This window comes from Ylistrum balloti, unplaced genomic scaffold (genome assembly GCF_031769215.1).
Source record: "Ylistrum balloti isolate Yb309-2 unplaced genomic scaffold, AGI_CSIRO_Ybal_v1 Utg370242, whole genome shotgun sequence".
In the NCBI taxonomy this organism is placed as follows: Eukaryota; Metazoa; Mollusca; class Bivalvia; order Pectinida; family Pectinidae; genus Ylistrum; species Ylistrum balloti.
In genome coordinates this window covers 2,226,608-2,362,300 of record NW_026782196.1, presented here as the reverse complement: position 1 = coordinate 2,362,300, position 135,693 = coordinate 2,226,608, and the positions used below count along the sequence as shown (strand labels likewise).

The 135,693-nt window shown below is 35.4% G+C and overlaps 9 protein-coding genes and 1 pseudogene across 10 annotated transcripts; 6 read left to right on the top strand and 4 right to left on the bottom strand.

Annotated features, from left to right (window-relative positions):
- Positions 1 to 4,407: 4,407 nt before the first annotated feature.
- On the bottom strand, positions 4,408 to 12,554 carry LOC132552239 (lipopolysaccharide-induced tumor necrosis factor-alpha factor homolog). The gene is made up of 4 exons (XM_060216389.1): positions 12,462 to 12,554; positions 9,008 to 9,222; positions 6,628 to 6,799; positions 4,408 to 6,300 (listed from the first exon to the last, which is right to left on the bottom strand). The coding sequence occupies exons 2-4, from the start codon at positions 9,201 to 9,203 to the stop codon at positions 6,189 to 6,191; spliced, it is 480 nt and encodes a 159-aa protein (XP_060072372.1). The 5' UTR covers positions 9,204 to 9,222; positions 12,462 to 12,554; the 3' UTR covers positions 4,408 to 6,188.
- Positions 12,555 to 12,837: 283 nt separating this feature from the next.
- Positions 12,838 to 23,305, top strand: LOC132552269 (syntaxin-7-like). Its single transcript, XM_060216424.1, has 11 exons — positions 12,838 to 12,926; positions 14,984 to 15,089; positions 16,684 to 16,749; positions 17,203 to 17,272; positions 17,648 to 17,735; positions 18,094 to 18,168; positions 18,787 to 18,864; positions 19,359 to 19,487; positions 19,747 to 19,819; positions 20,967 to 21,049; positions 22,485 to 23,305. The coding sequence occupies exons 2-11, from the start codon at positions 15,002 to 15,004 to the stop codon at positions 22,578 to 22,580; spliced, it is 846 nt and encodes a 281-aa protein (XP_060072407.1). The 5' UTR covers positions 12,838 to 12,926; positions 14,984 to 15,001; the 3' UTR covers positions 22,581 to 23,305.
- A 6,642-nt stretch (positions 23,306 to 29,947) lies between these two features.
- Positions 29,948 to 30,945, bottom strand: LOC132552339 (testis-expressed protein 52-like). Its single transcript, XM_060216499.1, has 2 exons — positions 30,399 to 30,945; positions 29,948 to 30,243 (listed from the first exon to the last, which is right to left on the bottom strand). The coding sequence occupies exons 1-2, from the start codon at positions 30,943 to 30,945 to the stop codon at positions 29,948 to 29,950; spliced, it is 843 nt and encodes a 280-aa protein (XP_060072482.1).
- An 8,153-nt stretch (positions 30,946 to 39,098) lies between these two features.
- On the top strand, positions 39,099 to 45,826 carry LOC132552218 (glutamic acid-rich protein-like). Its single transcript, XM_060216365.1, has 3 exons — positions 39,099 to 40,059; positions 43,341 to 45,322; positions 45,467 to 45,826. Exons 1-3 carry the CDS (start codon positions 39,099 to 39,101, stop codon positions 45,824 to 45,826), a joined length of 3,303 nt encoding a protein of 1,100 aa, XP_060072348.1.
- Positions 45,827 to 52,728: 6,902 nt separating this feature from the next.
- On the bottom strand, positions 52,729 to 71,228 carry LOC132552249 (glycogen [starch] synthase-like). The gene is made up of 15 exons (XM_060216403.1): positions 71,072 to 71,228; positions 69,757 to 69,938; positions 69,090 to 69,281; positions 68,510 to 68,695; positions 67,804 to 67,948; positions 66,555 to 66,672; positions 65,781 to 65,901; positions 65,299 to 65,465; positions 64,578 to 64,656; positions 64,065 to 64,178; positions 63,483 to 63,609; positions 62,877 to 63,034; positions 62,376 to 62,477; positions 61,568 to 61,651; positions 52,729 to 59,313 (listed from the first exon to the last, which is right to left on the bottom strand). Exons 1-15 carry the CDS (start codon positions 71,214 to 71,216, stop codon positions 59,137 to 59,139), a joined length of 2,097 nt encoding a protein of 698 aa, XP_060072386.1. The 5' UTR covers positions 71,217 to 71,228; the 3' UTR covers positions 52,729 to 59,136.
- Positions 71,229 to 74,719: 3,491 nt separating this feature from the next.
- On the top strand, positions 74,720 to 82,026 carry LOC132552311 (protein FAM234B-like). Its single transcript, XM_060216471.1, has 12 exons — positions 74,720 to 75,179; positions 76,047 to 76,181; positions 76,385 to 76,576; positions 76,852 to 76,994; positions 77,426 to 77,600; positions 77,841 to 77,985; positions 78,810 to 78,974; positions 79,062 to 79,155; positions 79,759 to 79,953; positions 80,156 to 80,408; positions 81,345 to 81,500; positions 81,719 to 82,026. Exons 1-12 carry the CDS (start codon positions 74,720 to 74,722, stop codon positions 82,024 to 82,026), a joined length of 2,421 nt encoding a protein of 806 aa, XP_060072454.1.
- A 5,671-nt stretch (positions 82,027 to 87,697) lies between these two features.
- On the top strand, positions 87,698 to 89,418 carry LOC132552337 (uncharacterized). Its single transcript, XM_060216498.1, has 2 exons — positions 87,698 to 87,854; positions 88,712 to 89,418. The coding sequence occupies exons 1-2, from the start codon at positions 87,713 to 87,715 to the stop codon at positions 89,416 to 89,418; spliced, it is 849 nt and encodes a 282-aa protein (XP_060072481.1). The 5' UTR covers positions 87,698 to 87,712.
- Positions 89,419 to 93,537: 4,119 nt separating this feature from the next.
- Positions 93,538 to 127,245, bottom strand: LOC132552236 (large ribosomal subunit protein uL15-like). 2 transcript variants are annotated; one of them, XM_060216384.1, is made up of 5 exons: positions 127,201 to 127,245; positions 95,556 to 95,619; positions 95,063 to 95,138; positions 94,324 to 94,495; positions 93,538 to 93,712 (listed from the first exon to the last, which is right to left on the bottom strand). In XM_060216384.1, exons 1-5 carry the CDS (start codon positions 127,228 to 127,230, stop codon positions 93,584 to 93,586), a joined length of 471 nt encoding a protein of 156 aa, XP_060072367.1. In that variant the 5' UTR covers positions 127,231 to 127,245; the 3' UTR covers positions 93,538 to 93,583. The 2 variants fall into 2 exon arrangements, with proteins under 2 accessions (XP_060072367.1, XP_060072368.1); XM_060216385.1 differs by lacking the exon at positions 127,201 to 127,245 and adding an exon at positions 96,968 to 96,994.
- LOC132552232 (DENN domain-containing protein 2C-like) lies at positions 99,070 to 123,534 on the top strand. Its single transcript, XM_060216381.1, has 17 exons — positions 99,070 to 100,578; positions 102,008 to 102,133; positions 102,754 to 102,853; positions 103,592 to 103,665; positions 105,386 to 105,526; positions 110,487 to 110,572; positions 111,502 to 111,571; positions 112,210 to 112,287; positions 112,632 to 112,751; positions 114,807 to 114,869; positions 115,344 to 115,450; positions 116,830 to 117,007; positions 117,528 to 117,651; positions 118,192 to 118,310; positions 118,766 to 118,895; positions 121,530 to 121,615; positions 123,454 to 123,534. Exons 1-17 carry the CDS (start codon positions 99,070 to 99,072, stop codon positions 123,532 to 123,534), a joined length of 3,192 nt encoding a protein of 1,063 aa, XP_060072364.1.
- A 5,729-nt stretch (positions 127,246 to 132,974) lies between the features above and the next one.
- On the top strand, positions 132,975 to 135,372 carry LOC132552309 (uncharacterized; annotated as a pseudogene).
- Positions 135,373 to 135,693: the final 321 nt, after the last annotated feature.

The following is a 135,693-nucleotide window of genomic DNA, read 5'->3' as shown; positions in this document are numbered from 1 at the left end:
TGAAAATATTGCGCCGGTCATTAAAATTTCTTATGTTGAATTGATATAATTTGTTTTTGAAAGTAATTTTCTGTTAAGGAGCTTACCTAATTTTGCTGCAGTTACAGGACCATGATTTGAATTCGTCTGTTGTTTATACCACAATGTAAATGTAACTGCAACATAACAGGGAGTCAACGAGAGATTATTTGCGAAGTTGTAAAACTTCTGAAATTGTTACTTTTGATACCAGCAACCAATGCTGCGAGTGAACGGTCAGCATCAGCATTGCGCAGAATCAAAACTATCTGTGATCAACAATGACACAACAACGTCTGAACAACTGCATGCTACTTCATGTCCACAAAGAGGCGACTGCATCTATTAATTTAGTTGATGTTGCAAATGAATTTGTAAACAATGAAAACCGCGAGAGGGTATTTGGAAAGTTCACACGAGATGACTGATTTCGCAGAGTTTCTTTGTTCGATAAGATCAAGTAAAACTTTTCGTATTATGAAGATTGAAATATTTCAACAATATGATTCAAAGAAATAAATATATACTGTATTGTCACAGAATTGTGTTTTGTCACTACAGTGTATATGATATGATGGGGGAGGGGGAGGGGGGGGGGAGAGAGGGGCGGGGCTAAAGCCCCCTTAGCCCCCAACCCCACCTCTGTTCCCTCGGTCTTGGTTTTAATAAACTGCACCACTGTGAGCTATAAATACTGAAATAAGTTTTTTTTAAATTTTACACAAGAATGAGAATGATGCTCAAACCAAACCTTTAATTGGCAGAAACTCTATTATATCAACATAGGAAGATTTTGAAAGATTTAACTTCATCTCCCTGCTACTAACTACTGTTTGGCGGATATGGCTTTAAACAGTGACCTGTGTGAGGACCCTCTGTCTATGTTAAAAACCTCTCTGATAACGCCAATCAAAAAATTTAGATAAAAAGGGTTATGATCAATTTCATCTTTTATCAAGACATTCGATGGACACAAAATTTAATCAAATTTGCAAAGGCCCCCTCCAACCAATTACACAATTGACAGGTTAAGGCACCCCAATTCCAACCAGCTATACCATTGACAGGTTAAGGCACCCCATCTCCAACCAGCTTTACTATTGACAGGTTAAGGCACCCCAATTCCAACCAGCTATACCATTGACAGGTTAAGGCACCCCATACCATTGACAGGTTAAGGCACCCCATCTCCAACCAGCTATACCATTGACAGGTTAAGGCACCCCATCTCCAACCAGTTATACCATTGACAGGTTAAGCCACCCAACCTCCAACCAGCTTTACTATTGACAAGTTAATGCGCCCCATTTCCAACCAGTTATACCATTGACAGATTAAGGCACCCCACCTCCAAACAGCTTTACTATTGACAGGTTAAGGCACCCCATCTCCAACCAGCTATACCACTGACAGGTTAAGGCACCCCACCTCCAACCAGTTATACCATTGACAGGTTAAGCCACCCAACCTCCAACCAATTTCACAATTGACAGGTTAAGGCACCCCACCTCCAACCAGCAACACCATTGACAGGTTAAGGCACCCCCTCCAACCAGCTATACCATTGACAGGTTAATGCGCCCCACCTCCAACCAGTTATACCATTGACAGGTTAAGGCACAGAACCTCCAACCAATTACACAATTGACAGGTTAAGCCACCCAACCTCCATTCAATTTCACAATTGACAGGTTAAGGCACCCCACCTCCAACCAGTTATACCATTGACAGGTTAAGGCACCCCACCTCCAACCAGCTATACCATTGACTGGTTAAGGCACCCCACCTCCAACCAGCTATACCATTGACAGGTTAAGGCGCCCCACCTCAAACCAGCTATACCATTGACAGGTTAAGGCGCCCCACCTACAACCAGTTATACCATTGACATGCTTAGGCACCCCACCTCCAACAAATTTCACCATTGACAGGTTGAGGCACCCCACCTCAAACCAATTACACAATTGACAGGTTGAGGCAACCCACCTCCATCCAGCTATACTACTGACAGGTTAAGGCACCCCATCTCCAACCAGCTATACCATTGACAGGTTAAGCCACAGAACCTCCAACCAATTACACAATTGACAGGTTAAGCCACCCAACCTCCAACCAATTTCACAATTGACAGGTTAAGGCACCCCACCTCCAACCAGTTATACCATTGACATGTTAAGGCACCCCACCTCCAACCAGCTATACCATTGACTGGTTAAGGCACCCCACCTCAAACCAGCTATACCATTGACAGGTTAAGGTGCCCCACCTCCAACCAGCTATACCATTGACAGGTTAAGGTGCCCCACCTACAACCAGTTATACCATTGACATGCTTAGGCACCCCACCTCCAACCAGCTTTACCATTGACAGGTTAAGGTGCCCCACCTCCAACCAATTACACCATTGACAGGTTAAGGTGCCCCACCTCCAACCAATCACACCATTGACAGGTGAAGGTGCCCCACCTCCAACCAATTACACCATTGACAGGTGAAGGTGCCCCACCTCCAACCAATCACACCATTGACAGGTGAAGGTGCCCCACCTCCAACCAATTACACCATTGACAGGTTGAGGCACCCCACCTCCAACCAATTACACCATTGACAGGTTAAGGTGCCCCACCTCCAACCAATCACACCATTGACAGGTGAAGGTGCCCCACCTCCAACCAATTACACCATTGACAGGTTGAGGCAGTTCCCATCAAAATATAGTCTTGCATTTCCTTAAGAGACTTTCAGCATCCATTTGAACTGATTTGATGGATTTTGAAGCAGATTTACAGCTTTGACAGCATTCTCATTTTCAACACCTGCAAGTATTGTTCATCTTCATATCTAAAATTACCTACCTTCCATCCAGCATTGTGGTGTCCCAATTTCTTTAGAACATTTTATTAGAAATTGTTAATGTATTTCCATACAGTAAATCCCATTCATAAACAAATCATACATCTGAGTAGACCATACATTGGTGCAAATTAATGTAGATAAACTGTCCTACTCATGTTTGATGGTCAATTTCTTGTCAGTGGACCATGATTATTCCATTCTTAAACAATGCTGTAAAGAGATGATCTAGTGATATCTGGTCAGTTACTCCCTGTGACATTGAAAGTGGGTCAAGTTCATTTATTTGAACAAATTTGATACCCATAAATCATAGCATGCTGTTGGTCAAATATCCTAATTCTTGACATCTAAAAAGAAATTGTTTAAGATTTTGAATGTATAGTCTTGATAGCCCTCTACCTAAACATGCTACATACAAATCTTATGAACCTGAAGTTGTTTGATGGTGAAAAGACTCACAAATACATACTTTAATCTTTATCATTAAAGACCAGGGTACTGCAATAGAGGTATTAGTAAGGAATGTGCATGAAATAATTAAAACAATTCTAAATTTCAGTAGTATTTATGCTTAATTTGCTCTTAGTAAGTTTCCATCAGATTATCTAATATTTTGTGTGCCAAAGATTACTAAAACCAGCACTATCTTGATATCAGGTTCAAAATATTTTCGCTGTGATATAGTGAAGAAGTATAAAATAAATTTTCATAAATGGTTGCCATCTTAACTGTCACACCAACTAATTTCTTTGTCATTCCATTCAGACAAGTCTGAGCTAAATTCAACAGGTGAAAGTTAAAGATATTGAATTTGTTTTTTGATTGTTCAAACTCAGAGTTTTGTTCAGTTACAAACTATGTCAAGTCAAGTTAATTTCGCCACAAATTTTTTAGCTTAATGGCAAAGAAGTTTTAATGGGATTTTCATGATAGTGGCCACCTTGGATTTTTCAAACCAGCCTGAAAAATATGAAACAATTAATCTAGACAGGACCATCTGTGCCATTTAAATCACTCAGACAGAACTTGAGAACAGATTGTGTTCAGGAATACCATGATCACGCAATCAGGTTACAAAATGTCAAACTTAACCATCACGTTTAACCTTTTTACCAGGCCGAAATATAACAACACTTTGCTGTCACCTTTTCTTTAACATTACCACTGATTTTCAGTTAAAAATTGTTTAACAGAGATGGAAAATTTTGTTTAAGATGGCGGGATCTGGGTGTCTATCATTAATCTTAATAATTTTTTTTTCAATTCTGACATTTTTCCTTCTTTTCTCGGAGTTCTTTGTTGTACTGACAGGAACATTAACCATATGATAAATCCAATTCTGGATGAACAACCTAGAGGCCAAGTGGAACCTATATATATGGAATTTTATAATGATCCATCTAGCTGAGCACTTCTCAAGACATAGTGATAACAAATGCTGTTTAAAAAGCAGATGCTGGACAAAGGTCGAAGGTTGACTCGGATAGCCCATCTGATGATGGTTTGGTAAAAAAAAGGCACAAACACGACACACAAAGGAAAACAATTTTTTTTATTACAAAATAATTATGATATTTCAGTAATAGTATAACAAAATCAATCATAACAATTTTCTGTGAATTACAAATTGATATTAGACAACATAATGAAGCCAGTACTTCATCAGCGTGTTAAGTACACAACTAAGCAGCCCAAGAGTGATTTCTAACACTAAAGAATAAAATGTATATAATGTATTTAAAATAAATAAAGTTTTGATAAAACTGACATTTGACTTGTTTAAAAGTTTTTAAATACACATCTAAATTGAAAGGTATAAATAAATCTGAAAAAAAATGGATACCACAATCTCTGCAGTTAAGTCATATAATCTTGCATATCTTTTATTTTCAAGGCATAATCAACATAATCAACTCTATTCATCAAGTTAGCATGACCTTTAGGATCTGGACTAGCTGCAGTTGTAGTCAATAACAGCAATATCATGGCGAGTAGATACCGGACATTAAAGTCAACATTTCCGAACTTCCCGGTGTTAAGGAGAAACATCTGCTGTTAATTATGTTTCTATGGATGTATTAGTATTTTAGTGATCAGTTCATAACAGCTTCTTCTCTTACAAAAATTGGGGTAGACATTATCACATTACAAGAGTATACAACTGTATAACAATGTATTTACTACTCCATATAAATCACTTACCCTAAACCCTAAAGGAATTTTTTGACAACCTTATAAGATGGTATTTTATAATGAAATTTTTTAACAGTCCTGCATGTTACATTATTACCTATATACTTCTATGATGTTAATGTTAAATCAATACATTTACTCTGACCATCTGAAATTTTTCTTGAAAAATATCACAGCTTGAAACTTTTGTAAGACAAAGTTTGAAATGTCTAAAATTATCTTTTGATTCTAATAGCAAGTTTACATACAATGCTATGAGTCATTAAAACATCACTGCAAACCTCGTCTTTTACAGTAAACTTCAGCACAGCACATTGAGTATTCAAAATTGAAACCTGAAACCTAAACAGTTGAATACAATGTACTTTTTTGTGCCTGATTAATGTTACAAAATTTTTGAAAATAAAAATCTTGCTAAATTTTGACTAATGGAAATATCAAAATCTTGCTACATTGAAGTGTTAGAACAGAAACTTTGACATTATTGACAAATTCCTTGATACATTAATGCTGGAAAATTTAGAAACACATATTATTTTTTACTAAGTACAAAAAAACTGGCTTTGCATATTAGAGGGAAGATATAGGAATATACACTTAATATGAAAGTGACTAGTTTTTATCATTGATGGAATTAGTTCCTTACAATCCTCTTTTATGCTGACTAATTTCACTTCATAAATTCTAGCATAAATGATTATTATGAATATAATTGAGAAGACATAATTTTTCATAATTCACCTGGCACTTAGACTAAGTATTTTCCAAACAGAAAACAAGAAAGTGTATATATGTACACATGAAAAACTAATAACAATTGCAATCATGACTTTGATTTAATAATATTTACATCGATTTCCAGTATTATGGATTTTCACAAGTAAATGTCAGCTTCACTATTTAGGCAAAATTTAAATATTTGATTCTGCTTATCTAGTTTTTAAAAAAATCCATTTCCACATGTCAACATTTTTCATAACCACTAGTTATCTAATCATGATTAAAACATATAACAAATTTTCTAATTCAGCCAAGATGTCACACTCTGTAATGTGTATATTCAAAGCCAAATAACCGTCATAAAAAAGACACGGGTGGTCCATTTTTCTCAATATGCAGGCTTAAGACAGCTTTCGGTACACACCAACCAGTTTGTTGCAGTTGGGGCATTTGTGCTGGACGTCAGACAAATCATTGATGCAGAATGGAATCAAACAACATCCAAGCCAACACCTGTTACAAAACACAGATACAAATTAAATGCTTTTCTAAAAAATGGTGTTCAATTTATTTTCCCCTATAGCATCAACTTCTTAAGCGCACCGATTTTGTGATTCTTCATATAAATCCTAAATTGTGCTAAAAGAACAAGTTTGAGTCAGTAGTTTCTAAAAAATATAAAAAAAAATGTTTTGAGTTCGAGAACAAAATGGATATTCAGATGGAATTAGTTCCACAACTTTCTGCAGTTTTTACAAACAAAGGTAAATAAATTTGTTCTGAAACCTTTTACATGTAAACATATACTATTACATGGAAAATAGTATCAGATATACTTACCCAAAAACACAGAGAACACCTGCTGACAACCAGGTGAGAGCACCTGCTTCATAGTCCAGACTGGTGCTTATTTGAGCATGACAATGTGGACATTGCATCGGTTGAGAATCAGGTCCAAATCCAACCCGAGGCTGTACCACATAGGTTGGCTGTGCCATATACACTGGCTGTCCTGAAACCCAGCAAAATTTAACCACTTGAGTAAATTAATTGAAAAGTAGATGGAAATCCAATTCTTGATTCTTGGTTAAGTGCCAAGACTAGTAATTCTGATTGCAAGTTCCGATCCCTAGTAGAAGCATTGAAATAAATAAAAAATAAGTCCTGTGTCATATAAGCACCTATGACGGGACTCTAAGTTATATAGGCATACATGTATGTATAATACATACAGGCATATATGAAGGTATAATATATATATAGGCATACATGTAGGTATCATATATATATAGGCATACATGAAGGTATAATAAATATAGGTGTAATACATACAGGCATACATGAAGGTATAATACATATAGGCATACATGAAGGTATAATACATATAGGCATACATGAAGGTATAATATATATAGGCATACATGAAGGTATAATATATATAGGCATACATGTAGGTATAATATATATAGGCATACATGAAGGTATAATACATATAGGCATACATGAAGGTATAATATATATAGGCATACATGAAGGTATAATATATATAGGCATACATGAAGGTATAATACATATAGACATACATGTAGGTGTGATACCTGGAAACTTAAGGTTTTTACTAGCCTCAATACAGCACTTAGATACAGAGATTTTTCTTCAGCACAGTCAGTCAGTTGAGCGGATAATAAATCCCAATTCTGATACATTGAAATGTATATTGACCTCTTCCATAGACAAAAAATATTGAAAGAACAATGTCAGCATTCTAAGTAATTACTAAAGCAATACATGTCCCCTACTGTCCCTCACAAGCTGTTACACTGTAATGACATATACAGATGGTGCTGTTTCTTGTAAATTTGGGGAAATTTCATAAAAATCTCTCAATAAGTGTGGCTACTAGAATGCTGACAATGATTTTCTTAAAACAGCAACAGTGATCTTTAGCCAACAACCCTGAATCCAAGATTTGATATTTTAATTCCAAATAAGTGTGTACCAGTAAATTTTATAAGAATTCCTCAAGGAATGAAGCCACTATGACAATAATTATCTATTTTAAGTAACAGTGACCTTGGCCTTGACCCAACAACCATTAAACTCAAACTCATCCAAGACATTTTGAAACTTCATAAGAGTGTAATGTTTTTTGAGGATCACTCAAAGAATGAAGCCACAAGAATGCTTACAATGGCTTTCTGAAAACAGTAACAATGACCTTGACCCAACAACTATTAAACTAAATATTTTCTAGATATTTTGTTGTTTTATGAATATGAAGTTTGATGAGAATCCTTCAAGGAATGAAACAGCTAGAATTCTGACAAACATTTGCATATCAAATTAAAATAATCCTTCAAAAGATTTAATCCAGACACCAGGAAATCATATCACGACATAAACCACATATTGATATTCAGCAATTTAGCAGGTCCTCTAACCTCAGTGAAAGAAATATGCATCAGATGTTCTTTGACTCTGCATATAAAATTTCACAAGTGTTTACAACTATTCCAAAACAGAAAGTAGAAATGATCAGATCCAGTAAAATCCTTGTAACTTCATTTCGGTTATCTGAATAATAACAACTTAAAGCACTTTTTTCATTAATTAGTCAATCTGAAATGCAAAATAGTTATTAGTGATGAAAAATTATCAATATAATAAGTTTTATTGGGACAAGGACATGTTACTAAGGCAACACTCTGTTAAAATTAAAATAGAGGTAACATACCAGACAACTACTTGTGATCAATATTCTACCTGTTTAAAGAGTCAATAACATATGTGACACAATCTAAATAACATTATGCCTTGTCTTTCCCGAGTCTGGGAATATTGAAATACTTTTAACATCTTGCCTTGGTTAAGGTATTCAGGTATACAATTCCTCAGTTTCATATGCTGTCACAAAATTTATGGTCTTACTTTGCACTCCCTGTGTCTGGGGATACATTCTCTAGGCTTCATACATGCGCTATGACACAATTAATCGCCTTACCTTGCACTCTCTGTGTCTGGGGATACATTCTCTAGACTTGGTACATATGCTGTGACACAATTTAATGCCTTACCTTGCACTCCCAGTGTCTAGGGATACATTCTCTAGGCATGGTACATATGCTGTGACACAATTTAACGACTTACCTTGCACTCCCTGTGTCTGGGGATACAATCTCTCGATTTGGTACATACGCTATGACACAATTTAACGCCTTACCTTGAGATGGGTATCCCTGAGTCTGGGGATATGTTCCCTGGGCTGGGTACTCTGTTGGCTGGGGTGCCTGTTGGTAGCCACCTTGAGGTGCTTCATACTTTGGTGGAGGTTCGTTGGGATAAGCAGGAGAAGCTTCCCCGGGTTGTGGAATAGTTTGATATGAAGGTGGAGGCACATTTCCAGTCTTTTCAGTCATTTTTGCAGATTAACTGTTACTGAAAATATATTCATTTACAAATTATACAACTAATATGTTTTGTTTAAAATGAGAATAATTTTCAAACAGTATGAAAGTAAAAGTGCTTAAAAGGCTGCTATTTTGGCCCATGAAAATGGAAATTGGTCTTCTGAAGTTAAAATGCCAATAAATATCAAGTTTCAAAACTTCAGACAATCAGTGGAGATTTTTACAAATGTTGAATATAAATTTCTGTTTTCATGAGCCCAAAACAATGACTTTATTGAGATTTAAAGCTAAGCAGTTATGCTTGACAAGATATAACATAAAGATTGAAATACCTCAAAGCATTAAAGTTGAATTGTATTTGTGCCTTGTGGGAGTGTATTTGATACAAATTCATAACGAAACAGTATCTGTTTCCTCAGCATGCACAGGTCAATTTACTAGTTATTGAAATTTGAAATTACATAATGTCTAATGAATTTTTTTAGCATGGTTCATGTATAGTCACCATGTATAATTTTTCATGTTGATCCACACCTCAGAGAGATATCAAAGGAGTAACAGGATTTTGACACACTGACAAGTCTCATTGAGTTTCTACAAGGCTGATATATTAAGCTATCTTGACTAGATTAAAATATGAATGAATCCCCAGATTCTCATCTAGTTATTTCTTAACAGAAGGGTGGAATATAGAGGGATGTTATTATTTTCCAAGAACTAATCATGTTTGCAAATATGTCAAAATTTTGAAAATAAAAGCATGCTTATATATAGAATTTATTAATTTTACAAATAAGTTACCCAAATTGTATTTATCACTTTTGTTGGCATAGAATGTTGTTATTGAAAATACTTAAAAATAAACGAGAAGCAAATAAAGTCTGCATTGTTCACCTGGCTTTGCTTAGCAAAAATTGCTTTATCTAAACTAAAGGAAAAGGAATTCTGAATAACTAAGCACACAACACACTAACCACTTATTTTCCCATTGAGTCCTGGCCCTCAGTCCCTAGGGAGTCAACTACATTCATGCTTCAGATCAACTGAGACAGAATCAAATCATTCCTACAGGAGAAGTAGAATTCTACAAGAGGTGTAGAATTTTAAAGAATTTCTGTTGTTGGATGGACCCTGCCCCTCCTGCTCCAGGAAGTAGAAACCAACTGTTTATAAGAAAATGATTTCCCTTCACCTAAGAATACTTTTATTCAGACTGATATTTGGGTTCAAAGTTCAATCATTACTCTAGAAAGAATATGATTTTAAAGAATTTACTCTATTTCCCCTATTGGGCACATATTCCTCCCATCCCAGATGCACTGTTAAAACAAAATTGATTTCCTTTCACCCAAGAATACTTATATCAAATTTTGGTAAAAAACAAGCATTTCCACAGAAGAAGACAGATTTCAAAGGACTCGCGGAATTTTCCCTTTTGGGCCCTGCCCTGCCTCTTAAGCCCCGGAGGGCCAAGACCCAATATTTCAACAAACTTGGTTTCTCTTCCCAATATTCTTCTTACCAAATTTGGTCAAAATCTAAACACTCCTTCGTGACTAGTACTAGTGATTTTAAATAAAAAATTACATGTAGCATAGGTCACTATTTATTTCAATGCCTCTGCTAGGTCTCAAACCCAGGACCTCTGGCTTACTAGTCTGATGCTCAACTGATCGAGCTAAAGAGAAGTTTTCACAAGCCAAGCAGTATAGTGAGGCTAGTATTTACCAGGGTTACAGACAGACAACAGACCCCATGATATGGCACAAGCTCACCTTTTCTTCGGACCTGGTGAGCTAAAATTGAATTCTGGCAGCTTTGGAACCTGACACACACAAGAAATGCAAAGTTGCATTTAAGAAGCTAGGTTGCAAATCATACACAAATATGTGGTTTTCCTTGACATGATGCAGCAGAAATATGCTGCCATATGCACAAACCACATAATGTGCTAATTGAGATTTTTATTGATGTCTTATTGACCCAAGAATGTGTAGTGTGATATAGATCAATGAACAGTTGAAACTTGTTGTTTCGAAATCTCTTGAGTTGAAATTACATTTGACTCAAATAATTTCCAAGTCCCAAATTTGTTTCCTTCTATATCTTTGTAATTTTAGTTTGGATGGATATCATTGAGTCAAAATATTGTTTGGGTCAATGTGACTTTTCAGCCCATTCAATTGTAGAGTAAGGGAAAAGTAATTCATTGTCTTGAAATTAATTTTTGTCAAAACATTGGCATATCTTCTGACAAAATCGGTCAACACATTAACAAAGCAGAAAGTGATCTGTGCATAACACTTGGCTAATCAAGGCATAACGATCCATCATACACACAACACTTGGTCTTGGTATCTGGCAATTGATTAACAGTTAATTATCCAATCAAAAGTTGACTTCTTAATTAGTGTCACCATCCTTTAGCAGTGACTTACCTATTTGTTAAACAAATAGCATGTTTACACAGGTCATTAAAACATTTAACTTGATAGCATGCATCTTTAAGAACAATAAAAACAAAACGGTCAAACAAGTATGAATTTTTTTATGAAATCTGATCCCCACAATTCTGAGAGAGACAAATTATTGGGCTTGTTTACTAAAGAATTGTGATTTAGTGCTTTGACAATGAAGTGCTGAAAGTATTTTTTCATTGATAGAGCCTATATCTGTGCGTAATTTGTTCTGAGTGAGTCAAGTGCTTGTGAAATGTTTTCAATAATTAATTTGTTTCTGTTTATTTACCGTCATTTTAAATGACAGTGTACTATTCTATCGAAGCCTGTCCTTATTCTCAACAGTGATCAACACCAGGAAACATTTTTTTTTAATTAAAATATGGACAAAATTTTGAGATAAGTTCCGGCTGTAAATTTCCCTGAACAGATGGATAATGTATATGTTGACGTGTTTCCTAAAGCTGATAACAACTGTTTATCAATACTTACTATCTTATGTGTATCAATATATTTCTCTACCGCTGGTGTTACAACCAGGACTCATACCACTAACCTATACTCCTAAACTAGGCACAGACAAACTATTTCATGATGAACATAAAACATTAAATGACAGGTACACAGAGTCAAGTTGCAGATTACACGCAACCAATGACTGAATGACATATCAACAAGACCTGATACCTGAGATACAGGTGTAACTTCGTGCTGAATCGAAATGTAAAGCACTTCATCAGTATATGTTTATTATATCTAAATCAAGTCGTTTGATCTCCTGTAAACGACATGTCGTTTTAATACTTACGTGATGACAATAACCTCTTCTATCGTTAAAATCCAGTCAAGTTTCTGTTTTGTTTGCCAATTGTCACATGCCAATGACGTAATCGAACTCGACCGGTTTACCTATGGCGGAAGTATTCAAATCGGTAAATTAAAAAAATCAGACAGTGCGACGTATGTTAGTACGGTGATATGAGATGCAATGGTACTTTATTGCAAAGAATCTCAATGTTTAAAAGTAAATTAATTTAATGATATATAAGCAAAATTACATTATTTATCTAAATAAAAAATCATCGGTTTCGAAATCGATCGGACGTTCGATAGATATCCTTACGCTGGGTCAAGAACACTCACTCTTGCGAAACTTCCGGTCACATGAGAAAACATAGGTATACTTCGAGTAAGCTAAATGAGACGACAAACTTGAAGTATTTGGTGACTAATTGTCGAGATTGGTTATTTTATGAGCTGCAGTCTTGAAAAGGTAACAACTTCATTGTCTGACAATGCTGTTGATCTATTTTTAACTTGCTATGAATCTAACTGTGATGATTTTACACAGGAAATCGGTAACTGACGTTGTGGGAAGTAAGACATAATCTGATATAATAGTCACATGAAAATAGATCTCAAGAATAATATGTGGATAAATATGCATAAGTGGGTTTATATAAAAACACGTGTAGTATAATTTCAAGCACACGTAAAACGTTCGGTGCACGTGATTCTTATTGCTGGTGCACGACACCTCATTTAGAGTTGGTGGAAAATGGGGAGTTGAAAGTTATATATATATATATACACGCATTGGTTAATAGGGAAAATCATTTTGCTGGAAGGTTGTTGATAAAGTGGTGTTGTTATGACAACTGCTTGTATGAATTAATGCTAATTGTGCATCCAAATCCTTGGTGTCTTCAAAGAAGGGGCATTGGTACCACATGATCTGGATATTAATCTCATTATTGTAACCGGCAGCTAAATGCTAGCTGTGATGTATTGTTTGACTATTGAGAAATTCTCGTTAGGTTGAACACTGATAAGCCAGATATCCTTGGTTGGATCCTTAGCCAAAGCATTGAATCATAATTAATCTATAGTGGCATTTCTTCCTGTATAGTGTAGAAGTTGAGTAAACATGCCTTACTAGCCTCAGCTCATTACAATTTACCATTAGTCAATGGTAGTGTCAAACTAGTGATGGAAAGGTTGTAGCGACGAGAGGATGTTTTTCATTACTCCATCAGTAGCTTCTGGGGGTAACTTCTTTAAGTAAATTCACTCTGTCACTGTTAGTTGTAATTGTAAGGATTACAAGTTCCTGTTACCTGATATTTCATCTTAGATGGCAATGGTTAGCTGTTGTCAGCTAATTCTGGTACATTTTATACTGATAACTGGCTGTTATCCTTTGGACAGTTTAAACTAGGTAAAACTTAAACAGTACCTTGTATCAGTGCCTATATATACAACTTTTAGACTCCAAATTCTGGAGTAAGTTCTATGAATCTACCACTTGAAGACTAGATATTTCCCATGTAGGGTTGAAGTTCTCTTCTGTTTTTTGTAAAAAAAAATTGTTGCCTCAGGTGGTTGTACATTGTATATGATTGTTATACCCTTGAGGGACAACATATACTACAAGGACTATATATGCACACTGTTTTCCTGACTCTAAAGCTATACACATAGCAGTCTGTCTTGTACATAATTAATGTACTCCTTTTGTTATTATGGAAGAATGATTTCTGATGGTGATAAATTATGAAGAAAATAAATATCCAGATTTGTGATAAATAAAGATGTAAATAAGTGTACTTTCTAGTCAACATGTGACCATTAATTCTTTAAAGTACTTAATTTTCCATTGAAAATATTCCTGTGAATATATAACACTGTTTGAGCATATCAGGAGGTAGAAACTATCCATGATGGCCTTTTTGTTTGAAAGACTGTCAGATATACCATGTTGATGCAAGGGCAAAAGGAATCAAAAGATTTTTTCATGTTGTGAAAAGTTGCACTTCTCCTCACTATGGATAGAAGGAATAAGTATTGTCTGTTGGTATAGTAGATAATAGTCTTATCAACTTGCACCAAGCTGTTTTCAGAAGTCAGTGATACAGCACTTCAACCCAAATTTAAATTATTGGTCAGATGTAAATGGTGTCAAGGACAACTTTGTACATCATCTACTGAAACTGAAGTCTGTTGCATGAGGCCACGTCAAGATTTTAGAGCTTTAACTTGTTGTTCTTATTACGGCACATACTTTCTGCTGATGCTGTTTATGGATGTTGATTATTGATGTTCCTGTTGTGAATATTCCAAAAGTTGACTATGGAAACATAGAGTCAGTAGTGGTTTATCTATAGTTTAGACGTATAGCTATAGCTTAGGCTGATGTATGTAAGGACTGCATGGGAAGTTTAGAAAACTTTTTGTATCACTATGTAGGAAATAATTGTATTATTTTGCATTTTTACTGTTTTGTGTCTAAATATGATTAACACCCGTTGATGTATAACTTTTATTTTTCAGAGACATTAAACTTCAACAATGGCTTCAAATGACTTTCCAAGCTATGGTTCTACTGTGCGGCAGTACAGAGATGATCCCGACCACACAGATTATAGTGACAGGCCAAGTTAGTATAGTCTTGTATAAATGCCATAGTCACAGGCCAAGTTAGTGAAGCCATGTACATGGATAACTGTTATGGCCATCGATCAAGTTATTAAACTTATGTATAAATATAGTCAAGGGTCGAGCTAGTATAGTCATGCATAACTTTTATAGTACCAGGTGAAGTTAGTATAGCCATGTAGACATGGTTTACCTGTAAATATCTATGCCTACCAGGTAAACAATGTTATACTTTAAGTACGGACTAGAAACTTGTAATGTATATAACGACTCGGCTGATTGGTGTTTTATTTATAAATCATCAATTACATTATTGATTGTACATGAAAAGTTTATAAACACTGATTTCAGTGATTTCATGTGGATATTCAAACGGCATGTTTTTTTATGATATATACCTAACATAGTCTATTACTAGGTAGGTAGAAAGGGTTATATGTCACTGATAATATGACATTAAGGAAGTACATGTAGACATCGTGTTTTAAATGGTGCCTAATCTAGACCTGTAAATGGATACATCATATGACACCTTGCTGTAAGTGGCATACCAAACCAATGCTATTTCATTGTTCTGCAGTAACTCCAGGCTCTGACTTTGAGTCAGGATTTGTATATTGCCTTCCCCCTACCCTGGGCTTATTTCAGGATAACTTTAGTAAATCATGTTTAAACCAGTGAAGAATTATAAGTTGTAAAAGAATATTTCAATGTTCACACGGTACAATCCTAATTACTGCACAGGTGCACTGTGCCATAATGACAACTATTTACTTTCTACATCATGTTTCTAATCATTAAAGAATCTAATATGTTTCACACATTTTTATCTCAGCTATGCATCTTTCAAGAGAATCACCTTCGATATTTGTCAGTGCTTTTATTGCATACCAATAAGGGAAACCGACATGAGTTACAGTATTTGTACATATGATGAAGGCTTTTAGTCATGTTCAAATGCTGATAAGATCAGAATTTGTATTTACATCTGTAATTCAATCACCTATTAGTGAAGAATATTTTTCTATATACCTGGAAGATTCTCAAGTTACATTTTACAGATCAATAAATCTGACAAACACCTGTCATGTCTGTTTGTCTAGCAAGTACATCTGCATATAATTTAAAATTTCAATAAATAAATATGAACAATAAATAGATTAATGCAGTAGAATTAACAATATGCTGAAGGTCTGATCTGAAAATAGGATGCATAAATGGAGGTTTGAAAGTAGATACCACTCAGCTAGAGAGAGCTCTTTAGCTGGATTGGTTGAGCGTCAGACTAGTAAGCCAGGGATCCTGGGTTCGATTCCTAGCGGAGGCATTGAGATGAAAAATGACCTGTGTTACATTGTCATTTTGAATTTTGTTTAAAAATAGATATTATTACTGGTATCTAAATTGTATCTAAGCGTAAAGATATTTTTCTAATTATACATCTTTAGGGATAGACATAGTGTTAACATGTTTTATGTTTAAGTTTCGTTAACCATGTGTTATGCTTGAAACCTTTCCATAATAAGTTTCATTGTTTCCTACCTACATTTTGTTAAATCTTGAATTCCTTATTTCTGATGATAATTGTTTTCTAGATGTGTCTCGCTACTCCGATACATGTGAACAAGTCAGTGGAAACATCAGCAACATCAACAGTGGTGGTAAGTATTGACACACCATTAAAATACATACCTACAGGCCTACAGTATACCACATTTATATTGTACGTGAGCATTAATATCCTGTATCCACAACAAGAGACATTAGACATTTTGAAATGTCTTGAGTAGGTCTAGAACTCACTCCTTTATGAAAATGTGGAGTATTCTGATACCCTTTTTTGTCTCTTACTTAAGGGTACTAATAAAATAAATATGTAGCAAAAGAACAGGTACTTCACATATTATTGTTAATGTTTGTCTAATCTGTTTCATCACTACTACTGCAGGCCATATCTTTTTGCAGTTAAGATGCTTTGAAAACATTGTTCTTATGTCAACAATAATTTGACTTTGTGAATAGACAATTAACGTGTTGTTTTAAGTAGACATCAGTGCAAAATCTGTGCTACATTTTCAAACAAGTTTATTGGCTGAAAATATCTTTTTATGTAGCCAATTCACTAGAGAGAGCCATGAAGATTATTGGAACAGACCGAGATAGTGTTCAGCTGAGAGATAGGATGTAAGTCTTAAGCTTATTCTGTCTTTCCTACTCTAACCGTATTTGAATACAGATAATAATCTTTTACTACCTAATTAATAGAGAAATAAACCCATATCTGGTTCTTGCCACCCTTCTCTATTGCTGTTATATAAAATTACTGACCAATGCTATTTCATTGCCCACCTCTTGACTTTAAGTCAGAATCTGTACCATGTTGGCCCCCTAGGCTTTCAGGAAAAGTGCAATACCTTATATTCATCTTCATGAGATCATATGTGATCCCTACTCTCCTCTGTTTCATAGCTGTCTGTTGTAATCATCTGGACTGATAGTGGAATGATATTTTAGAGAAATATGATTTTCAGGAAATCACACTATCTCTCTTAACTTCAGACATGATACATCACAGAAAACAAAACGAATTGTACAGGAAACAACCAAGCTCATGAAGACACTGGCTTCTATGAGACATCTAGAAAGGGTAAGTCCTACATAGCTGGGTGTCAAGGTATTTGGGATATGTGTTGATAGACATAATGTTGCCATCAAGAGATTAAAACTTTACTGCGACTTAAAACATTGTTATATGTCTAGCTGATGTAGACATTCATTTGTAGGACTTATATATGTTCTTTACATCATTATAACATCAGTAAATATCAGCAATTGAAACTGATCTAGTTTATCTCTTTGTAATATACCATCATGTTTGTTTTCAACACATGACATGATTTGTAGCTGGTGTTCAGTCCTATTGCTGTAGCAAAATTTGAAATCCTTAGAAAAATTTGTTGAGTTCATGGTAGACAACATTATGATATCACTGTTTTTCGTTTCAGCAACAAAAGTTTAAAATAGATAGATTGCAGACAGATTTTGAAGAAGCTGTTCGACGGTTTACAACTCTACAGAAGGTAAGTCAAGGCAGGGTCCCATAGGGACAACATAGCAAATTCTTTAGAATTCTGCTCCTGTAGGTACGATTGGATTATGACCAAATTTGGTGTGAAGCATTCTTGGGTGAAGAGGAATCAGTTTGGCCAGGTGACAGATACAGACCCTATGGGCCTCTTGTATTTAAAACAGTGGCATGGTTCAAACATTTGACAAGTATTTTTTCAGTATTGGTAAGCTGTTTTCTGGAGATGTTAACTACTTGTTTATTGAACATGGTTACATTAGAAAACTTCTGTCAATTTTACTATCATTTTATACACTGCATACACTGTGCTCACATACAATTTCCTTGTTATTTGTCTGATGAAGGTGACATAGTAGTCATCAGAATGTTACATACAAATTTCCTTAATGATCATAATTTAGGAAAATATATTCAGTATAGACGTATAAACCTAAAGGAAATGTGTGGTAGTGTGATAAAGCTGGTCTTGCCTGTGTTTTATGTTCTTCAACAGTACAGAACTATTGTGGTACAAGGGTTGTTGATTAAGTATGTCATACTTCTGGTAGCTATTACCACAAAGAACAATTATTACAAATACCGTACGCTTTGCATTTAATGCTTTTACTAGAATGCTGCAGAAAAAGTGAAGACATCTGTGAAGTTATCTACACCCAAACCACAAGGCATGTTTGATGGAGGGTTCGATGTAAGTTGATCTCTTTAGGGCTTCCTAAATTTTCTGAATAAAGCTTTAATATCAATATTATAAAGTATGCATTACAAGGTTTAATTTCAGAAAATAACGCTTTACTCTTAATTTAGGCAAATCATATTGAGTGAAAATCTAACCAAGTACAAACATATAGATAATGAGCATTCTACAAGTTTACAGGATTTAAGTTGCTATGGCAACTGCATATTTGAAATTCAATTCAAATATATAGCTTAGAGATGAAGGCTTATATTATGACAATATAATGACTTGTATTCCTTGTCACCAGTCTACTTTATAGATTTTTTTTTATATGATTACATTCTATGCATGGGATAAACAATGTTTCTTTGAAAGTTTTCAAAAATGTCCTTTTATACAGAAATATTTACTGCTATAATGCTGCATTATCATCAACTTTTTTTCATGAGAACCCTGTTTGTAATCTTTAGAACTTGTGGACTAATGGTTTTGTATGATAATGACAGGATGGTGATGATAAGACCGCCTTTGTGGAGCAGGAGAGAAGGAGAGAAGAACTTCAGGCCCAAGGACAAATCATTGAGGATGACTTGGCATTGATCAGCGAGCGAGAAGAAAGAATACGACAGTTAGAGGTCAAGTGTTTTGATGCGATAACTGTCATTTGATAGAATAACTTTATTTTATACTGGAAACCTAAATGTTTTCAGTGCTCTTTTGGAAAACACATTTACATGTAAGAAATCATGCCCCATGTTGCAATGAAAAAAATTGTCATGTTGCAAGAAACATTTTTCAACCTTTAAAATTTCTAGGTAAGCAGTTTTCTTTTCTTCCAAGCAATTGCAAAAGATTATCTGTAGACTAATGGTTTTTATTGTTTTTTTTATGCAGGCTGATGTGTTAGATGTGAATGAGATTTTCAAAGATTTAAATGTGATGATCCATGAACAAGGAGAAGCAGTAGGTAAGTGACCTATATGTCTCTACTTATCCAATAAGTGTATTTCATTCACTTTCTCCTTGATTTGATTTGTTGCTCAGTGGAGATCTACAAAATTTTACAAATCTACTTTCTATATCATTCCATGTGCATGAAAGTTCTCTTCAGAAATATCTATATATGCTGACAGCAGAAAAAACTAGATAAAAGCTATCATGATAGTTTTTATCAATAACATTTAAAGTAAAAAAGGTTTAGAAAGTTTTAATTCAGTTGAGAAGTATTGAGTAATCGTCATAAAAGCTATTCCATGAGAAACTGATTAGACAGTGAGTAGAAAACTTACAGTTGGCTTAATAGACTTGTTTACTGTATATGTGATAACTAGTAAGTACTACTCTTACCATATGTAAAGTATAGAAAAATTGACTCCCTAAAAATATTATAACAGGTGATATTCATTTATGTAGTTTATAATAATGTGGCAGAATGAGAGATAAGAGTTTATGTAACAGATATAGAAATTTTTAACAATAGATCTATCTGCTAAATACACCCTTATTAAGACTTTGTCCAGAAGACCACGTAAATTTTAAAATTTCTCTGCTTTTCATTTTTATTACTAGACCTTGATGATTGTAGCTGTTGATGGTGATGGTCTTTTAAAACTTTACAGTTGTAATAAGTCTTCTTATGACATCCTTATGTATAATTCCCTCTGCCTCAAAGATACAGTCCCTGTATTCCCAATCAATTTACTCCAAACATCACTCTTCTATTTTATAATTACAACAGATACAGATAACAAAATGTAATTTGGTTTATAGTTGCATTTTAATAATTATACATGTTAAGTTCTGATTTCATTATTGTCCATTAATGTTTTCCAGATTTACATCAGTTAAATCAAGAATTTCAATTAAGATTTTCACAAAAACATTAAGACCAATAATGGGGAGCTTTGCCTTACTCCTGTTGGAATTGACTAATGATAAAAAAAGGTGGCAGGTGAACATTTGTTTTATTCCTGATTCTTCACCATTTATTCTACGGACAGAATTTCATGACATGAATCATGCGTAACAAGATGGTTTTGGTTGGTGAAATATTTCTGAATGCAACATTCCAATGATTCGAAAAACAATTTGTGATTATGTGTATTCTTTTACAGATTCTATTGAAGCTAATGTAGAACGGGCATACGGCAATGTAGAACAGGGCACAGCCCACTTAGGCAAGGCTTCAGAATATCAGGTATGTATGTCACATATGTAAGTCTTCAGAATATCAGGTATGTAAGTCACATATGTAAGACTACATAATATCTGATATGTTAGTCACATATATAAGGCTTCAGAATATCAGATATGTAAGTCACATATATAAGGCTTCAGAATATCAGATATGTAAGTCACATATGTAAGACTTCAGAATATCAGATATGTAAGTCACATATATAAGGCTTCAGAATATCAGATATGTATGTCACATATGTAATACTACAGAATATCAGGTATGTAAGTCACATATGTAAGACTTCAGAATATCAGATAGGTAAGTCACATATGTAAGACTTCAGAATATCAGATATGTAAATCACATATGTAAGACTTCAGAATATCAGATAGGTAAGTCACATATGTAAGACTTCAGAATATCAGATATGTAAATCACATATGTAAGACTTCAGAATATCAGATAGGTAAATCACATATGTAGATAAGGCTACAGAATATCAGGTGTGTAAGTCACTTATGTAAGGCTACAGAATATCAGGAATGTAAGTCACATACACAATATCTGATAGGTACTTGTCACTTTGGAAATTGTTATGAAATATTTGTTGATGACAAGAATAACATTTAAAGTTTGATTCATTATCTGTGGGTGGAGTGATTGACAAAATTTCACTCAAATCAGCCACCTTTCTTAACCAAAAAATGTTGACTGAGTAAAAGTTTGGAGGTAGCTTAATATAGAGCATTTGCACCCCAATCTCTTGTCTAGAAGTCCTCCATGATGAAATTCATATTCTCCAGGATATTTATGCTACATACAGTCTACTTACTGGTAAACATACCATTGTTGTCATGATGTACGTTGCCATTCTTTTGATATCTACACCATACATCTCTTCTTCCATGTAATTTTTAATTCCTTTCCTCAACCATTGCTACATCAGTGTTTGTGATAAGGACTGAAGGATCCTTAATTAGTGACGCTGTTGTAGTCATGTCTTTAGGAAAGGCACTCTTTCCTAATTGCTTTGGATAATGTTGTGGACCTTCCTCATGATGTTCAGTGTGGTAGACTTTACCAACTACAATGAGACTCCACCTCAAAATGACTTATCCAACAATAAACTTAGCAAACAAAAATATTATCACTTCTAAGAATTTGTTTTCCTGCCGTTACCCAGATACGTTTGGAGATGGGGTCTTTTTGTAGTAGCTGATGGCTGCCTCACTTATCCAATGTGGAACCACACACTTTGCTTTTCTCATTTTCCAGTAAAACAAATTTTCCTGAGTTTGGAATGTGGAACCACACACTTCAGATCGTCACATGTAGTTGCAAAGGTCATGTTCTACTGACTGAGCTATTACAATCCTTCAAATAGAAGTACTATCATAACACACCCCAAAGTCTTATAAACATTACTTAAAGAATTTGTTTGTTTTGGTTTCAGAAAAAGTCTCGGAAGAAAATGTGTATTTTAGTGGTGATTCTAGTAGTGGTAGCAGCTGTGGTGGCTATCATCATTTATACATCGGTGAAAAAATGATATCCTAGTGGTGAATCACATAAAACAGACGTTGGGCAGCAAGGGAAACAAACTGAAGCTGGTGACTGTCTTTTTATAGGGACCTTCAGTATCCTATACATACTGAATGGTGTAACTGGTCATTAATTTAGCAATATAAGGTATCACGCTACAATGAGAAGAATACAGAAGATTGTACACAGCTGTAGAAAGTCCTGATCCTACCCCAACCCCTCCTGTTTGTTTCACTAAACATACTGAAACAGTGTATGTCATTAGACAGATGTTGACAGTTTGTCTAGCGTGTTGTTGTGTCATATTGTGACCCAATTCTTTCCAGGAAACGAACTGTTGATTACAAGGTTATACAGAATTGTGGACCAATCTGTCATGCTATAAAACTGTGATATGATTTAATCTGTAGGTATGTTAATGATTATGTGACTACATCAAAGACCACCTCTTAGATCAATTAAATATATATGAACATAAACCAGGTCAATTGTAAAATTTATTATTGCCACACACAGTAAAATCTAGATGTGTATAGTGTTATATAATAAAACCTTGATAACCATAGCATATGTATTGGAGTGTATCTGATGAAATCTTATTATTGATAGGATATGTATTTGGGGTTTACATAAAAAAAATCTAGAAAATAATAGATTATGTATTTGGGGTTTACATAAAAAAAATCTAGAAAATAATAGATTATGTATTTGGGTCTACTTAATAAAATCTAGAAAATGATAGATTATGTATTTGGGGTTTACATAATAAAATCTAGATAATGAAAGATTATGTATTTGGGGTTTACATAATAAAATCTAGAAAATGAAAGATTATGTATTTGGGGTTTTTAAATTAAATTCTAGATAATGATAGGATATGTACTTTTGGTTTATAAAATCAAATCTAAATAATGATGAATATAGACAGGTTGATACAATTCATACAGAATTAAGTGATTAAAGAGTTTGCCATTATGTCAACACATTCCAGTCAGGTCAAATAGAAGATTTTATGTAAACATTGTTTAAATACTTATCATGTGCTCTCGTTTAATTCAACCATTTAATGTAGGAATGTCTGATCCGATATTTCTACAAAATGATCTCAGTCAAGATAACACTAGGTAAGGCTCAATTAACACATTCACAGGATTTAATTGATAATCAATTGAGTTTATGATGAATCAGCATTTCCTTTCTACGATAAAAAGATTTAAAGAGAAAGATGTTTTAAGCCACAAAATGAGATTTTTACCTCCAGCCTTACATATCTTACACCAAAGATTGAGAATGAATTTCTTCATTTTACAAATGAAGCTGAAAAAGCTGACCTTGAATATAAAGGTGTAGTGATGCTGTCAGCTGTTGACTATAGTGTTTGGGAAGCTTCAGGGTTCATTACACCACTTATTTTGTTTATTGGAAGACTAAGACAATATAAATTGGTAAAAAATACAGATGGAGTGTTCAATTTAGTTCATATGGCAGAAAAATATTGACATGTTCAAAATCAACTCTGTTTAAATATGAACAAATTTGATATATTTTTATTGTGTTGTGTACATTATTAAGTTATTACACTGAATATATAATGTTAACTAAAGCATTGATTGTTATATTATGATAAGAAATGTTTAGATGTGTAGTACTGTAATTGGTGCTGTTAATTTTTGTATTTTTCATGCTGTGCTTTAATACTTCCTCACACTATAATAACAACTAAGTGTTTTTTTTTTCTTTTTTTATAAATTATTTCTAAGAATGTATGCTTCATATGTATGTGTCTGTGATTTATTTTAAAGTTATCTCCCTTAAAAGTGCACTGTTTTTGTTGAGCAATACACCCACTCCTGGTATTAAGCCCACTCAATAACTACCTTACCAACAGATGTTTTTTGTTGTCCTCTAATAAGCCCACCCCTGGCTATGAGTGAAAAATGATTTATAGGAATTTGGCTTATTACAAGATAAATATGGTGCCTGATTGATAAATACAAAACACAGTGTTATCAGCTTTTGTATGTGTCTTTCCATAGTCTGAGTCAGGTTCAAAATCACAGGGATGTATTTTGATTTGAAATGTTCATCTCACAACATATCCTGTATCCTTTACTATAAAAATATGGAGGAAATTGGCAACAACATCAAAGAGATGTATTTTCTTGTCCATTTAGAGATACAGTTAAACCTCTCTTACTTCTAATGTCTAACCTGTATTACTTGAATATCCTGTTTTCCCTAAACTATTGACATGGATTGAAGGAATTGGAGGAACAGTAAGCAGGGTTTTACTGTTTATGATATATTTATGTTACATTAACCGTTAAGTTAATACATTACTTCCAACCCAAGTCAGGGATGGGCTTAATAGAGGACAATGAAACATCATTTGTTCATAATTTTGCTGTACAGCTATATTGGTAGGCTTATTACCAGGTGTGGACATACTGCCAGATGAGTATGATAATGGTAGATATATGTTAGAGATATATGTTTGAGACCTACTAGATGCTCTATAAAAGTACTAATGGCTAAGTGGTGACCATGTAAAGTGTGTGAGAGTTTACTGATATGACATTTCACATTTATTCATTCAATGAATAAATAGTTAACCTTAAATATGATGTGATTTCTGTAATTTCTATGCTCCCGAAAATTTTCGAGCAGGCATATAGTCAGTTTGTCCATCTTTCCATCCGTCCTTTCAAGCCAGGAACACGACATTACCCACAGTTCAGTAAAGATAATGAAACTTGGTGTATACATTTGTCATACTAGGGCAATGTGCAGTGTACCAAATTCAGGGCTCTCGACCCTTCAATCACAACAGAGTTGCTCTTTTGTTAAAATTTCTTGTCTGGAGCATAACTTTGCTTGCATTGTAGCGGGGACAGTGAAACTTGGTCTATACATTGATCATGCTAAGAGGATGTGCAATGTACCAAAGTTAGGGCCCACAACTCTTTAATTAGAGAAATTTTGCCCATTGTTAAAATTTTGTGTTTAAAGCATAACTCTTGTTTTTCACAAGTGAGCTTATGTATTGGTGCTGTGTCTGTGAGTTATTTCCATCAACAACTTCCCAGTAACCAAGAGTTTGCCAAGTCTTATTGGGACATTAATATGCATGGACAAAGGGCTGTAAAATGTCTTCAGATTAATTACCTTGGCCTATTTTTAATGTCCTTTAGTTTCAAACTGTATATTTACTTCTTATGTAGAGCCAAGGACATTTTCATACAGGTCAGGTTTAGGTTGGTGGAAGAAAGTCAGAGTTCCTGCGGAAGAACCATTGACCTACAGACAGTGCCCCATAATAGGCCTGGAAACCATGACCCAGCGATGGAGTGCTAGTTATATAGACAGTCAGATGACTTAACCACTCAGTCATGGTTGCCCATTCTGAATAAGCAAGGGTAATTATCAAACCTTTTACTGGATGGGAGGAATGTACATGCATCCATATACTTCTGAGAGGTCTTCTTTACTTCAACAGAATAGATAAGCAATTCAGGTTCTGGGTATAAAACTTAGCACGAGCTTCAAGTCCTTGGAACTTTTCTTTCAGTACCAGTCAGATCTTTGTTATTGACTATATGTGCTGTTTTTTATTTGAACCAGAGAAAATTAAACAAAGCAGATTTGAAGCTTTGGTAAAGAAAAGATCAGTTGAAGAGTTTTGCCATGTTCAGATGGTTTATTGTTGCTTTACGTCCTGTTAACAGCCAGGGTCTTTTAAGGATGTGCCAGGTTTTGGTGGTGGAGGAAAGACTGAGTTCCTGGAAAAAAACAATTTTCTTTGGCTAGTACCTGGCGACTGCTCCATGTAAGCTTCTAACCTGTGATCCAGAGGTGGAGGGTTGGTGACAAAGACTCTCATAGGCCTAAACCACTCGGCCACCGTGTTTAGACACACAGAATTAACAGAACATATCATAATATCTTCATCAGAGAGAGTTCGACTCTGTATGGCTATTCTTTGCCATAAATGCTGAAATCTATGAAAGTACCAGAAAATACATTAATGTTTATAATTGTTGGATCTTGGCATGTAAAACAGATACCTACCAATATATTTGAAGTGAAACTCAGAATAAAAAAATATACAAAGACATAGAAACAGTCAAATAGATTTTATTAAGGGAAAACTTTGTGAAAGACAAAAACTTTAGTACTTAACAATTGGGACAACACAGTAAAATATATCACGTCAACTCAGCGACAATACAGTAACGATCAAATCATTACCAAGTGTCTGGGTTAATCACAGAATGCTCTAAATACTGAAAAACTTCTTCTAAATCAAAACAATATCCAGGCTGCTATAGTTATTAAATACTGACAGAGAAGAAAAGTATAAACATCTATGACTATCATCCTCTTTGATAACACCTTTCTTATGTCACTAAAACGGGTGTATTGTACATTCAAGCTTCAAAAATAAGTAAATTAAGGCTATTTCCACATCTTTTCTATCATCACATATCTATCTAAACTGCACCTGCAAATAAGAAACTGCTTTATATGCTGGTGGCAGGTCACAAATAGCCTGGTTATCAATAGGATGGAAGATTTCCACTGCAAATACACTTTAATTCCGATCGTGTGGAAAGATGAGGTAGAAGTACAACAATGGTATTTATGGTTAATGTTTCGGTGATAATGAAGCACAGATCTGGTTTAAGATTTTGATGAAACAATTTACAAATCACACAAAACGTCTGGCTACCTAGGAATATTTCACTTTCATCATATAGAATTTTAAAACATTCAGCAGGAAATTAGACAATTATTTAATAATCTGAGTTAAGGATGGTACTGTTTACAAATTTGATAAACAAAAGTTACCGTATTTATCCTGTAATATGCCCAGGGGGCCTGTGTTAATATTGGAAAAAAGTTCGGGGTGGGCTTATTGCAGGAATATAGCTTTTATAGGACACAGAATTTGAAATCTATAAAAAATACAAAGGTGGTCTTATTACCAGACATGGGCTTATTGCCGGATAAATACGGTAATTAAAAAATGTTATTAAAAAAATCTTTCATACGAAATTAAAGTCAGGTTAAATTTTAACATGCAAGCTGTAAACAAATTTGAGAAACAATGAAAAGTTAAATGTGAAGTTTTAAGGGTAGGATTTGTATTGTTAATTTTTGTTGCAGATATGTTTAAACAAGTTATCAAACACCATCAGATATTTTCACAAAGCATGATGAAGTTTACAAAGGATACATGAAGTAATTGCACACTATTATTACACAACATTAGTACAGATCTTTAGTGTCTACATCCTGACTCAAATTGAGATCCTGACTCAAACTGAGATCCTGACTCAAATTGAGATAATGACTCAAATTGAGATCCTGACTCAATTTAAGGCTCCAGATTCAAATTAAATCCTTGACAGAAATTAAGATCATGACTCAAATTCAAAACATCCAGATAAGATATTAACAGTAATGCTAACTAAACACAACAAACCGACTTTACATAGGCTCCAGATTGGCAGTGATAGGGGAAAGGATGTTTATGTTAAAGGAATAAAGTAACGTAGTGATGATTCATTCCACTTTGAATTTTTTTTACCTTGAGCGACACAAATGTTTGGCTTTCATCAAAATAATTACGTCTTGGAATTTTAATTTGTAGATATGTCAATTCATCTCTGATATATTTGATTCTGTAAACTGGAACCAAACCATGGCTGATCAGCTGACCAAAAAACATCATCTAAAGAAGATCATTTGGGGTTTTAAGGAAATTTTACAAAAACAAATTACAACAAAAAAATTAAATGAAAGGAAACTAATTATTAACATCAAGGACTAGTTTGTACACAGTAAATACTTTATGGAATCGTAGAGGATTCCTGCATTAATAATGAATTAAAAAATGTATGTTTCATATCTTCATTTCTTATCACACATTTCAGAGTATGTTGTTACTGATATTAAACCATGATTTTATTAATATATTAAAATTCTGGTAAACTTAATCTGCAGTTATTCAATTTTAAATTGTAATACATTAAACAAACTGTTTACCGTATTTTTGTGTGATTCTTATATCAGTTTACTGCATGAATATACAAATACATACATAAACCTATGATATCTGATGTAAACATACAATGCAAAATATAACATTTTATGATTGTATAAAAATAAAACCTATGATTTCTGATAGTAATAAGAAAAGAAAGCAATATACAATATATTTATAATAAATATACACAGGCATCTAATACAGAACCAATAAGCAACTTTGTACATATGTATTATCACTGAAAAAAAAAATGTATACAGGGTTATTCCCCCTTCTCTTTAAATCAGCTGTGCAGTAAACAACAAAGCATGTTTTCTTCGTACTCATTCCGTAAATATAGAAAAATATTACTACTATTTACATGCAGGTCACGTCATAAATACATAAGGTTATTGTTAAAGGTTTCATCGTATTGGTTATAGATGTATAAACTCAATTCTAACATTAGAACAAAAGTATATCAACATCAGGAGAATTACCCACAATTATAGCTGTTTTACTCCAGTAAATAACTCACTGATAAATCTAGTTCTCTCTCTGTCTAGACAAATTCTTGTGAAAATGATAATGATTTGTATGTTGAAGAACTTTTTTTTGGTTGTGTTTTCTTTATTTTATCTTATTTCTAAATATTTCTTCTCAATCAAGTATATCTTGCCTTCAGCAATAATATTTTATAAACAAATTTATGAATTTAAGTATGTTATACATGTGATCATAAAATATTACAAAATCAGCAAAAATATGTTAAAAATAACAGATTTTTTTTTCTTAAATTGCAACAGGGATATCACGAGTCATTTGGCTAAAAACTGTAACCTGTTGAGCACTTTTTTTATATCCTGTAAGAATGGCTATTTAAAAGTTCTGTTTTCTGTTATTTTTGAGCATGGAGAAAAACTGCAAAATTTATTACCATATGAAATAAGAACATGTAAAAGAAACTGTTTTGTGTCTTTGGTATTGCTTTAAACCTTAATTTGGTTCACCCACAAAAATTTGAACCATCGAAAATGGCAACATTTACAGTAAATTGAACAAAAACTTACCTCTCATTAGTTTTTTATCAGCTGACAGATTTGGCAAAAACAAAATGTCTACCACAGTAATTTTTGGCAAAAACAAGAAATGTTGACTAAAATTGTCTTACATTACATAAACAGGATCTCAACAATTTCTTCTCTGTCTAAAAAGGATTTGGCAATTATCATTTCTGATATGCATAACATTTAGAGATATGAATTAATTTAACATTATTTTAAGTTCTAGAGTTCACCTAAAATTCTGACTTAGTGAACAATTGACAGCAACTGTTGACATTTTGATTACATTTTACGGTTGACTGGAGAAGGAAAGTTCTTGGGGATATGAGGTTGAGGAGATTGTGGCGTTTCCTCTTTCATCATCTGTTGACGCTTACGAATTTCCTGTCGAACATGTTCATACTGTGGATTAGACAGTTTGTAAGAAAGCTTCCATAAGTGTGGTTCAGACTTAGGCACATATCGTTGTCCGAGAGAGTCTGTCTTCTGATTGGCTGGAGGGGGTGTTGGAGGAGGAAGAGGAGGAGGAACAAAACGATGCTCATATTTTCTGAAATTTTCCGGGGGTACAATTTGTCCTGAAAATGAAACAAAATTTTTATCTCAAAACACCAAACAGCTAGTAAAGTATACATGTTTTGTCTTCAACTTTACGCCATTTTTTTTCATTTAGTTTACTTGATCAATACTACAGTGTATAAAAAGTATATTAACAAGAAAATTAAAAACTTACCAGATTCATCAAGTGGAGGATTTCTTGCATCACTTTTCACTCGAAGGCGTTTAAATTCAACCACATCATTCTTTGTTCTCTCCATTGCTAATGCTTTCATTTTATCATTGTTAAACAGAGAACTTTCTCTGATAAATTTATCAAAAGTGTGATCTCCAACCTGTGATGGAGGAGGTATATTAAGAGGGTACATGGAGGCAATAACATCAGAAATTTTTCGTCCATCTGCCGTTGCACTAAATCCATACTGCCTTCGGAAGTTGCGCCACACATTACTGTTATAGTTGTCATCTGGTCGACTAGGATATGGTGCCTCATGTTTTCCAGCTTCCAGCCACAACTTGTAACCAAGCATTGGATGTCCATGAGTAAATGCATCAGTTTTTGTTCGAAGGAAGTGATTGCATTCTATATTTAACATTGTTCTTGGCTTTTTCCTCTCAGCCAACTTTTGTATCGGACGTGGCGTAAAGCCACTATGTTTAACCCCGGAAGGAACCTTGAGAAACTCACGTTCTTCCACTGTTGGCATGGTTGCAGTGGACATGCTGCAAGGTCTTCCCAAGCAATCTGGAACAGAAATGAGAAAGATATGAAACCAGGAGTCATGTATCATGTATTGTAATACTCTAGATTCTGTAAAGCGGTTCCACTGGTGGTTTTGTGCATATGGGCTAGAGATATGATGTGTTTGCGTATAAAAAAATTGTAAAGGTCATTTTTGGTATTTGATATTGTATTTTTGCTACTTATGAGGATTGAGCGAAAATTGTGAAAAACTGAAACTTTGAAAATAAAATCAATATAGTAAGCCACAGTCTGTTTCATGAAAAATATATTACTTTTGTTTCAAACTTTTGATTCAGTCATAATATTAAGAATCAATCGTTATTGCAAGGACATAAAAGTTGTTGCTTAATAGCATCATTTTTTCACCTGAGTAAAATGTCAACCCTTCAAGCTTACAAATGATACAAGGGTACACTAATTTGTATATGTATATTAATATCTATTAAGTGTAATTGTTTGCTGTATGCTGTATTACATTTGGAAAAGATCAAACTTGAAACTGTCCCTCAAATGCTGATCTATAACTCTAAATAAATGTTTATACATACTTAAACTACTGAATCTAAAAAGTGCTGAAAGTAATTTACACAAGCAGCCATGTCATATTGAAAACAAGAATTCAATAATTTGATATAAGAGCCTTTTGATGACTTTTGTTTAACATGGCCAAAGATACAAGCTTCTTTTTGTCTAATAACTACTATTTATTTGAAAATAAAATAAAAGTTTCCAATTCATATCCATTTTAAGACAGTTGAATTTCAAGTTGATGAGGGTGTTTCTTTTTCACTGCTGAAACCAATATCGTGTGATTACCTTAATTGCAATATTTCTATTTGTGCTGAATATGCTAATCATGTGATGAAAAACTTATTTCATTTTTTTGAAAACAAGTGGTCGTTACTAATTAGAATGCTATGTTTGACTATAAGATAGTAGATCAATAATGGTTTCAGCAATGATTGACATTGAGCTATATATCATATCGATGAATATGCCTGTACGTTTTTTTTGGTTTTTTTTTTTTTGGGGGGGGGGGGGGGTGAGCCACGTTAGTCGCCTCTTAAAAATAGATGCCTTACTCAAGTCCGAAATTTCACATCAATCTTATCATATAAACTATGCTGAAATGATTTTGTCAGTTTGTTACACTGTAAGTCCGTCTCGTTTCTTTAATCCATGCATTCAATACAGAAACTTAAACGTTTACAAAAGAGTCAAAATTCCGTACGTTTAGTCGGACGTCCCTGTGGTAATCACAGCATGATTAATTAATCACAACGAGCACCTGCTAAGCGCTACATTTGTCGCTTATTTCTTTTATACCACTTAGCAAATGGACTTTGATTAAAATCTACTGACTTTCATATAACATATAAAAAAAAATATGACAAACACCCACACACACTGCTTACCTAGAAACTACAGTACTATTTACCACTTAGTCGGCCATATTTGCAGAATGTATAATGTTGCCATAGGACCGAAGAAATCTCGTGCGTTCTCGTAAGGAACGGCGCCGATCTATTTGTTAAATTTACTCCCATAACTTGATAAAAACTCTTATTCAGCCTGGGAAACAGATGCAAATTTTGCTTAAGTTATCGTCCTCGTTATTTCTATAGATATTTGATAAAAATGCAGGTTTAATTTATAACATAAAATCAGTTCTAGCTGAAATTGACAAGTTATAACATTGTATCAATCGTTTGGAGTGAGTATAATGCCTAGATTGACCTGGTGACCCCATCACAATGTGGTTGTAAACACCGTGTTGTCGGCTTGCTGACTCGTTATATTATATGTGGATATACATTACTTTAAGACTGATGATTTTCTGTGACATAACGTCGGGATGAAGACACTTATATAGTAAGTCATATTGTTTTCACGAATCACAACCTGTTTTCGTTTTGTCAAAAAAGGAAGGTTTATCGTTAAAACTAATTCTGTATGTAAAAACCTATAATATCTATATCTGTTTTAATCAGTAATTAACTAATCTATATTACAGTACATTTATATGTAATACTACAAGTACATTAACTCTTTACTATAACCAGTGTAACACCTGTTATAATAATACCAGGTACCCATGCTGTCAGTAATACATGTACACCCAGTTTATACATGTCACATACAATACAATATACAATATACTTGCATTAATACCACTCAGTTCTACTATAAACTATGTCATATTATAAAATGTAATTAGGAAATACTGTATGTACACTTAGTATAAGATTTAATTGAGAAATACTATATGACAACATAGAGGTTGTTAGTGTACTACATGTCTATATTTTTGTTACCATTATACTCTATATTCTATAACTTTACAGACTTTTTATAGTACTTTTATTGTAATGTACTAATGCTCTGTATGTTATACTGTACATACTTCTTTATACATCATTTACACACTCTGTATTGTATCTATATGTTTAATGTGTCAGAGGATGCACGTCGTTTCCTTACATTAGAAATCCTTGTGTTTGTTGTAGACAGATTTTCATGACTTTCCTGGAAATTACACTAATTTGGTACCAATATCTATGTACTGACACCTATTTAACAAACAGATATCTGCTTAATTTAAATTAATATATACAAAATTGTACAATGTATATATTTTGATCATTATACACTGTACAACATTACACTATGAAATTGTAACATGTTGTTGTTTGTGGTGCTTGTCTTTCTTATACTGTATCTAACTTCCCAATTCAGTTATCACTAACTGTCCTATGTATTCTAACTAAAAGTGAGACCTCTCACCATATATGTCATTTGCATATTTCATATTCTGACAACATTTACAGAGAAGAATAAAACCTACTAACTTAAGCTGACAATACTTTAATTCACCATGAATTACTGTGCTTTATGTTTTTTTTTTTTTTTTGCTTTTCTTCTGAACTTGACCTACCAGTATTATCTTAAAACTGCAGAACCAGCAATCTGTTGATTTCTTGTTTGTTATGTTCAGCACATCAGCCTTTGCTGTGTCCTGACTTACACTTAGGGACTTTTTTGACTTACCAATATTGTGTTTTACTCTTCAAAAATGATTTTGTACTGACTTTTTAGATTTTGATGGTGTTCTTGATGTACAGTGTTCTAAAAAAAAAAACCCAGAAAATATCAACATGTGTACTGAATCATAATCCAAAATCAAATTCAATAAAACTAGGGCAAAACATGAACAAGATAAAAATTTACACATAGTCTTTTAAAAAGTACATGGAGAATAAGACCAGGTGTTCTGGAAGAGAAGCTTCATTGACACCTCTTGCAATAATAAAGGTCAATCCAAGTAAGTAAAGTAACATTCTCAAATGAGAACAAGGTATACAACAACAGAACTACAAGGAATAGAAGTTCTTATAACACAACCAGTAAAAGATTAGAGTGTGACTTTTTAAATGTCTACACAGTCACCTTCATCAGACAACTGACCAGTGTGGAGCATACTAGGGTTGACATACTTAGTGTACAAGATGGTAAGGAACCATCTTACATTTCACTATAATCACAAAAGCCAAATCACAAATCAGAAGGGTCAAATGTGTGTGAAATCGACATGTCCAACTCAAGAAGTCAAAAACTCATTTTGGGGAGTCAAAAACTACTCTTAAGAGTCTTTACTGAAGGCCTTGTTTGTCCTTTTTTTATTTTTACCTTCCACACATCATGTCTGTATGATAAAGTAATTAGTTAAGATCTTAAGCTATCTTATGCTTATATGTTGGGATAATAGGATCAAAATCTTCTATCAGGATTATTGAAATTCTGTACAAAGCTTTGTCAGCTTGTTACATACAATCAAAGATGCTGAAGCACCCTTTTAAGAATATTACTACGTGTATGTGTTTCAGTACTGATAATTATGACACTAACAGAATTTAACACATATGTGATCAAGAAATTTCCATCATAGACTATAAATATCTAAATGTTATTGTTCCAGAGTATTAAATTATAAGTTGACTAGACATTTGACCAATATTCTCATGGCTGGCCACTTTGATCAGAGTCAATATGATACAGGTTGATAGGGACATGACTTTTGTGTTGAAGGTAATAGCTTTGTAAGAAATTACAGATTAGGAAGGTGAAACTTCTCTCATGCCATATGCACCAATGGTAACCTTGAGCCTTCAGGTGTACAGGTAGATGATCAATAAGTCCAGGTACAGTATACAGACATGGGAAGTAATTTTTGGCTTTTACCTGAATCTCTGTTATAGACATTGACAAGTGTTTGAATTTTCTGCTTTAATGGTTGACTAAAGACTTACCTGTTTTGACATCAGTTCTGTAGATGGTAACTTATAAACATCTTTAGAATCTACTTAAATAGAATATATAAATAGACATAGGTATAGTGCATGACTTACCTAAACACTCAGATGTTTGATACCCTCAATGAAAAGTGTCTTGGATTGTTGCTTAGCTATCCAATCTATTTGCATTTTAAATTTAAATTTGCATATCACTCAAATCATCTGACAGAATGGTTTATTGATTTAAGGGTGGATCTTTAATTAGGCTGTTATACAAATAACAAAGAACGTTTTATAAAAGTGGCAATTATTTGAATAAGACACACACACACACGCATATATAGATATACATCTAGATATATATATTTCTCTTTTTTGACAGAATGTGGGGCATAATATTGGCTCCATCCCCCATGGCATCCCCCACCCCTCTGATCCTACCATTAGATTGAAACAGAATGGTAATGTAGTTGAAAAAATATGTACATTTCATTGACAGCAAGCCCTTGGTTTAAGGTAGTTATACACTTGCATAATAACATACATTGTCTTTTATTTAATAAAATTCTCCCTACATGTAGTTGTAGTTGTTTCACATATAAAGTCTACTGTATAATCTTATTTCACTCAATAATTAAAAAAAAATTGTCAGTTGTAAAGCATCACATTTACACATGCTTGGATATGTTTGACGTTGTCTCACCCCTAAGTCTGCAGACCCTATTCAGACCTAAGGGAATGACTGGATATTTTTGTTGAGTATCTGTTCTGTTAATTATCCTCTTTAATTGGATTAGTGATATGATATCCTGGATGCTCTGGAAGTCCAACAGAGGCTCAATCTGGACCAATGCTATCTTTGTTTGCAAAATATTGTAATACTAGTTTAATTTGATAAAGCACAAATACATGTTTGGGTAAATATAGGCTATTTAAAACCCAGGGGTTCAAACCAAAAATCATATGAGAAAGTTCATTGAAATATATCCTATTGCTAAGAAGGTGATGAGTTATACTCACTTATTTTTAGCCCATTATCTTATGATTATGGACTGTTTAAATTGCTGTTTAAAGTACAAATGAAGATGAAATATCATGGTGAGTGCCATGATTTCTCTGGTTTTGAAGCACAAGTGAAAGAATTTTGTCTCCTTGTAACTTTTTATCAAACTCACCAAAAGAAATGCTTCTTTGCATGACAGATTTTAAAATACTAAATGTGATATTGATGACATATTTTTTTCAGTTGCTTTCATTTTTTTACCATTTTAGATCATTTTTGAATTCGGCCTGACCATGACTCAACTCCACGCTCCATGTCTAAATTAGGAAGATTAAAGTTAATTTTATGTATTTTGAAATTTATTCAAAACTGGTTGTAGCATGTCTGTTAAAGCCTAATGTAAATATAAGGACAGTATATAGTGGTACCAGGTAGGATCAATTTCCGTTTAAATTCCCACAAAACGAATCTTGGGTGTTGTGTTAGGTGGACGTTTACCATAACACAGCTAAACTAAAGCTAAATTCATGTTTGCTGGTTTTATTGTATAAATTTAAAATTGGCCATAAACAAAGGCAGCTCACTGATTGAGCGTGATTGTCACAGGTCATCAATTTATTTTCTTTAGTATCGGCCTCTCTATTGAGGACAAAGAGTGGATACCTTTGTTGTAGAATTCGGGTAAATCTATCTGCATGTCCGTCTAAAGCTACTGTTATCAGGTATTGGTGTGTTTTATCGATAGCAGTCTATTTATATACATGGCGCTGTCAAAATGAATTTCGTAAACACATGTGACGTGTATGATATGACTTAACATATTTGTCAATTTTCCTGTCCTGATAAAAATAAAAATAATTTTTCCAGTGTCAAAATTTCTTACTGAAGTTCTGTATAAACAAGTGTTCTTGATCTATTTTCATCTCAATAACAGATTTATTGGTATAAAGGGTGAATTTGTTGGTAAGAACTTCATCTTCTGTGTTCGAAAGCTCCAGATTAAACATGGTTTGACTTGGTATAAAGGGTGTATTTGTAGGTACATGTAGCTACGTAATATTCGGTGCTGGAAAGTTTCAAGTATACTTACTTCGACTAGGTCAAATGTGGTATTTGTAGGTATTACTTAACTTTCTATGTTCAGAAGTTCCAGAATAAGCTAGAGCTGTCATGCCCTTATCAGAACTGGATATGTTCAAGTTTTATCAAGGGAACTATACATGTACATAGGTAAATAGGGAAACAAAACAAGTACAGTATTGGTAAATAGGGAAACAACACACTTACAGAATTGGTAAATAGGGAAACAACACAAGTACAGAATTGGTAAAAAGGGAAACAGAACAAGTACAGTATTGGTAAATAAGGAAACAACACAAGTACAGTATTAGTAAATAGGGAAACAACACAAGTACAGAATTGGTAAATAGGGAAACAACACAAGTACAGAATTGGTAAATAGGGAAACAAGTACAGAATTGGTAAATAGGGAAACAAGTACAGTATTGGTAAATAGGGAAACAACATAAGTACAGTATTGGTAAATAGGGAAACAACACAAGTACAGAATTGGTAAATAGGGAAACAACACAAATACTGTATTGGTAAATAGGGAAACAACACAAATACTGTATTGGTAAATAGGGAAACAACACAAGTACAGAATTGGTAAATAGGGAAACAACACAAGTACAGTATTGGTAAATAGGGAAACAAGTACAGAATTGGGAAATAGGGAAACAACACAAGTACAGAATTGGTAAAAAGGGAAACAGAACAAGTACAGTATTGGTAAATAAGGAAACAACACAAGTACAGTATTGGTAAATAGGGAAACAACACAAGTACAGAATTGGTAAATAGGGAAACAACACAAGTACAGTATTGGTAAATAGGGAAACAAGTACAGAATTGGTAAATAGGGAAACAACACAAGTACAGAATTGGTAAATAGGGAAACAACACAAGTACAGTATTGGTAAATAGGGAAACAACACAAGTACAGTATTGGTAAATAAGGAAACAACACAAGTACAGAATTGGTAAATAGGGAAACAACACAAGTACAGAATTGGTAAATAGGAATTTATTTATTATTTTTGGGGTTTGGAGTTTTAAAAATAGTACTGTAATACCTCTGTCATTGAAAGTATTGCCTAAGTGTTAAGAACCATCAACAACAGTTGCATACATTTTTTCTGTAGTTAAAGAAAGGAGGTGTGACTGGTTATATACCTTGTCATAAATAGATAATTACCTTGTATTATTAACATTATGTATTTAGGATGAAATATCTCGATGGACATATATTGACGTTTATTTTGTAAAGTTGGTGATGGTTCTTAACAAGGTATATATGGTTTATCATTTTTTATTTTTGAACTTATGCTACAATAGACCTTTAATTATTAATGATCTATATAAAATGAAACCTTACAATCAACGTCCCTGGCTACATGTATATAACAAAGCACCAATATACTAGGCATCCCTTCTGTTATAACTCATTGGATCTTTCTAGCCTGTGACATTGCTGAATGATTTAAATACCATGAATATCAATCAGTATTGAAGAGAATGAACATTGAAACTGGAGTATTGCCAAAGACTCTGAATTTCTAATTTGACAATACACTGCATTAATCATTAATGTCTTTAAAGAAAGCAGTATGTTAACATTGTATTTAAAGTGTCATATGTATTTTTGTTATTTTGAAGCAGGTTGCTTTTTATTTTTACTTGAAGCATTAAAGAATGTCATTGTTTTTTATTTTTTTTTTATGGTTATTTTTTATCTTTACCTTCAGGTGTGAGCCACAGCAATATGGTTGACAAATGAGTATGTTGTCACGGAAACCACCAAAGAAAAAGTCATTGAAATTATTGGAGAAGTTGGTACAGGACAACAGCAGTGAAGAGGGTGCTGAGGAGAGAGAGACATTGTTAGATAGCCTTATAAAAGAAAATGGTGGAAACCATTTCTACGAAAAAATGAACGGGAGTTATATTAAGAAAGGCCAGTCAAAGGCTGGAAAAGAGGCTGAAAATGAACGTCAGTCACGCTCCAGAACCAAGGATCAGAATGAACGCATATTGTATGCAAAAAAGCCACCGACCGGTCAGGGGTCAATATCTGTACCATCAGCTAATAAAAATGGAAAGTCAAGGTCAAGATCAGATTCTAATTCATCCTCATCAAGTTTTTGGTCAGAAAGATCAAAGTCAAGATCACATTCCAGGTCTCCAAAGCGAGGAACACCAAGATCTCCAAGAAGGTCATATTCCAGTTCAGGATCTAGATCTCATTCCAGATCACGATCACGCTCCCATTCCAGATCTAGGTCAAGATCAAAGTCATCTTCTCCACACTCACATGTACATAGTGTTCATTCCAATTTGAATCTTAAAAACAGTACAAAGCCTCATGATACAATGAGTGAACAAGGTCATAGGCAGGGGAAAAGGAGCCAGAAAGGTCGTAAGACAAAATTGTTAAACAGATCCCCTCTCAGGAAATTCCGATCAATGGATATCACTCCTGATGTGTTTATTGAGGAACGACTGAATCAGAAGTACAGAGAACTTCATGAGCTTGTGCAGACAAACTTCAGTGACCGTCGTCCACAGGTCACGAGAGATTACTTCAATCAGATCCAGTCACTGCGGGACTCATATACCAAAGTCAGCCATGGACTGCAGCCATCGGGGATCCTCTTGCCAGGGACAGGCATGCTGTGTGATATCAAACCCCCAGGGATGCCTCAGAGGAGACGCCCCATGTCAGCCAGCACTCATGGTAGGTAACATCTTGATCTAGGGAAAAAATATGTTTGGGGAAGGTGATGTCCTATATATTGACCTGTAAATGTTTTGTAGTAGAATTGTCTGGAAAGACGAAGAAAGTGTGTTTGGGGAATTAATGGATACTAATTTTTGGTGAGGGACAGAAACTGTGTTTGGGGAAATGGATTGAACTGTGTTTTGTAAGACGGATGCTGACTGTGGGGAGATGGATGGAGACTTTGCATTTGGGGACATAGATGAAGACAATGTATTTAAGATGAAGAGAGACTTATCGTTTGGAAGAAGAACAGAGATTTTGTGTTTAGGGAGACAGATGGTAACAGTTTCCAATTGTGTTTCGGGAAAGTAATAGGGACACCTTGTTTGATGAGAGAGATGGAATTATTTTATTTTTGAGACAAATGGAGACTGTATGAATTATGAGAAGGGTGCAGATTGTGTGTTTGGGGAGATGGAGATGGAGACTGTATGGGACCTTGTCATGTTGGAATGAATCCAACTGAATTAGGTTTCCCACACTGTATCAGATTAACTACACACACCTAGTTAAAGAAACACCTATCAATTGTTTTTATCTACCTGGGCATATAGCAATGGTGAGTTTATGCTATTGAATAATCTGTGTATACCCTCTCTTCTGCAAATCCTAAGTGATAAATATTTAACAATGTTTCATTTTCCCAAAGTTGCTGAAATATCCAAGTGGGATTATACAGGCCTCTGGTACCATTTGTTATTCCATGTGAACCAGTTTCATTCCTCATCAGATGACAGAAATGTAACACACACTGAAATACTAAAATTTGTTTCTTACATTCCAAGTCACATACATAATGTTATGGCATCCTCTGTGATGATCAGTGCGTGTCTGGTTGTTATTGGTAACACGACAAACGTGACCAATCAGGCATGTTACTCCATTCAGCAACAGCACCACAGGGACTTGTTTCTCACCAGGGACTATTTTCAATGATGAAGACTTGTTGTTGAATTTATAAAACACACCTGAAGAGATGCATTCATTAACTGTGAAGGTAGAAACAGTCTAGAATTTGTATTGGAAGGTCTGTCAGACTTTTTAAGTTGACAGATTTCACAAGTGTAATGCTTGACTGGACAAGTAAACACATGAAACAATCAATACATTTTCCAATTTCCTGACTTATTCAACAGAAAAGCAATTCACGTTTTGATATTTAAAGGTCCTAGATTGCTTTAAAAGAGTATTTACTCCACTACTGGTAGTGGCAAACATCGGCTAGTTGTGGTAAATATATTGGTTGTAGGTGTAATTAATTAGACCATACATCAATAAAGATAAATCTATAGCTTCTGGATGTATTTAAAACACAGAAGGAAGTAGCTGTGTAAATAGATTTGCTTCCATTGTCTAATAGTAAGAATTTAGATGAAATACTGATTAAATCCTGTCCACACATTCTACTCTTATCATTACATTTTGATCACCAAATCTTAAGTTGTATTGTAGTATCTTGTATGAGACTAAGGCAGTGGTTCAGGGACCTGGCCACTGGTTCAGAGACTCGGCCAGTGGTTCAGAGACTCAGGCAGTGGCTTACAGACTAAGGCAATGGTTTTGAAAACTCAGACAATAGTTTTGATGAATTAGACAGCAGTTCAGAAACTGAGGCTATGGTTCAGAAGTTCAGACAGGGGTTCAGAGACTTGAGTAATGGTTCAGGGACCTGGACAATGGTTCAGAGACTAAAGCAGCAGTTCAGAAGCTCAGTTCAGAGGTTCAGAAAATCAGTCAGTGCTTCAGAGAATACGGCAGTGCTTCAATAAATCAGGCAATGGTTTTGAATTTCAAACAGTGATTCCAGCAGTGGTTCATAGGTTCAGACAGTATTACAGATGATCAGGCAGTGGCCCAAGGACCCAGGCTTAGACAGTGGGTCAGAGGCTTAGACAGTGGGTCAGAGGCTTAGACAGTGGGTCAGAGGCTCAGGCAGTGGGTCAGAGGCTTAGACAGTGGGTTAGAGGCTTAGACAGTGGGTCAGAGGCTTAGACAGTGGGTCAGAGGCTTAGACAGTGGGTCAGAGGCGTAGACAATGGGTCAGAGGCTTTGACAGTGGGTCAGAGGCTTAGACAGTGGGTCAGAGGCGTAGACATTGGGTCAGAAGTTTAGACAGTGTGTTAGAGGCTGCGGCAGTGGGTCAGAGAATTTGGCAGTGGGTCAGAGGATTAGACAATTGGTCTGAGGCTTAGACAGTGATTTAGAGGTTTAGACATTGGGTCAGAGGCTTAGGCAGTGGGTTAGAGGGTTAGACAGTGAGTTAGAGGCTTAGACAGTGGGTCAGAGGCTTTGGCAGTGGGCTAGAGGCTTAGACAGTGAGTTAGAGGTTTAGGCAGTGGGTCAGAGGATTAGACAATTGGTCTGAGGCTTAGACAGTGAGTTAGAGGTTTAGACAGTGGGTCAGAGGCTTTGGCAGTGGGTTAGAGGCTTAGACAGTGGGTCAGAGGCTTTGGCAGTGGGTTAGAGGCTTAGACAGTGAGTTAGAGGCTTAGGCAGTGTGTCAGAGGCTTAGACAATTGGTCTGAGGCTTAGACAGTGAGTTAGAGGCGTAGACATTGGGTCAGAAGTTTAGACAGTGGGTTAGAGGCTGCGGCAGTGGGTCAGAGGCTTTGGCAGTGGGTCAGAGGATTAGACAATTGGTCTGAGGCTTAGACAGTGGGTCAGAGGCTTAGACAGTGAGTTAGAGGCTTAGACAGTGGGTTAGAGGCTTAGACAGTGGGCTAGAGGCTTAGACAGTGAGTTAGAGGTTTAGGCAGTTGGTCAGAGTACAAAACAAATGGTCAGATGCTTAGGCAGTGGGTTAAAGCATAGACAGTAGGTTAGGGTCTTATACAGAGGATCAGAAATAGTTGTCTTAACTGAGAAATTTTTCATTGTTGAAATGTAAATAAAGGCATTTTGGTATCAACAGAACTGTATGTTTGCCATTATGTCAGTTAAAGAACTAGAAATTGACCTTCATTTTATTATAAATTTGAATGATGAAAAAAGAAAGCAAAATATGTTACAGGAATCTGATGTTTTACTTTTTTGGGACTAAAATCTTACTTAAACTTAGTATCTATCTCCATCTAAACAAAAACTTGGATATGTTTTACAAACATTGGGTAGTTTGTGTTGGTTTTACAAATCAGTCTTCTGATAAGTTTTTCATTAAAGAACCTCAAACAGAATAATTGAGAAACTCCAGCTTTAGTTATAAATGAGAGCTAACGTTGACAATTTTTGTATTGCAGCTGAACTTCGAGACTTGACCATGGAGGATGGAACATACTATACCATAAGAAATGTTACGACTGCTTCAACTGCCAAACAACAACAGAAAGTTCGAACAGACATCAATGGTGAGAGTTCCAGTAAGAAAAAGAAAAGTAAGAAAAGGAAGGATTCAGGATCAACTGTAGATTCTACATTACAACGCAATGGTTACCATGACAGCCCTCCAAGCAGCAGGACCCCGAGTAGTAGCAAGGCAACAGGATCTCCGCGTGGCAAGGAACCAGCCGAGCCCACTGATCATCACATCAAATACAGTAATAATCCGAAATTACTAACTTGGCTCAAACAGAAAGATATTTATCACAGAAAAAAGAAGAAAGAAGAGAGACAGAAGAAAAAAGAAGAAAGACAGAAGCTCATCTTGGAGGCAAATGAAAAGTTTGAGAAGAAATTGGAGTCTCAAAAGCATGTTGACAAATGGATGAAAAGAAAACAAAAGGAGAATAAATCAAGATTACGAGAGGAAAAAATCCGAGAAAATAGGATTACAAAGGAAAGAATTAATCAAGAAAATGTCAATGGGCTGACAGTCCCTGGGAAACCTTTACGTCCACAATCTGCTCCACCTTCAAAGAAGGGAGGGAACTCTGGAAAAGAAGGAGCTGAGCAGGAAAGCATGGTAGTCACACCCCAGATGGCTCGAATGAAAGAGGAAGAGCAAAGGCAGGCAAACGCTTCAGGAATGGAACCTCACCCACCAGCCTCTAAGTTCATTTACAAACGACCAGTAGCAGGACGCATCAAACTCACTATGAAAGAGCGTCCAAAAAGTGCATCAGTTATTCCACCACAGCGCAATGCGTCTGCTTCACCAAGGCGAGCCAGTGGAAGAGACAGTTCTCATGAAAATAAGCAGAGAATGTCCTATGAAGACTGGCTGCAGCAGAAACGTAAACATGAAGTTAAGCAGAAGAAAGAAATTCAACTTCAAAGAGAAGAACTTGCTAAGTCAGATCCAGAGTTGGCAAAAATTGTACCAGAAATAGCAAAAAAGAGGATACACAGAGTGTTAGAAGGAAAAAAGTCTATCGATACTGGAATAAAGAGTTTTGATAACAAAGCTAACAAGTCCTTTGGTGGTGCAGATTTCCAAGATAAGGAAGCTAGTGCTGATGAAGATAAAAGTCCCCGTCCATCCTACCGCCTTGACTCTGATAGGGTTAGTCAGACAGATCCCAAAAAATCTTCTAAAAATTTGAAACTGTCTGGACAGAGTGTAAACATGGACAGTCGTCCTAGTACAGCTCCTGCCAGGGGAAGGGTTCCTACACCCAAGCAATCCTCCAACTCGCCCAGAAAAGCAGTGGCACCACCAAAGGACACACGGAGTGATGAAGTATCCACAGGTTTCAGTCTGCCATTCCAGGAGAAAGATGGAGTGCCGAGGCATGTAGCCTCAACTCAGAGAAAGCTGTTTGCAGAGAAGGTTTGGGAGAAGTTGGAGGGTGAGGAGAGACCAGAGCCACAGGGGTGTGCTGCTACAGAAACACCACAGCACCTGCCAAACCCACAAGCACACACTGATAGTTCAAAGGTAGACAACTCAGGTATGGTAGATGATACTGCTAAGACTGACAACTCAAATGTAGATAAGGATGATAATACAAACAACAATAGAGATGCTACCAGTACTAAAACAGTTGAGGAGAATGAACAAAGTGGAGGGGATTTTTTCCTTACGTCTCGGGAGGACATTTTGGATGATATGCAAGCAGAAAATGATTCAAAGGATAGTGAACAGAAAGTTGAGTCTCCTGTGGAGGAGGACACAAAAGTGGGTAATGCTTCAATTGAGGAGGATGTAAAAGATGTTGCAGAAAATTTGGCAAATAAAGAGGAAGCATCTTCTGATGTGAAACCAACTGTTAATGACCTAGAAACAGATTCTGGTGACTTAACAAATGGTAATCAGACAGTGAATGGACTGACTGACCAACAGGTCAAGGATAATGTTAATCAAGGTGGTAGTGCTAAACCTAAAAACATTGAAAATGAACTATGTGTCAGCACTGATGACCTGGAAACAGATTCTGGTGACTTAACAGGTGGTAATCACACAGAGAATGGACTGACTGACCAACAGGTAATGGATAATGTTGATCAGGGTGATAGTGCTGAAACTGAAAACATTGAAAATGGACTTCATATCAGCACTGATGACCTACGCCCTGAATCAGCCAATACATCTCGTAGTCTGAAGCATGTGTCATTCCGAGAGGAGACCGAGGTCATTGGTAATGATGAGGCAGAGGGAGAGGAGGTTGATTGGAGCACAGATACTGCCACACCTGATTTAGAGGAATATGCTCGCATGGCTAAAGATGATCTCAATGTGGAAGAGGAAACTAAGGAGGAGCAGGATGAGGAGGAACAGGTACCAGAGGAGGTACCAAGTCAGATGTCACGCACATCACTCACTGAAAGTATGGAAGATGACTTTTGAAATATCTTTTCATGAAATATCAATAAAGACAAGGTTTCCCTGGAAGGAAAGAAAGTTACTTTTAAAACAGAAGAAGAAACACATGAGTCTCAATGATCAAAAAGCCCGTGATAAAAATTCTTACAAGAGTCTCAGTGATCATAGTACCCTTTAATACACAATTCTTACAAGAGTCTCGGTGATCATGTAATCTTGTGATTAATGATTCTTACAAGAGTCTCGGTGATCATGTAATCTTATGATTAATGATTCTTACAAGAGTCTCGGTGATCATGTAATCTTATGATTAATGATTCTTACAAGAGTCTCGGTGATCATAGTACCCTTTGATACACAATTCTTACAAGAGTCTCAGTGATCATGTAATCTTGTGATTAATGATTCTTACAAGGGTCTTAGTGATCATAGGACCCTTTGATACACAATTCTTGCAAGGGTTTCAGTGATCATGTAATCTTGTGATTAATGATTCTTCCAAGAGTCTCGGTGATCATGTTTTTCTGTGATATACTGGTAGTCAGCATTGATTTTATAGTCTGGTGAATGATTGGAAATATCTGACTGTAGGGTTGGTAAGAGGACCACTTCTCCACCTTTGCTGCGGAACTGCATTATTCATTTCTATGCTGATCATGATAGAAACAGTAGTTACCAATCAGGTATACTTTAAATTGATTCAGTATTGTTTATTTGATTGATTTTTTTTTGCTTACCCATTGTTCAAACTTTAGCTCCAGCTTAGTGTATCAGCATATGCAAACATTACCACCATTTTTTCTAGACAAGCTCATTGATACCTGATTGTTTTACTGATATTATCATTTCTTTAGAAAAAGCTATATATATATAAACTGCCATATTTCCATCCATTAGTATTTCATTGTTGAACTCATTGTAAAATTTCTTTGTTAATCCCAGATTTTAACTTGTTATATGATATTTTAATTTTAATAAGTCTAACATGTTTAGAACATTACAGAAAACCATTGACCGTAAAACGTACAAGTAATATGCAATAGAGTTAAATGTGAAATATATTACCCAAACATTCCTCTCTGTGTTATCAAACTTATATATAAACACATTTCCTTTTCAAGTCTTTTTGTAAACACTGTTAGAAGAATTTGCATTCATATGACAATGAATTCCTTTGAATCAATCTTAAATTAATGCTCGCCTTTAATCTAGTTTCTACTTTGTGAAACATGAGACAATTTAAAATGTTAAATGATATTGAAGCCATTCCAGAATTAGCAATGAAGAAACTTCAATCAACACTAAACTACTTGATAGTACTTCACTTATAATTATGACTTCAAAATGTAAATATTATTAATTAAATCTCTGCATGTATTAAATATGGACCTCTAGTATGATTCATAAAAATGATGAGATGTTTGAACTGACTAACCTTAGTAAAAAGTGACCTGATAGACATATAGGTTTGAATTAGTATTTAATGAATAAAGAAATAATAACATTTCAGCTCAAAATCATTTTTAGTAAATATAAGTAGCTAGTTTTTTTTATATATGACCTTAGTTGTGCATATTGTGATAAAAAGAATTTGTGCTCTGTAGCTAGGTGTTTTTTTATGGTGAAAGAAAGATTTTGTGATAGCGCATTGAATAAAAAGAAGCTGCAACTGTCTCATTTGATATTGAGATAAATGTATATACTCTAATATAGGTGATTGATATATCCACATTTTTATACATAAACAAAACATCTTAAGTCTGAATAAACTTTTGATGCTGCATATATTCATTGTTTAGATGCTGTTTAAACGCTTACTTTTATAACTGAATAATTCTGCTCTTATTTCAATACATCTTTTGTTCTCCAGAATCCATTGTCACTTTTCTGTTGTGATTGAGATACAAATCTGGTTACATTTAATATTCTTTATATACTTTAATAATCAGATTACTGGTACTCACAATCCTTACTGTTAGCAATTGCTCACAAAACTTTGTTGCAGAGTTTGTATCTACAGACAGTTGACTGTTAAATGTAGTACAGATGGCAGTATTATTGGACTCGTTGAAAAGTTTTAAAGAAATTTCACATCGTATATGTGGCTTTAAATTGTATTCCAATTCATTGTATGAAAAAAAGTAATTTAGTATGATCTATAAAATACATTATCCCACCCCAAAAGAAATGATTTTAAGAATCAGGAAATGAAAAATGATCATGACCTTTAGACCTAGTCTCAGGATAGAGTGTTGAAGGCTAATTGGACATGTCATAGTATGTAAAACTTTTAGAGGGAAAGTGTATAGGTAGCTGGAAGAACCATTTATGATAGTGCCTTAAATAGTAGTTATATGTAACTAGTTTTGTGTGCATATTTAAATCACCAGTAGTACTTAATGTAGACAGTGCTTATATTTCAGTTGTAAAATTAACTAAACAAATAATTTTTAAGTTATTTGAAATATTTGAAGGTATTAAGTAAAATTTTCCAAACAAATTTTTCAGAATAAATTTAAAGATTAATGTACATTTTTATTATTTCATTACTCTGTCTTCTGTTTTTTGCTTATCCAAGTGGTTGTGGTCTTTTATAGAATTACGGCACCCTAGATATTTACAGTTATCTATCCTTATACTAATTAACTAGCTCTATTGAATTACTCCTTCCATTTTGTACGCGGATTACTGTCAAGCTTGTAGTTTTTGTGCAGCTCTACTTGGTATCATGTAGCAATGAAAATTAAATCATATGAGAATTTACGTTATGTTTTTTATTTAAAAATAAATACTCATCAAAATTAATAAACAAAAAAAAATTAAGTGAAAAACAAAAGTAACGGAAAGTATGCACGCAAAAATGATAGAAACTTAATTCTACATTATAGGTTTGTTTGGTTTTCTGACTGTTATAGGGAAAATATTAGATCTGAAATATCTGTTGATGGCAGAAAGATCACAAACTGAGCTTCCTAGATTCTTCCAAATTTCTATAAAATCCAATAGCCCACTGTTACATAACATTCTAAAATTTTATATACAGCAGTATTCTGATTATCGGTAGACATGTGACCTGAGGATGTATAATCATAGGATCTTGATAGAAGGAAATCAGATTTAAGCCGACTCATTAAATGGTATTGATTGTATCTCTATTGATTATGGCGTCATTCCAAGCATTTGTAGCTCTATCTACCAGCAGTGCCATCTACATAACCATACCTAGTAATTACTGCCCCAGAGTTTACAGAACATAGGGGGCCTGTTACCAGACAAGGATTGCAATCCAATAATATTTAATCAGGATGATACTAGGGGATAAACTTAGAGAAGATGGCGTTTCTTAAGTAGAGTTAGCATCCTTCAGTAAAAGATGGGTAAAAGATGGAATATTCAAAGTTGAATGATGAAATAACTTTAAGAACAAGCTTTGTATATAATTTAATAATAGTTTCACATGTATGAAAACGCTCTATAGGACAATTAAAAACCTGTTAAAGCGTGTGATTGATGTTTGTAAGGTAATAAAAAAATGATGAAATGTGTGAATGAATTCTCATGGAGAATAAAACAATTATGAAATGGATGAAGGAATTCTCTTAAAGTGATGTGTGTTTATGAGTTAAGTGAGAAGGTATGTGAGATTGACCAGTCAACATTCCGTCCTATTGTGTGTGGACGTTGTCCTTATATGTAATTATATCCATGTATAGCTGATCACCTGAAGCTGAGTAGTCAGGTTGTCAGGGTAACACATCAATCATAGTATTTGTTAAACACAGAAACAGACCCCACTTTTAGACCATAAGATATCCACTAATAAGCCCACGGGACTGAACCAGTACATCTGAATCAGAGGAGACAATTTTGGCAGTACAGTGGTTAAACACTGGTTGTAGACTGTACTAAACAGTATGGTTTATTGTCGGAAAAACAGGTTAAAAAATATACTTCAGCATACCTGTCTCTGTGGAGTGTTAGCTAATATGGCAGCCAAGAGTATCATATTGTCAAATGTGTTTTTATATATACAGATCAATATTGTGTTTCTGTCTAACATATAAGTATCAGTTATTAGTGTATTTAAACTAATACAGATGTTTTATGTAAATAAATTGTAAAGGAAAACGACAAATTTTAAAATTTGATGCTAATTTTTTGTTTATTTGGTGTCGACATAAGACAAAGAGTTTTTTATACGAGATAGTTATATATTTACAATGATTGTATATGTTTATAATGTAATATCTAGTGTACTGTACTGCAGTGATTCCTCGGTGAATTGTTTATCCGTAAGATAACGAGTATACCCATATTTTTGTACTTTACCATTTATACAATGTATTTATGATTAATTATACTGTACAAAACTTTCAGTATTTAACCTATGATAGATGTTAACCTTTTCTAAGGTCGTATAGTCTTGGTGAGCATACTTATCTCTCTCTCACAGCACATCACTACAACACTGACATTTGTCGGTGAGACAATACCCCGCAACGGGAAGAGTCAAGGAGACGGATAACCTAACTAGTCGCATAGTTATAGACATATGACTATCCAACAACACTGACCTGTGTATAAAGACCTCTTCGACCAAAGCTTTCATTTAGAGTTTATAAAGGTATCCCGATTCACTCATTCAAAATTATGCAAGTGTACTATAACACCTTTATATGAAGGTCTGGTTTATACAAGTGTCCACATTACACAGATCTTTGTTACCTATTTCTTTAGGGCCTATATAATGAAGGATGTATGTAAGTGATATCCAGATAACACAAGTTCTGTCGAAATTCTTAGATCTGAAATGAAGGTTTACTTAATACAGGTTTCAGTGCATATTCAAAATCTGAAAGTTTTGCTAAATATACCATGTCCTTTCTGCAGTTTTGGAAGGCCATTACAAAATCAAAGGTTGTGTATGCACCAGATTGTGGATGATGAATGTTTACTAGTCATTGAACTTGATCTGGTATATTAGGATCTCATTGGTAAATATAAAATCAATCGTGCTAACTTAAGTTGTGACGTCAACCAGCATAGTATGAAGACATCAGGCTAACAGATGATGTAATGTCTGTAACAAGCCTTCAGTCTTTTCATGGCATGCACTTTGGCAAAGAAAATATGTTATGAAAGGAAAGTGTGTGTTAAGCGAAAATGTGTGTATGGAGAGAGAGAGGAATCCTTGGGTTTTTAAGATACCTCTGAATGTTATATTTGAATTTACACTGGTACTGAAACATCAGTTTTAATCATTTTTAAGTCCTATTAGATCTTTTGGATGAAGTAATGATTTCCAGACTAAAACATGAGGAGAAAACCCAGAATTACAGCTGAAGGATGTCAATATATCATTGTATACCAGAAATGGTTAAATATCCCTGTATACTGAGAGTGATGTTCTGATTTTTCCGGCTATACGTTTTCCATGGAAAATACATGGACAAAATGAATTCCATTAACAAAGTCCATGTAGAATCCATGGGCTTTATGGACATGCCTGTAAATTTCCTGGACAATATCCATGTGTCCAAATTATCCATGAAATTTCCATGGACAGTTATCCATGGAAATGATGGAAAATGTACAGCCGGGTCGTTTCAAAATTGTATATGTTGTCCATGACTTGATTCACCTTGTGATGATATGAATTAATTTCTACTTTTGTCATGTACTTTAGTGCTGTTTGTCACATCCCTTACTAATACTGTATGACCCTTGTAGGTACAAGTTCTTCCTCTGTCACATTCCATCACACTCTGATAGTTACGTTACTATGGCTAGCAATCTAACCCATCAAATGTGATAACATTCCATTGTAATGATGTAATTGAATAAACTAGTAAATAATCCATGGTCTTTTGTTATGACTTAATTAAGAAAATTTAATGATATACCTATGTATAAGCCTGTGAAATCTGGAGATTCGAAAATGTAAGTATAATTGAAAAATAATCAACTTGCAATTTCATAAGAAAATTTTACATTTTCGAAATAGTGCACCAAATTTCATAGTTTATTGCAAACTGGGCAAATTTCCATTAGAAAATTACGGTGAGGATGTTAATGTTCTGGCATGAATTAATTACAAGGTGCCTGTATCACTCACCTGGATATATATAAGTCAATAATGCAAAATTTAATATTTCTTTAGAAGGAAAATGTTTCCCCTCATGAGCCTCACCCCACATATACAGCTTCAAATTCCCTAGAGGTGGGAGCAGAGATCACTTGTTAATCTCTTAATGTCCAGAAATGTTATTAAGTTGTGGGATGTCAATCTCAATGGTTTCAAAGATATAATCTTTGTAAAATTATTTATATGTTACAATGTATTTAATATATACCACAGTATCATAACTCTATTACCCTGCCTGCCATGTATATTGTTTTGCAACAGACATTAGTGTGGCTAGAGAGAAAAATATGAATCTGAAATCTATAGCACCTGTTACACTCTCAGCTGGGCCTCTAATGAGATATTGTTACAGAATATCCGCTCTTGGCTTAAAAATTAAACCAGCATGAACACATATATATAAGATTCTATTATTTCAATAAGTAACATAGTTGTGGTCAAATCAAGTTATGAGCAGTATAGGAGTGCTACATATAAGTGGAATGCAAGTATTGAATAAAAGTTTTGCAAAAATATGCCATGTTTGCCTGCAAAACTATAACATTTACATTGACCATAAATGCCACAGTTCAATGCTAAATAAGGCTACAAGACCACTCATCTTACTAATGGTTTATACACAAATGACACACAATTATCAGGGGCCTCCATGTTATGATCTAATACGGCAAAGCTGATGAGGGGAGGTAACTCCAGTTTACATGAGAAAGAATTCAGTGGTCATCAATTCAAACATTTCATTTCATGAAATGTAAAATATTTAAATAAAGACAAACAAATGTTATAAGGATTTAAGCTATGCCAGCACTTTTTAATTTAGAGATTAATGAAGTATTGGGTATACATGGAAGGTTAAAGGATAACACACAAACATGCTCTTCAGTAATAGTAAATAGGATATATATATGTTATAAGTATTATAGGTACCATAGTAGTGTTATTTGTGGTCGTATACTGGCAAGGGAAGTATATCCGACAACACGCCTTTGAAAATATATATCTGTCATACCAACAAACCAGGACACTCGTGTCATAATACTATCATCACATACCAATTTTAACATTTAATACTCTTCTGTATATCTGTGATAATAATATCCATTAATCACAGCACACACTACAGTATCACATGTATCCTCTGTTGTTGTAAGATCTATTACAATGCCTTTAATATTGTAATTTAATCAAATAATTACATAATATTGTATTTCATATTTATGTTCTATAAACCAAGCTGATATTGAAACATAATGCCCATTTTATCTCAAAAAACAATTACCAAGTTTGTTGGTGTAAGAATGAAAATACAGTTATAGGGATACACTCAAGATAAGAATTAACAGAACAATGATGAATCCATGTCTTTTCCAATTACAATATACAGATGTAACTAGATTTAAAATGCTCCTTTCAGTGACATTAAATCTGTGTCCATCATTCAAATCATATTAAGGTAGTGTCACAACACTGATAACAGGGAGGCATATATGATGTATGTTTTATTCAACAAAACAAATAAAACTTTTCCCTATGAAGCATCAAGTACAGCAACCCTTTTTTATATTTTTTGTTTTTTGCAGAATTTGCAGCACTTGAAACCTGGACAAATATGGTTCAACAGATGGCTGCTACACATCACAACTGCTCACTGCTGTATTGTGCAAGATAAGATGGAATGCATCACATCTGTGGAAAACTTTCAATTTGTTTTTCTATATTCTTGACTGTTGTTTGCTAAACAACAGTGGTATCTTTAAAGAAGACAGTATTTCAATCTGTCGGTGAATCACATCATTCTGAAGTGAAAATTCATTACAACACTTGACTTGTGTGTAGACTGGTATATGATTATAAACACAAAGACAACTGTTTCTGTATACAAAGAATTGATAGTCAACAAAGTTAAAGTTCTCTCAGACAACATAACACAAACATAAAACTTTCTCATTCTGCAATATTTTTCGTATTTACTTAATATATCCATGACTTTCTAAAGCTCTCATAAAAGACAATGTCTGTATGTCATACAAAGACTTCTGTAGGATAATGGTTGTGTATGAAAGTGTGGAATCAAATATTAAAGCTTGAAAGAAAATATAGAAGAAATGACTCTGTTTATTATGCTCACAAAATGACAGATATATAGCCAATAAAACAGCAGTTTTGACTAGTTGTAATGATATTTTGATTTTAAAATAGTAAAATATTCATATAACTTGATGTAGGCCCTGATAATCAACACATTATTTCTGAAACCAAATGAAGGTGTGGGCTTATTACAAGACAATAAAATATCACCATTTGCAGTATTAATGAACAGCTAAAACATGTACTCACTATCAGTTTTTGGGAATATGAAAGAATAATCTCACAGCTCTGAATTAATGACACTTGTTAGTCTTAAATTTAAGTCCATTTGTGTCTGTATATTAAATAATATTTATCTTATACAGAACTTCTTAAATCATTACAGTATAACATGAACCTGTGGGTAAAACAACATCTTGATTGTACGATAAAAAAAACTGTATCAAGGGCTTCAGGATCACAGGGTCAAATCTACCAATATATTTACCATCTTATCTTAGCATAAATCAGATCAGGTATGGTATTATGGAAGAGTTTCAATTTATTGTTTCAAGTGGTATCCATCTAAAACAGAAAATAACTCTAGGCAAGAATCTTCAACATTACTGTAAGGTTGGAACATATATTGAAAATCTATAATCTCTGCACATTTAATTTTTCAGAATGTTTTCCATTTTGGTGGAAATTCATATCTGTCAAATCATCTGAACCTTATGTAATTAACATTGTGCTTAGAACTTCATTCACGTAAGACAAAGAACTCACTTAATCAACTATATTAACAAATCATTTTTGCTATGGTTCAATAAAAATGACCGGTCATGTTTAACCTCATCCCAATTAGTCGGGAGATTATCTTCTTTTTTGACTCTGCCCACCTTTTAATTGTGAGATAAATGAAGAATACAGTACATTGGTGCTACTCTTTACCAATACTCCCCATCTAACATTATTGCCAAGACAGTAATCAGTTATCTTGGTTGAAACATAGAATATTACCAACATTCAACCAATTTATAAACAAACATTCTATTTGCATAATAATATAGTAAGGTCTCGAATAACCCAGATTAATAATCTGAGGAGACGGGGTGGGGTTAAAAATTGCTGGATTTGTGTGACTATCTCCTAATATAGAAATTCTGCTAAAGCCCCAGGCACCTGGATTAATGGTGGCTGAATTAGCGAGATTCAAATTACTGATAGGTTTGTTTGTCTTTAGAATAAACCTTAATATCTTCACTCACATATATCATTATATATCATTCATATAAACAAATATTTTATAACATTTCTGCTTTATACTTTATACTCAAACACAACAATAATTTTTATGGATATTGCAAATATAACAGACAACAAATTGTAATCATTTTAGATATTCAAAAACTAAGTTATCAAACATTTGTAATGGAAACTTTCCACATATTGTGCACAAGGAAAATATTTTATTGTATATACTAATGAGGTGAAAAAACATACCAGTCGCTCGATCAGTACAAGATCTAACACCAGTACCTAATCTTATAAGAAATGTGTCACGTATTTGGTTAACAGTGGTAAACAGAGTGTAACAATAAAAAATTCCAACATAGATCATTTTTCTATCAAAAAAATACCAGGTTAATACTTTTTTTTCCTTTTTCTCTAGAAATGGTACTTTTCAATGTCAAGTTACAAGACATAACAGACAAATCTGACCAACAAAAAAATATCACAGAGCAATTTATGGGACATGCAATATTTCCCATTTTTACGGACATAGCAATGTTAATCATTTTGGCTGACATGGCAATAATTCCCATTTTTTCCAGACATGGCAATATTTCCCATTTTTCCAGACATAAAAAATATTTCCCATTTTTCCTGACATCACATTATTTCCCATTTTTCTTGACATGGCAATATTTCCCATTTTTCTTGACATGGAAATATATTTTCCATTTGTCCTGACATCGCATTTCCCATTTTTCCTGACATGGCAATATTTCCCATTTTCCTGACATCGCATTATTTCCCATTTTTCCTGACATGGCAATATTTCCCATTTTTCCTGACATCGCATTATTTTCCATTTTTCCTGACATGGCAATATTTCCCATTTTTCCAGACATGAAATATATTTTCCATTTGTCCTGACATCGCATTTCCCATTTTTCCTGACATGGCAATATTTCCCATTTTTCCTGACATGGCAATATTTCCCATTTTTCCTGACATCGCATTATTTCCCATTTTTCCTGACATGGCAATATTTCCCATTTTTCCAGACATGAAATATATTTTCCATTTGTCCTGACATCGCATTTCCCATTTTTCCTGACATGGCAATATTTCCCATTTTTCCTGACATCGCATTATTTCCCATTTTTCCTGACATGGTAATATTTCCCATTTTTCCAGACATGAAATATATTTTCCATTTGTCCTGACATCGCATTATTTCCCATTTTTCCTGACATGGCAATATTTCCCATTTTTCCTGACATGGCAATATTTCCCATTTTTCCAGACAAGGCAATATTTCTCATATTTCCCATATGTTGTAAAATCAGGTTCTTTCAGGTTATTCACATTTATTTCCTGGACAAACAAAATCCTGATAAACCTTGATTATTAGCAAATGGCTTGAGAGGATTCCTGTTCGAAATTTACCGAAAATGGTTTTTTTATGTATAATTTAAAAGGCTATACATATATACCAGCTTGTTCAATAAGCCATATTCAAAGACAACTGCAGTAATACTTAATGCATAGGTAAGAATATTTGATTTCATTCACTTATCAAAACTGAATTATCTCCCCTAAGTGTTACCCTAGGCAATCTTCAGTCATTAAGTACATGGATGCTATCCACTTTTCTATCAGGACCAATAATGTGAAGATAATCAAAAGGTTTCTCTAAAGGATCCTCACATCTGAGGGAAGAAACCTAGGGTCATTCAGTTCACTCAAGGACCTCTCTTTATAATACCGGTATATTATATATGTATTATACATGTCTGTGTTGCCTCTAAGAAATTGAACTTTAACCTACATTGAAAGCTGCAGTCGGCTCATACATAACTATTTCATCATAAAATCTTTAATAAACAATGCAGTGATTATATGTGACCTGAATTATCTTGACTTTAAAATTTTCAAAATCACACTGACAGAAATTTCAAAACACAAAATGACCGATGATGAAAGCCATTAAGATCCAATCCATTATGTTATTAAGATTCAAGACTATTTCTTTGGTTGCTTTTACAAAGATGCATAAACAGCTATTAACTTCAGTACATTTCAATGACAACTGGTTTTCATTTCTAGTATACTTCTACACATTTCTACATATATATCCAGTAAGTCATTTGATAATGACTGCATTCATTCAGAGAAATCAGTCGTTCAATTCAGCACTACTTTTGTGTTACCAGTACCATCTAAAGCATGCATTATCCACAACACTCAACTTCTCATGCATATCTCATGATTGTCGCAGATTTCTTATTCTATCAGATAAAAATCTTGACACGTATTTTAAACATTCCAGCACTTAAAGTAACAGAACAGCCTATTCTGCCCTAGAAAAAATAAGACATTTCTAACATCAATACTTACTCTTGTCCAAAACTAGTGACAAATGCCTTATAAGGAAAGGACATACTAGCATTCATCAAAAATATTCACAATTCGGACAGATTATCAATCTCTCCTTAATCAATATATAACAAACCTCACTGTATACTCTAACCTCTTGTAACATAATGTTAAGTAAACATGTTTTTTGGCAAAAAATAATTTTTTTTCCGAAAACTGCTGACAACTATAAAGTTTCTTTGGTTCATTAAAACTGGATTTCATTTCTTTTAAATCTGTTTATCCTTCAAAGAAGTTTTATTTCATCTTTATTATCAACTTATTTTTCATTCTTTATTTAGAGTACCAAATCTATGGTATTAACTCTGGTTGTTCAAGATAATGTCAAATTAAATTCTTCATTGTAAACATTTTACCAAGTCTATTTAAGTCAACAACTTTGACTTCAATTTCATAAAAAAAAATATCTGACAATGTAATTGAGAGAAACTGACTAAAAGTATGCAATATTCTTCTAGAATTAGGCTTTTGTGAATTGCACAATAGAAGCAAAATACGAATATTTATCATTACAAAGTAAAACATAAATATTGATGATAACATAAACATTTTTTGTTTATAAAACCTGGCTATTTACCTCACACACAGTTTATCCTGAATCTACGTGCACAGAACATACAAGCTATAAGGTGTTTCATAAATTTGTTGTGGAATTCAATGGGTGTGTGATTCTTGGGAGTTTGTGTTAGGTATATTTACTCTCTAGTGAAGATCACCAGCATTTGCAATTTTTGAGGTCATCAGTTTATAAAGATATTCAATTTTTTAAATAACTTTGGTTGACCTTCAAGATGCTATCAAAACATATCCAGCTCAGAAATTGACGTGCTTCAATCCAAAGTAAATTCAAGCTTGGACAACATGCTGTTTAAAAAGAAACTGCTAAAAGTAGAAAAGAGTCCGATTTTAGAATAAAATATTTTACATTAAAATGTCCTGTCAAATCATTTGGAATAATAGCTGTAATGAGGTAATGAAAACAAATTCTATTATTAACAACCAGTAACTTAAATTATAACAATTAACAGTCATATGATATGCAATGTGTGCATATACAAAATGTATGTTATTACCGGTATCATTATCATCAATATTTAGTTTCAGATATCTGATGATACAATATAAAAATAGTGGTACAATTCTATTTATTTATATGAGATAAAAAGATTTCAACAGACCTGACCTATCAACCTTTATGTATTGAAAATATTATTATGGTTGAAAATCTTTCTTGAAAGGTGATCTATTTAAAACTATTTTTCTACAGACTTTAGAAATAACAATAGGTTTGTCTACCTGAACATCAATAAGACTAGCTAAAGAAAACACACCGTGTTTGAGAGTTAACTGTACGCTATACCAGTAACACTAAAAACACTACATCAGATCTGGTGTTGCTTTGTCCGTAATTATTGTAATCTGTCATACTGTAGTTATCTCCCTTAATGCTGGGACATTATTTCTGCTGGTCAGCCTCTGGATCTTCATCAAAGTCATCCTCCTCATCATCATCTTCTAGATGGTCATCATCATGATCCAGATCATCTGTTTCTGAGGGAACTGGAGTAGATGACCTTGACATTGATGGTGATGGAGGTTCTGATGCTGGTTTTGGATACATAAATTTCTTCCCCTACAAACAGAGTGTTTTGATTATTACACAACCACATACAAATCTAAACACACCAGAATATTGTTACATTTCAATAATACAAACATATAAATTCATATGCAATTGATGAAATAAACCTAAATATTTTCAATATTATTATTGGTGAACTAAAATAAAAACAAAATGTGGCAGGTTTCATAAATCACATATCAAATCAAAACAGACTTACAATCCTTTTTAGCACATGATCAAGGGTCAGGCAAATATTGTAGAAAATAGACATTTCTAAGGTTGTATGTCTGTGAGTCTCAATTGCTAAATCCCAATGCAATCTGTTTGTGTGTGAAGTCATTCTCTAGACCTGACGCCACAAAATGTTATATTACCCAAGTGTAATACACAAAAGTAATCCATCCGTCTAGTATATTCCTTGAATAACAAGGCAATCATGGGATAAGAGTTCTTTTATCATAACCTTATTTAATACATCAAATACCCCCCTCCCCCATCCCTACTCAAAAAAAAAACAAAGATTCAAAATATTCAGGTTAAGGAGCTTTCCACTTATGAACTTATTTACTTACTAGTGTAAGTGTAGTATATAAATAAAAATGATCTGCATATCAGTCATTGCAATTGACTCAAGAAGTAGTGAAAAAGTATGTGTGCAAATTTGGATGACTGACTTTAGGATTTTCTCTTGTTTACTACTGAATTTCTATTAATTATAAATTAATGTGTCAATAATACCAGTATATTTACTGGCCTCATTAATCACATCAAATCACTGAATTATTCTGTATCAAACTGACACACATCAAAACCCTTAAGCAACTGCAAGTTTAATGAGACTTTCATCAGTTCAAATTTTGTACAAAATCAAATAAAACAAGAGATCCCAGAGGGATCTTGGCGCCCACCATTTCAGGATCTGTTTTCAGTTCTTGAAGATTTGTTGTTTTTTTTTTTGTTTGTTACAGGTGTTGTAAATGTTCATGAACTGGTCTTCATTGAATGTACTCAATGATGGCACAAGATATTTTTATTAAGCACCTATTAGCAAATATCATTTGAAAAAGATCCCAAAGTATTATTAGATAGCAGTCAGTTACAGGTGGATAATGGACAATATGCTTGTGCTGTATTACTGTCGACCTCCAAGATGGCTGCCTGTAGGCCACCTTGATTTCAAATCAGTCCAAAAAAGGTACAATGCACAACTAGGGACCAAGGGAAATCAATATCTATGAAATATCAGAAGGATCCATCCAGTACTTCCTCAGATATAGCAGTAACAAGATTTTACTCTCAAAATCCAAGATGGCTGCCTGTCAGCCATCTTGATTTCGGATCAGTCCAAAAAGGTATAATGCACAACTTGGAACCAAAGAGAATCTGCATATGAAATTTGAGAAAGATCCATCCAGTACTTTCCAAGAAATAGCAGTAACAAACTTTTACATTCAAAATCCAAGATGGCCACCTGTCTGCCATCTTGAATTCGAATCAGTCCAAAAAAGGTATAATGCACAACAAGGGACCAAGGAGAAACTGCATATGGAATTTGAGAAAGATCCATCCAGTACTTTCCAAGAAATAGCAGTAACAAACTTTTACTTCCAAAATACAAGATGGCTGCCTATCGGCCATCTTGAATTCAAATCAGTCCAAAAAAGGTACAATGCACAACTAGGGACCAAGGGGAAACTGCATATGAAATATGAGGAAGATCCATCCAGCACTTTCTCAGAAATAGCGGTAACAAACTTTTACTTCCAAAATCCAAGATGGCCACCTGTCGGCCATCTTAAGAATGCTAATCAGTTCAAAAAAGGTACAATGCACAACTAGGGACCAAGGGGAACCTGCATATGAAATTTGAGAAAGATCCATCCAGTACTTTTCCAGAAACAGCGGTAACAAACTTTTACTTCCAAAATCCAAGATGGCCACCTGTCGGCCATCTTGAACACAAATCAGTTCAAAAAAGGTACAATGCACAACTAGGGACCAAGGGGAACCTGCATATGAAATTTGAGAAAGATCCATCCAGTACTTTTCCAGAAATAGCTGTAACAAAAATTGTTTGCGGACGGACGGATGGATGGACGGACGACAGACCACGGACGCAGGGCGATTTGAATAACCCACCATCTATTTGAATAGATGGTGGGCTAAAAAGACAATCTTTCCTAGAGATAAAGTAATTCTGTAGAACAATATTACATCTATCCTGTTTAGCCATTAGTTAGTGATGGAGGTTTATTGTACTCACTGATTTCTCAGACAAATTATCTGCATCCTCGAAAGCATCTGGATATGTGCGTGTCACTGCTATGTGTCTGGCTTTTCTGTAGTACTGTAAGTAAATGTTGTATAGATCTATAGTATACATAAGATACTTTAACCCTCATGAAATGATGATTTTCCCATATATAAGATAGGTGCCTGTAAATTTAACACCAAACAATGATGAATTACTAGTCTTTATATATCACAGCCCACCTAGCATGATGCTGCTACCTAAATATAATGTCAACAAAAGTCCTCAGAAGTCTCCAAAGATTCTGTGTCTATGACCCCTGATTCAGGATACATTTTTATCTAGCATCGAGTCATTTTGACTTAACCACTAACACTCAGAGAGAACTACATGAGTTGTGCAGAGTAACTTAAAACTTAACATTTGATATCTAAACATTAAATGAAAAAGCTTGGCCCTTAGTTAAGAAATGGTGAGGAGAAAATGGTGATTTTTTTATTCTTTGTTGAATTACTTTGTTCTGTTTTGATATAATCTCTATCAACCATTTTTTCCAGATCCAGGCTCCACTAAAACAATCAGGACATTCTGATAATTGTATGTTCTATAAACTTCAATCATTAGAATACAAACCTATGCCAACAATACAGATATAAACCAGACACATTTCCTATATAGTGTCCTTACGACCTAGTTAATACCTTAAGTGTCACTATTAGCTATGTCTGACAGTGGTAGTTACATACAGTCTGATGCCCAGACATACAATACTACTTAGGTAGAGCTGGACACCAAAAATAAAGCAATAGGAGAGACTCACCACACCCAAGTTTTTCCAATCTAGCAGTTCACTAAGTCTCTCAGTTCTGTTCCTCTGTATAACCCTTTGTCTCCTTGACAAGCATGTGAAGTCAAACATGTACTGTAACATTCCATAATAGTAAAATAAGAATAAGTACTGAAACATCCCATAATAATCAAACATGTACTGAAACATCCCATAATAGTCAAACATGTACTGAAACATCCCATAAGAGTCAAACATGTACTGTTACATCCCATAATAGTAAACTATGTAGTGAAACATCCCATAACAATCAAATATATATGAAAACATCCCATAACAGTCAAATATGTATGAAAACATCCCATAACAGTCAAACATGCACTATAACATACAACAGTTAAAATACAAACTGTAACATCCCATAAAAATCAAATATATCATCAAGACCAGCTTTATGATGCATTTGATTCAATTTTTACAATAATTTGCATCAGTCCAATGTAAGTCATCTGTCACTGTTAATTTTTTATGTACCTGAGCAAGTTCCTGTATAGAATCCTCTAAGCTTTTCTTCTGTCGGTCTACAATGTAGATCCCATAGGACTTTGGGTCAACGATATGATCGTGCATAAAACAGCCAAATCCTGACAGATTTGTTGTTATACTGGGGATGCCCATCACCGTGCACTCGGCTGAAAGTATAATTTCATTCTGGTTCAAATATCTATCTAATATAGCCAAAAACATAATAATATATCATCATGTTATGGCTTGATGTCAGTGAGAATAATTCACAACAGGGAATTAACTGGCAATATGCACTAATTCTGTTATGACATTGAAATAACATTCTTTCTTTCTACAATTGCCCCAGCCAACATACAAAATTTGTTTCAAATGTCGGCAGGTTTCATTGCAGGATAATGAAATTGCATTTGATCCTAACTTTATTCATGGGCTTATTAGTAGACATCATCCTATTGTTGAATAAATATTACAAAATAATTATTAATTAGACAGAAAAAGAATTACTTTACAAAAAAATATATTCAGGAATCACTGCACTTCTCATTTATTATCTTTATTTAGTAAGGCATTATGTGACCACAGCCTGGAATTAAGTGTTGTAAATGACTCTACCTGGTGTGTATCCCCAGGGCTCATAGTACGAAGGGAAAACGCCCATGTGACAGCCCCGAACAAAATCCTCATAGTCCAGACCAAACAAGGGGTTGGTGGAGTTGAGAAACTCAGGGTGGAAGATCACCTACGTATGACAGCAACATGATTAGCATGGGTAATGTTAAATGTCTGATATAAATGGTTAGTTGGTATGTTTAGAATATTAAGGATTCTAAAGAATTCTTAAAATTTTAGAAGTATGTAAAACCTGACAAAATGTATATTTTCTATTCCAATCAAAATTGGACATCCTTATTACCTGCCATATGTGTACACAAATGAACTTGAAATGGTGAGTCGAAAGATCATAGAAAACCAAGACATTTTGTAAAATTATATTGAACATCCAAAAATCCTATATATCAATACTACTTAAAATACTTAATTAACAATTTTCTTTACAATCTAAAGGCAATTACAGCTCAATTTTCATTACAGACATTAAGATTAAGTCAGGGTTTAAATCTCAGGTAAGTCTGAGCTATGAGGGCAGAGGAATATCTATAAGAGGAAGAGTTCTGATATCATAATCATACGCACCTTGACACGATCATCACGATTGTTGAAGAGTTTACACCTACGCAGTGCAGACAGAACCTGGTCATTCCAGTCATCCACTACATTGTGTGTTGAGATGGGAGGTAAATTGTGGCGCTGTAAATAACAAATTAATTTTCAAATTTATGCAAAAAAAAAATATATTGCAATAATAAATACAATCACCATGAATGTTTTCCACTCACAGGCATCTTAAAGGCCATTACAGTGCCATCCCCTTAAGAATCAGGGACAGATAGTTTTCAGTTTATCAGTCCTGTTTAACACATTCAATATAATCCTACAAGGTTTGCTGTATCCGTTACTAAACCTTTCCAGTCAGTATTCAAAGATTAGCTAAAGTCTTTGTTTCTACGAGTAGTTCTTCATCTAAAGTTTTCCTCGTCTGAAGTTTTCAGGTTACACATGAACTGATTGAAAGAGAATAAAGCATGAGGCAAATGTTATGTTGATTTTTACAGCTATCAGTTTAGTTATACAAGCTTACAAAGTTACCTGAGCTGTGTATATACACCTCTTCAGCTTCACAATATCATCTTGTAAAAGTATATCTTCTCCCTTTGGTAGATTTCCCCTGAAAAATAAATTACTTACAGGTCAGAAATTTATTTTCTATTTCTAAAAACCAAGCAGAGCAATTTGAATATCACGTAGAGTAATTCAGATACCTACATAGTTTTGTGATATTATATGTAAGGGATGTCATCAACATTCTGGGATACCACTGAAACAAATCTGAATTTCAATTGTTGGTGTAGAGATAAATCTAGAAATGAAAATTGCCAATAATCCACCCACAGTGAGATTGTTCACACTTTTCATCAAAAAAAGGTTCATGTCTCCCTATCATACTGTCATAGAAATCAGATCATGCCTTGATGTAAAATTTAAATCAGTTAAATTACAGTTAGTAAAGTCTGTCATTTAAAAAAGAATTATGAACCAAAATAATCTACAAAGAACCTTAAATACGTGTCTTTTTGTTCTAAAAGTAAAATAAAGAGATGAAATTACTTTTTTACAACATTTCTATTGGTTTGCTTCACAATCCCAACAAATTTTTAATATCATGCACAATTAAATTCATATTTGACCTAAATATAGATCAAAGTGGTCACTATAGTGGTTAAAAAGCAGACATTTGGAAATGGAAAGTGATGACGTTGACTTTGGATTCCACTGTTCCCTGTATTCTATATGTTATGATTAATTTTACCTCAGACAGATTTCAAACATCCTCTTGCCAATTTGGTTCTGTACATGTTGAACTGTATCCTTCAACTGCTTAGCGATCGCCTGACCTCTGAGGGATTCCACATTGAAATTATTTGTTCTGGCTGGGAATATTAGGAATGCCACAACTGTCATGTCACTGCCACAACTCTGCAGAAGAAATATATCATATGAGGACTTGAATTGTTGGTTTAATTTCTGTGGTAATGATGATTGTGGATATCATTGTTGAAAACCTTTTAAAATTGTACACTGCAACAGTCCTAGGATGCACAAAATGCTAAGCAACAAAATCATCTTTGCAGACCCATAAAACACGTTTAATGTATTGAAAAGTACATTTTTCAAAAATTGTGTGTGAAGAATTAGCAATCAGTCAGTACACACCAACAAAGTTAGGGATAGTGGTTTTATTAAAGAGTCATATAAACCATTAGATGGTTGTGGAGTTCATTATACACTAACCTTTAGATAGTGGTTGAGTCGAGCTAAAGCTTCTATAAACACATCAGCTCCCTTGTTACAAAATTCATATCGCCCAGCAGTGAAGAGATAAAGTGTCTTGTCTAGTTCAAAGTCATAATGTCTGTGAAAAAAGTGAAAATAAAAGTTCAGAATCCAATATAAAGCATTCTATCCTAGAGCATATGTATGGGATATTGATATATTACAGAAATACACTCTAGCTCAAAATAAAACCCTTACAAATGGTGTAAGTTAAAGAATAGGTACACATAAAGCTCATCCAATATTAGCAATTTGTTTCTGTTGACAGTAAGTGGAATATGTTATCAAACTATGAAATGATTTACTTGCTCAGCTTCCTGTATTAACAGCCATTCCTATAAAATTAACTCAGTAGACAAGACATGGAATTCAAAATGTAAAATAAACTGTAACTTGTTTAGTTGTACTGAATAATCTAATACCCCCAGTCTATTGGCAAGAAACAAAATCACAGAATGCTAGCCTGTTTTCATTATCAATATTAGTTGCAAAGATATATATTTTAAAAATTTGATCTCAAAGTTTATGGAGTTCTCAAACATCTTCTTGGTGAATGTAGCATTACATTATGCATTATGCACAAATTTACATAAAGTTACTCCATTAAAAGAATATGGCACGTATTGTAATAACGTTTACTACAACACTGATTTTAGAATCTTGTTTTTTTTTAATCCAGTAGCCGAGAGCAGCAGAGAGAATGTTTCACATACTAGTCACAAGTACACTTACCCATAAAAGTGTCCTCTTACAAAATCATGGATTTTTTCTTTATAGATTGCATGAAGATTTTGAAATTCATGGATAGCACTAAATTTGACAACATTCAAACCATTGGGAAGAATCACATCTGAAAAACAAAGCAAATCAATGCTATATTAAGACTGATATAAAGTAGATCTCTATTTTGAAATATTATCTTTAAAACACCAACATCAGACAAGATATAAGTGCATTTAGGAATGAAGCAGTTACTAGCAAGTTTTCATGAATAAATGAAAAAGTAAACATTCTTTAAGTATATTTTGCAATCTGTAATATGGTCATGTAATAACAAGGACTATCCAATCTTTTTTTATTAAATACTATGAAATAGAATTCCATGTGTCACTGGTACAAGCTTTGGAGTAAAGTTATCAAGTCTTTGCAGTTGTAATAAAGATCTGACTACAGCAGTTTTGTAATCTGTGCCTACAGATATAGTTAGGGTTCATGTAAGGTAGGTTTTATGACTTCTTTCAAAATGATACCTCAGAAACCAAGGCTATAACCGCCCATGAAATGAGCATTATCTGTTTTAACTTGAGTTAGGAACTTTGGTAAAATTGCAGGTAAATTTCAGCGATATCTGAAAGAGTCTTTGACAATTATCCGAAAAGACACTGATTGAAAATCCAAGATTGCTAATAACAGAGATATTGAAACTATAAATATAACCTTTAGTTCTTTAACATTGAGACAATGATTCCTATATGTCAATAGTCATCTTCCATTTGCTAGGAGCACAACTGATATGGAAATATCAATAAAAACTCATCATCTAAACATATAAAGTATGTCTTAAAATATTTGGTGAAAGTAAGCCATAGATATGGCAAGTCCATCATAATTGTTGTTAAAAAGGGATTCAATGGTTACCATATAATTAAGCATTGAGCTGCTTTCAGTTGCCATTCATAAATTGTGATTGCCAGTTAGATAAATGCAAATTCACCACGAAGCACTAACATGCTTCATTAAATTTGCCCTTATCCTGTCAGCAGTTCAATGTTTACATTTACCATATTTTAAGTTTCATCTCATCCTAAGGGATAACAACCTCAGTTTGCTTACATCACTTACAATATCCCTACACTGTGGGCAGTTCATGAACTGGTAATATATAACTGACTTTGGTAAGGATACATCATAGCAATGCCATACAATGGTAGATATTATCAAAACACTACTAATCTATTTCTAAGTTTTCCTTGTGAATTACCTGGCTTTCGTTTCAATAGGTGTTCTGCCTCAATACCAGTGATCTCTGATACAGTGGAGAAGACATGAGCACAGTGAACTGCTGCCCGCTCCATACAGTACCTGTGGTAGATCTGACGGTCACCTGCTTCCTTGTCAAGGTTAAACTGTAAACATAGATTACATATGATGTTACCAATTATCTCATATACACTAGAGAAGACTGTACTGCACTTATATTTCACAAACTTAAAACAGGATATGATTTTAATATGTAGGAGGGATGGATATTTCATTTTATTTTGTATGTTATTCATTTGATTGTTATTTAATTTCACCACATTTTTGTTTTGCTGTTGTGCATATTTCATTGCGCATCCATATTCCTTGGTGTGATTTTTGTAAATGATGTTAGTGTCTCGTTACATCATATTGGTCATTGTATTTGTCTTGTGTTCCAATTGGTTAGGTTGTTGTGTCATTGTGTTTGTGTAGTGGTTAGTTGGCAGGAGTTTGTCAGATGATAGTCAGACATTTTAAAAAACTGAACATGACAGAAAGGAGAATATGTGAGCTGTATACGAGTATGTCTAGTTTCACATGCAGGGTTATAGATCATTATGATCATGTTTATAAATCCTGGTTCCTGAACTCACTAAAGTGGTTGAGTTGTTATGTTTAAAACACCATCGGTTACCATAACAAAAAAAAAAATCTGCCATTCTTACCTCTTCTAAATTGTTGTAGAAATCTGTGTTACCAGCACACAGATATCGCCCCAACAGGGTTGCATGGGTAGTAAATATGGTAGCAGTGTCCACTTTCCTGGTACGGAGGTATATCAATCCTGCCCCAGCCAGCCACTCGTGGAAGTGTGTAACCAGCAGAGGATTATCATCTAAATTCTTCCTGAACTGCCACAAAAAACATAATGCAGGTAACAAACAGGTCTAAGCAGTTTTATAAAGTTAAAGTTCTTACTGCATGTTTGATTTTAAAACCATCGTTTCCTGAAAATAGAGAATGCTCTCAGGTATGATACTTTTTCAAATGTTGTGTCAAAAAGCAATGAAATAAATTTCTGAGATAATCTGTCATCAAAAGATTACTTGAAGGAAATAATAAACTGGGTGCATAGTACTCAAAAATCAATAATTCATAAAGAAAAGATAAATAATTTATAAAGAAAAAATAAATAAATAATTTATAGCAAAAAGATATATTATCTATAAAGAAAAGATAAATTATCTATAATAACAGAAGGTAAAAAATGGACAGAGAAATTTAGATATTTGTATAACAACATACCTCTCCAATGAACCAAGCAACTAGAGCTCCAAATATGACAGCATCATTTGATTCCCTGTCATGCCAAGGTATTCCTATGTTGGCCTTCTCCCATAATTCATGTTTGAACTCATCTAATTTCCAGGCAGCAGATCCAATGTCAAAAAGTACCACTTTAGGATAGCCTTCAATCAGCCATCTTCCGAAATAAACCTGTTAATAAACTTAAGTTTTAAATTCAATACAAACTGAAACCAATTCTTCATTACTGTTACTTTTGATGATGGTGGGCTCACAAATGTGGGAGGAGTTTCTATATATCATGGGTTCAGCTCTTTGCTATGTAGTGAACAATTAAATCTTGATGTTTGACTTTACATGGACCAATGGGGTCCCCAAAAAAGCTCTAGTGTTGAAGAATTATTCTTACAAGCATTCAAAGTGACTGCACTTTTTTGTTTGTTTACTATGATGGCTTTGAGCTGATCATCACATCACTTTAAACATGGTCTATTCTGTAATTGCAGATCCTCAATGGACTTCATAATTTTTAAAACAAAATTTTATACTAGAAAATCAAATGTATGATGATGAAATTAGCTTTATAAAGCAGTTTGTTCCTGGCAGTATATTTTTATGTACTATAATGATTGTAATATATAATTTTTTGAGCAATAAAACAAAGCACCTTAATGCCAGCATCTCGCAGAGTTTGTAAAGTCTCCCTGAACATATGACTCTGCGGTTCCAGCAACTCCACCTCTGTCCTGACACATGATTCATTGTAAGGTCCAAGTAAACAGTATTGCTCTCCAAGTTCCTCAACAGTTACGGGTGCCTTTGACTTTATCACAGTGTAGATGCCACCAACTGTTGAACAACATTACCAATAAGAGTCACGGTTTCAGAGGAAAAAAACTTAAATATTTATCCTCGACAAAGATAAACAATTCATTTACAAATAAATAAACTTGAAAATGTAACAAAAATAATAAAAATTACCTTGCACAAGCTTTGTATTGCTCAAACTCTATACTAGTAAAATCTTACCAGTATGCTAAAGGAAATTTCCACAAGCCTGTAAGCTAACATTCAATGTTGTATGTGTATTCTAAGGACCAACTTTTACAATGCTAATTCTAAATATAAACATATTCCAGGAAAAAGCAACATTATACTTTATATCTCATTAAGGAGTGTTATGAGTATCTGTGTAAAGTTCAGGTTGGGCAAATACAAATTTGTTTTGGATCTGTCACTCTGTCTTATTTTTCGTGCAACAGGATTCCATATCCCATATATACCTGTAAAGTCTTCAGTTTTGAGCTGGAGTTTCCAGTTTTAATTCCATACATAATGCAAACTCCAGTGAACAACTACAGGTACCAGCCTTGTTTGTCAATACATTCATGCATGTGGTACAATTTTTTTCAAAGTGGAACTTTTTTAATTACATAAAAATCGTTATTTATTTCATTTGACTCATGTAATGTGGTCTTAAAATCAGTATATCATAGTGCATGAGGTTGTAATTGCATTTAGCAAGACCAACATTCTCCAGTTTGTGAAGTATATTCAAGCTGGAGAACTCCAGATTTGACCTTCTGGGTGGTATGTTAGCTGTATAATCATTTTTAATCCAAGAACAAATCACTTTTCAGACGCATTTTCACTCAAAATTGAATTATAAGGATCAAATCCACATGCCCACCGATTCGTTAGTGTGATGGCTGTAATCTGTTGTGATGTCCTGAACGGCTATCACTATCAGACTACTAAATTTGTTCAGTGGAATCGCCTGTTCATTCACCATCGACAGAAATAAACCGACAAAAGAGAAAATCAGTAAAGATTTTTTTCAATATTCATAGGTCTTGTAGCTTTTTCTCCAACAATCAAGCAAAACACGCACATGACATGTACAAAGTCACACTCGCAGCACTTCAGTAGTGCTGTAATCCACATGCAGTGTATTACACCACGAGAGTGCAGATTAACGTTACCTTTATTTGCAACTTCCCAAGCAATTTCGAAAACCCATTTGTTTTGTGCAGCAGCAGTTAATCCTCTGTCCATAACATAATTATCATATTCTGGAATGACGTTCTTAAACGTCCTGTAGAAACTGTTCCGCCGACGCATCGACATCTTCCCAACGACTGTCAGTTTGAGGTCACCTCGGGGTCAAGGTTATAAGGCCACAGTGACAGTGTTTTTACACGAGTTACCTCCCTGGTTTGCATGTGTAGGTGGCGACTCAGTCAGGCCCAGTGTGTAATTAAAGAACATTAGACATATTCACTCAAGCACTGATTTGAAATCTTATCTAGGACACAGAATTGGCGCACCTTTGTATTTTTTCTCTTTTTAATTTGAACTATTTGTGTAGGCGTGTTGTATAGCATAATTGATTTGATTTAAAGAATGAACGCAGTAGTTTTAAAGGCCTAATGTGCCTGTACTGTATCCAAATGTGACCGATTTCCTAAATTGTGAGATAAAAGTGAAAAGTAACTGTTTTAAATGAAAACTGAATGTACTTTTTACGAACTATACCAAATTCATATTAGATACTGCTCTTGGATGTTGCTAATTAACTATGTATGTGAAAGGCAAACAAACGAAATGAAATACACTCGAGAGGTGGAGAAAATCAGGGGAAATAGAATATAACATATACTTTAAGTGATATAGTGTAGTTTATATTGCTAACAGATTGAACACGGACTTCTACATTGTGATTGTTAAAGCGTGCACGGGTATACGTTGGTTATATATACTATAGTGAAGGCATGTCTCATGGCTTATTCTCGAAATTTCTATTTAATCCCTGAATATTAATCTAAATTTGTAATTCACTCTAGTCAAATGGTACTGATTAGACGGGACATATAACTAAGTTAACGTCTTTATACAAAGATTTCATCGGGTGTGAAAGATGGTGATGATTTTTCATTTATAGATACACATATCACGTTTTGGGGAGATAAAAAGTTAATTTTAGGGCCATCAAATGGATAAACAAAAGATTCATATAGTCACTCTTAATCGGGGTGGTAATCAGAGGAATGAACGCCATATAACAGGATGTACTTTGTAGGTATTTCTCTTTTTTATTAAATGAATACATAAATAGTATTATAAAAGGATAGTCATCTAATTTTACAACTGAACTCAATGTGAACCCACAACCTGTGCTATTTATTCGTGTGTACACGCGTGATTAAACGTGTGTTGTTCACTTACTGATGCTTTAAAGAAAATTTCAAGTTCCATAATTTCATGTTGCCATAGAAACACAGTAGAAAACTGTGTGCCTGTTTGTACTCCGTCTTCATGTGTAAAAAGGGAAATTGATAGCTCTACAAATTAATTAATTCAAGTATCAATAATTAACCAGTAACGTACGTTTCATTTCATACTCAAGACGAGTTCCAGTAACAAGTACTTGTTCTTTATGTTCATCAAGTGCACTATCCTGACCTTGCACTTAAGACATGTTCTACACAACATGCTCAAAGACGATCATCACGTGCACCGGATCCAAAATAAAGGTAAGGGTATGAAGTGGGACTCACTCCAATCCAGCCCCACCCCTCCTTTGTTAGATAAAGGTTATAGATAAAAGATAATCGTCTTTTAGGATTTAATGCCAAACCTACACCAATCATTTAAAAACTGAAATAAAAACATAATATTTCGAGGAAAGTCTCCCTTCTTTCACAATGTAGCACTGTTTTCCGTTATAAATGATCCAGTAAGGTTCTTTCTAACTTTTACTGTAACTTTCGGATTATGAAATTAAACTTTCTGTAGCCTATCGTTACATGTATATAACTGTAACAACTTTTCCTGGAATTGGTTCTGTTGTGTTAGTAACAGTATCGCCTCTCCTGGTCAGAGATGTCTGATTTATACATTGATTTTATTCTGACAAAGTAGAATTTTACATTCCTTTGTCAGCTCCGAAATGAAAATATTACCTTAAAACGTTGTAACGTATAAAATTGTTTAAAACAATTTTTTTTCTAGTTGACATTTCCAGTGATCATCTATCTTATTTTAAAATTGCTTAAAAGTGTTTGAATTTACAACATTTGACGGAAGATTATTCCATATACCGACAGTGCTTTGTGTAAAAGAACATTTTTTTAATATTTAATCGCGAAAGTTTTGTAATAAATCTTAAAGTGTCCACATGTTGATGAATATTCCCAGGTTAGCATATATCATGAATGATTTTTCGTGATTTTGGTGACAGAAAATCTTGAAATAATCTCCGCCACAATATATGAAGGGACACCACCCCTTTTTCGCATCTACGAGACCAAAAGTGACCTAAAACATGTTGATATTATGTAAAAGGAATTAAAAGTCGTTAGTACATGTCTACCGCTCATGGTCAAGCACTCAATCTTGACCACACGATTGCTATCTTGGTAAGTATTTGCTATCTTATCAGAAGTCTTGTGATAGAGAGCCGGATTAGAGTGTACATCCAGAAAGCGTCCTGTACCGGAATATGTAAGACAGTCCAAACAGACAATGCCAGGTGAGTTCCCTTTATTTTGGATTTTATTTTGAGATTTTTTTTCTCGTTTTTTTTTGTTTTTTTTTTGTTTTTTTTGCGACACGAAAATGCATCATCAAGCCAAATCATTATCAACAGTTGTTAATCAGAAGTATTTCATTCCTTTAAAAAATTCCATATGAAAGGATTACATAAATAAGGCGTTTGTTTCCTGACTCCATTAGCAATGTCCAATGATCAAACATACTTCTAGAATTGTCCATAACTGGGTCCAATAAAAATATGTACTCGATTACAACACAAATCATACACAAAAATAGTTATCTTCATAAATATATTGATTAATGTTACTTTTAATACGCCCTTTACGTGGTTTCAATGTACATTTATTTACCATATATTGGTACTCATTTCTTAAAAAGTCGATGCAAAATCAAATATTTACAAAACATCCTGTTGACGTCCATTTTATTACGCTAAATATGACACATGACTTGAATGGTTATACATTTTCATTATCTTCCGCTGCTGTCCTTAACATACGAAATGTACTTCCTATTTAGTACTGTCATTGGGACAGAAACTTAACATTCTTTAAATCAGACTAAAGTAAGAATGTCGTCTCCTCAAATACGAGAAACCTTTCCGTGCTCGTTCATCAGTTAAAGATTCAAATCGTGGCTACCATTGTGAAAATGCTTATCTCTTCGTCTTTGAGTGTTATTTATGATACTTTTGCCGGTTTGATCAATTAAATAATTTCAAAATGCATATAAACAAGATGCTGTTATTGTTTAATTGAAGATTTGGGAGATCCCCCTCAACCCTTACAATGAAATATATCTAAAGACGTAATGCCAAACGTAGACTGACATCTCGGAAAATGATATAGGTTCTTTTCATCAGCGTGGTGACATGTTATGGAAGAATGCTGCACTGTTCCGAATTTTTATATGTCTGTTGTAAAGCAAAATAATCTATTAAAATTGTACTGTTTTTGTCGATAGCCCCTGTATGTTTAGAAATACATTACATTTACCATATTTTATATTCAGAAATAATGGATTGCATATATTTTGATATTCATATATAGTATAATGTTAATAAATATCTACCGTAAATGTCTCTCTACCCATCAAAATTGGCAGCGACAGTCTTGAGGTCAATAAATTTTATCGTAATAGGTAAAAAAAGTGCAGATTATAACCATCTCCTGCCATTCGGCAGTGAAAGCGAGGACGACGATTTCGATGAGAAAGAGAGCCTTGTTATTAACCAAACATCTGTCCCGGAAGTAAGTATAAGCGACACCAAGCGGTCCTCCCCAACACTTCGGAATGGAAACGGATACGTCTTCAGTTCCTCACATAAGGGTTCAGCTCGTGAGAACTGCTGCTCTCCTACAACAGTTGCGACGATATTCGCTCTCATGTTGCTTTCTGTTGGAGTTGGATACATAGCAGGGTTCTTCACACCCATATCTTCATTACCATTTCAACATCATCACGGACAATCTCCCGAGTCAGAACATAAAGTACACAAGCGAACAGCAGACTGGAGAACCAAGCTATCGGACTATGGTAATAAAGACAAGTTACTCGAATCCTCTGATGATCACTATGATGATTTATCTCACTTCAACTTGATAAAGTAAAGGTCAGTTTGACAAAGTAATTTCAAGTTAAGTCCACATTTACTGTAACCTAGCTGAGTCAAGACCACCAGTTAACTAGTTAAACCATTCGAACCTTGTTCATTAGAGATCGCTAGATAAACCTTTCGAACCTTGTTCAGTGAAGCTGCTAGATAAACCTTTCGAACCTAGTTCAGTGAATCTGCTGGAAAAAACTGTCGAACCTTGTTCAGTGGAGGTCGCTAGATAAACCTTTCGAACCTTGTTTAGTGGAGGTCGCTAGATACACATTTCAAACCTTGTTCAGTGGGGGTCGCTAGATAAACCTTTCGGACCTTGTTCAGTAAAGCCGATGGATAAAGCTTTCGAACCTTGTTCAGTGGAGGTCGCTAGATAAACATTTCGAACCTTGTTTAGTGGAGATCGCTAGATACACATTTCAAACCTTGTTCAGTGGGGGTCGCTAGATAAACCTTTCGGACCTTGTTCAGTAAAGCCGATGAATAAAGCTTTCGAACCTTGTTCAGTGGAGGTCGCTAGATAAACATTTCGAACCTTGTTCTGTAAAGCCACTAGATAAACCTCTCGAACCTTGTAGAGGAAAAAATATGAGATTATTAGTGAAGAGAATTACATGTATATATATATTTTCAAACTTCGTTAACTTTAGCATGTTTCTGTAACACTGTATCGACCAGAGTGTCATTTGTAAGTGCAATCAGTCAAAAGTTTAGTATAACAACACTTGGTTTTCATACCTAGTTAAATTCAGCGTGTTTCTTTAGCACTTTATTAACCACGGTGACGTTTTTAGGTACAGAATCTTGTATCCGATTGGTGGACGCCGACGGCGACGGTATACTGGACGTCATTGCAGGAATAGCGGTCGGCAAGGACGTCAGTATGATGATCGTCGAGTCCAGCATGGACACGTTCTGCAAAAATATCGGTAAAGGCACAGGGCATGGTTAATTGGACACGTGGTAGTTTTCTAGATTTTAAAAAATGTATTTTCTATACCAAGACAGCTAATTTTTTAATGTAGTATACAAATATACTCTAAGATCGATGGATGTACATTCTTCGTAAATCTTATTGAAGCATTATTGTTCAAAACCATTAGGACAGATTCATTGAGTCTTACTATTCTAGGTATGAAGGAGCCATGCGCAGGTGGCGTGGTCGCCCTTAGAGGGTACGATGGGAAACTACTATGGAAGGTGGACGCATACTCCGAGGTGTTTGGTCTGAACTGTCACTCCGTAGACGTCAATCAGGACGGTACACCCGACTGTATAGCGACCGGAAGATTAGGAACCATAATGGCCGTCGACGTCACTAAAGGCGAGATATTGTAATATTTCTATTTGGGGCCTTGAAGATTTGCTAACACCCTTATATTTAATTCTATAAGACCGATTTTGCTATTTAAGATATCAACTGAACATTGATATATGCATTATCTGGAGGCAGATTTAGACGTTTCTTACGATGCTAAACAAAATAGCGAAATGAAAAAAATCAGCTGATTACTTACAAAATTTATCTTCACGTGAACGTCAAACTTCAAACAAACCAAACAAAATCACACCAAGGCTAACGAAGTTATTACATTGCAGGTACCGTTCTATGGCGAGAGAGTTCTACTTATGTAAACCGTGGCTGGAATATATATAGCATCGCCGTCATACCCGATATGGACAACGACAAAGTAAACGATATCGTCATCGCTCACGGAGGCGATCCCACTGTCCCTGCTGAAGTGCGTATACCACTGAAAAAGTCTGTTCATTTATCTATTAACCTTATAAATTTACAATTCAACTGAGAGTAAAGTGGATTTTATTGGCACTATCAAAATACTGTTGTAGCAATTTTTACCGAAAAAGCGCAATTGGTGTATACAGGACATCTTGGAGGAGTCCGACCGCCATTGCCTTTCAGAGTCGGTCCTGTATTGCCACAGTAATACACACTACTTAACCTTGCCTTTTCTCTTTTGTCGACTGCTGTCTGAACGTCTTAACCCTGATGCTGCCTAATCTAACTGTTCTTTTGGTGACACCGCTGTCATTTGTACTGTCACCACACTCTTCTCGTAGTGATACCACACTGTTATTCCTGTTACTGCACTCTTCCTTCTCTTAGTGTTGTTGCAGTCGAAGTGACATATATATACATTGTTCTTTTCAGGTTCACGTGAGAAATGCAGGCTGGCTGATGATGATCTCGGGACGGACGGGCTTGGCGATAGGAACTCACTTGGAGGTACCGGAAGATAAGGAAGTCTACATCTCGCCCGTCCTACATGAGCGACGAGATGGTTCCCAGTACATTTTGTATGGAAGTGGTGGCGAGACAGTTGGAGGTCGGATATATTATAGAATTGACTGTATCAGGATTTCGAAATTAATTTTTACCAAACATTCCCAACCTTTGTAAGCCCCATTCCATCAGCCATAGCCGTAATCCATATCCCGTCTTCCACCCTTCCAATTCCATCTCTTCAACCTATCCCTTGTTTCTATTTTCATCAACACCTTATCCATTGCATTGTATAAATAATAAGAAAACAAAAGTTTTAATTTAATTTACTATGTGTTGATAGGGTTGTTTCTGGCTATCTCCCTTCCGGACATGTACCGACACGTTATGGGGCTCCCTAAGGGTAGTCTAGTCCGGAACACACGTGGGGCGTACGACCAGTGGGGGTTCCGAACACCAAGCGACAAAGGCGAGATTGAGTTGTTCAGGTACGTCAACACACTACACAGTTCCTGTGTCGAATTCCTGTTAAATTGAGGTGAAAATTGTTTCTATATCAGAGTGTCTCAACATCGCTAAGTATATGTATATCATACAAGAGAAACATATTGTTAACATAATGATATTGTACAATAACTGACGCCAGAAAATATACAATTTCTTCATAAGGACAAACATGAAGGCGGGAAATATACGGCAGTGTCAATAAACACACCAGGCCAAAGTTTACCTTAGCGTCAGCAAAGACTAAAGGTACAGAAATAGTTGACAAAAGAGTCAGATCTAAACCACAACATCAACACACAAGGGCAATATAATGCAACTATACATAATCCATGCCAACACACTAGAACAAATAGTGCGCCAAGCATCATCCACGCCAACACACCAGGACAAATTCACACATGTCGACATCAAAACGTATACACATATACCACAATCGAAACTAAAACGACAAAATATACTACATGCTTTTGTAATATTAACACATAAGGACAAATATTAACATATTTGGATGAAACATACCAAGATTGCAACAAAGGTAATTTTAACACAACGTCAACACGCACGGACAAAATACCACGTCAGCACTCATGACAAGGAAAAATGTTGTACACATAAGTTATATACAACGACGAAAATTTGAAATTTCTACACAGAAAAATGATCCTAACGCTCAAGAACCCAATCCATTCGTGAGAGCACAAGAAATGATGGCATCGAAATGCATATCATTTTTCATTAAGATAAATACTTACATGTGCATGACAATCGTATTTAGTTTCTACTGTATATATGGCCACTTTTACAGGAGCGACGAGAAAGGCGTCATGGTCCCTCCCGTACTGGTGGACGTCAACAAAGATGGCGTCAATGACATACTGATGACGGGATTTGACGGTACCATGGCACTATACGACGGGGAAAATTTACAAGTCATGTGGAAAATAAAATTCGAGGAGAGAGAATCTTACAGGTACATGTTCATGGTGACCTGCGTAAAATAGTCCTATCTCGGTTAAATGAAAAGTGTGAAATAGCCTATAATTTTGTTCCTTTTCAGTTCACCGGCGCCTGGTTACTTTAACGACGATGACGTCATCGACTTCATGGTCCATTGGAGCAAGGGAGCATGGCCATTTTACAATACCACGGACGTAAGTTATGCTTTCTTAAAACGCTGTCCTAAAACTAATCACTTCATCCAGTTGCGGGGAGATAGCATGTACGCAATATGATTTAATACATGAATGTTGTTAATTTCTGTCAGGTAATATATTTATGCGCCCACCTTAAAGAGAATAGAGGTCGCGGTGACCGAATTGTTGAGGCATTTGACCGTTTTGGTCACAAGCCCTCCGCCTCTGGGCCGCGGTGGCCTAGCAAATGAGGCTTCTGGCTATCTTTGCCACTAGCGCTCCACATCTGGGCCGTGGTGACCGGGTGTGTAAGGTATCTGGTCGTCTTTATCACTAGCCCTTAACCTTACGTTCCGGTCCTTGGTGAAGTTAGTCGCCAGGTACTGGCCGCACGTCGGTGGCTTCTCTCCGGAAACTCCGACTTTCCTTAAATGACCCTGTCTGTTAATAGTACTTAAAGCAACAACAAACATAAGCTTTAAGATATGGTCGAACATTTTACCATGTATGAGTTGCGAATTCATATGAAACAGAAATGCGGAATGACCAATGAGGGCTTGAGTGGACTTCTAAGAAAGCACATTAACCAAGCTTGTTTCGATTATGAACGTTCTTTTAAAGGACATCATTATAGACGGGAAGGACGGGGCTGTTCTGTGGAATATGACTTCCGGTAGATATGACGTTTCCTCTGACCTCACGGCACGATCCTCTGCACACAACAGGGACGTATTTTTGTACAAAGTTCAAGGTCGAAATGGTGAGGACCCTCAACACGCTGGAGCTGTCCACGGGGCAACTGGTATCCAGAGAGTGGTTGGTATTGTTGTCAAACGGTTATGATGTAATCGATTTATCCATGTTTTAAAATGAATGTTTCATTTCCAGAATCATGATAAATGGATTCCATTATTTTTCTTCAATATCTTTTTGGTTTAATCTGTCACTGTTCAATCATTCCAATAGTACGTATTCGTTCTCATTACCAGTAAGTAAATAACTGTTGCTTTGATGACAGATCAACAGACGGTCTCTGCGCGATGGTACCTCCTTTCTAGAGGAAACTATCGTAGATGAGTCGAATGCAGACCTAGAGGGCGTTTTAGTCGACAGCGGCCACTTCCGGTCAAAGAGGCGCGTGATTGACAAGGATTATGTAGAATGTGAATCAGACCAGACCGTTTTCCTAGCAGAATTATTTGCTTTGGACCGAACAACAATGAAAGCCCCGATCAAACTGTGGGAACGAGGCTCTGAGAAATTCTTCTACAGTAGGTTACTTCATTTAGAGTTTGGTGTTCACGTCATTGAACCGATAGTACATGCATTTGCAATTGATTCATCGTTTGGATATTCAAAATCATTCATTCTTTGTGAAAATTCCTCATTATTACCTATTATTTCTGTTCTACATTGTGGTAGGTTTATCTCGTATACGTGCTAAATAGGGCTTCAACGATATACCGTATATATAGTATCGCATTACTGTCTTGTGTATCATATCAGTCTGTTTCGTTTTACCTGTATCATGATACTCTTAAAGTACTAAAATATTCAATTATCTTTCATCAAAATCTCAAAAATGAAAATATCAGAAATGACATCAAAAGATATTTTGATTGGACAAATATTTACCATTGGCTTTACTAAATAACATACGAACTTTTGAGCATACACGAGTATCGAGATACGTATCACATAGTAAGCATTATACATATCGTATATCGTGAGTTATGCTTGTCGTTGAAGCTGCAGTCCTACTACTGATAATAAAAGGCGCAGATACGATTTATATACTAAACCATACCTAGGAAATAAAACTGATTTGGTCATTGCTGGAAGGTACCTGATCTGTCAGCGATATGCGTTCGTTTGCAAATGAAAATCAGAATATCTATTTTTTAGATAGATAGAGATTCCAGCAACTAATAGGTAGATCTGTCATCACCTTATATTTCATACAACCCACACATCTTCCTTTTGATTCGTGTAGATGATTTATATATACTGTATACGAAACCTAAAAAGTCTGCTAGCCTGTGTATATTGAAGTAACTGAAGGTGTTAACTAGGCTATGATATCCACTTTCCCACGTTTCCGACACATTTTTGAAAACGGCTGTCATTGGATCTCAAGAGTATTCCTTACGATCAGAACTCTCCTGCCAATTTGTGATTCTAAGCCTCCATTGTCTTACTTGCTACAGAATTGACAGGAAGTGACGAGAAGTTGGTGGAAGATGTAAAGAAAATTTATGGGGAGAACCACACAATGACTGAAAACGAGGTTCCATGGTCACGTGGCAAAAGGGATTCTGAAAAACCGTTTTGTATCCTCAAACAACCGGATGAACGAACAACAGGTACATTTCACATGTTCTTAACGGATTCCATTCATTTATTTTTGTACATAAATATTGAAGTTCAGATAGTATTTCTACTTTCACCTGACATTCCCAAACATATGAACTACATTTAATTCTAAGACATGCTTGAAAGATGATGGGTCACGATAATGCTGGCTATGATGATATCATTGACTTTTTTGTAAAAATACATTTTTCACCTTACTACTTTCTAGGCGCCATCGGTGACGTTGATGGCGACGGGAAATTGGACTTGATTATAAACGTAGTGAGCGTTGGGATACTTCGAGATAAATACGCACACTTCGTCAAAATGAAGTTCGACACCGACTTTTATAAGGTTAATCTGGAGGAGGCCCTCGCGCGCCAGTTATACACGCCTATTAACGCCACCGTCCATCCACGCATGCGCAATGTCCTGAACGAAAACAAAATTACTACATTAAAGTTCCTTCCTGCTGATAAGCAAATTTGGGGAGGATACATGGGGTCAACAGGAGATAGCACCTTCCGCGAGGTGTGATTAATTACCATTACAATGAATCAAGATAGAACACGAACATCGATGTTTTTAATATTGAAATTGATCCATGATATCAAAATATGTATATATAAATTAATTTGTTTATTTGAGATCTTGTTGTGTTGTTTCTTAATTGTATTGTTTTTACCTTACATCTTTATCCTACAAAACCATCAGAATAAACCTGTCATATATATATATCGTTGACACCATCAGAATACACCTGTCGTGTATATCGTTGACACCATCAGAATACACCTGTGGTGTATATTGTTGATACCATCAGAATACACCTGTCGTGTATATTGTTGACACCATCAGAATACACCTGTCGTGTATATTGTTGACACCATCAGCATACACCTGTCATATAGATATCGTTGACACCATCAGAATACACCTGTCGTGTATATTGTTGACACCATCAGAAAACACCTGTCGTGTATATTGTTGACACCATCAGAATACACATGTCGTGTATATTGTTGACACCATCAGAATACACCTGTCGTGTACATTGTTGACACCATCAGAATACACCTGTCGTGTACATTGTTGACACCATCAGAATACACCTGTCGTGTATACTGTTGACACCATCAGAAAACACCTGTCGTGTATATTGTTGACACCATCATGATACACTTGTCGTGTATATTGTTGACACCATCAGGATACACCTGTCGTGTATATTGTTGACACTTTCAGGATACACCTGTCGTGTATATTGTTGACACCATCAGGATACACCTGTCGTGTATATTGTTGACACCATCAGAATACACCTGTCATGTATACTGTTGACACCATCAGAAAACACCTGTCGTGTATATTGTTGACACCATCATGATACACTTGTCGTGTATATTGTTAACACCATCAGGATACACCTGTCGTGTATATTGTTGACACCATCAGAATACACCTGTCGTGTATATTGTTGACACCATCAGGATACACCTGTCGTGTATATTGTTGACACCATCAGGATACACCTGTCGTGTATATTGTTGCCACCATCAGGATACACCTGTCGTGTATATTGTTGACACCATCAGGATACACCTGTCGTGTATATTGTTGTCACCATCAGGATACACCTGTCGTGTATATTGTTGACACCATCAGAATACACCTGTCGTGTATATTGTTGACACTATCAGAATACACCTGTCGTGTATATCGTTGACACCATCAGAATACACCTGTCGTGTATATTGTTGACACCATCAGAATACACCTGTCGTGTATATTGTTGACACCATCAGAATACACATGTCGTGTATATTGTTGACACCATCAGAATACACCTGTCGTGTATATTGTTGACACCATCAGAATACACCTGTCGTGTATATTGTTGACACCATCAGAATACACCTGTCGTGTATACTGTTGACACCATCAGAAAACACCTGTCGTGTATATTGTTGACACCATCATGATACACTTGTCGTGTATATTGTTGACACCATCAGGATACACCTGTCGTGTATATTGTTGACACTTTCAGGATACACCTGTCGTGTATATTGTTGACACCATCAGGATACACCTGTCGTGTATATTGTTGACACCATCAGAATACACCTGTCGTGTATACTGTTGACACCATCAGAAAACACCTGTCGTGTATATTGTTGACACCATCATGATACACTTGTCGTGTATATTGTTAACACCATCAGGATACACCTGTCGTGTATATTGTTGACACCATCAGAATACACCTGTCGTGTATATTGTTGACACCATCAGGATACACCTGTCGTGTATATTGTTGACACCATCAGGATACACCTGTCGTGTATATTGTTGACACCATCAGGATACACCTGTCGTGTATATTGTTGACACCATCAGGATACACCTGTCGTGTATATTGTTGACACCATCAGGATACACCTGTCGTGTATATTGTTGACACCATCAGGATACACCTGTCGTGTATATTGTTGGCACCATCAGGATACACCTGTCGTGTATATTGTTGACACCATCAGAATACACCTGTCGTGTATATTGTTGACACCATCAGAATACACCCGTCGTGTATATATTGTTGATACCATCAGAATACACCTGTCGTGTATATTGTTAACACCATCAAATATACCTGTCGTGTATATTGTTGACACCATCAGAATACACCTGTCATGTATATTGTGGCAGAAAACACCTGTTGAACCTGACGCTGTAATTTCTAGCACGTGTCTCAATGATTACTCTGTAATAAGATAGGACTTAAATGTTTCATTAAATGTTGTTTTTTTTCCATTTTAAATTTTCTAGCCGAGCATTTGCGCGAAATTTCCCTGACCAGTTTTGAATACATATCCATGCCGTTCATTCTATGGAGGACGACGAATGTACAATCACGATTTTTTTAATGTGTTTATTTTCGAGGAAGGTCGCTGGTTAAACAGATGACACGGTCATCGTTCTAATTAGTAGATAAATTTTTGCTCGGAACAGAGAGAAAATATTGTTCGGCTACTTTGGTCTATTTTCAACCAGAAACGGCGTATATCTTAAGACAATATATACATTCATATCACATGAAATGCTTATACATCACGAGCGAATAATCATTTATAAATAATAGTACATATTGTACAAGTCAATGTACTATAGATAAGCTTGGAATATATGAAGCATGTGTTAGATTATCAAGGTTGTATCAGCATAAAAGGGAAAGATATGTACTGATGGGTCAGCGAATAAGTTAGCAATTATTCAGAGTATTAATCCATGCACACCTTCATTTTTCTTTGTTCATAAAGTGATGCGCTTGATGTATACAACAGGCTATTTAAAAAAAATACCCAGAAAACCCTATTTACCATAATGCCGATTTAACAAAAATCCACCTCAGAGAGGCAAATGATTAACAAGTCTGATATAGTACAGTAGAGGGAACTTAACATAAAATGTTGACAAAAGAAGTTGCCGGTAACGTCTGTCCGCATTAAAATACTTTGAACACTAGATTTTTCACGTCATACTAAGAGGTTGTTGAACAATTCACAAGACGACAGAAAAGGAAGAAATAAATTAAACATCCCAAGAGATGGACAGCGAATTCATTTTGGTATTTTCGTGTTTCCTCAATAGAACATACTAAAGTAACCCTATCCCTGCTATCACACAGGGGTTTGGCACGAATTCTCGACCCTCGGTCCATATCACCGTAATACATATACTCAACAAAAAAGAAAGGTTAACATGTTTCCTTGGCGAATACCTGTAAATGAGTGAAAACAAAATGACGTTTGTGCAATATTAGAAAATAGTAATGTTTTACATTACAAAATCAAAGGGGGTTACCAAAATCATTCAAGCGTGAAAGTCTGTATTATCGAAAGAGCTGCACGAGGTTTTCTGCGACTAACTTGTATCTTCGCTTAAATTTCATGAACATTCACAATGCTATCTATAAACCTTATCATTATGCCCCGGCTGTCACAAGTACAGAGAGAAAGGGCTGTAGGCATGATCCAGACTGGGGAGTTTCTCCGTCGAGTTGCACGGCATTTTGGTTGCAGTGTTAAGACAATTTGCCAGTTGGTAAGTCGTTTAAACCAAACTCGGTCAATATCCGATCGTCCCCGAAGCGGCCGACCCCGTAAAACGACCGCCAGGGATGACCGTCGTATACGATTGATACACTTGCGCAATCGATTCGTAACCGCAGTAGAGACTACAAGGACATTGTTTGGGCGTCGTGTGTCTCCCCAAACAGTCCGCAACAGGTTGAGGGCCTACCAATTGAAAGTGCGGCGTCCCTACACTGGACCCAATTTGTTGCGACGTCACCGTTATAATCGGCGTAACTGGACCCGTGTTCACCGTCGTTGGGCCTTACGACAATGGAACAATGTTCTGTTGTCAGATGAGTCCAGGTTTTGTCTGCAACACGGTGACGGAAGGCGCAGAGTGTGGAGGCGACGAGGGAGCGTTTTGCGAACTGCTGCGTCGCAGAACGGGACCGCTTTGGCGGCGGAATTGCAATGGTTTGGGGTGGTATTTGTGGGGGGGACTCGTACCAGGCTTGTTGTGTTAAATGGCAATTTAGCCGGCATTCGATATCGGGACGAAATTTTAAGACCAGTGGTTCTGCCAATCTTTAAGACGCCATGGCGTTGGCGCCATTTTTCAACAGGATAACGCACCAGCGCACACCAGTCGCGTCAGCAGAACTTTCTTGCAGCAGAATAACGTACAGGTGTTAGATTGGCCATCTAAATCACCCGATTTGTCACCGATTGAGCACGTCTGGGACGTTTTTGGGCGACGCGTGAGAGAACGTCAAAATCAGCCGTCAAACTTGTAGGAGCTGGCCCAAGCCTTGATCGCTGAATGGAACAACATCTCTCCTCGAATTATCCGCCGGTTTACGAGTTCCATGCGACGACGCTGCAATGCTGTTTACTTCGCAAACGGTGGCCATACCCGTTACTAATGGTGTTACCTTTGAAATTGACCCCAACGTCATTTACAGTAGAAAAAATCAACTGAACGCAAAGTTTCATAATGAACCATGACTGCAGTTTTATCAGAATTGATCAATTACTTTATTCGTACATGATTGGTAAGGATTTATGAAGGGGTTAATTAATTAATCACAGAATAAAGTAGTGTTACCTTTCTTTTTTTTTGTTTAGTATATATATGGACCGTGGGTCGAAAATTCGTGCCCAATCCCTGTGTGTCAGCCTACTACATCTATTTTCATCTATAGCCAACATCGTACAGCAGAGAAACGCCCAAATTCTAAGTCACCTCTTACGAAAGACAGTGTGATAAGTAGGGTTTTCCCGAAACAACATTAGAATGTAGGGGTTTGGGATTAAGTGAGCACAGGTTCCACTGACTGTCGCGCTCCTTACTGGTATCTCGTATTAATCGGGACACACTCATTTACCAGCGAATCCTGACCATCTGATAATGTCACGCCGCTTTTAGTCTGGTCATTGGCAGGTTACGCGTTGTCCGAAGCTGAGAACTGGACACATGGTGCGATAACTTCTAACTAAAATATCACTTAACATATGGAGTGATCTGAACGCAGATAAACTGATTTATTTACACGTGGGTCACAAGTCCTGTATAAGTTCCCGTTGATAGAAAGATCACACAACATCTCGGACACAACGAGGAACGCGACACGGACACTGACCACACCATACGATGTTGAAGCGCGTGTTGACACAAAGTGTTCGCATTCCTTTCAGAGCTACTGTCTGTCCGAAATGGCTGTCCTCGGACGCTAGGTAACTAGACCTCACTTTACAGTCTTTATATTGTAGCCTCCAACAGCTCAGTGGACATCAATCAAATGTAGTATATCAGAAGGTGTTATCATTAAAGTTAATAAGCGGGAAAAGTCTAAGTATACAACATTGAAATATTAACCGTCAAGATTGTTTGATAGCTTCTAAACGATCTCCAAACTTGAGCAAGGTTTACTAGTACATATTGTATCGTATGTTGTATTATAAATTAGGGTGTACCATATAAATATGCAAATGATAAGTTGATGTTGTCACAGGCAGTTCAGATTACATGCCCTATCATATACAACCCGGTGTCATGGAGATTTCCATAACTATGTTTTAATAACAATATCATTGTTTTTGTTTTGAGCTACAGAGGAGATGGGAAGGTAAATTATGAGGTTCGGCCTATGAGGAGGAGCGACATCCAACCTCTATACGAGCTCCTCCGGGAAAACCAGTGGAACATGGAAAAGAGTTATCTCGAGTGTGTGTTTAACAGTGACCCTACCGGCCTCGTGGTGGTAGCCAAGGACGACGGCGAAATCATAGGTCAGTTTGTGTGAAATAACGTAATGTTAATTTAAAGTAGATTTTATAAGTGATACCCTTATACCCGGAGAAAACTGTATAACAAGTATGATATTCATACGTTGCCTGCAGAATCTTCTTGTTGTTGGTGAACGCTGGGCTCAGGTAATGCACACTCGTCTTCGTCTTGGATGTAGCTCTCTCAATTATCATCTCCATAATAACCATGTTTCAGATACAGATCTGTGTGCATGTGGGCAGGTTGAAACTCCTTATCATTATCTGAGGCAGTGTGTACGCTATAATCGAGCTAGAGAAAATACCCTAGATACATTAAATTTCAATTTATCACTAGAATTACTCATTTATGGTGACCCAAACCTGTCTCAAGATGATAATATCATATTTGAAAAGGTGCAAAGGTACATCGTAGATTCGGGTAGATTCTAGGTGCCGGATGGAGTTTCTTTGTGCTCTCTTTACCTCTTCCTTTCTCCTATCTTACCAAATTATGTTATCACCTTATGGTTTACATATTAACGGTCAGTGTTCATCAGTGAATGTTAAGTTTAAAAAAAATCTCTTTCAATGTGTTTAATGTAAATTGTACTATTGTAACTGTTTTATATTGGAGATGGCTTAATATAAGATTTATGATAATGTTGCCAGATCCATTTTCAATTTTATAATTTGTGTATGTGTATGTTGTAAATGAAAATCTGAAAATAAAATATTGTTTAAACCAATCTTCTTATTCACTTGCTAGTTTAATACGAAGGCATCGTGATAATGGTCACGTGACTAGAAGGTGTTAATATTATATCATAACATGGGATACCGCACCACAAAATATAATTGTAATCTTACCTTACTTTCAGGACACAACGGGATCCTGGTCCACAGTCCGGACTTCGCCTCGTCTGGAATGAACATTGTCAAGGACGAATACCGGTCACTTGGGATCGGCAAGGTCATGTTCCGCAAGGTAATGGATATCATGTCTGACAAGAACGTTGGAGGGACATCACTATCGAACAGAATCTCGTTTTACGCGCAATTTGGGTGGACAATAAAGTCATATACATTTCATTATAATCAGGGACCTGTTAATCCGGAATTCCTCAAGAATTGCACGGATCCAGACTGCGAAATAGTGCCAGCAGAACACGTGAACTTTGATGACGTCATTGCATATGATGCGGAGGTTCACACAATACCTCGGCCAGTATATATCAGCAACTGGGCCCAGAACGAGACTGCCAGAACATATGTAGCTTTGCGAGAAGGGCGTGTTTGTGGGTATGGCGTCTTAAAACCTGGTGACATAGGACACAAAATGTATCCGCTGTACGCAGACGACACTAAAATCGCACACGCGCTGTTCCGTAAGCTGGCGTCTCACATCCCAAGCGGGGGAGATCTCATCTTCACACAACCCATCGAAAACGAGGAAGCTAATAAGTTTGTTGCTGGAAACAATCTGACAACGTACTTATCCATGACTCGTTTATATAACAAGAAAAATGTTACCGTGGACATTGGACGTGTCTATTCTGTATCTACAACAGAATATGGCATCGTTTAGACATCTCATCGATCTGTCTCCTAATGTTCACATCCACTCATCGAGTCTTCTTGGTGTATTGTTTATGCCGATAAGCAAAATTTGTATTTGATATATTCTGGAACGTTTAGGCTGGAAGAATTACTCATCTTTTGATAGCATTGAAGGCGTTGAGGAGGTTAAAAAAGACAATGTTCCCTTTATTTCCTGTCGACATAGAAGAGATCAAACTTGATAACATACGTCACTATAAAGCACTAGACCATTGAGCACTTTCCAGTGTTTTCAATGCACTTTTAGATAACAGCTAAAGCTAAATCTACATTGACATTATAGTTAAGTCTTGTTAAAATCAACTGTAAATAGTGTGAGTCTGTGTATTTGTTCATTGTCATAGGTAGTAAATATAATTATGTTGTACCAGTGGGTGTGTGTTTATTGTCATTGATAGTAAATATAATTATGTTGTACCAGTGGGTGTGTGTTTATTGTCATTGATAGTAAATATAATTATGTTGTACCAGTGGGTGTGTGTTTATTGTCATTGATAGTAAATATAATTATGTTGTACCAGTGGGTGTGTGTTTATTGTCATTGATAGTAAATATAATCCATGTTGTACCAGTGGGTGTGTGTTTATTGTCATTGATAGTAAATATAATTATGTTGTACCAGTGGGTGTGTGTTTATTGTCATTGATAGTAAATATAATTATGTTGTACCAGTGGGTATGTGTTTATTGTCATTGACAGTAAATATAATTAATGTTATACCCATAGAGTATGTGATGTATCATACCTTATCGTTACGGTAAGATATTTCACCTTTGCTTATGGTAACTAATTGTAAAACAGGTTCCCTCTAAAGCACTGAGAATAAAGGCAGCAGTTTTCACCATTAGATTCACAAGAGATCTATAACCTCTAGGTTGACATACCTGACCAATGTTCGAACAATATAGATCCGAGTAGTTGTCAGTCACTTCATTTAATTCTGTGTAATCGTACGAGACCTATCACAAACATTTCAGTTATATCAAAATCACGTGCAGTTTGTTATTTTTTCGTCAGTAGGTCAAACGATCCCGGTGTTATAACGGATATTCGGAAGCTATGCGCGAACACCTCATTAAAATACCAAATATCATAGATATTGTTATGTTGTAGATAATGTTTTCCTTTTTGTACGTATCAGCATGGTTTTGTAACTCAACATGAAAATGTTACACAACTTTTTGCTCTTGGTTCGACTGTCGCTTGCAGGTTTCGCTTCTAGGTTTCGCTTCTGGCCACAAATACATTATTTTAACAAAATAAAATAGGTCCAATTCCGCGCCGAGAAATAACGAACTCGGGCCTCATCAGATACACATAAAATACCTCCAAATTTTAACTTTATATACCCAACACACATGGCAACTGGTCACCAACAAATGTTTTACAGGCTGGAATTGGGAATGGACATTACAAAAAATATTCAAGATAACAAAACTCAAGTGAAAAGATCTCAAGTCTGCAAGATTAATTCCACTTTGGCCAAGGAAACATCAGACGAAATTGGCACGGAATCCGGGGATTCCTACGAAAGAAGGGTTTTAAAGAATGAGTTTTAATCACTCTATTGGACCCCGCCCCATAGGACCAAAATCGGCTGATTATACTAAACTGATTCCACTTCAACCAAGAATGCTTCATACCTAATTGGGACAGAATCCGGGCATTTTAACCTCCAGCCTAACCCTCGCCGGGCCGAGAACCATTTTTATTACACAATTGATTCCTCTTAAAAACAAACACGCTATATTTCCCCTACTGGACCGAGACCCACTAAATATACAAAATAGATTTCCTTTCACCCAAGAATTACCTTACATACTGAAGGATATTAAAGAATTTACCTATTTCCCATGGCCCCTTGTCCCTCCCACCACTGGGGGTACAATTCATTCTCTTTCACAAAAGGATGATTTCGGCCACACTGGGACATAAGCCAGGCAATAAAGCAGAAAAATGATCAGGAATTTACCCATTTTTTTTATCGGGCCTTGCACCCTCTCCTCGCCACAGGGACAGAGACCAACCATGTATAAAAAATTTATCCTCCGTCACGCAAGGGAGCTTATGTCTATTTGGGACATAATCTCGTCGCCAGCGTCGTATGGCTTGGGTGGCGGCACATGCCCCTAGAATATTCCCGGTTCACCATGTTTCGCGCAGACTGTCACGAACACTATCAGTGGCGTAGCAAAACATTTTTAAGAGTGTATGCTTTCAAGAGAGGATCCAAGGGCGAAGCCCCGGTTAAGGGGGTCTAGGGGCGCAGTAAGATTAAAAAAGTAGGGCAAATATATCTCAATGGAATTCGAATGTATGTTTAAGCATACAAGCATACATTATTGCTACGCCTCTGACAATCCACCCACAGGAGTGGCCGCGACCCAGACACAAATCATTGATTTTGCAGTTTGTTTTGTATAGATTTTTACTTTAAAATATTGAACATTATACTCGACGTCTTGCCTAGAATCATCTTCAAAGTTTACCCTGCGTTTCTTTACCCCTTGAGTATATTTTCAACTTTTGTGAAACAATTTCCAACGCGTCATACAGATAGCTACATTGAGCATATTTGAGCCCCCTGTACTTTCAGTCCAGCGAGTAGTTCCTACGAAGTCATCCAGTTTTAACAAAAGGTCAATAGACATTCATGGTCATCTGACTACGAAAAACCCTATATAGCATAGAGGCTGCATTTGCTCAACTGTTCTACAGCTAACAAATTGGAAAGTTACAAAGATGTTATATATCAAACATGAACACAATGGGATTTTTCGGTTATTACAAAGTGTTTCAAGATCTTAACACATATGACCTTGAAAGTGGGTCAAGGTCATTCATTTGAACATGCTTAGTGAACCTTCAAACCAAGCATCAACCACCATCAACGCTCTTGTCCGTTTGGCTAAAAATATTTGAAGATAAAACTTTCACATATTTTACCCCGTGACCCTTGAAAGTGTGTTAAGGCTATTCATTTGAACAAAATTGACAGCACCTCATCCCAGCAGGATACAGGCCTAACATCAGCATCTTGAGCCTTTTGGTTATTGAGAAGTTGTTTGAATGGCACGTATACGCATAGTAGATAATTGACAATGCAGATGGATGAAGGAACCACTCAAGTATATCGATGCAAGTGTATATAAGGAGCTTGGTAAAGACGCAAGCTGTCGAAACTCTCATTGGTCAGATCCATGGTGCGGAGTACCACATGTTTGTAAATGCGTGGGGAGCTGGAAAATGAAACTGTAGCAGCCAACATCAGCGATCTGGAAGAGGCGCATAGTCATGGGAGAGGAAAGTAGATCTGGGGAGAACTGGCATTTCTTGATGTCAGACAGACATAAAGTCTGAATGTGGCAATTTAGTCTGCCATTGAGGATGGCAGATTGTAGTAGGCAACTTGAGCAGAGAGAGAGAGCCAATTTTGAAGAAGCCATGGAACAATGTAGGTAGCCAGGGTGACTGGACAGTTTCCTGTAGAAGTAGGATGCAAGGGGGTTTCCTGGCTCACTTGGTTTGGAAGGTACCGACTTCAGGTGTTGTCAAAAAGATATGCAAGTGTGAAGACTAGTGGAGGCTGTCAGATATACATCATACGGACTATGGAGCGCACTGGAAGTCAGCCATCGACAGGCAGCCTATGTCAACTCACCATCACAAGGATGTTCCCGAACAAGGGTCGAACTATATACTTATGGATCTGGCTGATGAAGTTGATGGGGTTTATAGGTACACGTATGGCCCACCCTGTACTTTATATTTGCATACTTTGTAACAGTGTAAAGTTATTACAATACTATTTTTTTTCAACTTTCTGTAGGTGTGTTCATACCTTTCAGTTTGTCAACACAAATATTCTCCTAGACTTCCCTATTTTTAGAATATAAAATTGTTAAGAAGAAATGAGACTTGTAATTTTGATCTCCAAAGTCAAATAAAGGAGTGATAAGCTTGATGGAAGGTTTGGGAATTCATGTTGCCTCTTTTTGATGATTAAATATACCGGATACCTTTCTACCAATTATTCTGCAGAAGGTAAATTTATCAATGCCAGAAATAAATTAACATAACAAGCATGTATTTAGCCTGCTTTTAATGTCATAAATAATATATCAAGTCCATATTTATGCCACTAGAACACAGGCACCACCAGCTGCCTTGATTTTAATTTCGGCTGATCGGCTGAAGAAGCGGGCCTTCACAATCACTGGCTGCTTGGGTAAATGTCCTTTTCCTAGAACCTTGTAGTAGCCCTGTAAAGTGAACACAATGATATTTTGACATGTATGACACAAAAGATGTATAACTATGTATGTGACATTTAGTTTAGTTTATCATTGCTTTATGTCCTATTAACAGGCAGCCTCATTCAAAGACCTACCAATTTGGGTGGCATAGGAAAGTTGAAGTTCCCAGAAAAAAACACCATTCTGCTGTCAGTGTCTGGCAACTTCCCAATATAGTTCTCGATCCCCCCAACCCAGAGGTGGAGGGCTAGTGATAAAGATGGGCAAATGCCTTTACCACTCAACCAGTGCAGCCCTGCGATATTTACTGTCAAACTGTCCGTAGAGGAGATAATTATATCCTACTAGGCGATAGAAAATAAATTATTTTCAGTGTAGTATTAAACGGACTTTTACAATCTTGCTAATCTTCATGACATTTCATACCCTCATATTTATTCTTACCATCACCTTAACCCAGATATCAAGTAGGACAGTCCGATAGTTGAAAATTAAGACATTTTAAAAATGGTACTTCTAGGAATGTTTTACTAAATTTATAAAAGTGACCAACTGACAAGCCAATCAACAGTGATGAAACTAATTCTAGAGCTGCATTTTGCAGCTTCAGTACTTACAGCTCGTACAACATCAATAACAGGAGCCTTCTCTTTGTTATCTGCATACTTTTGTCTGGTCTGCTCTGACACAAGGGACCACAGTTTGTCCAAATTAACAGTGGGACAGAAGAACTTGTTCAATGTCTTGTGGTAATACCTCATACCAACTTTACCAAAGTAACCTGGATGGCTGAAAAGCAAAATAGGTTTTACAACTTACAAGGTTTATACACCAACTCCTGTGCAGTCAAATTTCTTCAAGTACAGATGATGAAATAACTTGATTAAGAATATTTGATTTGTATCCTGTCCACTAGGATGCTTTGTTTAGCTCACAGCGACACTAGATAAATTGAGAACTTTTATCAATCTTGTTACAAAGAAATGGTTTAACATTTCCAATTTCATTCATGAAAATGCCACAATTTATGATCTTATTGAAAACATTCTCAATAGTGGTTTTACTTATCTAAAATGGTTTAGAATTTCCTGTTTTTGAAATTCTCAAAAACAAGAGGGAAAGTTTACATTGGAGAATAAATTGAAGAAAATCCTGCTTCAACTTACTCTGGAGTCTGCAAGGGAAATATCAGGTGGGGAATACAAATCATAACGCTTAAACACAAATTTATTACAGATTAAACCCTATAATTTCTATGTTTTTCTTTGATTCTTTATATCTATAAATGTAAAAGACTATTACAATGTATAGCCAAAACTTTCACACCACAATGGAAATCTCACAATCCTAACTTACTATTTGTCAAAGTTAATTCTGTGATGATGCTGACCACCAGCGTTACCACGACCACCAGGATGCTTCCTGTGCTTGCCTGCAAATAAAAATTGTAGTATCTCAGAACTTTCTTTCATACTTTTAACTGATCACCTCTGCATAAGAGGTGCAATGTAAGTGGTAACTTTGAAATCGCTGAGGAATGGACCATTTAAATCCTACCAGAAGGAAAAACTACAAAACATTTCTATGTTTTCATCAAAATGTATAAAATTGATGCGATTGTTAGAGTAAAATGGTAAATTACTTGAAAACATATCACTGGACAGGTCCGTTTTATGTAAACTTTTAGAGGTAAAAACTTTTAGAGTTATCATTGCCTTATAAATTATACTGGTCATACAAATGTACACTTTGTATTTAAATTTCTATCATAAAATATGCCATTGGCAAATGCTGATGTGTACTCTGGTATTCTTTGTCCAAGGAAACAAAATCTATATCATTTACTTACCAATACGACCATGTCCATGGCTGACATGGCCTCTCAGCTTCCTGGTCTTCTTCAACTTTGTTGTCTGTAAATACAAAGCAAACATATCATCAGGAACATCATTACCAAATACTGTATCCATGTCTTGTCATTTAAGTGTGTTATCTGCAATACCTATAGGAATTTTTTGTTAAATATTGCACCCTGAACATTGGACTGTGTTTTAATTGATTAAGCGGATTTAGTTTCACATAGACATGGTAGGTCAACTTGTACATAGGTATGTATGCATGTTTACCATATTGGATGCATATAAATGGAATGAATCATCACTAAACCCTCTGTGATCACGTTTCATTTGTGGAAGATGGACTAATAACTGACTGAACTAGAAATTTTGCAGTGATTTTAGTTTACAATCATGATCAGTGATAATGACTGATGCTATAATTAGGAAAAGGGTATAGATGGAAAGGATTTTTGGATTCATGTTCTTGAATTTATCATTGCCTATAAAGTATTCGGATCTTAATTGACTTTGCAAGACTGCAAAGATTACTAATTTAGTAAACGTTTACATGGTTGGTGACTAGTAAATAAATATTGATGAAATTTTAAAAACAGACTGAAAAGAATTTTCCATTTCTTAAGTTGTACTTTTAAAAATTGGCCTAACATCAGTCACTAATGAAAGAAAATAATTTCATTCTATCCTATCACCATTGATGAATGATAACAAAAATGCATAGGCTCAGAATTGTTTCACCACTGCTAGTTGATTCGGCGATTTAAATTTTTGGAACTCGGATATTTGAGTCCCAGACTCATGACTCGTGAAGCTAAAAATAAATTGGTTAACAACAAATCAGAAGCATTTATAAAGGATGCTTGCATGATCTTGAATGGTTCTTAAATGTAAATGTTCCAGCCATTGTTGTGAATTTTTAATAAGATAAAAAATATGTCCTATCAGAATACATCGCTATTATTGTTTTTATCACTTTAAAGACACATTTCAATAGACATAGCCGTAGATCCACTGGTAAAACCAGGATCATTGGATCTCCGCGAGCATCAGTTGTTGTTCAATGCAACAAGTAACATTATCTAAATGTCGTACAGAGCTAAGCGAGATGGTTATTCCAGCACAAAACCTTATGCATATTGGTTGTCTTTGTCAACATTCACCAAACAGCAAATCATAAAAACACGTTCAGACGGCAATATCAAGCCTACACGAACACTTAGTATCTACTGTACACCGACATTTTCAACTGTCGATTTTTAGCTTTTTAGGGTTAGGTTGACAGTGAAATGTACAGGATTGGATAAAAAAATGTTTTAAGAACACGTTGGCTTTATTTCAGTTCATAATACTTCGTACAGAAGATGATGATGATAGATTTCAGATATTTGTTGTGGTGTGAACTCACCATGTTGAATATTGGATAGAAAAGACCGGAAGCGGAAACGCGTTACCGGAACTTGAATAAAATAAACATGGCGGACGTAGAGAAGGAAGCGATTTATTTTCAGATTGAGATAAACCGAAACATGTAATTTAAGCTGTCATGGTGCTTTTTAGGTATGTTTCACAAACACATAATTTGTGAAAAATGGAAAGAGCAAGTACGTTGTGATTCACTTACGTCTAATTTGTGTCCATGAATGGAGGGGAAGTGTCGGTGTTTACATAAAATTATGGATTGTGACTCAATGATCATAAATTAGCTGATTTAATGAACGGTCAAACACAATTGAAATAAGTTTACTCTCAGTGTAGAACTCTTTGATAATCTTTAGTGCAAATGTTAAACGTCATCAAAATTACAGAGAGCAGAATTCAAAACCACTAATAACTCACCGGTGAAACTTCATTTGGAAGACGTGAACTATATGTATTTGAGATCTGCTGTTTATAAATTGTCATACCATGTATTGTCGATTACAATACATCTTGGTACTTTTATTATACACCCCTCGTGATCGTGCTTATTTCCGATAATAAGTCAAGTACTCTATGCATGTAGCTACGTCAGCATACATTCCTACAATGTTGCATTAATTGATTGCCAGTACTAACCAATGGTGACATTTTAATTATCGTATACCAGACAACTTAAACTGTGTATATAGAGTTATTGAACATGCAGGTTTAAAGGATAGCATCAGGATAATTTTTACTAACGGAAATGGGTTGTATATCTCCCCTATTGGTATGCTTTCCCCTCTGAATATTAACAAATTCCCCATCAAGAAAATACATGTGAGACTTTATATCATAACCAGCGTGATTTCATCGGCTATTTGAATGTGAAAGAACTAGGGAAACACATCTCCCACTGAGTGATAGAAACCGTACCCAGACTTTTGACATATTGTAATCCAGGTTGGGAACATTTTCTTTATTGTAAGTAGAGAACAAGCCTTCTTACTTACCTATAAGGAAAGGTGTGCACATTGATAGGGTTTTTTTTTCTGAGATTAGAGGATGTAATGTAAAAGTTAAAAGTGCAGGTAACCTTACAAGCCTTAGTGAGTTAGAATTAGTAGAATGTCCATAAAGAGACCCGTGGGGTCGGTAAGTAAAAACTCCAATGGGGACAAGGTGTTTTTCATTACTCCTTTCTATTTCAGTATTAGAGTTTCAGTGCATCCTAGCTATCAGGTCAGAATATTTTTACCTCCTTTCGAGTGAGACAGAGATGGGGTGTTCCCTAATTATTTGGGAATATTCTTCAGTTGCTAAACACACTAGTTGCTTATATTACACAAGAATTTTTTTCACCCAAGAAGTGAGGTTCCAGATAGAGTTGAGTGGTTCAGATTGTTTTTCTCTAACCTTGGGGCTTTGTTTGTTGCTGTCACCTCAACCTCAATGTTGATGTGATGCTATTAAATTCTTGAAATGACTTAATGGAATTGTTATCACTTGTGAATCCCTGTATCTGAACCTAAGTGTGAGGCAAATAAATTTAACACCAGTGATGATGTTCATGCATCTATCTAGGGTAAATCTTGTTTGTATACCTCTGCTTATGTGTTAAAAATTTGGTGTGTCCGATCTGACATCTTTTTGGGCTACCTCTTTCTTCCACTTCTGCAGGTGTATGATATAGATGTCCTATAGTCATCATCTCAATCTTAAAAATACAACTTCCAAACTCTTGTTGACAACTTTATCTTATAAGCTGATTTACTCCTGTATTTGTTGTTTTCTCTGTGAGGAAAGGTGATGTTTATACAATTTCCAAGGAATTTCAAGTTATGCTGTTAATGTCCTCTAATTCAATAAGCTGAAAATGTCACAATTACCTTAGAATCATGCTGTCAAATATCTATTCAACTATAGACCTTTCACCTGTTGAATTTTTTTACTGTAAAACAGGTTTTAATAATATGCTTCTCTTTTTCAGATTTTTGACGTGAAATTTTCATTGGTGTTAGAAAAATGGCTGATCAAAAATGGATTGAAGAAGACCCTTAATGAAGATGTTGTAGTGAGGTGATTTTTTTTCAAATAAGCTGGATAAATATGGCTGAAAACACAAATATTCAAAAGAACAGTGTTAGACAATTAGCTCCAGGACAGCTGAATAATATTCGTCAGATGTTTGAATCCAAATCAGATAGTCCAGAGAAGCTTGGAGTGTCTGAGAAAAGTGTTAATCACAACCGGCCACAGTTGACTCGCCCCAGACCCCTGTCGACTGTGCCAATCAAGTCAGAAGGAATGAAGTTGAAAGAGCCGGAGAGCAATCAGACTCGTCCTCCAAGGCCTGTTACAACACTGTTCAAACAGTCACCCTCAATCGTAGCCAAGAAAGTGACGGAAGGACAGCCAGTCACACGTAATTTAAAACCAGTTCGGAAAAAGTCAAGAGCTAAAAGTGATGTCTTTGAATCATCAGAAGCTGTAGTAAAAGCTGTGAATATGATGAACAACCAAGGAAAGGTTACACCTGTACCGAGGGAAAGGAGTCCTAGAGCAAGCTCCCACTCCAGGAATGCTTCTATGGGTACAATAGAGGTAAAACTCAGGTCTACAACAGACGAAAGTGTTTCAGATATTGTGTCTAAAAGGACAAAAATGTTTGAATCTGCTGATCTCTCAAAACAAACAGAGCAGAAACAATCAAATGTTGTTTTAAGGCCAACACCTCCAATTCGACCCCGATCCAGACCCACAAGTGGGTCAAGTGATGGTGACCCTGATCACTCTAGAACTGCGGAGAGCCCTGGTGTGGGATACTGTAGTCCATGGGATGTTGGCAAAAATGCTCTGTCTAGTCCTCCCCCTCCCCCAAAGAAACCCCCTCGCACAGGTGCTCATGATGACTATCTCAGGGTAAAAGTGAACCCAGATAGTGAAAAGGGAAAAGAAGTGGACTTTGTAATCAAACCAAATGTTTTGTATGAAAGTATTGAAGACATTCAGGATGAAAAGAAGAAATCTGAAGAAAAACATTTGCGTGAAGAGAAACCGGAACCTGTGTATAGGAAGATAGTAACAATTAAAACTCCAGCAGTTAAATCTGCACTTAATCAGGGTGACGAGGTTAACTCATGTAGAGAGGAAATGGTTTCTGAAGATCGTGAGACGAGACCTAAGAAACCCACTCGCCCCCCGCCACCAAGAACACGACCTATGTCAATTGCTTCAGACAATTTTACTGATTTCTCTTTTGAAAAACAGACTAAAGATCAAAAAAAGAAACCATTTATTCCAAAAAAACCAGTCTCTCCAGATGGAGATCATAGTGTCAGTAGTCCATTTTATGAAGATATGAAAGTAAAACATGTTGATTTGGATGACATCAAACACTGGGACTTACCTGGCACGCCGGTGAAACGTAATAAGATGAGGCGAAGTGTAAGTGCAGAGTGTGTAGCAGACAAAAAAGATGATATGCTAGGGGAGGCTGTATATGTGGACCCCGTACAGATCCGAGATGACATCTATGTGGATGCTGGCGGATATGCTGTGCCCTACAAACACAGGCACTTACAACAGACAAAGTCCCTAGACCCAGAAGCTAGTTCTGTAAGTATTTTACTGTACTTTCCCACTTTTCCTATTCTACAGGGAAAGTCGTGGTAATGTATACCCCTGCTATTTTATGATGGGGGTGGATATAGTAATTGACATGTATTACCTATGTTCATCCTTTGCATCCAGTTACCTCATGGCCTATCATGTAAGTCCCCTAATCCCATTGCGAATCCATGTCATATCATGGAACCTGGCCCCAGATTTGAATCATACTTACTCCACAGTATCATAAAATCAAGTTCAACAGCTGATTACATTAAGGTGGTCATAGTCACCAGTCAAGATTATAGGGTCAGAGGTCACATTTGATAATTGCCCAAATTCATCTAACACTGATACTTACATACATTGGAGGAGATCACAGTGTATTACAGACATTTACCAGTATATGATACCAGTATCAACCTTTTTTATGGTTTACCATTTCAAACATCTACTAGACCATGAGGCTATGTTGTGCTTCTATGTATTTGCTTATGGTAGTTGTACTGTCCTACCTTGTTTGGTGAAATGATACAGTGGATGAACCACTCACATTTTATCATAATGGCCACACTGTGTTCAGTGTCTCAGCTAGAGACCAAACCTGGGACTTCTGGTTTTTGAGTGTTAGAGACCAAATCTGGGACTTCTGGTTTTTGAGTGCTAGAGACCAAACCTGGGACTTCTAGTTTTTGAGTGCTAGAGACCAAACCTGGGACTTCTAGTTTTTGAGTGCTAGAGACCAAATCTGGGACTTCTGGTTTTTGAGTGCTAGAGACCAAACCTGGGACTTCCGGTTTTTGACTTCTGGTTTTTTTTGAGTGCTAGAGACCAAATCCTGGTTTTTGAGTGCTCTGGGACTTCCGTTTTTGAGTGCTAGAGACCAAACCTGGGACTTCTGGTTTTTGAGTGCTAGAGACCAAACCTGGGACTTCTAGTTTTTGCGTGCTAGAGACCAAACCTGGGACTTCCGGTTTTTGAGTTACGCTCCATAGAAGGACTTGTCCTCATGTTTTTAGAAGTTTACAGATGAATGTGGGAGCAAAGTGAAATATTTCTGTTAATCCTTGGGTGTCATTGTAACAGAAGTCAGTATTTTCACAATACTGAGGATGGAACCCAGGAACCTTGTATTACCAGCTATATGTATAGTCTTACTCCCTACAGAATGTGCAAAGGAGAAATTTTCCCTCACTGAGTTGCTAGGAAACAAATTATTTACATTAAGTGCCTGGGTGGTGGACAAATGTGTTTCTAGTTCATGTGGCTGTGAAAAACAACTTAATTATATCTATTAGCCTATGTATTAGTAACATGTATATTTTGTTTAACTTAAATATGTTTCAATTATGATATTTCTGGTAGACTTACTTCAGCTTACAATTGAATATTCTTTCTGATGGATTTTACTAATATTATTGTTTTATTTTCATACTAGAAATGCAGACCCATCAGTGAAGCAGTGCGGTCAAAGTTGGGAAATCTGAAAAAACTCCTAAAAACAGAGTCACCAACTAAAAGCAAACAAGAGGATGTCAAAAGTTCAAAGAAAAAACTGGAAAGTGTAAGGCAGAAATATATCACACCTAATTTTTACAACTAAAACAATATTAAATGTTGGATGTCAGATTTACATGTACAATCTGTACACAAATGAAATTAAGCAAATATTTCATTAAGTAGCATATCAAAACATGACCTGTTATAAATTCTAACCAATACAATATATTTACACAACATAGTGTGGTTTTCAAATAGTTTTAATGGTTAAAGTATATAGTTTATTTTGTCCCACACTGGACTAACGCATTCAAAATGTCTAATTTTAAAAAAATTGAAATTGAAAAAAATCTGATTCTGGAAATAAATATTGAATTGATATGTTTTATAATACCAGGGATATTAGTTTCCCAGAGATAGGATAAAAATTCACCCTATTTTACTGCCTATTTTTGGTTTTTCCACTCTTCACTACAGGTAAGTTCAGGCAATTAAGAAACAGATTTTGATTCAATTTCATGGAGTGGGTTTATTGAGAAACATTGAAATAATTTTTGTTTGTAATTCTAGTAAACAGCAAGAGATACGGAGGGGATTATTGTTAGATAAAATATAGTAATGAAATTGTATTTGTTTTGAAGAGCTATGTTGATTTATAATTATGATATTTGAACTGGGTTACAGGTACGTTTGAAGATCAGCCTGGCCTTTTCTGTGGTACGTGCTATGCAGCAGAAGACCGAGGAAGGGAGTGTGGATGAGGAAACACCAGAGCAACCTTCAGGTGATAAAGTTGTGTTTAATATCACATATCAGTGAATAGTTTGATGATAAAACACCTAAGTTTTCCCGTCTTGTCATGCTATCTGATAATTTTTAATATTTGCCTTACCTCTGCGGTTGGACGGTAAGAACACCAAGAAAATCTGGATTAAAGAACTCCTGAAATGCTGGAGAATCAGTTATTAGTGTATATAGTAAGAAAAATACCTGATAGCATTATATACTTCTACTTCAGTCACATAACCGGCCCTGTGTCATTGTGTCACTACTAATTCTATAGAATCTGAGAAGTTGAAAGCGTTCTGTACTGTCATCAGAAATATACCATTTTGCAATAATTTGGCAAATTAGATATTCAACATCAAATTCTGGATTCAGAACTTAGAAAATTAAAATGTCTTTAAAATCTGTTCTCTTCCATCCATACAATTATCATCAGCTCGTTACTAATGCAGGTAATTAATACAATAAAACATCGTTTAGATAGTCTTTTTTCTTGATTCAATATGACAATGTATAAACAGAGTTTAAATCTGGTATTATATCTAATGGTGTATTATGTTAATATTTGACCTGTTATAAATTTACCATTCACACTTTTGAACACATTATTTTGTGGATAAACGCTTCTCTCTGTTTCAAAATCCATGGTGTAGTATGACATTGCTGCCAGACATTTTGTATAAAATACATTTAGAATAGTGTTTATATTTGACTTTATTAATTTTGATTCATTCAGAAAATGACAGTTTGGTGGATGTATCTGAGATTGTTAAGAGGAAAGAACATTGTAACCTTGTGCGGAAGAGAACGGTAAATATAATTTTATTTTTGTTATCAGTTTTTATCTCACCTGTCTGCAGGATTGGTAAGCATATGCTATGGTTGTCTAGCATCTGTCAACTTTTTCATAGAAATCGCTACTAGTCATGAACCACACTGAACAGATTTTGATCGAATTTGGCCTGAAGGTCTCAGCTCACTGGATGTGGGAGTGGGTAATAGAACAAATTCTTCAAAATCCTACTCCTCCTGTAGGAATGATTGGATTTTTAGCCCACCATCTGATGATGTCCCTAAATGTGCCCATCTAATATTGGGACAGATCAGAAAAACAAAAATGACTGACAGGTGGCCTTTTTGGATTTTGACTTCTGAAGTTTGTTATTGCTTTTTCTTAAAAAGTATTGAATGGACCTCTCAGATTTTATTTGTAGGTTCCCCTTGGTCCCTAGATGTGCCAATTTGATTTTGACCCTGCTCAGAAAAACAATATCCTACAGACAGACATCTTAGATTTTGACTTCGAAAGTTTGTGATCACTGTTTCTTGAGAACTTCTGTATAGATCTTTCTCAAATTTCATGTATAGGGTTCTTTAGGTCCTTAGTTGTGCCTTTTAGAGTTTGGGACAGATCAGAAAAACAAAATGGCTGACAGGTAGCCATCTTGGGTTTTGCCTAGTAAAGATTGTTATTGCTATTTCTGAAGAAGTACTAAATGAATATTTCTCAAATTTCCCTTTGGTCTTTCCTTGTGCTCGTTTGCTTTTGGGACTGATCAGAAGAAACAAAATGGCTTCCAGATGGCCATTTTGGATTTGGCATGTAAAGATTATCATTTATTTATGCAAAGGAATGTTCAAATGTCTTATCATTTAGAGCAAAAACAGAGAAGAGAAGAGAAAAGAAGGGAAAATATCCAACTTTAAAAGCACATATAAAGATTAAACAATGTTGGGTGCCAAGCCCTCTCTGGGTCTCTGTTTCTGAATTTGGTCTGAAGTATTCTTGGGTGAAGTTAAATAATTTCTGTATAAATGGTGGATCTTGGTCCCTTGGGATGGGTAAAATTTACTATAGTTTATATAGGGGAAAAAACTTTTTGAGCTTAAGTTGTTTAACTTGTTGGGAAGGATGACTGCTAATGGTATGCCCATATTGTTCCTGACTGACCCCAAGGGGCAGATGAATGAGGGCCAAATGGGTCAAATTGTCTAAAATTAAAAAAAAAAATCTTCTCAACATTCAATCTTCTCAACATTCAGGTATGGTAGAATCAAATGCTCTTCATTGATAGAAGTGTCTTTAGGTGCTTTACTAAATTTGAAATTCTTTGTTAAATTACTGAATAGCTGAATATGTCCACAGGTGAGCAATGCAGGCCTCTTGTACCTCTTGTTGAGAGCCCACCACAGTGTACATCATAGAATAGCTAGCATCAATAAGTATGGTATATAAAGTAAATGATACACATGTAAATGAAGTCATGAAATTTCATGTACTGTAATTAAAACACCAAAGGTAATGTTTTTATCAGGATTTTGACAGGTAAATAATATTGTTTTTATTTGCATAAAAGTAGAGCAAAAAAAACTTTTGTTTTCAAAAAAACAGTACAAGTAAATTTCACTCTAAGTTGAAATTCTGATTAATGCAGATAGATTATCAGAATTTTGCACACAATCAAACACTTCCTGATGATAAATAATTTCCTGTTGAATTGTGTGTACATGATTAATATGTTTGTTATAGATGAAGAGTGTAAGAGGCTCACGAAGGTACCAGGCTAAGATCTACCCACAGATGTTTGACTATGGTCTGATTGTAGGCCTGGAGGAGAAAGAGGAGGAAGTTGGCTATAAACCTAAGATCCTCTGTAAATTTCCTGAAATGGTAATATATCAATTGATTATTTCCTTTTATCATATTTTAATGCTAACTTTTGTACATATTTCCCCCTCTTAACTTGCTGTAGGTACTGTTACACCCAACTAGTATCATTTTAGAAATGATAGTACAATATTGAATGATATCACATGCCATTAATTTGTGTCATAAGAGAGTAACTATATCCATCTTATAATGAGAATTATTTTTAGATGTATACAGTTTTATTAATTATCCCATATAACGGCCTTTTTACACTTGACTTGTCAATATACAACTTGATACCGGTGATGATGCTGGATATCTATTTACGTCCTGGCTCTAGTTTAACAATGAAGAGGTATCTTAATATAAACGTTTCTATTAATAACATGTACATGTACTGAACTTGATATTTTAAAGGAAAATATTATCACACATGTGTCATCACACTCAAGCTAGAGCCTTGCTTGACACCTTCTGTGTAGTTAGATAATGATGTGATCCTCATTTTACTGGTATAAAATGTCTCTCACAAGATAACTTTCCCCCCAACATCATCCTTGTTTCTTTAGTTTGAACTCCGTGGAATGATAAGAGGTTAAAATAAGAGGTTAAAATATTCTGTATTAGATAAAGCCCCACAGATGGTTTTTTTAGTCTAGCAACTGTTACTTTTGGCATTTCCCATAGTGTCTGTGTGGTACTTGTGATCAGACATAGATTTTCTGTAGATAAGTTATAGAAAATTCATTGATAAAGTTGTATATCATTTGAATATACTGAAAATGTAGGAAGGTTTTTTCAGTATATTGATAACGATTATTGATGTAAGTTTACAACATTTCTAATTCTTATGCTTTGATAGCTTTTATGCCAAGTAAGAAAACTCAAGTTCAAACTAAAAAAATAAAGGTGATGTTTGATAATTTTATAACAAGACTGTATTGCACTTCATTTGACATTGAAGATTTAGACTACTAAACATGTACTCAGATGTAATTTTCTCACTGTGTTTTGCTTGATTAGACAAATGACTATGTCAGACTTACAAACCTATAATTATACTCTATGTTTGGCACGCCCTGACAAAAGTAAGTTGGTCTCGTGTAAGTGTGAAGTTAGAAACTGTCAGGCTGCTGAAAAACAGGCATGACTTTGTGATCTCATGACTGCCATACTGTCTTCTTGATCTAATTTTAGTTGTCATTGTTATCTGAGTATGTCTTTACGTCCCCTATATAATAGTGAGGTGTGTCATTAGAGGTATAAAGATGTGTTTTGTTAAAAAAAAAAGATGTTTTCAAAAAGCTATGGAAACTTAAAATAGATTTATAGTCTTAGAACTCATGATTTGACAATGTTAATGGATTTTATGCATATTCTGTAAATCTTTAGACTAATAATTATTTTTAGGGACTTTGACGACAATGGGATTTTTTAAAAATTAAGTCATATGATTCTTATTTACTTTAAAATTCTGGCTGTTGTTTTGTGGCATTGTATACGTACCGTGTGACAGCACCAGGTAAACAATGAATACTTAGATGCTGCTTAGTGGAATTAGCTATACTATGTTTGTTGTTTGGCCACAAATGTCGAGCTTTGGATGTGATCAAGAATGAGATACAAGCTTCACAAATGTTTTGTTATCATTACTAAAACATGGCTAGATTTGTTTTACTTTTATTTCACTTTCATCAGCTTATCATCATCAGGTACATCCATCCTAACTGTAATTATAAAAATGAAAATTGTTTAATAAAAAACCAGGATTACATATAGTTATACACAGTAGTAGCAAGCCTTAAAGAGTTGATCTATAATATCAGCCATTAGCATCAGTAAGTTGAACAACCAGTTGCTATGCACACGACATGATTGCTGAATTTAACACCTCGAACTCTGAGGAAAGATTTTTTTGAGTATAGTAATAATGATGAAGTTCTAATAATCCATTAAAACATGTAAAAAACATATATTTCGGAGGATTGTCAATTCTTTTTCCATAAATTATAACACAAAAAGTTTTTTTTTCTCATTTGTAAGTTTAGAAAAATAATATCTTGATGTTTTGTATTGTGATATAGCTGTCATGGCTGGGTTATTTTGTTAAGGTAGTCGAGCAGCAGCTTGTGTTAAAATAGTCTAAGATGTAGATTGTGGATGATGTAACGGTTTATGTATTTTATGGAAATGTAAATGGCGAGATATCTTTAGATGATGTGATGCTGACTTGTGTTGAGGTGCTGTTTACTACTTGTTTTGGTAGACACACATAAGACTAGATAACGAGGGCCGATTGAGGTTAGGGCCTGACCTGGTAAGTTATCTACAGTTTGGGTGCTCTATGTTGTTACTTGGTTACTGTAGTTTTAGGTATTTATGTACCGCTGTTATTTATGTCTTGATATTTATTATTATTGATTTCATCGTTTTGTTTGTTTGTTTTTATATTAGCTGTTAAAAAATTGATCAACAACAGGCAAACTATCTATCTGACTAAACATATAAAGTGTTACTCATTCTACAGAGCAATTGATCAACAACAGGCAAACTATCTATCTGACTAAACACATAAAGTGTTACTCATTCTATGCATTGAAAAAATACAACAATTTGACAGGCATGCACCAAAATTTGTGGAAAATGTTTTTAAAAGACAAATCATGCATCGGCCTCGTGGGTACAAGATGAATGGGTACAAATCTAGAAGAATTACGGTATAATATTTATAAACATTGTAGACCTATGGATTTTATAGACTTTATATTTGTTAAATAAACAGTAAATTGATAAAGGGTGGGGGAGAGAGAGGGGGATGATTCACAGTTTAATGTACAATAACTACTTGTATATCTGTTAGGAAAGTTATAGGTGTCTGGTAAATTAGGAGGCTCTGCCTCACTCTACAGTAAAGATCCGAGTCATATAGGAATAGAAAGTGGAAGCATTATTGGTCATTACCATGATAGTGATACTTGGATCAACCAGCCATCTTTGTTTCCCATGATAATCCAGCCACTCCTCTTTCACAATGATCCAGCCATCTTCTTTATAATGACCATGATTTCAGTTTTCTCTTTTTCAATATATCCAGCTGAAATACTGAGAAAAAGGCTGTTCCCTTCATGCTATTTAAATACATGTACCTTAATGGTAGATTTTGATGAATGGTGGCTGGATTACAAAGTCCATCTGAACATCATGAGCATGTTAATTTTTCTATTTTTTCCTGTTTGCTGTTATGAATGCTTGGCATGCCTCAATTCTTGATAAGCATGTCAGTTTAAACAAAGATTGAAAGTTTTGTGCTCGCTGGTTCTCCATAGGTTTGCTTTTTACAGAATGTTTATAAGTGTGGTTATTAGAGAATGTGTTTGCACAATACCCATGTTTATTGTTTTTCATTTATCACGTTATCGTTGTTGTATCAGTTAACTATCTTTATATCTGTTCTTGTGTTTCTTTGTGTTACCTGTATGTATCCCTTTGGTTAGAATGTCCTTGTTATACTGCAGTAAGACAACAGATAATAGTAGACTCACAGCATGTTCTTTTGTCTGATGAATATGGTTGGTTTTGTATTTTTTTAAAAAGTTTTGTGATCACCTGAGCTGCCTCATTTTTGAATTCTTTACTATCAAACGTCATACAACAGGATAATATTACCGCCATTGATTTAGTTACTCAGGGTTACTATTAGCACTCCTGCTGGATTGTTTTTCTTATTGAACTTTGCTGAACATACATTAATATTAGAAATTACCATGTTGGGTATATTTTCATGTTAATATGCGAGGAGGGTCAATCGTGAGTCATATCTTAAGGCTGCGGTTTGTTAGTCGAAGTCATCATTTTTTATTATCGTATTTCTGAATATATTTTAATAAAATTGATGCAATTTAGAAAAATGAAAATGTATTTCAAACAAAAGTATGTTTCTGAGTACATTATAAAGGCTATCTTTATTGTTTAGATAAAAGTTGTTTTTTTGTTTTGTTTTTGTTGAAATAAAAGTATTTTATTTTTCATTACTAAAATGATTTTCTTTCTGAGAGAGGTCAAGTTATCCATTACTGACCTATTTATAGAAAATCATGAAATAACTCTTAGTGACATAATTAAATGTGAAATATTTTTGTGATGGTTTAGACAAAATACCGATGTAATGAAAGTTGTTCATTGAAATACAATAGGAATTGTTGGAAACTTACTACAGTCTTTGGTGATAATTTCTGAGGCCTTGTTGCTTGAAATTGGTCTCATATTAAATGTGTTGAAAAGTATTACATTGTAATCATTATAACTTTGGATTCTAAGTGTATCTTAAGTTTTAACTGTCCTTAAGATTTCGATGTAGACAAATGTAGATATGATGTACAATATATACCAGATACTTATAAAGGAAATACATATATATATATCAATTGGACAGACTCACTTACTATATTTTAAGCCCACTTTAAATCACCATATGTCTGTGGCCCATTGTCCATTTGTGCCTGGTGGTCTCTCCATCTGTTAACAATTCTTGTTTTTGCATTTTCTTAAGAAGTTCTAAGTAGATTTTTTTGGTTCCTGGTTGTGCCAAGTGATTTCATGATTGGTGAGAGAAACAAAATGGATTTCTTATTGGAATTTTCAAATTTCATATGATTAATATCAAAAACAGAGTGAAGAGGAGAAAAGAAGTGAAAAGAGACAACTTCTTAAAAGGAACAAATAAAATTCAAGAAATAGTGGGCACCAAGATTCCTCAGGAACCTCTTGTTTTGTGTTTTAGTGATATCATATATTCTCTCAGGAAAAATGTAACATATAGAATATTTGATGAATTGTGTCTGTTTTTTGTGTTTATTTGATGTACGATGTATATTAAACATCACTCTGTTGTACATCCAACATTCGTTACACTTTAGTGGTACAGTAATAAGTTGTACAACAACACCAACAATATATTATATCTAGTTGTTATCTGTTCTAGGTTGACAGTAATGTATCTGTCCCCGAGTTCTGTTTCCCTGATGCTGCTGAGTTTGATGTCAAGTCTGCTTCCCCAGCAGCCCCAAGGTCAGTCAATGTTACACCAGCATTATGTACTTCTTGTCAGTAAAGTAAAGTCAAAGAAACTTCAATAATTTGTGTTTAATTAAGGTAAGTCAGAGGTCAGTAGTCAAATTCTGTACACATTAATGTCAAGTCAAGATTATTTCTCAGTTGGCCGAAGGCTAATAAAATCAATGTCACTCCAGAATTATGAACACAAGGTCAGTAGAATTTAGTCCAGGTTAACATCAGATTTTGTACTGAAAGTCAGTAATGTCAAGTCAAGGTCGCTAAAGTATTCTGTACTCAAGGTCAGTGGAGTTAAGTCAAGGTCACTAAAGTATTCTGTACTCAAGGTCAGTGGAGTTAAGTCAAGGTCGCTAAAGTATTCTGTACTCAAGGTCAGTGGAGTTAAGTCAAGGTCTCTAAAGTATTCTGTACTCAAGGTCAATGGAGTTAAGTCAAGGTCTCTAAAGTGTTCTGTACTCAAGGTCAGTGGAGTTAAGTCAAGGTCGCTAAAGTATTCTGTACTCAAGGTCAGTGGAGTTAAGTCAAGGTCTCTAAAGTATTCTGTACTCAAGGTCAGTGGAGTTAAGTCAAGGTCTCTAAAGTATTCTGTACTCAAGGTCAGTGGAGTTAAGTCAAGGTCGCTGAAGGTTGCTAAAGTTGTGAAATTTACTTGCAACAATATTATTTTAATTTTTTTGGTCTAATTTCAACCTAAGACAATATTTTATTTGTAAGGAAGTTGTATCTGATGTTTAAATATATACATTTCTAAGAACCAGAAATTTTCCTGTAGCATATATTTTAGTATAACCCAATATCCTAAACAATGGATACTAACCTAATACTTGCTACAACATTATACCTTCTATTGAAAAGGATGTTTTGTACCAAACCTTGTGAAATCAGACACCAGCTATATGAAATCAAATCATTCTCTGTTACAGTGAGTCCTACTCCTTTGTGCTAACCAATCTGGAGGGTGGACGAGTGTATGGGTACTGCCGAAGACTTGTAGTGAGTATCAAGTGGAAGGGTGGAAGGGATGGGGAAGGGGGAGGGGGTGGGGAGTGTTAAGTGTATGAGTACTACAAAAGATTTTTTGATGAGTACCTGGTGGTGGAGGAGGTGATTTTGGTGGCACTGCTGAAGATTTGTGGTAAGTATCTTGAGTGAGAGAGGGACAGTGTGCAGAGAGTGAGAGAGAGGTCTGGAGTTAGAGAGGGACAGTATGCAGAGAGTGAGAGAGGGGTGGTGTGTGTGTAGAGAGTGAGAGAGGGCAGTGGGTGTAGAGAGTGACAGAGGGATGTTGGGTGTGGAGAGTGACAGAGGAGTGGTGGGTGTGGAGAGTGACTGAGGTGTGGTGGGTGTGGCAAGTGACAGAGGGGTGGTGGGTGTGGAGAGTGAGAGAAGGCAGTGGGTGTGGAGAGTGACAGAGGGGTGGTGAATATGGAAAGAGAGAGAGACACACCCACCGAGGCAGTGGGTGGAGAGACAGAGAAGCAGTTGGTGAGGAATGCCTACTGATATCCATCTAGTCATTTACATATAAAGTTGAAGTAGAAAAATTTGATCATGTCAGTGGTAATGTTAAGCAGTATTAGGTGTAAATGGTGATGTGATATGTATGTACAGATTTTGTTTTGCTTTTTCAGCCACTAGAGACCCCAGCTGGGCTGCCCGAGGTCATCTGTATCATCAGTCCCATAGATGCCTTTAGCATGTACAATGAGGTATCATGATTAAGCTAATGACCTTAGCTGAGGTCAATATATATTACAACAGTTGGAAATTCTACAGATATAACAAATGCTGTTATATATATACTTGTCATAACGAGTACTGGAGTTAAAATGTGTACATATCAGTTGTCAGTTTTCAGAGTGACTTGTTCTTCATTCAAAACCACAGAAATACAACAAACATTACCTCCCTTGATAATAATTACAGGCCTATATCAGTAATGTGTAGTACTTATGTACATGTATTTGAGCTCTTTTTACAATAAGTTGAACTTTGACAATTTTGAGTGTTTTGTGTAAATCAGTAGTACATTAAGAGCATGATGTTTTCTTAGCTTTTAGATGAGATTGAGCAGAGAAGACAGCACTCATTGTACCATGCCCAGGAGTTAATTGCTGCTGCTTTTGGTCGACCCATGCCTAGTCCTGGAGATGTTGTACATATACGGTCCTTGGTATGGTATATTTAATGAAACACAATCTATATTTAGCATGTTCACTTATTCACTGGAATGACTGTCTGAATCATTTAAATGATAATATGATTAATTGTTAAACAACTTTGATTATTGTATTTGACAAGTTTATGTAAGAAAAGTAATGATACAGTCAATGTGTCAGTAAAGGAGTGGATCTGTATTTCTGTACAAAGCAATGGTGTATGCCTCATCTGTCCCAGTATATCCCGAACTACTTTTACATTTCTGTCCAAAGTATAAATAAAGTTTCTAATTCGAGACACTTACCCTGTACTCTCTATAAATTGGTCCTCTTCTGCATTTTATTTTACTATCTACATTACAATAATTCTATCAACACCAGGAAACCAAAGAAAAATAAAAGTCACTGTAGTCATTACTAGTCAGCTGTTGTTATTTTGTTTCATTATCCTAAAGCAATACTTTTCCACAACCAAGCCTATATATTTGTGATTTTATCACACAAGTACTAAACAAGACAATGAAGTTCTGTACTGACAATATTTATGAAAATCTGTCTACAGTCGAGCCTCATTAAGCCTGTGATCTGGTTGTACAATTACACCTCGACTCATTGTATCACTATATAGAGACCGCCATTCTAGATGTTCCACTATCTACCTACCTCTAATCATACTTTCCCACCATTATGTCTCCCTGTCCATGTTGCCCACTATCTACCTACCTCTAACCTTATTGTCCCACCATTATGTCTCCCTGTCCATGTTGTCCACTATCTACCTACCTCTAATCATACTTTCCCATCATTATGTCTCCCTGTCCATGTTTCCCCCCTATCTACCTACCTTTAATCATATTTTCCCACCATTATGTCTCCCTGTTCATGTTGTCCACTATCTACCTACCTCTAATCATACTCTCCCACCATTATGTCTCCCTGTCCATGTTGCCCACTATCTACCTACCTCTAATCATACTTTCCCACCATTATGTCTCCCTGTCCATGTTGCCCACTATCTACCTACCTCTAATCATATTTCCCCACCATTATGTCTCCCTGTCCATGTTGTCCACTATCTACCTACCTCTAACTTTATTGTCCCACCATTATGTCTCCCTGTTCATGTTGTCCACTATCTACCTACCTCTAATCATACTCTCCCACCATTATGTCTCCCTGTCCAAGTTGCCCACTATCTACCTACCTCTAACCTTATTGTCCCACCATTATGCCTCCCTGTCCATGTTGCCCACTATCTACCGACCTCTAACCTTAATGTCCCACCATAATGTCTCCCTGTCCATGTTGCCCACTATCTACCTACCTCTAACTTTATTGTCCCACCATTATGTCTCCCTGTTCATGTTGCCCACTATCTACCTACCTCTAACCTTATTGTCCCACCATTATGTCTCCCTGTCCATGTTGCCCACTATCTGCCTACCTCTAACCTTATTGTCCCACCATTATGCCTCCCTGTCCATGTTGCCCCACTATCTACCTACCTCTAACCTTATTTTCCCACCATTATGTATCCCTGTTTATGTTGTCCACTATCTACCTACCTCTAACTTTATTGTCCCACCATTATGTCTCCCTGTTCATGTTGTCCACTATCTACCTACCTCTAATCATATTTCCCCACCATTATGTCTCCCTGTCCATGTTGTCCACTATCTACCTACCTCTAATCATATTTCCCCACCATTATGTCTCCCTGTCCATATTGTCCACTATCTACCTACCTCTAACCTTATTTTCCCACCATTATGTCTCCCTGTCCATGTTGCCCACTATCTACCTACCTCTAACCTTATTTTCCCACCATTATGTCTCCCTGTCCATGTTGTCCACTATCTACTTACCTCTAATCATATTTCCCCACCATTATGTCTCCCTGTCCATGTTGCCCACTATCTACCTACCTCTAATCATATTTTCCCACTACCTTGTATTACGTTTCCATTTTCTGATTCTCCACTCTGTAACTACCGCTAATCTGCTTATTAAATTATCTGATGATTGAAGTTGTCAAATGTTGCTATAACTGGTGTGTACTCTTTCTACAGGATGAACATGGAGAAATGAGTACCAAGTTTCTCACTCGTCCAAGTGACAACAGAATAGATAATGTAAGTTTACATCACATACTTCATCCACAGAAATGCTGTGTAAGACTTGTATACATATTTATACAATCACTCTAGCTATTGAGAATTTTACCTTTTTGATGTTGTCACTATTGTATATGGAACATATATATAAGACATTGCCTTTATTGATCTGTCTGTCCAGTCCAATCCCATAACATCCCATTTCAAATCAATGAATTGACTGGAGAACTTCTTAAGAAATTTGGTCCAAATTTTACAACATAGTATCATAAGATCAAAGTCTTTACTTTGGAATATTAAGGTAGTCATCAGTCAAGGTTAAAAGGTCAAATGTCACATTTGATAACTTCTAAAAATTCATCTAACAATGATATAAGAGAACAGGCATGTTTGTTTCTTATCAACATTATCTAGTTAAGGATGAAGTCTACTGTGTGTCCAGAATTTAAGATGATGAAAAATTATCTAATCTGTTGTTTCATGTTTTTTCAGGCAAATCGTGAATTTTTACTTTCAAGACTAGGAGTGGATAAATTGCTTAAGATATTTGCTTGTATTCTCTTAGAGAGAAGTGTTTTGCTTTGTGCCAAAAACCTTAGGTAAGTATTTCAATGTCTATCTGACTTACACTTTCATATTTTGAATTTCTGAGGTTTTTGGATTGTGATAATCAGAGCTGATCATTAATCAAATTTTATGTGACTCTCAAACAACATAATGAATCAGGCTTGATATGAAAGAGATCACATTCTCCTATATAGGCCACTGGTCAGCTGATTTTGTTGCCTGACGTTAATGTTACAAGGCTCATGTCATAAATTCTCACAGTATAAACCTCAAACTTATTCTGAGTAAGAATTCATACTACTTATAAGTGACACTGAGTGTTTTTATTTGTCTTATCGTCAAAATCCAAGAGTTTCACTTTCCATATACCTTTATTTTAATAACATGAACAATCACAAATTTATGTCTTAACACAGTCAGATAGCTAACATTTATCTATGTCATGATATTTCAAGTCTGTTTTAAAGAACAATGTCCTTTGATTTCAAAGATGTTACAAATAATAATAATATTTTACTGTCAGAGGATTTTGTTTATATCAGAAAATTTTGGATATGTAAATAGAAAGAGATCAAATTTATGTAAAGCTGAATGAGATTGATATTTACAATCAGGTGAAATTGAGTGTAGATGTTTTGTAGATGTTTTATTGGTGTTTTATGCTAATTCCTTATGATTAATTCAGCTGTTTGGTTTTAAGGTCGTGGGTCCGTAAACAATTTAACACTTTCAACTTCTTCTCAAAAACCCCTGATCCAATTTCATTGAAATTTTGCAGAAATCTTTCCTAGCTTAAGATGAACCAAAATTATGAATTATACAGTCCCTGCCCCCCAGGGGCCAAAGGGCAGGGCCAAAAGGGGTCAAATTGACTTAAATTTAAAAAATCTTCTTCTCAACATCCAGATATGGTAGAATCAAATGCTCTTCATGAATGGAAGCATCTTCAGGTGCTTTAATTACCACAATGAGTCTCACATTTCTTCCTGGAAAGGAAATTTTTTTTTAGACTTTACTGTAATTTTCATAGAAAAATGGTATTTTTGAGCATAACATTGGTTATTACTGGAAATAAGAATTATCAGTTTTGATGTAATGCATGTATTGACACTTTATATTCAGTGTCACAATTTCTGTTTCATGACACTTGATAACTATCCTTTAACCTTTATACTCAATATTACTGAACTCAGGTGACTGTCAAGGCTTCTAGGCTTCTTGTTAATGTATTTAGATTGTAAGATAAAGTGGGATGATATAGTACTTTAACATGTTATGTTTTGTTTCTGTCAAGGCCACTGATTAGTATTGGGTATATTGATGGTGTCAGTACAGGTAAATATCTCCTTTATTCACGATTATGATGATAAGAATGACCATTTTATTGAAGCCTTGATGTTATTTTCTACAGTACCTTGTCCCAGACAATCCATGCTCTTGCATCCCTCCTCTACCCATTTCACTGGCAACATGTCTACATACCTGTACTGCCGGAGAGTATGCTGGAGGTGTGCTGCTCCCCGACTCCCTACCTCATTGGGATCCTGTCTACTCATCTACAACGGGTACAGGAACTACCCCTCAGTGATGTAAGTTTCTACCCCTACCACTGGAGACTGTACAAGGATGTTCAATTTCAAGTGCTTGTTTACTGTTTGATTTTGTATTTTTGATTTTGATTTTGTCACAGCTCAGTCAGATCGATTGTTAGCCTACGTAACTTCAGGTGAAGATTTGAGGTGTGTGGTGTGATGCTCCTTGCTCAGTTTGTTTCTCAGGAAGCTGAGATACGGACTGGTCTGTGTTCATATGGTTGTGTCCTTGGGAAAAATACTTTACTGTAATTTCTCTTGACGGCATGGGGTGGAGCCTCCTGTATGTTGTACTACAAGGAATTCCCACTCAAAATGACCCTTGCTGTTCATAGAGCAATTAATCCACCAAACAAACAACAGATTCAGGAATCCTGTGAACATTTTCACATGAGGTCAGGTATAGTGTTTTGCATCAAGACATTGTCTAAATCCACAACAGTTAAGTAGAAAATTCATCTGAAAAAATTTAAGTGTACATGAAGCATTTTTATTAAACTGGCATCCTTTTTTACAGATTGTGATATTTGACCTTAATAAGAAGCAAATGATTCGGAGTCAAGGTGATGAGGGAACATTAATACCGAAACTCATCCAAAAAGCTATGAAGACAGCGCTCAGTATGTGTAAAAATGACTCAGGTAAGATTATAAATATACCCACAGTTCCTGCCCCCCACCCCCACTATCTCTCTCTCCCCTCATCAAAAAAGCTATGAGGACAACACTCAGATTATTAAGTATACCCACAGTTCTGTTGAAATCAGTAAATTACACTCACAAGACTTTCACGAAACTTAAGTGATAAAACATTAAGTAAAGATTGGTAGAAATGTTTTATATTTTTAATCACATGACAAAGTTTTAATATCTGTGATTTTTCTCAAATTTCATATGTAGGTTCCCCTTTGTCCTTTGTTATGCCTGTTTGATTTTAGTACTGATCATTAATTTCCTCATAATGTATGAGAGGTTAAATAAACTTAAACATTACAGGTTTAAAAATTGCTTGTGACCATGAGACTAGATGAGACCACATTGTAACGTGTATCTATTGAGTTTTGTTATTAGAACAAACTTTTTGTAAGTAAAATGTTAAGTATGTACCAATATTTTATTTTATTAAAGTATCAGAGTCAAGGTCACTGAACATATGAATGGACACGTAACTTTATTTTCCAGATGCCTCCAGTGCACAGAATCTGATGATTTCAGAAGTGTTCCTACGTTTCTTTGTTGAAGCAATCGCACATTTTACAGAACACATAAATAACCAACAAGATGGGAAAAAAGTGTTCATAGTAAGTTGTTTTATCTTTTCCTTTTTTTGGTTGTAACTTTGTGTTCAGACTGAATTAAAATGTCGAAGGAATCTTTATAGTTTCAAAGTCATGTGACGGATTCCACTGATTTGTCTCATAATAGAATTAGCAAATCATTTTAACTCTTCTGCAGTCCACTTGTACATATCTGCAGTCAAAAAAATAAATTTTTGTTACTTAAGCACTTTGGGACTGATCAATAAAACAAAATGGCAGCCAGGCACCCATCTTGGATTTTTTCAATGAAGATTGTCTCTGTCTCTGATGGCCCTTGTTTTCAAGGAATATCAGTGTATATTTTTAGTATATGTTGTTAGTAGTACCTATTATATATTTATTATAATGGATTATATCCATTGATCTTGAAACTCCTAGTAGTATAGGGATTAGGGGAGCTGTAACCAGATGTAATGGTACAGAGTTTGTATTAACAGAAGGAGAGCTTTATCCAGGGAGCCCCGACAGATAGTATGCAGCAGTTTCTGGAGTGGTTTACAGAAACACAGATGTTTGAAGTGTTCATCACCCACCAAGTGGAAAAAACACGCACCAGCAAGACTCTAGGTAAGGCTTGAAAAGTGAGATAGATTTGTTGTTGGTAAAGATAGTGCTATATCTGATCCAAACCCATATCTTAGATGGTTTAGTGACACAGTGATAAAGCACTTGGTTATCACTCAGACAACCATGGATTGATTTCCAAACAAGATATGGGGGCACATGTCTGACTACAGGCGAGGAGGTAGTCTAGTTTCCTCCCACAGATCGACCCCTCTTCCTCTTCAATCCAGTCCAGTAAAAACTTAATTGACACCAGTTATAAAATCAATGATAATCATATTTTATCATCTTTACAAAAACCTGTTACATCCCAAACTCTTAACTTGAGCTGAATAAGCAAAAACTGTATGTAAAAGCACAGGAAATAGCTGTATGTAAAAGCACAGGAAATAGCTGTATGAAAAAGCACAGGAAATAGCTGTATGAAAAAGCAAAGGACAGGAAATAGCTGTATGAAAAAGCAGAGGAAATAGCTGTATGTAAAAGCACAGGAAATAGCTGTATGTAAAAGCACAGGAAATAGCTGTATGTAAAAGCACAGGAAATAGCTGTATGTAAAAGCAGAGGAAATAGCTGTATGTAAAAGCACAGGAAATAGCTGTATGAAAAAGCAGAGGAAATAGCTGTATGTAAAAGCAGAGCAAATAGCTGTATGTAAAAGCACAGGAAATAGCTGTATGAAAAAGCAGAGGAAATAGCTGTATGTAAAAGCACAGGAAATAGCTGTATGAAAAAGCACAGGAAATAGCTGTATGAAAAAGCAGAGCAAATAGCTGTATGTAAAAGCACAGGAAATAGCTGTATGAAAAAGCAGAGGAAATAGCTGTATGTAAAAGCACAGGAAATAGCTGTATGTAAAAGCACAGGAAATAGCTGTATGTAAAAGCACAGGAAATAGCTGTATGAAAAAGCACAGGAAATAGCTGTATGTAAAAGCACAGGAAATAGCTGTATGTAAAAGCACAGGAAATAGCTGTATGAAAAAGCAGAGGAAATAGCTGTATGTAAAAGCAGAGCAAATAGCTGTATGTAAAAGCACAGGAAATAGCTGTATGAAAAAGCAGAGGAAATAGCTGTATGTAAAAGCACAGGAAATAGCTGTATGAAAAAGCACAGGAAATAGCTGTATGATAAAGCAGAGGAAATAGCTGTATGTAAAAGCAGAGGAAATAGCTGTATGATAAAGTAGAGGAAATAGCTGTATGTAAAAGCACAGGAAATAGCTGTATGAAAAAGCACAGGAAATAGCTGTATGTAAAAGCACAGGAAATAGCTGTATGTAAAAGCACAGGAAATAGCTGTATGAAAAAGCAGAGGAAATAGCTGTATGTAAAAGCAGAGCAAATAGCTGTATGTAAAAGCACAGGAAATAGCTGTATGAAAAAGCAGAGGAAATAGCTGTATGTAAAAGCACAGGAAATAGCTGTATGAAAAAGCACAGGAAATAGCTGTATGATAAAGCAGAGGAAATAGCTGTATGTAAAAGCAGAGGAAATAGCTGTATGTAAAAGCACAGGAAATAGCTGTATGTAAAAGCAGAGGAAATAGCTGTATGTAAAAGCACAGGAAATAGCTGTATGTAAAAGCACAGGAAATAGCTGTATGATAAAGCACAGGAAATAGCTGTATGTAAAAGCAGAGGAAATAGCTGTATGATAAAGTAGAGGAAATAGCTGTATGTAAAAGCACAGGAAATAGCTGTATGTAAAAGCACAGGAAATAGCTGTATGATAAAGCAGAGGAAATAGCTGTAAGAAAAAGCACAGGAAATAGCTGTATGTAAAAGCACAGGAAATAGCTGTATGATAAAGCAGAGGAAATAGCTGTATGAAAAAGCAGAGCAAATAGCAGTATGAAAAAGCACAGGAAATAGCTGTATGAAAAAGCAGAGGAAATAGCCGTATGAAAAAGCACGGGAAATAGCCATATGAAAAAGCAGAGGAAATAGCTGTATGAAAAAGCAGAGGAAATAGCTGTATGAAAAAGCAGAGGAAATAGCTGTATGTAAAGGCAGAGGAAATAGCTATATGTAAAAGCACAGGAAATAGCTGTATGAAAAAGCACAGGAAATAGCTGTATGAAAAAGCAGAGGAAATAGCTGTATGATAAAGCAGAGGAAATAGCTGTATGAAAAAGCAGAGGAAATAGCTGTATGAAAAAGCAGAGGAAATAGCTGTATGTAAAAGCAGAGGAAATAGCTGTATGATAAAGCAGAGGAAATAGCTGTATGTTAAAGCACAGGAAATAGCTGTATGAAAAAGTACAGGAAATAGCTGTATGATAAAGCAGAGGAAATAGCTGTATGTAAAAGCACAGGAAATAGCTGTATGTAAAAGCACAGGAAATAGCTGTATGAAAAAGCACAGGAAATAGCTGTATGTAAAAGCAGAGGAAATAGCTGTATGATAAAGCAGAGGAAATAGCTGTATGAAAAAACACAGGAAATAGCTGTATGAAAAAGCACAGGAAATAGCTGTATGTAAAAGCACAGGAAATAGCTGTATGAAAAAGCACAGGAAATAGCTGTATGAAAAAGCACAGGAAATAGCTGTATGAAATTCTGCTTATGCCAAAATTAAATATACTACTATATTAAACTTTCAGTAAACTATAAACAACTTTTTTGTTTTTTTTCAGAACTCTTCACTTCAAGAATTCTGGAATTCAGAGAGGAAGAAGCAAAATACAAGAGAGACAGAAATATGCCAAAAACAAAGAAAAAGGTCAAGAAATTATTGAAAAATAATTGAATACTGGTATTATAGTCACAATATTATCAGCATTGTTTTCAGAAATATTTCGATGTTTATTCTACCCAAGCATTGATTGGTATATATGTCCATTTCTGTAGAGTGTGTGCCCAGTGACCTTCTAGAAATAACAGAAACAACTTACAGTGAGCTGAAGAGGGTACTTGCCTTATTTCAGAAATCAAACTTGTTAACAGCAAACATGATGATCCTGAATCATGTAGTTTGGAACATTTTCTTTGGGTTGGTAAGGTCAATAGAATAGAAGTTCTCATAACACAACCAGCAGAAGATTAGAGTGTGACTTTTGATGACTCCACCGTCAGCTTCATCAAACAAATAACAAAGTGTAGCCAAATTGACTACAGTATATTGTTACCATCTTCTGTATTTTTAGTATATAATCTGTTTACTGTCTCGTCACACTGTTTTCGACCTTAGTGTTCATAAGATTATAGTGTAGTTGAAAAAGTTGGTCAGTTCCGTACCATCTTCTACACAACGTACATCAGTATTAGTACGCTCCACACTGGCCATTTGTCTGATGAAGATGACTGTAGTCTTCGAAATGTCACACTCTAATCGTCTACTGGTTGTGTTATTAGAACTTATGTTCTACCTTAATCAGATAGTTTGCCACAAAAAGCTGATGAAGTAATTTAATGAATGACCCTCAATTGATTATCTAAAATAAACTGGGAGATGGGCTAATTCTCAAGCAAGTAGTGACCAGAAGCAAAATCTGGTAACAATCATCAATGCCTGTTTATACTCTCTGACTGTATATAATGAGATTTATATGTTATATTGATATCATTGAGGGTTGGGCCATGTTCTGGCCTGAGAACGTACTACACTTGTTACTATAATATAAGTAATTATAGATAAAGGAACGACGATTGACATACACGTTAGCAGCTCTCACCAATTATGGTTCTGTTCAGGGTTAGGTGTTAAAATTGTAAAACAGGGAAGAAGTTGGTGGTTTTGGGGTCAAGATATAGGTCACATTTGTGTCTGTGGGATGTTATATTGATGGTTAGTCAGTAAAAGTTTAACTTTGTCAAAACAATGCTGCTATTGAGTTTAATGCTGGTTTTATTTTTTCTCTATCGTTTCTAGGTTCAAAATCTATTGATACTAAGATACATTAAACAGAGTGCATATTGTTTGTATGTGTTAGGATACAGAGATAGTTGTTTCAGAGGAAGGAAATGCTGCTCTATATATTTTGTTGCATAATTGTAGTGATAGTATAGAGTATGTCAGTTATCTGATGATACAGAGGACTTAGATTACACGGTACATAAAACAATCTTATCACCCAAAACCTGTAGATTTTGTTTAACAAATAGATTTTTTTTAACTTTGATATCTCTTCAATAATGAAATGTATTTCAAAATAACACAAATTTTTACCATGAAAATTAAATTTTTTTGTTCTGGTTTGAAATGATTTTTCAAAAACTTTTGTAACTACTTGGATTATGAAATTTTGAGGTTTAGATTTTGCAGAAATAGGAAAGTCTTTTGATGCAACTAAAATCTTAAGTTTTAAGGAGTCCAATTTATCTTACAATTAACAATTAATTAATGGAAACAAATTTCCAGTTGATAACAGGTAGATAAACAGCGACATAAGCTGAGATAAGAATCAAATTGTTGTATGGCTTCCAGAATGGTGTGATTTTTTTTTTGTTTGTTTGTTTGTTGACAAGCCGGCCTTAGTCACACACAAGTTTGTTTGTAGGTATAAAGAGAATAGATATTTACTAAGAGAGTTATTTTGCTTATTGTAATTTATACTGTAGATGAGGTTTGCTGTTGATTTGTCTGTTGAAATGTTTAAACAGCCGAGTGACAACCCTGTTTATGTTTTGTTAGTGGTTTGACATACAAAATAGAAATGGCTTAGTGGATAACTGAATTACACCTTGAATTGGTCATTGTTCCCGGTACATAGTACAAATCATAAAGTTTAAATGGAAATCAGATAGATTTTCTGTGAACTCCTTCCCTTATATCATGTCTGTATGTGCCCAGAAGTATTGTGTTCTGATGTGATGTTGTGTGGCCAGATTTAAGCTGAGAGTCAGTCATATTTTTTGTAGAACATTACTTTCTTGCCTTATCATATTTTCACCAAACTTTCTATGCTTGAACATTTGAAATATTGTTTTTAAGACAGATTTTTTCATACAGAAATCAGGCAGACTCCATGTCACCATTATATTCCTCTGACTTGGTTCTCAATTTGTTTCTCTTGTAGTATTTTTTCTGTTTTCTTGATTTTCAAACTTAAAGGTTTTAAAATTTCAATCAATGGTGCTTGTAAAACTATTTGTTTGTCATATAAAATGAATGAATTATATGTTAGAAATATTTATACATCTCTGATCATAATCATTGTATTCAAATGTAACGAGTGTTTCTGTCATTATAATGATTTATGATCTTACATCGAACATGTTTTAAGATCCTACACTGATCATGATTTATGATCCTACACCGAACATGTTTTAGGATCCTACACAGAACATGTTTTAGGATCCTACACCGATCATGATTTATGATCCTACACCGATCATGATTTATGATCCTACACCGAACATGTTTTAGGATCCTACACCGAACATGTTTTAGGATCCTACACAGATACATGTTTAAACATGATCATTTTCCACAAATTTAGAGATAGTATCTGTCTTTATCCTGATTTTCGATACTGTTGTCAGCACTTACCCTGTGTCTGTTAAGTTACGATTCAACTATCATAGTCTGTATTTCATAACACATCATTTTCTCCAGTAACAGCAATTCTCAACTGTCGGAGTGTTGAATCTCTGTGTAACTTTTATAGTCAAATTGTAGTGGTTGATTCTGGAAATGTTGATTCTGGAAATGTTGATTCATACAATCAAATGTAAAAGTTTAAATTGAATAATGGAAAATCAGGGTTTTGCGATTTTTAAGACTTTAGTTATTATAATCACCTAAAGTTTTGTTTTGATGTATAAATATCTATATAACGAAATGATTAAAGAGTCACATGTTTATAGAAAAGGGTTGAATATACATTATGTATACATGTATGTAAATATGATTAAAGATATGATATTACTCAACACATGTTCACTTAGTACGTACTGATGGAATTGAAATGTCCACCAGAGTTTCTGCCTTGTTGCTGTTTTTAGTATTAAATGATATACATTATTCCAATCAATATAAAAAAGCCTACTGTTCATTTTCGCCGTGAAGGGTGAATATTGAATTTTAAGGGCAAATGTGTAACTGGACAGCATCTTTTCATTTATGCATTATACTTAACATTACAAATCCTCTGTAAATTTGAATATAAACCCTCCTCACAGTATAATTTGTATACATATACTTCCTGGTTCATTTTCCAGTATAATTTGTATACATACACTTCCTGGTTCATTTTCCAGTATAATTTGTATACATACACTTCCCTGATTCATTTTCTAGTATAATTTGTATACATACACTTCCCTGCTTCATTTTCCAGTATAATTTGTATACATACACTTCCTGGTTCATTTTCCAGTATAATTTGTATACATACACTTCCCTGCTTCATTTTCCAGTATAATTTGTATACATACACTTCCTGGTTCATTTTCCAGTATAATTTGCATACATACACTTCCTGCTTCATTTTCCAGTATAATTTGTATACATACACTTCCCTGCTTCATTTTCCAGTATAATTTGTATACATATACTTCCTGGTTCATTTTCTAGTATAATTTGTATACATACACTTCCCTGCTTCATTTTCCAGTATAATTTGTATACATATACTTCCTGGTTCATTTTCCAGTATAATTTGTATACATACACTTCCTGGTTCATTTTCTAGTATAATTTGTATACATATACTTCCTGGTTCATTTCCCAATATAATTTGTATACATACACTTCCTGGTTCATTTTCTAGTATAATTTGTATACATATACTTCCTGGTTCATTTTCTAGTATAATTTGTATACACACACTTCCCTGGTTCTTAGAACATTTTTCCTATGCAGCTATCATGCATTATTATCTTTTTTGTTTCAGTATTTGAACACACATATAAAACAAGAATTTCCTCTGAAAAAAATCATTTCTGTGTAGAGGATTGTCATCATGTTTAGGTAACAAGGTGACACATTGCTTTGACTCTAATACTGGGGCATGTACCAGCGTTTCTTTAGGATGGGGCTTTTGTCCTAACTCAACTGTCCTCCTCCAGAAACACTGTTACATGCTCCTGTACTGTATACATGTATAAAGATTAAGGAGAGATTACCTTCTGTATCTGTATATAACTTGTATTTAAACAACATGTATGCTAGTGTGCTTTATTTTTTAGATGACCTTTCAGTATTTTAATAGAGAAGTCCCATGACCATATTTGGTAACTGATAATATAATTATTTTGATTTATTGAAATACTTAATCGACAGATGACTTCAATCTGGACAATTTCATAATTTTAGTATATTGTAGATACACGAAGGTCCACTTAATAGATTTCACACATGTCCGCTGTTGGATACAATATTTTTCAGCCATAAGTTTAATAGTAAATAGTTGTTTCAACTACATTTTGAAGTTCACACTTTTGGGCTATAACCTACAGCTTTATAGTTTTAATTTGTTTTTGAGCTTTGTGTTAAGTATTATATTATATCCTGCAAATCTGCCAAATCAGGAGAGAGTAAGGGGGTGGGGGCAGGGCAGTTATGCTTAGCTTACATAAACATCTTTATAATTAACAAAGGCCTGATACAGACATTAAAATGTTTTTGTTTTGTGTAAAATCAGATAGAGAACTTATTTGGTCTACCAGCTGTCTGTTAGGGTTGGCTGACATTGTATCCGCACTGTGAGTTATATAACCCACTTATTGCCATCTGACGTTGGCTCCTCCCCCCCGCGTTTATCTGCACTGTGAGTTGTAACACAGGTAGTTAAAACTTTACCATACATATGGTTGGCAAATATACAACAAGGTTGATGGTTGAAATATATATACAACGAGGTTGAGGACATGTAGTGCTTTGTTTATTTGCAATAGAATATTTATCTTTTGTAACTTATAATTTTGTTTACATTTCAAGTGCAATTCTGTTTATTCTTAATGCTGTCAAAATTTCTGTAGTATTTCTTTCAGTTTAATTAACCTTTCTCTCACTTGTGTTGTACCATGGTAATTATATATTGTATACTGATGTAAGTACACACCCTGTGTTAATTTCTATTTGATGTTCATCATCACTGTATATCACATCACAGCACTACATCTTCTGTATTTAATGAACTTGTACGTGATGATTTATTTTTTATCACATTATCACATATCATGTCTCTTATGGTTCTATCACGTGTGTATTGTTGATGGCTTTTTATATATTATCTGTTGTACTGTGATCAGTAGAAGGCACGAGATTCGTGATGTAATCACCATTCCGTAAGCTATACACTGCATTTCTGAAATGAAAGTACTCTGTGTATTTCTCCTGGTTGTACATATGTACGTACATACCTGTTTCAAGTATCTCCACAGCACAATCATTGCACATCATTGCACATTTACCACATATCTCCACAGCACAATCATTGCACATTTACCACATATCTCCACTACACAATCATTGCACATTTACCACATATCTCCACTACACAATCATTGCACATTTACCACATATCTCCACTGCACAATCATTGCACATTTACCACATATCTCCACTGCACAATCATTGCACATTTACCACATATCTCCACTACACAATCATGGCACATTTACCACATATCTCCACTGCACAATTTGTGTGCATTTGAAAGACCCCAAACATGATTATAAAAACACTGGAAACTAAAGACGACTTATTCCATCTGGGAACTGTCCTATTTTTTTTTCTACCATACAGTTGAGTGGCTGACAGGACAACTGCAACAATCATTCTGCAATGGTCGTTAGGTGATGTTAGTCTGAAAACTTTGTCTTTAGAAAATAGTTGTTCCACCATTTGTTGTTTGTTATAATGAACTAGTAGCAACAACTAACAGAAAAGTTTGTTTTATGTTTTAGTCACAAATAGCTGTACATTTGTACTATGCTGTATACCATTATATAAATACCTGAATGTAAAATCAAAATATTTCAATATGCAAAACAGAAAAATTCCATGCATACATTCCTTTACACAACCCACATTTGTAGGAAGAGATCATCATATTTTAACATGCTGTAAAGGCAGGTCAATTTCTGTGATATATAGATAATCAACCTTCTTCAGATGTATTCTTTGTAATAAGTAATAATGTACTTTCATTTTTTGAGTACCTTCAACATACCCTCTGCGGAGAAGCAGGACAAACGGCTAATGTAGGCTATAACCACATAACCACATGTTTCAAATCAGCATTTAATCACTTAAAATATAACATCCTCGTATTTAATTATAAAATCCACTTTTATCTGTAAAGTCTTCATATGTTTGTTATATTCAGGTTAGTTTTGCTTTTTAGATTTTAAAATTCTGTTTTTGGTTTTGTTTCTATAACTGGTAAGAGAGTAAGCTGTTATTTTGGTTTAATGTTCATAGTGATGAGATCAAATTTATGGAACATTTTCTTTTATGGATCAGAAGCAATGGAAAATAGGAAATGTGTTTGATGCAGGAGGTTTTTATTAACTTTTTTTCCCCCAAAAGTAATGAAATGTAATTATGAAATAAACGTTTATTTGATTTCTATGATATTATACACTTTTAATTACCGAACTTGACTGAATTGTAAATCTAACTGAAATATTGCTGCATGATATCGTCTTTTGATGGTTTTATCATTTTAATTCACATTGCATTTGTCAGAAAATATATGTTCTACATATTTCAGTATCTGTCTGTATCAGGTTAGTTATTTCCATAATACCTCATGTTTTACGATAAAGTGTCCCATCCTCTAGGTAATTTCACAATGTAATAAGCATTTGAAGTTTTAAACCTTAATCTACCATTTTAAAATATTTTATAGCTGTGATGTGACACATGTTCTAAGGATGTAGTTTAACAATATTGGACTTATTGTCTTTGTGTGGTAGTAAATGCTTTACTAATTACATCATGTTTTGACTCTCAAGCTTGTAGCACTATAAATTGACCTCTAGGATATTAAACTGCACATACCTTTATTTTCCTTAACCAATTTTGCTGGCTGTTGACAACTAATGATTTTATCTGACAACAAGCAATTGAGTAAATGTAATAATGTGCAATTTGTTTGCTCAATGATTAGATTTTATCTTAGGGTTTATAAATCACCGGGTTTCTCAAGGAGGGTTATTAATCACTGGGTTTCTCAAGGGGCTTTACAAAAGCCTGGACTTCTCCCCAGAGATTTATAAATGCATGGGTTTCTACTGGGACCTAAATATGAGATATTATATAGGTCTCTGTTTTATAAGTGGTAGATAAGTATATAATTACCTTACCAACTCCAATCTCTATATATAATATGTAAATTATTCTATATGAGTTTATCAATGTGATAAGTAATTTGTTGTATGTGCCCTGTGCAAGCGGTGCATAGTTGCCGTTAGTTACAGGTTTATCTTTGTATTATACTTTACTTTCATTATCAATAAAGTGCTGTGTCGTATACATAGCCAAAGTACCAATGAATTTCCTAGTCATTGATTTATATTTAGCTCTAAGGTTAGCAAGCATTGGTCATATATATGATTTTAGAATGTGAAATTAAAATTGACCTTTGTTATACTTGTGTTGATAAAAAGGGAAACAATTTCTTGCTGACACCAACTGAAAAGAAAACATTGTCAGAATGTTGATTAAAACTTAGAAACCAGAAACAAGAACAAAATAGAAGCAAGATAAATATTTACACTAGGCCCATGCATCAGGGTCAGAATGACACAAAATTCATCTGGACAATGATTTGAGGAGGGAAACTGACGCGTACCTCATCCACTGCTAGAAACGCCTACATTTGAAATGACAGGAAAGAGATATTTAGACATTTATCTGTCTTGGGCTTATCACTCCCTTCCTGTCACTGGAAAATGATACTCCTTACAAAGGTTTACAATTCTCAAGTTAATCACTCCCTTTCAACCGGAACACAGTGTTAACTTCTGGAGCTTATTGTTCCCTTCCTGTCCCGAGAATGCAACAACCCAAACACAATGTTAACTTCTGGAGCTTATTGTTCCCTTCCTGTCCCGAGAATGCAACAACCCAAACACAGTGTTAACTTCTGGAGCTTATTGTTCCCTTCCTGTCCCGAGAATGCAACAACCCAAACACAGTGTTAACTTCTGGAGCTTATTATTCCCTTCCTGTCCCGAGAATGCAACAACCCAAACACAGTGTTAACTTCTGGAGCTTATTATTCCATTCCTGTCACGAGAATGCAACAACCTGAACACATTGTTAACTTTTGGAGCTAATCGCTCCCTTCCCGACACAAGAAACTTAGAATTAAGAAGCTTTTCCTGCCGTAAACACATCAAACACCATCACAATTCGGGATTTTACCACTCCTTTCCTGCTGGGAAGACATTGACTCCATCATATTTAGGGAGCTTATCGTTCCTTTCCTGCTGCAAAGACTTTACCTCCATCACATTTAGGGAGCTTGTTGCTCCTTTCCTGCTGGGAAGACATTGACTCCATCACATTTAGGAAGCTTGTCGCTCCTTTCCTGCTGCGAAGACATTGACTCCATCACATTTTGGAAAATTATCGCTCCTTTCATGATAATGGGAACAAACCCTTGAATATAGAATCAAAAGCGAAATTTACACATAATAGGTTTTGGATACCGGGATGTTCCTCTCCAGAAACAGGAAATTCACAATAGGGAAATTGATATCATCACGATTATCATACAGCTGGGTGGAAAGCTGTCCATGTTGGTTTCGTTGAACAAAAAGCTGGAAATAAGCGGCTGATTTAGAAAAGTCTGTCGTGTCTTTGATTTCAAATTTTGGTAGATATATACGATGGACGTAGTTAATAAATTTGTAGTTATATAAAAACAAGACGTCAACAAAATATCTGAAAGTGAAATTAAACGAGGTGGCAAGGACTTTGTGACATGTTTTGATAATCTCTTTCCATAGGTATGCCAAAAGTTGTATGAGAATCTTAACACCACAATCAAGGAAGATGGTGCCAACCAGAAACTCGATAATTGTTTTGATTTCGTCGTCCGTGTATTTGTTTTTTGATTTGGACGCAGATCTGTCTGGACTGGCGAGGCTAGTATTCCTGACATCACAGGTTTGTCTCCGCAGACGAGGCTAGTACCTTCAGTGTGACAGATTTGCCTGGACTGGCGAGGCGAGGCTAGTATTCCTGACATAATAGGTTTGTCTCGGCAGACGAGGCTAGTACATAAAGGATGACAAGTTACCGTGGCTTACTGGGTTTGTTCAGACAGAAGAGGTCAGTAAATATGCATACTTTTTTTTTTTTTTTTTAATTTTTAAGTATGTTTCTCATCTCATCTCCAACATGCATTTTATTTATACCTTCATATTGGTTTTTATCAAGTAAAAGTCATTTCAATTGGGATAGAAATATGATTTGTTCATATACAGGTTATTACGAATGCATTTAATTTTTCTATTTCAGTTTCGCTACTACCGCATCCTGTAACCCCATTGTGCCCCCACTCGCGTTGTGTTCCCGAAGAAAAAGCCAAGTCCAAATTCCTTTCTATTTGTTATTTACATATAGCACAGTGAAGTCCACAAGAAGGCTCGCTCCCTATCACGCTTCCGTAGAGTCAGTCCCACAACCAGAAGTTGTCTCTTTGGCATCCCTAGATCCAAGTGCCATGAGCAGCGAAAACTGCCCAGTATTTATACGGGAAGCCAAAAGTCGGACAACTCCGCAGGTGGAAATTCCTCAAGAACAATGGTTGATCCTGGCGACCCAACCATATCAAGATTCTGTCAAAATGATACCGATTTGGACACAAAATGCAGAATCTTGGCGCCATTTGTTATTGTGTATGGGATAAGTGCTGATGAATTGGGGATGCACATTTAGTGCAACGACCGTTGATTGGTCCATTCCCCAATCCCAGGAAGCTATTGTCTGGAATGACAATTGGTACTACCAGTCTTCAGACCCACCGCATATTGGTCACTATTTACATATATAATGATCAAATACTTAGCAATTACGCAGAACCTAACATCTGCTAAATCGGTCATGTCTACCTTACATACTCATAATGCTGTACTAAGCAACTATATACAATTCACTATCTAAACTATTATTTTCTCATGACCTTGAAATATTTTACGTTATAATTACACAATCATCGTTACTCTAACTGTACTGCACTGTTTATATATACACATCACATTTGTTTATATTGTAATGCCGAGTGAAGTGTTAACAGAATAAACAATGTAAGACGTGGTAGCGTCAATTGAGGTATTTAATACTCGTAATACTAAATATAAAGGAAACTAAAACATAGGTTCCCCATAGTACACAACTCCTTACTATCAATTATATGGAAAACAACATAAGCTGGAGTACCTGTGTACGATTACGTCCTTCCCGGCCACTAGACACAGCTAGAGAGAGAGAGACCACTGTTCACCTGTGCACGTGTTCTCGTCACGCCCTAACACACACGATACCGTCTAAATCGTCACTGAGTGGGACATGCACTGCGTACTAAATAGGTCAGTGAGCTAATTACACTAGCATTACAATATGAATCCTGGTTACCATTGTTTACATAAGTCCCTACTTGCCTATGCAGTGCTGGACATGTAAAGGTCATATTTGGTGCAATATAGGCTACTATGTACATATTTAACACTCAATTCCTGTTATAAGCTAAATTAAACAACAATAAATTCGTGAAAATTATTATTTTCATATTTTAAATTTCCAACCAACATTATATACAATAAAATACTGCTTCCTGTTCATATAACCATTTCCGGTTTAACAACAGAGTGATCTACTTGATAGTGTCACAATCCACTGTTGCTATATTTGATGAGATTTATCTATGCTATCACGTGATTTACAATGTTTTCACTCCTGCAGTAAATGTACGATATTATTGCCTATCGATCAGGCTCATAAACAACGCATGGGGAGAAATATGTAGAGAAAGCAAACATGTATCTACAGCTTAGGTACTTGGGCAGAGCTGATACAAATCACGCCCTTAGCAAATCAAAGTTTGTTATCAATATTTATATACAAGTTGTTTTGCCCCCATGCGAGTCAAAACATAAAAAGTATTCGCGACAGTTCAGTCATGTTTTCCGGGAGTGTTCTCCTTTTAACTCTTTCTGGATTCATCACAACCGTGTCCGGAAGTTGCCATCCCTATAGCGGTCCAGCTGGTGATACAGAGTGTGTGTAACTTTCTGGTTACAAAGGATACCAATGGGCTACCTGCCTTACCGATACATATATCCAGATAAAATCAAAGTACAGACATGAATGCCAAGGAAGTCCCTTTACTAGGTACTGCTATTACCAATGCATGTGTGAAGTCTATGACCAGTGTGACGGTCCATTTGTGACAGGTTCGTGTTCTTGTGATCCCCACACTGGCAGCGTAGTACCATTACCAACCTGGTGCTTCAGTCCTGACGGTACGTCTTGTCCCTGGTATAACGATTGTTTGAAAAGGCGTTACCCGTGTGAAGGGACAGGTGTACCAAACGCTGTCGCTTATGCTAAGAATTTCTGCGATCTTTACGCTGACTATCGGTTGTCATTTTCATCTGCTGGCCGGGCTTGGATTGATTCGGTCAGAATATGTCTCCAGATTGAGCTGGTGCCTATATTACGTTCCTGGGAAAGTCTAGTTATCACATGTACGTCTATAAAGGACATGGCGTTCGCTTCGCATCCTAAATGTTACTCCGTCTCATTATTCTGCTCGCTAAGCTTCATTGACCAGATGAAGATTTTCTGGACAGTCAAGGGTGGATTTACCGATTCATTTGTAGACACTATGAAGAGTTTTTGGGAGATTATGTTTGGGTGTCTCAAACAATTAACAACAAATGTGGCTTTGATAGATAATAAGTTGGCGCGTGTTGAAGTAGTGATGAAGAAGCAGACAACCATGGAAAGTAATCCTGATCTTTTTGCTGGCCAAGTCGTTGATGCCATCGCTTTAGCGCAGAAATGGGCAACAGATGGACTAGCTTGGTATGGTGTCAGCAAGGAACCGAAAGTCAGCACGGAGTTCAGCGTTGATATCATACTTGTGCAAAAACGAGATTTCGACCTAAATGCTAACTCGTCCCCTGCCACAAATCTGAGTGACGCTGTGGCGTCGCTCGGAAACTCAATTAATGGTAGTCTAGCATGTTTAAAAGTAAACGATGTCCATGTTGATGGTCTGTCTATGACGGCGTGTAACGATATCAACTGTGGTTCGGCATTTTTGGAAGTGACGGCACCATTAGCTCTAAAAATGCACGGGATCTTCCTCCACAGTATCAGGCTCTCTTCTGCTTAGCATTGGACTTGTCATTCTCAGTATAAATGTAGTTTAATGTCATCCCGGTACCTAAATTTCAACCGAAGACACACTACCACTTGTCACGATTAAAAAAATAAAAATTGATTTGAACTTTGCATCGGTTCCTCCATTGTAGTCTGGTATTACTCGGTTGTCTTGATAATATGAAATGATATATTGCAAACACATTCAGACGATGTCTAGGACATATCCTGTTTCTGATAGTTACATTAAGCATGTATTTTTCATGGAAGGAAGGCGTTGACAGCCGATATATCAATACGGGGTTTCCTGAGATGTGGGTTGAGGAAATATATGAAGTTTTTCATTGTTATTCCACCATCTATTCAAATAGATGGTGAGTTATTCAAATCGCCTTGCGTCCGTGGTCCGTCCGTAAACAATTCTTGTTACCGCTATTTCGGGAAAAGAACTGGATGGATCTTTCTCAAATTTCATATGCAGGTTCCCCTTGGTCCCTAGTTGTGCATTGTACCTTTTTTGAACTGATTTGCATTCAAGATGGCCGACAGGTGGCCATCTTGGATTTTGGAAGTAAAAGTTTGTTACCGCTATTTCTGAGAAAGTACTAAATGGATCTTCCTCAAATTTCATATGCAGTTTCCCCTTGGTCCCTAGTTGTGCATTGTACCTTTTTTGGACTGATTCGAATTCAAGATGGCCGACAGGTGGCCATCTTTGATTTTGGATGTAAAAGTTTGTTACTGCTATTTCTTGGAAAGTACTGGATGGATCTTTCTCAAATTCCATATGCAGTTTCCCCTTGGTCCCTAGTTGTGCATTATACCTTTTTTGGACTGATTCGAATTCAAGATGGCGGACAGGTGGCCATCTTGGATTTTGAATGTAAAAGTTTGTTACCGCTATTTCTTGGAAAGTACTGGATGGATCTTTCTCAAATTTCATATGCAGGTTCCCCTTAGTCCCTAGTTGTGCATTATACCTTTTTGGACTGATCCAAAATCAAGATGGCTGACAGGCAGCCATCTTGGATTTTGAGAGTAAAATCTTGTTACTGCTATATCTGATATTTCATAGATATTGGTTTCCCTTGGTCCCTAGTTGTGCATTGTACCTTTTTTGGACTGATTTGAAATCAAGGTGGCCCACAGGCAGCCATCTTGGATGTCGACAGTAATACAGCACAAGCATATTGTCCATTATCCACCTGTAACTGACTGCTATCTAATAATACTTTGGGATCTTTTTCAAATGATATTTGCTAATAGGTGCTTAATAAAAATATCTTGTGCCATCATTGAGCACATTCAATGAAGACCAGTTCATGAACATTTACAACACCTGTAACAAACAAAAAAAAATCTTCAAGAACTGAAAACAGATCCTCAAATGGTGGGCGCCAAGATCCCTCTGGGATCTCTTGTTTGTAACATCGTCTCATTGCGATAAAATGTATGTCCGTGTGTGTAAGTAAGATATTTTAATTTCGATGCTCGTTTGTAGGTCCAGATTT

Coding starts and splice junctions, on each gene's coding strand:
- LOC132552239 (XM_060216389.1), bottom strand. CDS start 9,203: ATGACTGAAAAGACTGGAAATGTGCCTCCACCTTCATATCAAACTATT. Junction 6,800..9,007: donor TCAGGGATACCCATCTCAAG/GTAAGGCGTTAA, acceptor GCTGGGTTTCAG/GACAGCCAGTGTATATGGCA. Junction 6,301..6,627: donor GGTGTTCTCTGTGTTTTTGG/GTAAGTATATCT, acceptor GTTTTGTAACAG/GTGTTGGCTTGGATGTTGTT.
- LOC132552269 (XM_060216424.1), top strand. CDS start 15,002: ATGGCTTCAAATGACTTTCCAAGCTATGGTTCTACTGTGCGGCAGTAC. Junction 16,750..17,202: donor CAGCAACATCAACAGTGGTG/GTAAGTATTGAC, acceptor CTTTTTATGTAG/CCAATTCACTAGAGAGAGCC. Junction 18,169..18,786: donor GGTTTACAACTCTACAGAAG/GTAAGTCAAGGC, acceptor TGCTTTTACTAG/AATGCTGCAGAAAAAGTGAA.
- LOC132552339 (XM_060216499.1), bottom strand. CDS start 30,945: ATGTCCACTGCAACCATGCCAACAGTGGAAGAACGTGAGTTTCTCAAG. Junction 30,244..30,398: donor TCCTCCACTTGATGAATCTG/GTAAGTTTTTAA, acceptor TTTCATTTTCAG/GACAAATTGTACCCCCGGAA.
- LOC132552218 (XM_060216365.1), top strand. CDS start 39,099: ATGAGTATGTTGTCACGGAAACCACCAAAGAAAAAGTCATTGAAATTA. Junction 40,060..43,340: donor CATGTCAGCCAGCACTCATG/GTAGGTAACATC, acceptor TTTGTATTGCAG/CTGAACTTCGAGACTTGACC. Junction 45,323..45,466: donor ATGGACTGACTGACCAACAG/GTCAAGGATAAT, acceptor ACTGACCAACAG/GTAATGGATAATGTTGATCA.
- LOC132552249 (XM_060216403.1), bottom strand. CDS start 71,216: ATGTCGATGCGTCGGCGGAACAGTTTCTACAGGACGTTTAAGAACGTC. Junction 68,696..69,089: donor TTGCTTGGTTCATTGGAGAG/GTATGTTGTTAT, acceptor TTTTTGTGGCAG/TTCAGGAAGAATTTAGATGA. Junction 64,657..65,298: donor ATGTTTGAAATCTGTCTGAG/GTAAAATTAATC, acceptor TTTATTTTTCAG/GGGAAATCTACCAAAGGGAG.
- LOC132552311 (XM_060216471.1), top strand. CDS start 74,720: ATGTCTCTCTACCCATCAAAATTGGCAGCGACAGTCTTGAGGTCAATA. Junction 75,180..76,046: donor AACCAAGCTATCGGACTATG/GTAATAAAGACA, acceptor TGACGTTTTTAG/GTACAGAATCTTGTATCCGA. Junction 80,409..81,344: donor CTCTGAGAAATTCTTCTACA/GTAGGTTACTTC, acceptor TACTTGCTACAG/AATTGACAGGAAGTGACGAG.
- LOC132552337 (XM_060216498.1), top strand. CDS start 87,713: ATGAGGAGGAGCGACATCCAACCTCTATACGAGCTCCTCCGGGAAAAC. Junction 87,855..88,711: donor GGACGACGGCGAAATCATAG/GTCAGTTTGTGT, acceptor CCTTACTTTCAG/GACACAACGGGATCCTGGTC.
- LOC132552232 (XM_060216381.1), top strand. CDS start 99,070: ATGGCTGAAAACACAAATATTCAAAAGAACAGTGTTAGACAATTAGCT. Junction 111,572..112,209: donor GGTACTGCCGAAGACTTGTA/GTGAGTATCAAG, acceptor TTGCTTTTTCAG/CCACTAGAGACCCCAGCTGG. Junction 112,288..112,631: donor CCTTTAGCATGTACAATGAG/GTATCATGATTA, acceptor ATGTTTTCTTAG/CTTTTAGATGAGATTGAGCA.
- LOC132552236 (XM_060216384.1), bottom strand. CDS start 127,230: ATGATTGTGCTGTGGAGATACTTGAAACAG. Junction 95,139..95,555: donor CCATGGACATGGTCGTATTG/GTAAGTAAATGA, acceptor TTTTATTTGCAG/GCAAGCACAGGAAGCATCCT. Junction 94,496..95,062: donor AGAATTAACTTTGACAAATA/GTAAGTTAGGAT, acceptor TTTGCTTTTCAG/CCATCCAGGTTACTTTGGTA.